General features: G+C 39.1%; 7 protein-coding genes across 14 annotated transcripts in view; 2 read left to right on the top strand and 5 right to left on the bottom strand.

The window, feature by feature from the left end:
• LOC133993340 (general transcription factor IIF subunit 2-like) overlaps nucleotides 1-46,964 on the top strand; it is a 55,127-nt gene extending 8,163 nt beyond the window's left edge. Inside the window, exons 5-8 of the mRNA XM_062432255.1 lie at nucleotides 40,061-40,142; nucleotides 43,387-43,486; nucleotides 45,167-45,310; nucleotides 46,830-46,964. Of these exons, the coding sequence (XP_062288239.1) occupies nucleotides 40,061-40,142; nucleotides 43,387-43,486; nucleotides 45,167-45,310; nucleotides 46,830-46,964 (461 nt within the window). The remainder of the gene's footprint in view (nucleotides 1-40,060; nucleotides 40,143-43,386; nucleotides 43,487-45,166; nucleotides 45,311-46,829) is intronic.
• Nucleotides 15,469-16,242, bottom strand: kctd4 (potassium channel tetramerization domain containing 4). Its single transcript, XM_062432254.1, has one exon. It carries the CDS (start codon nucleotides 16,240-16,242, stop codon nucleotides 15,469-15,471), a length of 774 nt encoding a protein of 257 aa, XP_062288238.1.
• A 5,096-nt stretch (nucleotides 46,965-52,060) lies between the features above and the next one.
• Nucleotides 52,061-57,162, bottom strand: tpt1 (tumor protein, translationally-controlled 1). The gene is made up of 6 exons (XM_062432280.1): nucleotides 57,036-57,162; nucleotides 56,357-56,430; nucleotides 54,467-54,651; nucleotides 53,872-53,977; nucleotides 53,293-53,409; nucleotides 52,061-52,530 (listed from the first exon to the last, which is right to left on the bottom strand). Exons 1-6 carry the CDS (start codon nucleotides 57,061-57,063, stop codon nucleotides 52,528-52,530), a joined length of 513 nt encoding a protein of 170 aa, XP_062288264.1. The 5' UTR covers nucleotides 57,064-57,162; the 3' UTR covers nucleotides 52,061-52,527.
• A 2,037-nt stretch (nucleotides 57,163-59,199) lies between these two features.
• On the bottom strand, nucleotides 59,200-86,840 carry ranbp2 (RAN binding protein 2). Of its 2 annotated transcripts, XM_062432279.1 has the most exons (30): nucleotides 86,707-86,840; nucleotides 84,247-84,314; nucleotides 84,050-84,161; nucleotides 82,050-82,202; nucleotides 81,539-81,769; nucleotides 81,247-81,389; nucleotides 80,642-80,837; nucleotides 79,835-79,975; nucleotides 79,404-79,563; nucleotides 78,837-79,018; nucleotides 78,373-78,572; nucleotides 77,716-77,839; nucleotides 76,801-76,962; nucleotides 76,278-76,415; nucleotides 75,758-75,889; nucleotides 75,382-75,609; nucleotides 75,031-75,114; nucleotides 74,169-74,310; nucleotides 73,947-74,041; nucleotides 69,363-73,851; nucleotides 68,773-68,871; nucleotides 66,768-66,929; nucleotides 65,794-65,880; nucleotides 65,421-65,596; nucleotides 64,826-65,081; nucleotides 63,786-63,875; nucleotides 63,530-63,678; nucleotides 62,540-62,813; nucleotides 61,015-61,370; nucleotides 59,200-60,360 (listed from the first exon to the last, which is right to left on the bottom strand). In XM_062432279.1, the coding sequence occupies exons 1-30, from the start codon at nucleotides 86,776-86,778 to the stop codon at nucleotides 60,055-60,057; spliced, it is 9,207 nt and encodes a 3,068-aa protein (XP_062288263.1). In that variant the 5' UTR covers nucleotides 86,779-86,840; the 3' UTR covers nucleotides 59,200-60,054. The 2 variants fall into 2 exon arrangements, with proteins under 2 accessions (XP_062288263.1, XP_062288262.1); XM_062432278.1 differs by lacking the exon at nucleotides 68,773-68,871 and having other exon boundaries at nucleotides 66,768-66,935.
• Nucleotides 86,841-88,186: 1,346 nt separating this feature from the next.
• LOC133992899 (LIM and senescent cell antigen-like-containing domain protein 1) lies at nucleotides 88,187-118,104 on the bottom strand. Of its 6 annotated transcripts, XM_062431689.1 has the most exons (11): nucleotides 103,163-103,513; nucleotides 98,160-98,319; nucleotides 96,666-96,732; nucleotides 96,432-96,552; nucleotides 95,844-95,993; nucleotides 94,677-94,827; nucleotides 93,324-93,416; nucleotides 92,352-92,400; nucleotides 92,003-92,078; nucleotides 91,335-91,469; nucleotides 88,187-89,988 (listed from the first exon to the last, which is right to left on the bottom strand). In XM_062431689.1, the coding sequence occupies exons 1-11, from the start codon at nucleotides 103,372-103,374 to the stop codon at nucleotides 89,874-89,876; spliced, it is 1,329 nt and encodes a 442-aa protein (XP_062287673.1). In that variant the 5' UTR covers nucleotides 103,375-103,513; the 3' UTR covers nucleotides 88,187-89,873. The 6 variants fall into 6 exon arrangements, with proteins under 6 accessions (XP_062287673.1, XP_062287669.1, XP_062287670.1 ...); XM_062431685.1 differs by lacking the exons at nucleotides 91,335-91,469; nucleotides 103,163-103,513 and adding an exon at nucleotides 117,967-118,104; XM_062431686.1 differs by lacking the exons at nucleotides 91,335-91,469; nucleotides 103,163-103,513 and adding an exon at nucleotides 112,757-112,857.
• A 3,632-nt stretch (nucleotides 118,105-121,736) lies between these two features.
• Nucleotides 121,737-143,093, bottom strand: LOC133992847 (GRIP and coiled-coil domain-containing protein 2). 2 transcript variants are annotated; one of them, XM_062431612.1, is made up of 24 exons: nucleotides 142,917-143,093; nucleotides 141,322-141,384; nucleotides 141,110-141,194; nucleotides 140,947-141,026; nucleotides 140,732-140,836; nucleotides 140,080-140,578; nucleotides 137,723-139,656; nucleotides 137,244-137,307; nucleotides 136,978-137,078; nucleotides 136,659-136,757; nucleotides 135,481-135,600; nucleotides 134,236-134,400; nucleotides 133,929-134,033; nucleotides 133,039-133,201; nucleotides 132,530-132,630; nucleotides 132,120-132,197; nucleotides 131,884-132,021; nucleotides 130,353-130,474; nucleotides 129,764-129,940; nucleotides 129,407-129,615; nucleotides 126,755-126,979; nucleotides 126,018-126,157; nucleotides 123,117-123,318; nucleotides 121,737-122,627 (listed from the first exon to the last, which is right to left on the bottom strand). In XM_062431612.1, the coding sequence occupies exons 1-24, from the start codon at nucleotides 142,920-142,922 to the stop codon at nucleotides 122,554-122,556; spliced, it is 5,055 nt and encodes a 1,684-aa protein (XP_062287596.1). In that variant the 5' UTR covers nucleotides 142,923-143,093; the 3' UTR covers nucleotides 121,737-122,553. The 2 variants fall into 2 exon arrangements, with proteins under 2 accessions (XP_062287596.1, XP_062287597.1); XM_062431613.1 differs by having other exon boundaries at nucleotides 137,244-137,292.
• Nucleotides 124,308-125,985, top strand: tmem223 (transmembrane protein 223). Its single transcript, XM_062431614.1, has one exon. The coding sequence runs from the start codon at nucleotides 124,770-124,772 to the stop codon at nucleotides 125,562-125,564; it is 795 nt and encodes a 264-aa protein (XP_062287598.1). The 5' UTR covers nucleotides 124,308-124,769; the 3' UTR covers nucleotides 125,565-125,985.
• Nucleotides 143,094-144,179: the final 1,086 nt, after the last annotated feature.

The following is a 144,179-nucleotide window of genomic DNA, read 5'->3' as shown; positions in this document are numbered from 1 at the left end:
TGTGTTTGTCACATAAAAATATCAAAAGATAGAAAACTGAATGACATACGGTACAGTTTAGATTTACTGTTGTTTGACCAAACCAAATGAGCTCTGTCTGTTTGTAAAGAAATATATAATCCAGTCTGCCTCGCAGTGTATAATTCCTATAAACCAAACATTTTAGACTGTGTACTGAATTCCTCCACCCCTGTAATACAAGCATTCAATAAGCCAACAATAACGAGACGTTGCTAATGGTCACTGTCAGTGATTGATACATATACAAATGGTGTCTGACATGGCTTTTGTACAGTAAGGCTGATAGCTAAATGTTCTTTCATTATTTCCCCTCTCGTTTTTCTCCTTTGTTCTGGCAAGGACCAGGTATTGATTAAGAGGTTGCTAAGCAACAGGCTTAGTTGCCACAGAAGCGTGCAGAGGAGAACAGATGGCCAGATGTAATGTTCTGCTCTGCTACTGTAGGAGATGACTTTTCTTCAGCTGTGTCTTCAGTAGCTTTCATAAAAACTTAGCAGTCCTTGAAACCTTCACCTCTCTGCACAGAACAGGATGTCTGTGTCCTTTTAGTCAATGTCAGAATTTCTATAGATTATAAGAATTGCTATGAGAAGTGTTGTAACTTTGAATAACCACTTGTGCTTGTTGAACATGGGAGTGTAGATTTTTTTTGTCAATACTTTATCTTTGTTGCTGAAATATTCTCATCACTATACTATATAACCATACTTTACTACTATAACTCTGGATATTTATATCAGTGGATATGTTTTTGTACCAATGTGGAATTTTGGCTCATGAGTTTGTTTTTTATACTCACAACTATACAAAACATGGTGTTTTACATGTTTTGTATAACTGAAACATAGACAATCATAACATATGTAAAAACAGCATTAATGTTAACTTTCTAAGAATTTTTTTAATCTACCTACAGTTTTATTCGACACCAAATTTACAGTTAAGTTTAGCCAATTAATCAGTTTCAATTAGTTGATAGATAGAAAAATAAATGGCAACTGATTTGATAATCGATTAATGGGTTTAGTCTTTTTTTTTTTTAAGCAAGTATGTAAAAGATTTGCTGGTTTGATTAATGATGATAGCAGTTGTTAGTTGCATTCAGACTGTAATGACAGAGTTTTGTACTTTTGTCTAAACGATGAAGGGTTTTGAATTTTTTTAGTGCTAAATGCTTTGCAAAATTCTCCATAAAAGAGTCATACATTAAGGATGGGTATAACTTTCCTTTTAATTCAGCCAGTTAGGAGCTCCTCTGATTGGCACCCTCTCCATAGCATTAGCAGTGGAGGCTCATGGGTAGTATTTATATCCATCCACCATGCCAAAATGACGGGAACAAAGTAGTAATAATTAAAACTTTTTCGCTATTTATTATTTACCCTTGGTACTTTAATTAATAGTTACAAATATATATATATATATATATATATATATATATATATATGGGTAGTATTTATATCCATCCACCATGCCAAAATGACGGGAACAAAGTAGTAATAATTAAAACTTTTTCGCTATTTATTATTTACCCTTGGTACTTTAATTAATAGTTACAAATATATATATATATATATATATATATATATATATATATATATATATATATATATATATATATATATAATAAAGACAATAATGAGTAGCATCAGAAAGTATATAAAAACACCTTGTGCATATAGACTGTGCGTAAACTGGAGACCTGTAGTTTAGTATTTAGGGCAGACTAAGTGAAGTTGAAGTCTGATGCAAAAAAATATGTGTTTTGAGTTTACTTTTGAATTAGTTTCTCAAATTCAGATAAGAAGACGATTCCAAAGAACAGGGGCTTGGTGAGAAAAGGTCCCCCACCAACTACTGATTTATTCATTTTTGGAATAGTCAGAGACTGATGTTTTGAGACCATAGAGCCCTAGCAGTTATGAGGAGTGACAAGGGATAAAACGTAGGATGGTGCAAGTCCATGCAATATTTTATAAATTAGATCTAGCACAGGAGAACAGGCATGATTTGATCACATTTTCTAGTTTTGCTTAATGTCCTAACAGCAGTATTTTGTACAAAGTGGGTGTAGTTTTCTAATAATTTAATTTGGTAAACCAGATTAAAGTACATTACAATAGTCAAGATTAGATGAGATGATGATGATGTACAAGTGTTCCAGCAGCAACAGGCATGGAAAGAATGAGACAAATCTTGGCAATATTGTAAGTGGAAATGTGTCGCCTTTGTAATATTGTTGAAATGTTCAAAGGAGAGATTAGGATCAAATAGGACACAGAGATTCTCTAATGTATTTTCAGAGTGATTTCACAGAATTTATTTCTATTCTGCTTTGGACCAAGAATGGTCCAATGGTCTCAGCATTTAAAAGAAAGAAGTTAGATGACATCCATTTTTTGATTTCTGATTTGCATTCTTCCAGTTTCACCTGCTGATGATAGGCGTCAGGCTTTAATAGAGATGTAAAGCTGAGTATCATCTGCATAAGAATGCAAACTTAGTTTGTAACTATTAATTAAAGTACCAAGGGTAAATAATAAATAGCGAAAATAGTAGAACCGAGCACAGATCCCTGTGACAAAATGTGATCTGTCAGATAAATGTGATCTAAACCAGGAGAGAGCCGTGTCAGTGAGACCAATGTCATTTTTAGGCAATCTAATACAGTGTCGTGATCAATCGTATTGAAAGCTGCGATGAGGTTTACGAGCATCAACATTGAAACTGAATCAGTCTGAAGCAAGCAGTGAATCATTTTCCACTTCTGTCAGAGCAGTTTCTCTGTGCTCTGGAATTTTCTCAAGCCAGATTCATGAGGTTCATAGTTAGAATTAATGTTTGTGTAGTTTTTATGAAAGGGATGAATTACTAGGACAGATGCATTATATATAAACGCTGTGTATGCATATGTGTTCTTTTCATCAGATTTATAAAGCTGTGCATACTTATGGTTCTCTTTCATAAGTGGATGTACACACGCCCACCAGTTTTCACACCTGTCAATGGAACAAAGAGGAAAGAAGTTGGGCATTCTCACCAATTGTGTTGCGTCAGAGAGGTTCTCCAACAATGCCCTGCCAGCTGTCATTATGTGCGACCATTACGCACGGATATGTGGCTTTTTATAGCATCCATATCATTAATTCATTAAATGTAACTGTAAACCATCTTCTGCAGTGCTATCTGTCATGATTATTAAACATCAGAAATGCAATCAATGATTCATTTGTAGCACTCATATTAAAGACTTACTTTACAGTGTGTGTCACAATCAAGGATAACATAAAATTAATAAAAGGGAAATAAAACCACTCCTACACTCTGCATGGTTTGGTATCCTGACAGTACAGTCAAAGGCAATGTTTACCCGACTTATACAGACAGCTATGAAAATCATGGAAAACCGTTGATCTCCTAGTCTTTAGGTTATTTTTCAACAATCTATAATTAGACAGGCTCAAAGAAATCATCTGAAGCCCAACTCATGATATGCTCACGATATGTTTAAGTTAGAAGAATGATACAACCTGCCATGTAGACTGGATAAAGATATACAGTTGGTTAACAACCTAGACAATTACTCTATATTTTATTTAGCATTTGCATTAAATTTCACTCCACCTCATATCACCTGTGGCCCACTCTAGAAAAACACTCATACACCTGGTCTGAAGTATACAAGAGTTGAGAACACTCTCACTGCACATTATAATTTTATAAGCACCAGTTTACGTGTTGGGAAATGGGGTATGCATGATTTTTGTGCATACGGTGTATTTATATATGTGGCCCCTGCTGTGTGATTATTTGAAATCCCTGCAGCATAAAAGCATCAAGCACAAAACCACTGGAACTGTGCAGGTTGTCGGATCCTGGGCAGACTGTAGTAAGTGTTTTATTGAAGCATTGTGATCGGCTTTAGCTTTGTATGTTTATTCCTGAAGTGTGGCTCATGAATTGTTGGAGGGTTTAAAGAGGAAAATCTCTTGACTGGTACCTCTTGAAAAAGGATGACTTTGTAGTCAGACGACACTAACAACGCTTTCAGGATTATGTTGGACTTCATTCACAGGGGTCCAGCAGGTCCACAATATGAATCGTTGGCATTCATATTCCTTTCCAGCGTTCAGAAGCTCCTATTGCAGTTGTACACTAATAGTTGTATGGCCTGGCTGTTTCCATTGCTGATATCAAGCAGCAGTCTTGGTATTTTGTGAGCAGAGGCTGTGTAGAGGCTGCAGGGTTTGTGCTGTCGGAGAGCTCAAATCTCTTGGGCGTACTCCCCGTCAGAGCTGGTTGTTGCTGTCAGTTCTCCCCTGTTGGGCTGCTCACCACAAAGAAAGAAAAAAAAAAACATCCTTGAAATATAAGCATCATAGGTATTGTTGAAATGAGTTTCTAGCCACTGTGACATTTGCTCTGCAGCATTTATTTATCCATTGAAATTCACTTGAGATCCCTGATATTTTACAGCAATTCTCCTCGTCTCATTTACAGTTTTCACACATTCACATGGCGGTTGCTCACTGAGGTGTAAAAATTGATTTTATCTTATTGTCTGTATTGTGAAACACCAAATTATGTAGGGATGAAAATCTTGTCTTGAACATATTTTTTGAAATTGCTCACAAGTTTAGAAGTAATGGAAGCAACAGGGTTTCATCACGCACTCAGTAGCCACTTCATTTGCTACACCAAACCAATGCAAAATGTCGAAAAAACCCTACCTTCATGAAGGTTGTAATATTTAGTTTTTGTTGAAATTGTTTAAAAAAGATGGTGCTTTAACTTCATGGTCATTTTGGAGGCTGCAGTTGTAGCTGTGTGTGGTGCTTTTGCGTTATTTCTGTTGTACTGAGAGGCAAATAATTTTTCCCAAAGATGTTTTCTGTCATTTCAGGTAGTTTTTTATCACTGTTTGTTCAAGTGTTCATTTTTCTAATATATTTTTTTTTAATTCGTTTTTTTTTTTTTACAATATAAAAAGAGATCGTCAGGATTGACAGCCACCCTCAAAACTACGTCAGACAAGCCGAGCGACCGCAGCAGTTTCTGATGGAGGACACTAATATACGTTCTCAGTTGTGATTCATTACCAGCTCTAGCTGCTCACTACCGACTCTACTACACAGAATCTGGTTACAAATTACGTCATACAAGCAAGATGGCAGCTCCAAGAAACTAGATATTTTGGGTTCACTTTTGCATATAGTGGCAGGAAGCAGAGATGTATCATCCATCTTTATTTATTGTCTGTGATTGTAACCACAACGTTATACTGTGCGAACAAAGTACTTATTTTAACTCAAACCATGACAAAACCTAAATCCAACCAGACCATAATCATAGTGATGGCACATTATGAAACGTGATTATTCTTCAACAGTGATTTGTAACAGTTTTTGATGATGTACTACTGATTACTGCCAACAGGGGGCGTAAAAAACTAGTCTTTTATGTGTTATTGTAAAGCATCTTTCCCAAGAACATTTTGATTAAAGCTGAGTAAGGGTTTATGTAGTTACTAATGTTAGTAGTAGTTAAATATGTTGTTTTCATTTGCGATGAAAGTGTCACCTGTTGCTCAAATCTACTTAAGTATTGGAAATATGCTTGCAGAGTTTTCAATTGTCTGTTTAATGAGGCAGATTCTTTTCTGTTTATAAACCTCCAACAAACATAAAGTCCCATTAATTTACCAGACCAAACAGTCTAAACTTGTGGATTTCTGTATGACTGCAGATCTCTCATTTTTGCTCTCTATTATGTGAAGAAGAGGGCTGAGCTCGGTGCGATTGAAGGCCCGCTATTCTTCTCAGAGATGAACCGTGATTGTTGTTATTGTTGTCGCCATCCAGGGTCAAAATACGAGAGTGCGCCAACAGTTGTTTAGCCAGAGAAATGTCATCTGCATTCTCTTTTCTGTTTTGCTTTCTGGAACAATAGTTTGTCCAACCCCTGCTGTGCTCCCACACAAGAGACATGTGACATCCAAAATAATGACACAGGGATAAAACGTGACGCTCTGTCGGCAGTAGATCTTTGCAGGTGGATACAAAGCGAGCCTCAGCAGGTTGAAAAAGGTTATAGTAAAGCACATTGTAAGAAAATGTGATTGAAGTAACCTCTTTAAAGTCATGTTTTCTATAAAATTTTGAGTTGCTTTCTCTCTCCTGACCCTTCTTCCTCTGTCTACAGAGCCCATTATGATAATGGTAATGTCAGGTCTCCAAGCTGCAAACACAGTAGATTGAAATTTTCACTCGAGGCTTTTCTCCAAGTTTACAGTTAATGTAATTTTGTCAGCTTGTTGAAGTATGTTTCGGGTCTTGTGGGTCCTTTACGGTCACAATGACGCAAAATGCACTCCAAGTAAATACCGAGCAGCAGGTGGACTTACATTTTCTTATAATTTCATCTGTAGCTTTTCACTATTTGACTAAACCTTTTAAAAGCTTTTGTAATTACAGGCAACGTTAGTTTTACAGCTACTAATTTCAGCTATCCACCTTTTCTGTCAGAGGGTCTGAGAGCTTGTGTTGAGTTTTATTTTCCTATACCTGCATCGATGGTTTTTAGAGGATTTAGAATTTCTGGGGAATTATGATCACTGACGCAGGAAAAAAAGCACATTATTATTATTAGACCGGCTAAATGAGTTGGCTGTAAATTTTGTCTCTTTATTGAAATGTAATAATATCCACTCAGCGTTGTCCACTGATATGATGGAGGTTCCTACACACTCGGGTCAAGTCGCCCATATGTTTGTATTACTTTTGTTTGAGATGTCTGAGCAGGAAAAAAATCATTTTTTGTTGTGTGTGTGTGGGAGGATTTCACTCAACACTAACAAAACATGCCTCACTCAGCCTTAATAGCTGCTCACCCACCATTAGTCTGGCTTTCAAGAGTTTCTCTGTTTGATCAGGCCTGAGCCGAGCACGTTGTTCGCAGCTTCAGCTCTGAAGAGAAGCCCCAACACTCCCAAATGGAGCTGTGAAGTCTTGAAGCTAAAAAAAGGAAGGCTGTATGAATAATGCTGCATAATGTAAGAGAGGAAAAACAACGTGATCAGACGTTTATGCAACTGCCCCAAAATTATATTTTTTACGTTTAAGTGACAGAAGCCCTCCAGTGGCCGTCAAAATTATGACTACAGCAAAGGAGGAAATCGGAAAAAGTCAAAATATAGACACAAAAGCCACATTAATAAACTGTATTCTCTCTTAATCTAATTTTACTTTGTTTCATTCATGCATTCTTTCATTTTCTTTAATAAAGGCAAGGCAAGGCAGCTTTATTTATATAGTGCATTTCATTCAGGGGCAACTCAATGTGCTTCACATAAAAACAAACATTTAACAGTAAGAATTGGAAGCATAAAAACGTACAATTTAAAAAAAATAAAACCCAATTATAATAAAAATAAAACAAATTACAGAAAAATAGAGAGGGAGAAAGAAAACAAAAAGCTAAACTATTATAAGATATGATATGTTTTTTTCTATTTACATGATAACTGTGCCGTAATGATTTGTGAGTGAACTCTGATTAAAGTTTTCAAACATCATAAATAGATCGGTGTGGATGGATGAGGCAAAAATAACCATTAACACAGTTTAATGCTGCGCAGTGTGTGTGAGAGATTTAATGTGAGATTAACAACCGCTTCCAATTAGTCATAGTTCAGGTTTGAATGGTGGGCGGCTTGTCTTCAGATGAAATGCAGCATTTTCCTACATATTTAAATGTAAGTCATGACAGTGAAAATCCCCTCTTCTCAATATGTTTTATAGTATGTGTGCTAATGAATAACTGTAGTTACTAAATCGTGTAGTATGTAAATATATACCTATATAACATGCAGGCATTTATTTATTTGTTGGTTTATTTAACAGGGATAGTGCACATTAATAAACACTGCTGTAAATGCAGCAGATTTAGCCTCGATGGAAGTTGCTGAGTCTCGCTCATAAACAGAACATGAGATTGATTATAACCATGTAGAACAATAATAAAAAGAGAAAAAAAATTATTAATGTTAAAAACAGAAATGTAATCTTGTGTTTTGTTTGCTGTACCTGTTTGCAGTTTGTATTTGCTCTGTGGCCTCCAAGTTCCTTATAAACACACAGCAGACTATACATGGCAGCTTCATGACATACCTAAAAACTAACCTGCACTGTAATGCTAGAATAATGTGACATGGCCCCAGTTTTTTGTAATATTCATGAATGAAAATGTTCAATTAAAAGAAAACAAATCAGGTGGATTAAGACGTTCAACTCCCACAAACATAAATGTCAGATACAGGTTATTTGAACATTAAAATGATAAATGACAGTCAATAAGAGTAATGGTCTACAGTCAAATGTAAAGATAGAGAAACTTGAAACTATTTGTATTTGTCTTATATTTGTCTTCTCCTTTGAGCCATTGTGGGCAACATGGAATTTATAGTAATGCTGTATTTTTATCCAGTTCAAGTTGTTTCAAGAATAATCGTGTCATTTCTTTGATACCTAAGCAGTGAATGACCTTTTTCTCTCCAATTTCTTGATATTTTTCTTGCTTCTGTTAATTCTTAAAAATGCTAAGGATCAATTTCAACAGTATCTGTACTGTGGTCATATCTGAAAAATATTCCCCTTTTTTCTGAACCAGACCTTTTGCAGCTATTTGCCTTCATTTGTATTATCAATGTTGTGTCAGAGTCCTTTGCACCCTACAAAATGGAAATTATGGATTCAAAACACATTTCAATAACAACATGGCGCTGAAGATACTGCTATTGGCATTGATTTCTAATTGCTTAATTCACACAGACACACATAAGGCACAAACATCTGTGTGTTGCACCTCTTACTGTCATGTTGTGTCAGAGTGTGTTGATTACCACTTTCACACATACAGTAGGAAGGTGCAGGACAGGTTGGCTCTGGAAGCAACCAAATATAGAAGTTACACTCCTGCATGAACAGAAAATGCAACAAAACACAGAATTGCACTGCAAGGAAACGACCAAATACAGAAAAAGGGCTACAAGAGCAGAAAATCCAACAAAATAAAGAACTGCGCTGCAAACACACCATTTAATCAAATACAGAAACGCTGCAAGTTTTACAAAACACAAAGGAACTGAGTTACAAAATGACAAATTTCCAGGGGACTCTAGAAAGTGTTGAACAACCTCAGACACACTTGCAGTTATTGCGGTGGTCTGTGCCAAAATCATAAATCATGCATCCGAGTATAGGTCTTTCAAACGTTTCCAAAAGTGGCGCTCGCTTCATTAGCTTATCTCTTTTTTCAATGTAATTTACTCCTTTTTATTCACTCTTTCATGATCCCATTCAGGATTATATATCAGGACAGTGTGATAACGTAACGAACTGATAACCTTTTAAATTGTATAATTTACATTAACATCATGCAACACTTTTAACAGATTAGAGTTGCTGTGAGATAACACAATAATCATGTGTAATTTCTTTGATACCAGAGCACTCAATGGCCTTTTTCTGTCTAGTTTTTATGACATGTTTTTGAGAAAATTCCTGAAACAAGGGAACCGCACTGAATATCTCTCTTCACTCACAGAATGGTTTCTGGAGGGTTCAATCTGAGGAGAAATAGCTCCCAGGACACACGTTTTTTTTGTTTAAGTGTGAATGCTGTTTCAGAGGCTTTTATGCCCTCAGGAGAAAAAAAAAAAAAACAGCTCATGGTGAGAGGCTCGTTTTTTTCCCCCGCCAACATTTAGTATGAAAGTAGTCAGATTTAAAAACATCTAAATATAATGCATAAACGCATCTCTGCACTGTTTCATTGTGTGTGTCCCCGCCACTCTGCATGTGTTTGTCATCTCCTTTTTGTGACTGTATAATGGTTACGGCTGTCTCTTTTTTGTTTGAGCTGAGAGTGGAAGGGGCCTGACCATGGCATGATGAACAGAGAGCTGTGTGTGTGTGTGTGTGAGAGAGAGAGAGAGAGAGAGAGAGAGAGAGAGAGAGAGAGAGAGAGAGAGAGAGAGAGAGAGAGAGAGAGAGAGAGAGAGAGAGAGAGAGAGAGAGAGAGAGAGAGAGAGAGAGAGAGAGAGAGAGAGAGAGAGAGAGAGAGAGAGAGAGAGAGAGAGAGAGAGAGAGAGAGAGAGAGAGAGAGAGAGAGAGAGAGAGAGAGAGAGAGAGAGAGAGAGAGAGAGAGAGAGAGAGAGAGAGAGAGAGAGAGAGAGAGAGAGAGAGAGAGAGAGAGAGAGAGAGTAGAGAGAGAGAGAGAGAGAGAGAGGAGAGAGAGAGAGAATGAGAGAGGCGATGAGAGGAACATATGATGAAGGAATTGAGTTTGCCTGGCAACAGGTGAAAAGACGGCCCATTAACCTCCTGCCTCACTCATCATCCTAATCTGCCTTTTGATGAGGTGTGGATCACTCTGACCGAGCGACTAATAAGTATAGCAAGTCACTGCCATAAAAAATGCATGGAGCTGATCTGCAATTGAAAAGGTTTGATGTTGTTGACAGTTAAGTATCAGTGCAAGGTTTGTGTGTGTGTGCTTGTGCGCTGGCGTGGTGTGTGTTTGCCTCCACCTGAATGGTTGCACATTGACTTTAACACACATGGAGCTTGTATGTACTGTATGTTGTCTGCGTTTGCGAGGTGTGGGCCGTCGATGAGGTTTGCCTGATGTCAGACGTGGACGTGGGCGTATGAGTCATGACGGAGGGGTATCTGACGACATCGCCTGCCATGGCAAATGGTTTCAGTTGCCATGGAGGGGGGACAGAACGGTGGAGAGAGGCTGTTCATTCAAAGGTGATTGCTGCTCTCCATATGGGCACACTCGGAAACTAAAAGGTGCACATTAACTTTGCATATTAACAATTCCAACGAGTCGTGAGAGACACTTTAAAAACCGGCTTGTTTTACAGATGTTCTCCACTCTGAGAAGATTTAACCTTGGAGGGGACGAATGTTTTTAAATGTCTGAAATTTAAGTATTTCCACTCCTACATGGCTTCCATAAATGGGTTTTGACTCATCCCTGTTTCACATTGTTTGTTTGGACATAAACCAGGCTAGACTTGTTTTGCTTTTGCACCAGCAAATCGTCAAAGTGCCAAAGCAGCTTCTGTGTTATTTAATGTAACCTCTACACAGCATTATCAGGCCTCTTTTGTGACTCAGTATGATCAACCTATTGATTTATATTTAAATGGTAGGTCAAATTCAGTGCACTTCTCCTACATAACTACTACATCATGCTTTTTATTCATGCAAGATTAAAGTAGGAGTAAAGGTAGTAGGATGATGATATGTATTTGTAAAAGTTACAGAACATTGATGAGACTAAGACGTCAGTTTAAATGTCCACACACCATGTCTGGAATAATTATTAAATCGCAATGTTTTGGTCTGTCTGATATCGACCTTTTAAAATTAGATTTTGATTGTGTACTTACTAATTTAATTCAGTGTTATGGTTCAAGATAGTCATTATTTTATTAGAATGTTTCATCAAATATTTGTCTATTTCACTGTCATATCAATTTGCTGTTGGCTCATCTTCTAGGCCTCAGTTCTCATTCTTTTACTGGATAAAATCAGCTGCATGTGAAGTGATCTTGTTCACTGTTTGTTCACAATTTCACATCCAAGTGGTGGGGAAAACTTTGTTCCCATTTTTTTTCTACCTGAACTAGTTCACTGAGGCTCGCAGCATTTCTGCATCACCTTATTACGATCAAAACAAATCAAGAGAGGACAATAATTATAGTGTTTCAGTACTTTAACACATGTCAAGAGGAGGAATTATTAAAGTAATAACTTTTTTTGTCAGTTATAGTACCACTGAAATTAGAATTGCACTGTTCGTTATTAGGAAAAATTGTATATTACCACTTGATAATGGCACACATCAGACTGCAATACAGATGGATAAAAAAGAGGTCCTCCTTGAGGGAAGAGGATGACTGGCCTACTTTTAAAATATTAGATATCTTTACTGGAACTAGGAAGGTTTGAAAAGGCTCCCTAAAGACTTCATCAGCAGCGAGCCAGTACAACTTTCTGTGTCAGTCACGGCTTTACAGCAGGTAGGATGCAGGTAAGAATGGAGCTGAGCATGTTTTAATTAAACAGTTAATTTACAGTCTGTGATAATTGTGGCACGGCAATGGGGTTTAATGGCCATTGTCATAAAAAAAATCTATCCATAAATATTAGCCTACTTTCACTTAACACTGTCCTGCTTGTAGGTTACTTTATTAAGCCGGAAAAGATGGTTGGTCCTGCAGGATCCCTGGAAAGCAGTGGAACTACTTAAAAGCATTTTGATGCCAAACCAAACCCTCGAAAGTGGAGTGTATGCCACATTTGTTTCAGCTTCATGTAAGATTATATGCATAAGATGAATCAAATGCCTTTTATTTGACCAAATATGAGCCAGATCAGTAGAAGTTTCATGCATCAACATCATGATTTAATCAATATTTTTTATAATAACGTATGAATTGACAGTGTGTAATGTCAGAGGCGTTGCTTGTAGTAATGAACCTATGCGGAGAATTGTCCCTGGACCTTTTTATAGCGAGTTTCAGCTCAATGTTTAGCTGCACCGATGCAACTTTACTGTTTTGATTTACTCTAACCACTCTCATAGCGCTTTTTTTGGCAGCAGGAAGCTACCTGCTGAGCCCCACGTGGCAAACAGACACAGTTCGTGACCAACTGGTGAAGCATTTAGCAGCTAAAGAGCCACATTTTCCCTTATGAGTTAATGGAAACCAAAAACAGAACTAAGAGTATTCACTAGGTTGACAGAAAAACAACCTCATTTGATTCATAATGTTGCTCTGTAACTGCTGGATGTGTATAATAAGCAGCTGCTTGCTAACAAGTTCAGCAGATCAACTATAAACTAATAGTGATTTCGGGATGTACTGACCACACCCTGAGTGGACTTCAACATTACTGCAGTGATGAGAACGTTTTCAGCTGGTATAAAATTGGTGTTTAACATTTGGAAAACTTTGTGTTTATGTTTCCTCAAGTTAAAGTCATTGGGAGAAACAATTATTTTTTCTGTGCAACCCAAAATATAGTCAGACAGGAGCGTTTTCTGGACTGTTAACCATCAGTGGTTTAGCCTACTGTATATTCTTCTCCATTAAGAAACTTTTAAAAACATACTTCTAAATAAACTGTTTTCAAGCAACTTTTTTGCATGTGAGAGCTACACATTGCTTAAAAATGGTAAAAAATTAGACAAGGAAGGGTTTGGATTTGAAAATGAGCAGAGAAACACAGATAAAGTGTTGCACTCCATAGAGAGTCTCAACTACCAGCCGTGGGAATATTATAATATTGCAACGTATTTTATATTTATATTCTGAAACTTTGTCAAAGCCACCAAAAATATTACCTTTAATACTTTGGATACTACCACTGGTGGATGCCTAAATTCAAAATGAATTCTGATAGGCTTAACCAATTTGGGGCACTTAAATGACTCTACATGATTTTTTGTGAAATCATAATGATGAGATGAAAAAATGCTGAAGCAGCTTTAAAGGTGAGATTCATGTTATGAAGAGGGCTGTTCATTTCAAGAGGCTTCTGCAGTTGAAAAAGCTTTTAGTGACCTCAGCCAGCTAAGGGCACTATCACAATTAGTGGTTCAAAGTGGGATTTGAACTGTAACCTTCATTCAGGCCGCTGTTCTGACAATGAATATGTGTAACAGCAAAGAATATATTGTACATGGTGTTATTTCTGTCCCTGCAATTCTCGTTAGTTTAACACACCTACTACTTTTTTTTCCCAGACAATGACAAAATTGTGTTTTTAACACATGCAGCAAAGTGTAAAATCTGACAGTGAGAATCAGTTCAGTGTGTCTCTTACACTTAATTGTATCTGAAGGTTCTTTAAACTTAACAGTAATAATGCTCCTGTCTGGTAAGGTGCTTAAAAGGTACATGGTGTACAGACTGCAAGTTCGGGTGGGTCAGGATTGAATAATTATTGGAAAACTTTTGATCTGTGATGCAGAATTGGGGCTTAATTCTATCTGATGTGAGCAAGAAAGCCTTATCAGGAGTTAATGAGGCTTACTGATGATATGTCATTAATGTAGGGCTGCAATCACTGATTATTTTATCAGGTAATGGTTTATGAAAGTCTAGGAAATGTTTAAATATTGTCGAAAAATGTCATTCAGTATCTCAGAGGCCACTTCAATGTCTTTAATTTGCTTCTTCTGTCTAACTGCCTAAAATGTTAAGATATTCAGTTTACTGTCATATTAAAAGAAGAGCAAACAAATCGTATTTGAAAAACTGGGAAAGTGACTGAACCAAGGAATAGATTATCCAAAACATTTCCGGGTAATTCTCTGTTGAATAATTGACTTATTGTTGAAGCTTTACATTCATGCAAAATAACATAACTGTCAACATTATTACTAGATGCATTTAACAGTTACACAGACTTTTGCAGACACAAAGAACACTTTAATTTCAGTGTCATTTTTATTTGTAAAATATTCACACTGAAAAGTAATAGGCATTGTGACTTCACAGAGGCTCACAGCACCAACAACACACTGTTTATTTAGTGCACACATGCATCATGCTGGATTAAAAGCCCTTACAATAATCACGGTCGTCTGCAACTCAATGGCATGATGAGAGAGAAAGTTTGTGTTTGTCCGATTTGGACGCCAGTTCATCAATCGGTCCAAAACAACTTTAATGCGCTGTGGTTTCCCCCTTCAGGCTCCAGAGAAGCTAATAAACTAAACACAAGCTATTAAACCAGCTAAACACAGCACACAGTGTATAGTTACACACACATACACACACACACATACAGACTGTAGTAAAAGCTGAGTGGCACAACAGTGCACATCACGGTTGTTTTTGGAGGCTTTTCAACCATTGACAAAGCAGCAGAAGCAGTTCTTGTGCAGAGATAAATCCACTAATAAAGCTGTTGAATTTCACTTTGATCACGTGGCCTTCAAGTCACTGTTTTCTTCTCTTTCATATTACAAAGTGGTACTTTTTGTTTCATGCACAAAATCATGAATCAAATCCAATTAAGATACTGTAAATGCTAAGTTTGTCCACATCATTCTAAATACTAGTTTACAAAGCAGTGCAAAGGCCAAAATGCCATTCTGCAGATAATGGTTGTAGAATCGAGCAAAGTTGCCCCCAACTTATCAAATCATGTAATTTAGAACCAACATTGTGCATTAAAGATAAAAAAACACCCAACCCACCTGTTCTCCTTCTCCCACCCATGACACATTACAGCTGAACACGTTACAAGACCTTCAAGTCAATACCTAACATTAGCAGGGTGGATATAGATTCAGGCACTACTCTTTTCCCCTCTCTGCCTCCCCCTCTCCTCCTCTCTCTTTCCACTGTTTCCTTTCATCCTACTTGATAAAATGCAGTGCTTCAGCCGCCACCACGGAGCCTTTGCTGCTGTCGAGGCTGGTGGCCAGCTTGAAGCCTGATCTCAGCGCTAGCATCACCGTCTCTAGTTTCAGACAGTCAAGAGTGCACAAGAATGTGCTGTCCTCCTTCAGGACGAGGCGCGAGCCGGGCTCCGACTTGATGAAGTGTCGAAACTGGATCACATTAGACGACACCACAAATTCTTCTGGAAAGCCGTCCAGACGACTCTTGGAGATCTGCACCAGCCGCGCTTTGACTTTATCGATGAAGATGGCATCACTGCAGTACACTTTGAGACCCTGCGACCTCTCGTGGCTATCTGTCACCTCCAAAAAGGCGACTTCCCGCTGGGCTGCCCTCTGATTTTCCCACTCGACTATGGCTTCTACCAGTTCACTCAGACGGTAAAAATCAGCTTCCTTTCGGAGGAGCCCTGCCTCTCGGAAGTCGTCAGGTAGCTGGAGCTCTCCGGTTCGAAGGTAGTTCAGCACATGGCGAAAAACTGGACCATCTCTGTCAATGAATGGGTTGCCCATGGAGTCAGTGTGCTGAACCGGCTTCTTACCGTTGGCGAGCTCTTCCAGAAAGGAACCCTGGTGCTTGACAAGGGTGGTCCGGTGGGCAGTGTACAGAAAGCCCCCTACATTGAGGGTGATGGTTCCTGAAGAAGGCTTCTTGAAGCTCTTGCTGGGCACCAGGTCCGGGTTGATGTGCCTCAGTTCACTTTCCATCCTTCTGAGGTTCCATTCCATTCTCCAGTCACCGTCTCCTGCTTCGACCCAGCCTCCTCCGAGCTGGTGTGTCTCGCGTGTGTGCAGAACAAATCGAGTCTGTTCAGTTCGTCTCTTTTGGATCTGTGTGACTCTGTGGTGCCTCCGAGCAAATGAAGAGGTGTTGTCAGCAGTTGTATAGTGATAGTGTGTGATAGTGGATGGTGAGTGCTGTCTGACAGAGGAGCTACAGTAAACTGAGAGCTCAAAACAGTCTCTGTGCTTCTCTCTCTTTCTCTGTTTCTTTCTTTTTCTCTCTCTCTCCCTCTCTCTCTACCCCTTTAGGAGTGGGTGGGCAGGTGACGTCACATGCAGGGAGGAGAGAAAGGGAATATGAGAGCAAACAACAGACGAGTACGAACTCCAGGAGCTCCGTCTTTCTGCCTTGCTCTCTTTCCCTAATTATCTTTTATAAAGAGGTGCAGAGCTGAGCTCTAGCAATTAGCGCACACACACAACCTCCTGTCACCAGATGGAGGAGGGGGGTTGCCGGCATAATTTTCTGTCTCAGTTTGTGTAAGTCTGAGTATGAAACTCCTTTTGCAGCCAAATCCATCTGTTTATCACAAAGTGTTACATGTGATCTGTTTGAAAAGGAATCCAGTTTATTTATTGGCTCGTTGTTTCTGTCTCATCTCTGGTTAAGACGGAGTGAAGTCGGCTGCTTGCCTCACTTATGTAAATGAAAGCAACAGTGAATGCATCAATGTAAATCGTTTTTTCTTTCTTCAAGGTAACAAGCAGTTCGCAGTCTTTGTGAATCTAGAGAGAGAGAGAGAGAATTTGTATGTGCCTGTGGAGGAAATGAACTAATTAGTCAATAGTGTGCTGGTTATGATGGACTGAACAGCTCTACTGGTGATTTGGTATGAATGCCTCATACACCTGTGTGTGTGTGTGTTTCACATTATTGTATCCCTGCCATTTCAACAGTTTTCATGGACGATGTCTCAGATCTTTCTGTGTAACAAACCATTTGGTGTGTCTGGTTATAATAAAAAAATAATCTCTTTATTTTACTTTGATGATTGGATCTGAAACTTCCGGTTACACTGTGTGATGATCAAATCACAGGGTACATAAAAATCTTTATGTACCCTGTGATTTGATCTGGTACTCGATGTTAACACTTTGCACACTTGACACCATCCTGCGTGACAGCAGATGATCTCAAAACTGTGAAAGTTATCATTTTGGGAAGGTAGTGATTAAATGGTTTATAGTATTAAATGATATGTGGAATAGTTGTGTGCTAGATGCGTCTTAAGTGTCCATTGGAAGAGTTGTGCTCAGTCATTAGAGGTTTAACAGCTAAAAATCACTGCGATAGTGAATAGCCTACGTGGTCTGCCTGCTTAAGCTACCACATTGTGAGTTAATGATTTTTTTCTCCACATTTTAAAATCAATTTTAAAGACTCGTATTCATCAATGTCCTCCTACCTCACAAATCTCTTGACTACACCCAGCTGTGCTGCAAGATGGACATTCAGTCTCACTGTGATAAATATATAATATTCTGTAACCAATCTCAATCAGCTGTTAAGGAGTTTTTGTTGATAAATATTCAGTTGAGGGTATAAAAGTCCTATGAGATGACATTTAAGGATTCATTAGAAACAACACTGTTTCCAATACTCAGCTAAAGCAGTTAAAAACTCATGAAACTACTTTTTCATCTAACTTGTCAGCAGCAATGTACTTTTCCATCGATAACCACTAATCACTGATGCTCTTCAAGCTGGTTACACTGAACTCACAGCCTTCTTTCAACCCCACCTTCCTGTTTCTTTGCACTTTTAATTGTCAAAGGCAGAAAAATGCCTAAAGAAAATGAAAAGAAAAAAAAATAAATAAATAACTGAACTTATGATAATATCTCATTCAAACAGAGATCAGAATGTCTTATTCATAGAGTCAGACATGTCTGACTGTATTGCAATTTTATCATTGATCCTGAGAACTTATATTTCTATTTCTCCACAGGTCTTATTGTTGATGATTCATCACTTAAGCTCCCCATACGTAAGAAGTGAGTTTGGTTTTCAGGTATTATGTCAGCAATACAGTGATAATCTGTTGATTTCTGGGGAGCTTTTCCTTATCTGAAATGAGGGTTTATTGATAGAGGCTTATTGATAGTGGGTGTCATACGCTGTCCAGATTGTAAAAATCCTTTCAAGCAAATGTACTCGTAGTATTGATAAGGTTAAATTATATTTCATATTTTATTAAACCCATTGGGAAATCTGAAAGTGTATGGATTTTTTGGGGGGCAATGGGGGTCGTAAGTCTCAGTTCAATTTAATCTTTGTTGCAATTACACAGTGCCAACCTTTTTCAGGGAAAGAAAAACATATGTGTATATATATATATATAATCTGATATTAACAGCCTAATGCAGACAAACATTGTTGTATGCAGATCAACAATAGATTAAATGTATATAGGGTGTCTAGCTGAAGCTAATTTTCAGCCCTCGTCGCTGGTTAGGTTTTAAGATTCAGGTTCAAACAGCCAAACAGGTGACGTTGATGAAACAACAGAATTAGGATAAAATACAACAAGGCAGATAGAACAGACATGTGTGTATCTGTGTGTGTATGTGTTGTATATGACTGTGAATATTGTTTGTGTGTGTATGACCGTAAATGTGTATATGTAAGCATGGATTTGATGAGCAAACTAATCAGTCTGATTATGATTATTTTCATTCATTGGTTCTGTTTTTTTCTCTCTAATCTCATGTAACTATGGCACATGAAATAATCCCATGTCTGCACCCGAAAGAAAAACCATCCAATAAAAATGTGGTCACCAAAAAAAATAAAAAGTAGAAATTAGTAGAAAACAAATGCCACACAAACACCTGCAGATTGCACACCAGATTTAAGTTTGTCTGATTCTGACCAAAACAACATTTCTGCTGCAGAAATATTTCAGTCCAGACGCTGTGTAGCCTTCTTTAGATGTTTTGTTTTTTTACCTGGGAGGCCATGTCAGTCAATGTGCATAATTTATCCACGCTTGTATATACCAATACCTGCTTGGTGGCAGTATTTGTCACAGCAGGGCAGCAGAGACAAAGGGTTTGTTTTGCAGGGATGCCTATATTTCAAACTAGTCAGTGGCAAAATATCGTTCATACATTGACTTTAGTAGGAGAATAATGGTGGCTGTACTCTACGCCACAGATGAGAAAAGCAAAGTCCTGGGATGATAAATTAGATGAGATCAGACGAGAACTGAATGTCAGTGGTGAAATTTGGCTGTCGCACCTCTATGGAGAAATGATATACAGCAAAAATGGTTTATTATAAACACACAAAGGTGAGGTTGTGTACATAAAGTCCAAAATTCAAACACTTAAAGTAGAACTGTGTAAAACAAAAGTCTGGACTCTAGCACACACCAAGATGCAGAAAGTAACCTTTTGTGCATCATGAAAAGCTTGACAGCTGAGAAAAGAAAATTAGTGTCCCTCGATCAGTACCTCGATGAACCACCTCTGACCCTGAAAACGGTTGCCAAATGTCATGACAGTGACTCAACATACCCTGCTGTTAATGCTGATTCTGCAGACAGCAGAGATTTGCCCAGCTGCCAAACACTGATGGTATTGGCACCACTTTCACAGTGATGCAGCGTTTTCCTTAAATTGACTCTTTTTTCCCCTGTTTAGTATTGTCATGTTAGCCTAACCCTAGTTTCACGATACCAGACAATCAGATATCTATAAATACACGAAAGTTGCTTGAATGGTGGAGAGGACAACCACTAACAAACCTACGCCCCTCACATTTTGCCGAGGTCACGTCTTACCGGAGATGATGTTCTCTCTCCCCCCACTCCACTCTGTAGTGAACTAAAGACTGGATTGGTTCTGCAATGCAGGTTTTTTTTAAGGTCACTAAGTGTTTCCTCACAAAATAACCTGGGAGACTGTTTTTAGTTTCTGTGAGTGAAGTATTACGAGACTGACCTGTGAGTCTAGGCTAACCCATTGTTGCTAATTTCAGGGCTAACCCCCTTCACTTTTTTTAACTGTTAGTCAAACAGACAAGACTTTTCTTGGTCTCAAGAGCAAGAGCAGCACACTGTGGTCTGTACTGTAAATTTACCACCAGATTGACAACTTGCTGCCAAAACTTTCCTCTGCTCCGCTCAAACTCGCTCAACCACACACGCTTGCTATACACATTACGCACTGCCCTATTCCTTAAAGAGAGCTACGATAACAGTTTCCCAGGCAACAACAAACAGAGATTGACTCACGTTTCGGAGCAGCACTCCACAGAGAGGCCCCCAAACAGTATTGACTTCCAAATGAATATATATTTGGCCTTATTTTTGGCTTGGCGGGGGTTCTAGTTGGCCTGGCGCCCCGCCAGGCCTGTGTGAATATAGGGGAAACACTGGTGATACATCCTAGTTCATTCACAGCTCAGTAACTGTTCTACCACAGTTGATTTCTTGTTATTGTATGTCTCATGGCGCCCAGCAACACCCACATTTATCTACCAGGGGTCAGCTTCCCCTCAGAGTAGCAAACAGTTGGATTTGTTGTGTTCTGGTCCACAAATAGAGAAAAGCAACTGTACAGTCTTGGTGATGCTCAGACCCAGCCTCACATTTCTGGTGCTCTCTCAGCAGTCCGTTCATATGCAAAGTAGGTGTGGAAATAAAGGTGCTGTTGCATGCAACTGTTTCTCTGGGTTAATATTTATGAAACTTTTAAGAATTACACTTAAGAATGCTCCAAAGAGCCAACTTAGAAGTGTAAAAGACCCCCTGACCTCTAGTAATATACTTTATATACATAATGACATAAAAAAACATCTTCCCAGCTGTAATCCTGCCTCTGTGTTCAGTATTCAGTTATTTCTCATGTGTCATTTTTTGAGTGGTTTGTCTTCCTGTAAACCATTGACATATGTTTCATGACTCATCTTGAACTCAGGGGTGCATCTAGAAATGTATCCAACCAACAGTGGATCCAGTTTTGTGCAACAGGATAACAGCATTCATATAAACCTGCACTTGACCACTTCTGGGTCATAGTAGCTAGCAGAGCAATATCATAGGAAGAGGTGTTTGTTTTGGATATCTGTGGACAAAAATGTTTCCATTTCCAAAAAAATGTGGCTGAGGTCTAATTTATTCCTTCCTCCTCCTCCTCCTCATATAACATCACTGGTAAGGGAGGCGAGTGTGGAGGCCAGCAGTCCTTGACAGCTCAGCTTCTCTCTACAGTATTTGCATCGCAGCGCATCAGGATTTGATTTACACCTTCAGATTTATTCTGTTTCAGTAGGAAATATGTCACAGTACAGAAGATAAAGACGCTCTAACTCCCGTTTCACTGTGAATTCATGGTGTCTGGAGCATTTTTAAGTCAAAAGAAATGTACAGCTTTTATTCTTAAGTTTGCAGGCAGGAGTGAAAGAGAATGATTTTTACTTTTATCACTCGAACACAAAATTTTACTTTTGGCAGGTTGATACTTTTTAGGCCCTTATCATTAAATGTGCATGTAATGTATGAAAAGCACAATCATGGAAGTCATCGTGGCTCTTTTCCCCTCAGCTAAAAACTAACTAGAAATAAAGAAAACACTCATTCTGCCACAGGTGTCTTTTTTTGTGCAACAGGTTATCAACTAGTTACACTTCAAAGCTGGTGCTGTGATTGAAAGTTCATTACATAGAGAATTATTCAAGCTTAATGTTCACTGAAACACTCAAACACTGTGACAGCAGGGTTAATTAAAGTGGGTTTCTCGAATGCTGCATTTATTTCTGTGTGTGTGTTTGTGCATGATCGCTTGTGTGTTTATTCTGGAGTGACGGCTCTCTCTTTCTCTGCGCTGATTTTTTTAATCATAAGTGATTAGTGATATCATATTCAACAACACTCAACTAGAATTGCAAACGAGGCCAAGATGCGGCAGAGAGGATTGTGGGAGGTTTGACCCGCTTTCTGCCTCTTCTCTTGTTGATTACAACCGGCTCATCGAGGATGATCATTATGTTCAAAGTCAGTGAGAATCTGTTTGCTACAGCTGTTGTGTTTCTTCATTAAACTGTAAGCGAGCTCGGTTGAATTTAATTTCCCAAAAATACTGTTAGCAAAGAGTCTCTTTCCCTGTTAAACATGGTGAATTATTCATGGAGCTGCTCTAAGAGCTTGTGGTGAAACATGGAGTTACTGACTGCTGTGAAGCTGGCATGGCAACCACTTAAAATAGGGCCTTGTATGAGATCAGAGCTGTCAATCTTTTTATTCATTATGGAAACCTTTAGTCTGCATGTGTGCTGGTGCTAACATTTATCTGATAGATTGGACTGATCAGATTTATGCATCATCTGGGTTTTGATGGAGCTTATCAGTGTAAAATGTTTTCACTGTTTTATGGACTTCTTTTTAAGAGTGACATTTTAATATGAATCTTTAATGCTGGCAAAGATGCAGTCAGTAGATTTAGTACAGTAATGAAAATAAACTGTCCAGTCTGGTAGTAATCAAATTTTCCACAAGTTAATAAGTAGCACTTTGAAGGTTATTTATTGCTTATACTAGATGGTGGTAATCCACGTTAAAAATCACAAGTGGGCGGAATACAGATTCAAACCAAAAATCACTTCAAAGTTAATGAATGGAATCATTAAATTTCCTTAATGAAGCAGCCTCTAGGCTTTGGAGAGATGAGCTTTAATGGAAAATTATATTTGGAGATCCAATCAGTGAGTCCCCCCCCCCCCCCCCCCCCCCCCCCCACACACCCTTATTGCCTTCTTGTTGTCATCATTAATACACAAGGCTGTGTGTGTGTGTGTGTGTGTGTGTGTGTGTGTGTGTGTGTGTGTGTGTGTGTGTGTGTGTGTGTGTGTGTGTGTGTGTGTGTGTGTGTGTGTGTGTGTGTGTGTGTGTGTGTGTGTGTGTGTGTGTGTGTGTGTGTGTGTGTGTGTTACCTGATGACCTTGTGATGTGAACGTCCACGGCCAGATGCATCATTCTTTGTAGGTTCATAACTCGGATTTCACTCCAATCCTGTTTGGTTTGGTTAAAATGAGCTCTAGTGCGTTTTCCTGTTTAATGCATTCTGTCGAGCTGTCAGTGGCACTGGGACTAAACCGCTTCCAAGTGTTTTATTTTTTGGTGTGAAAGCAAACAGGTCAACCACAGGATTTTATGATAGAATATATGTGATTTTAGCATAAATATAAATAACGATTCTATCCTACAATACTTAATCAGTATAAGCAATGTATTCATGTCAATTACTAGGTAATCATGTTAACACATTTGCATTTGATTCAGTGAGTCTTTGTGTTGTGCTAGCATCGTGTACTTAGGTTCATTAAGTCCATGAACGACGTTCCACAGTGATCTCTCCATATTACTTTGATATAAGACGCAGTTTTCTTGTCCCATCTCTACCTTTTTCCCTGATCCTCGCCCGCTTAGCTGACAGATAGATGTAGACATACCTTGTTTGCATATCAATACTTGTATCAGCTCCGCCAGTCTTGACACCTGTTGATGAAAAATACAGCAAAGAATTAACACAATTACAGCGATTTGCATTGACCAAGGCCGGAGCAGCTGTCACTATGTGTGACTGTGGCTTTTTATAGCACCTGTATCATTAACTCATCACATGTACCTGCAAACTGTCATCTCGAGACTTTAGAAAAAGTGGCTTCATAAAAACACCAGGAAATAAGACGATGCCTCCAGTGTAAATAAATGAAAAGTTGGTCACACGAAGTTAGTAGTGTTCAGTCATCTGTGTGCCTTTGTGCCTCAGTGTTGTGCAGATGTTGTGTAGACACCTGACTGTAGGTCTTTCCAATGGATTTGCAAGAAAAACCCAGTTGATGTGATTGTTTACCAGGCTTTAGTTGAATCTCAGTGGAGATCTGATAGAGCGAGATAGTGTCTGTAGTGTTCTCACTCAGAGTGTAGCAACTCTGTTTCAACACCGAGTTAAACCGTGTCCAATGAAAACATGAGTCGTGGTGGAGTTGACCATTTACTCAGCAGTCTTCAATGACAATTGGTGAAAACTGTAAATACAACAAATATTGCATTTTAGATAACATAAAACATGAATTAGCATAGTTTTAGGCACAATGAAGTACTGTAATTATAGCCAGCAGAATGTTTTTAAATGTGTAAATAACATAGGCAAAATGTCCCTTTTTAATTACAAATAAAATATATATTTCTAGCAGCTATCACTATTTATTGTTTTTAACACCTTAAACATGAAATGTGTACACTTACGGCGTTGCCTGTACAATATTTCTCAGCGGGTAGCTACGATAGCTTCAGAACATGTCTGCCTCACTCTCAGTCCAAGGAGAAAAAGAACTAAACAGGAAGTCAACCAACACAGGTGACCTTAAGGAAGTGACATCATCAGTGAGTGGGCCTTCAAAATAAAACCCTCTTAATAAAACTTTTTACTCTTATTTTGTAACTACAAAGCAGACATTACAAATGAATAAGAGAAATGCCTTAGGGGCAACACACTCCCCGTCTGGCCTATGTGAGGCCACTATGAACTTGAGGGAGCCTGGACATTAGTCCTTAAATCAGTCCTTAGGCAGAAGTAGAACCACCTCTGCAACTGGCCTTAGGAAGGTTCTTGCATCACCTTGGTCAGTAGTTTTTATCTCAACCTTTCTCACATGTCCATCCTTCCCCGGGAAGGTTGTAGAGACTATGGCCATGGGCCAGCAGTTACGGACAGTCTGTTTGTCCCTGAGGAGAACCAGATCACCAACTTGAAGGTTTCTGCGCGACACTGTCCATTTTTGTCTTCGTTGTAAGGATGGTAAGTATTCTTGGCTCCAACGAGTCCAAAACTGATTTGCGAGAGCTTGAACTTGTCTCCATTGTTTTGTGTAAAGGTCCTTGTCCGTGAAGTCCCCAGGAGGGGGTGGAACTCCTGATTTCTGTGTGAGGAGCATCGCCGGCGAAAGAATGAAAGGTTGCTGCGGGTCTGTAGACACAGGTAGGAGTGGACGTGCATTGATGATAGCTGTGACTTCCGCCATTAGCGTTGAAAGCACCTCGTGGGTTAGGCGACTCTTTTGCTGCAAAAGCATCGAATCTAGGATTTCCTAGCCACACCGATCATTCGCTCCCAGGAGCCTCCCATGTGGGAAGCATGTGGCGGTCTGAAGTTCCAGCTGCATCCTTGTTCACTGACGTATTTCTGCACTGTCTCGTTCATCTCCAACTCCTTACTAGCTCCAACGAAATTGGTGCCGCAATCAGACTGAAGCTGTACAGCAGGGCCTCTGAGTGCGAAGAAACGCCTAAGAGCGTTTATACAGCTGGACGTGTCCATAGACTCAATCAGTTCAATGTGAACAGCTCTTGAACTCAAACAACTGAACATCATGGCCCACCGTTTGCTCTCTGCCTGTCCTCCTCTAGTGCGCCTGGTTACAATGGGCCAAGGCCCGAAGACATCGAGGCCCACGTACGTGAAGGGAGGGCAGACCTTGAGGCGCTCAGGTGGTAGGTCAGCCATTCGTTGTTCTTCCAGTCTGCCACGCAGCTTGCGGCAGGTTATGCATTTGTGGAGGACTGAATTGATTAGTCGCTTACCACCCAAAATCCACAGTCCAGCTGCCCTTACTGCGCCTTCTGTGAGATGGCGACCCTGATGTCTCACCTGCTCATGATGATGTCGTACAAGCAGTAGGGAGATGTGACTGTCTTTGGCTAGGATTACTGGGTTCTTCTCTTGACATGTAAGCTGAGAATGTTTCAATCTGCCTCCAACGCAGATGAGGTTACCCTCTAGGGTTGGACTGAGTTTATGCAAAGGGCTGCTTGTGTGCACCACTTTGTTAGCTCGGAGGGCTGAAAGCTCTTTTGCAAAGGCTGACCTTTGTGCAGCTTTAAGAATGATATCTTTTGCTTGGGTCATCTCGTCCACAGTACGAGGTAAGTGACATTTGTGCCATCCTGCGCATCCACTGTTTTTGTCGTTGTTTTGTTTGTGAGATCTTACCATATGGATGAGGAATGCCACTGCTCGTAGTAGAGAGTTGAAGGTGGAAAACCGCTGGAAGCGGTCAGGGGTAAGTCCATGTTCCTCCAGGTAAGTAGCGCAGGTACGAACCTGTGGTCGGATCTCTGAGTCCTTTTCCGGTTCGATGAGCTCAAAGGTCTCACTAGTTTGTGTTGTCTCTGCAGATGGATGATGCAGGAATGAAGGTCCTGTGAACCAAGAACTCTGCGCAAGATGGGATGCAGGTAAAGATCTCGATGCATGGTCCGCAGGGTTTTCTTCTGTGCGTACATAATGCCATTGTTCTGGTGCGGCGGATTGTCGGATGCGCTGAACTCTGTTGTGGACGTATGTGTAAAAGCGTTTTGTCACATTATAAATGTACCCGAGCACCACCTTGCTGTCCGTGTAGAACCTGATTGCATCCAATTTCAGATCTAGCTCCTCTCGGATGAGATCCGTCATCTCTACAGCAAGGACGGCGGCGCAGAGTTCAAGCCGCGGGATAGTGGGTTCGGACTGCGGCGCTAATTTGGCTTTTCCCATAACGAGTCCTACTTCAGCTTTTCCGTCCTCCTGAACTGCTCTCAGATAAACGACGGCTCCAAGCGCCTTGGTCGAGGCGTCCGAGAACACACACAGCTCTGTGTGCACAACTTTGATGAGCGAGGATGGCGTGTATGTGCGTGGCACATGTAGCTCCTTTAAGACCTGAAGAGAATCTCTCCAGTTTTCCCATTTCTTCAGCTTGTCTTCTGGGAGGGGTGTATCCCAGTCAGATAGCTCCGAAGTCAATTCCCTAAGAAGGGCTCTTCCCTGGATCGTGACAGGTGCCAACAACCCCAGGGGATCAAAAACACTGTTGACAGTGGAGAGGACTCCACGTCGGGTGAAGGGTTTGACAACAGTAGATGCAGAAAAGGTGAATGTATCTGACCTGATCTCCCATAGTAGGCCTAAGCTACGCTGCATGGGTTCTGCTTCTCCACTCAAATCTAGATCCTTGATGACTGGAACGCAGTCCTCAGGCGGGAAAGCTCCAATGACTGCTGGACTGTTCGACACGAATTTATGCAAGCGGAGGTTTGATTCAGCGAGTGAAGCTTGTGTTCGACGAAGAAGGTCGATCGCCTCTGCTTCAGATGGCAAAGACACCAAGCCATCATCTACGTAGAAGTGTCTCTCCACAAACTTCACTGTGTCGGGTCCATACTTCTGGGCGCCTTCAGCAATGGCTCTTCGCAGACCATAAATGGCTACAGCAGGAGATGGCGAATTGCCAAAAACATGAACTCTCATGCGGTAGTCGACAACCGGCTTACTGAGGTTGTTATCCTCGTGCCACAAAAAACGAAGGAAGTTGCGATGGTTCTCATGCACTAAAAAACAATGAAACATCTGTTGGATGTCGGCTAGGACGGCTACTCTCTCCTTCCGAAAGCGTAGAAGGACGCCTAGCAGAGAATTGTTAAGGTCGGGACCTGTCAGAAGCACGTCATTGAGGGAGACGCCGGCGTACTGGGCGCTGGAATCAAAAACTACCCTGATTTGGTTGGGCTTTTGAGGATGGTATACTCCAAACGACGGAAGATACCAGCACTCCTCGTTTTCCTCCAGTGGCGGCGCTACTTCTGCATGATCGTTGGCAAAGATCTTCTCCATGAATGCAACATATTGTTCCTGCACCTGAGGATTCCTCTTGAATTGCCGCTGCAGAGATTCAAACCGTTTGACTGCTTGCTCTCTGTTATGTGGCAAGCGCTGACGCGGCTCCTTAAAGGGTAACGGGGCAACCCAATTGTGAGCGTCGTCTCTGTGCACATTGGTGTCCATGATCTTCAGAAAGAAGACATCTTCTATTGATGGAGCAGGTTTGTTATCATGTTCGGTTTGGTCGAACACTGTGTGTCCTAGCATCCTCTCTGGCGATTTGCTAGGCTTGCTGATGTTTGGTTGTGTTTCCTTGACATGCATGAAACTTGTACAAGGCTGAAAAATGGAATGGCGACCACCATCTAACACATTGGTCTTGAATGTGTCAACCGTTGGCTTATGCACGTTACCCAAACACACTTCTCCTATCACGACCCAGCCTAGATCGAGACGTTGTGCAAAGGGAGCGTTATGTGGCCCGTTTACTTGTTGTCTGACCTTGTGTGCTCTAAGCACGTCTCTTCCGAGTAGCAGGAGTATCTCCGCTTCTGGGTCCAGCTCAGGAATGTGTTTGGCGATGTGATGAAGATGAGGCTGATGCAAGACTGCACTTGGTGTTGGGATCTCAACTCGATTGTTCGGGATTTGAAGACACTCGAGGAGCGGTGGGAGAGAGATGAGCACTTTTCCATCCAGTGACTCTATCTGGAATCCTTCAGCCTTCCTGCCACAAGTTTCCATGATGCCTGAGCATGTTCTGAGATGGTACGAAAGTGGTTTGTTCTCCACATTGAACAGCTCGAAGAACTCTGGTCTGGCTAAAGAGCGATTGCTCTGGTCGTCCAGGATCACATAAGCTTTAACGGCTTCGTGTCTTGAATGTTCGGGATAAATCTTTGCCAGACAAATCTTAGAGCAGGAACGACCCCACTGACCTGGGCCACAAACTTCTGTGCAACTTGTTCTAACATCAGTCACATTAGAATCTTCTCCCTCCCCGCCGTCCTCTTGTGGCAGCGGAGGAGCCTTGGTGGGTTGAAGCAATGGGCCAGGGTGCATGGCTGCATCATGGTTGGTGCCCTCACACTCTAAGCACTTCACAGAAGATTTGCAATCTTTGGCTACATGTGAGGATGAGGAACAACACTTGAAGCATATTCCTTTCTGTTTTAGAAAAGCCTTTCTGTCATCGATAGATTTGTATCTGAATGTCCTGCATTTTTTAAGTGGATGTGGTTTATTGTGCAGTGGACAGTTCTTGTTAGGGTCGTTGTTGATTGTAGAGACCTCTGTTTTGTGTACTGTGATAGATTTGTTGGTGTTAAAACTCTTCACAGGTAGCCGTTCTGGTTTTGTAGGGTTTGTGCCGCTGCTTTGATGAATAAAGCTGGGGTCATTTCGTCTCTTTCCCTCGTGGCACACAAAGTCACAAAAGTAAATGAAGGGAGGGAAGCGACCATTGTTCTCTTCTTTGTACCATGACCCAGATGAGACCCACTTGTCCTGAAGTCCATATGGAAGCTTGTCCACGATTGGTCCAATGCCTCGGGAGGTATCTAGATACGACAGCCCAGAGAGATATCCATCCTCCTTGGCTCCTTGTATCTCCATGAGCAAATCTCCAAGTTCACGTAATTTGGTGTGTTCCTTGGCCGAAATCCTTGGAAAGCTGTCTAGCCTGTGGAAGAGTGATTGTTCGATTATTTCAGGGGCGGCATAGCAGTCACGCAGCCTTTCCCATGCCTTACGTAGAGCTAGATTGGCGTTGTTCACATGCACTGAACGTATGCGTCTCACTTGATCACCAGACTCTTTCCCTAACCACTTGGTCATGAGGTCTAGTTCTTGTGTTGCTGTGAGTTGGACTTCAGCCACTGCATTGGTGAATGAGGACTGCCATGCACGGAAATTCTCCGGCTTATCATCAAATTGGTACAGACCTGACATAACAAGATCTCGTCGTGCCAAATACTGTGCCAGAGGGTCTGAGAGTGGTGTGCTAGCTGGAAGCATATATGGGGATGTGTATGGCTGAGCATGTACATGTGTGGAAGAGTTTATTCTTTTAACATCAGTCTTTGACTCAACTCTGTTCAGTTCAGACAGGTTTGGTGCGGGTAAGTATGTTTCATCTTCTTTTTCAGGTTTGATTTTAGGTTTCGGTTGGAATTCTGTTATGCTTGCAGGTGGGTGCCACATCTTGAAGCTGTCCTGTGATACAGCATGGTCTGGAGGTTTTATACGTGGGACCGGTGCTAATGAAGAGGTAGGCTGATTCTGATCAATTTGAGATTGAACATAATCACTGGTGCGTTGCTGTCTAAACTTTTCTTCTGACTCAGATTTCTTATTTTCCAATATAGCGTCATCATCCTCCAACACTTGTGCTTCCGCCACGGCTGCATCTGCTTCACGGTGTAGCGTTAGCACTTCCAGCTCTGTATCGATTCTAGCAGTGTCTAACTCATTTTGAGCCTCTCTTGTTTTCCTTTCTGCTTCTTTAGCAGCCTTTTCCAGTTTTAATTTAGCCTCCTGGCTAGCATATGAAGCTCTCACCTTAGCAGCTTCTGCTTTAGCTCTGGCACGAGCTACGTTTGATGATGACGATGATGTGTTGCTTTTAGCACTTGCTGCTCCCGACTTGTTGCTAGCTGCCATCTCGAACACTTTGAAACATTGAGTGCCGCCTTTTCACTGTAGTGTTCTCACTCAGAGTGTAGCAACTCTGTTTCAACACCGAGTTAAACCGTGTCCAATGAAAACATGAGTCGTGGTGGAGTTGACCATTTACTCAGCAGTCTTCAATGACAATTGGTGAAAACTGTAAATACAACAAATATTGCATTTTAGATAACATAAAACATGAATTAGCATAGTTTTAGGCACAATGAAGTACTGTAATTATAGCCAGCAGAATGTTTTTAAATGTGTAAATAACATAGGCAAAATGTCCCTTTTTAATTACAAATAAAATATATATTTCTAGCAGCTATCACTATTTATTGTTTTTAACACCTTAAACATGAAATGTGTACACTTACGGCGTTGCCTGTACAATATTTCTCAGCGGGTAGCTACGATAGCTTCAGAACATGTCTGCCTCACTCTCAGTCCAAGGAGAAAAAGAACTAAACAGGAAGTCAACCAACACAGGTGACCTTAAGGAAGTGACATCATCAGTGAGTGGGCCTTCAAAATAAAACCCTCTTAATAAAACTTTTTACTCTTATTTTGTAACTACAAAGCAGACATTACAAATGAATAAGAGAAATGCCTTAGGGGCAACACAGTGTCCTTTTTAGAGAGAGAGTGTGGCAATGAAATAATCCAAAAGTTTTATTGGAGAGTGATCTCAGTGCAAAAAAAACAACAACACAGGATCGCCTGAAGAGCCTGAGGCACAGTAACAGGCAGCTTTTATGCAATGGGTCATACCTCATGTTTGGAAAAAAGAAAGTTATTTTTGCAGACTCTGAATGGAGCTTTAGGTCAGTAAACCTTAAAAAGAGAAAAGGAAGAACTGTTGGGAAGCTGAATACTGAAGAGCGTCGTCCGTGTAGCAGGCTGCTGGAGGTCCTTGACTGACCTGTTTGTATTTATTTGCCCAACTGTAGTGTGTGTCGGCTCTGTGACTTGTATATGTTGAAACACAGCTGAGGAGGGATGGTTACAGAGTTACAGAGACAGCGATGGTAGATGGAGGCTTGGTGGGCGGCAAACTGTTTGTTGTGTTTAACATTAGGAAGGTCAGAGCTTTGAGGAAAGGGCCTCAAAGCAAATGGAGGTAAGAGATGAGCGTGAGGGGGCGGATGAGTGACCTCCTCACCTTCGCATCTGTCTCTCTTCGTCTGTCATCTTCACTCGGCCCTTTTTCGCTTCTCTGCTCTTGCCGAAACATCAAAATGTAACGCTTATAAATATGTTTTAAATAAATGCATGAATGTGTTTTTCAGCTGACCTTCTCCTTATTCTGCCTATCAGTAGTTTGTGAATTTATTCTATAGAGTACATTCATGCAGATTTAAACTGGTACAGCCATTTTTTGGGTTTCATTCAGTCTTTCCCTGATTTCATTGTACTGCACTGTTGCTTTATTTTATATCAAGATATGTTTCATTATAGAGGAAAAAAAAACAGCTAATTACAGAGAATTATTGCCAGAATTGCCATGAAATCACATTATTATGTAATAAAAGAGCAGATATTACAGTGTGTTGTTGGCAACGCTGCTCTGAAAATGAAAATGAATGAAAATTCTGCTCATGACAAATATTTAACTTGAATAAATTCTTCATAATCTTTAATCAGACTCTTGATTAGTTTTTCAGGAGCATCGTCAGCTCTTTTTGTCTTGATGGCAGATTTTTATCATGGAGACACATCGATGTGTTTTGACCGGTGCACCGCTTTAGCCCAGACTGAAATATCTCAACAACTACTTGATGCACTGCAATTTAATTTTGAATAGACATTCGTTGTTTCCAGAAGATGAACACTACAGACTTGACTTTACTCTTTACTTTTTACTTTTGTGCCAGCAGCAGGTTTTCACTTTCCCTGAATACATGTCAAAGTCAACCAGATTTGCCACAAAAGTTTGTAGAGACATCAATCGTTCATAGATGATGAATCTTGGTCTTTCGGGAGATGTTTCAACAACTATCGGATGGATTACTGTGAAGTTTGGTTGATGTCCCCTTAAGATACCTTTTTTTACTTTGTTGATCCCTTAACCTTTCACCTAGTGCCACCATCAGGTTAAAAATTGTGATTTGTCCAATACTTTGATTCATGCGCAATAACCTGTAAAAGTAATGACATTCCCATCAGTCGAGGCTGTACTCCGCTGTACTGCTAATTAGCAAATGTTAGCACACTAACACATTAAACTAAAAGAGAGAACAAATTAAACACTAAACGCCAACTCAAATAATGTTCATATTCCAGTTGAAGCACAAAAGAGAGAAAAACAAATAGAGATGAAGTGTCAGAAGTATAGACAGTGCAGGTCATGTAGAGAGTCCTGTGTCATATTCAGAGTGTTTTCACGAGCTGAACTCATTGAACAGTTATGAGTGTTTTTAATATTGTGGATCATGACTCAGTAGCATCGACACTCAACACTCTGTCTGCACTCGCCTGCTATTGTTTTGACATTATTTGTGTTAAATTTAATCCGCTGTAATTAAGAGTATGACATGATGGGCAGGCAGAGAGCAAATGTGTGTGTGCTTGTTACACAACTATGTGGGAGAAGAGTGATTACAGCTTAAAGACATACTATTCTGTTTGTAAACACAACATTCGACTCAACACCACAGTGAGAGCGAGAGAGCAGTTGTCGATTTTATGGATATTTATTTTCAACTAAAATTAGAAACACAGAAATTCTCTGAAAGTGTAATCACACTAAATGATATCAGTGTATGTTTCATGTCTTCATGTTAAGACTTCATTGAGTTATGACTTGGAAGAGTACATTTTTTGACTCAAATTCACCTCATGCAGCCTCACCCCCAGCTCTCCTCTTTAATGTTCATATATCCTATAATTCTGCGATCGCTAAACTCCCATCCAGAAACTTTACTAAGGAACATTTTATCTTGACTATCATACTTAGAAAATGTTTGAAGGTTATGTAATCAGTATGTGTGAGAATTACATATTTAATATGTAGAAGTTCATCATACATATATATAATATTTTATATATTTGTGAGGAGGCATGAAAGCCATTCCTTTTAATATTCTTCTCCAAACAGGACCCTGAACTGTAGTAAACTCCCTGCACCGGCTGAGTTGATCTTTGGTCGACCCCGGAAGACTCTAAGCGCAACTCCTCCAGAGGGGGCGCTCAAGGGCCTGAGGCTATACAGTCGATTAATTAATGTGACGGGTGGCATCGGACAGACAGAGATTTTATTGGACGGTGAACTTCAGGCCCAGATTTGTAGCATCATCATTTCTGGGGTTGGACATGAGACCAACAGACAAAGAAAACAGGTGTGGTTTCGAAAACTGGGTGGGGAGTGGTCAGGGAAATATAAGTGGGTGTACGAAAGTCATAAATCAGTTGTAACCGGGCAACTCAGAGTTGACTGATGATGTTTGATCGTTATCTCTTTTTACATCAGTTCCGACTTTCTCTTTTGGTTTTTTGCTTCGTCTGCTTTTGAACCTCGCTGTCCGACTGATTTAAGACAGGACAAGGAGCTCAGTGAATATTTAATTCTCCATCTCCCCCTGTAATGTTTATCCTGTCCAGATTGGGCTAAATAGTGTTTTCTCTCTTTTTTTTAAAATTTCTTAAATTAAATTAAATTTCTACTTGAGTGAAAATTCTGGATGCCAGAAAATTGGTGAATGAAACGCGTTCTCTTAAATCATTTTTACAAGCCACCTAAAATCTGTTTGTATGAGTGTTTATGAGGCCCATCGTGTCCATGGCAGCACACAGATATTACTATCATAAATGAAAGCAGAATCAGCTCAATAACTGCGTCATAATCAAAACCGTAAATCCCAGCCTCCGCTCTTCATCTGATGGAGGATAATAAATTCTTATGCAGCCCTGAATGATAGATGCGTAGGAAAATTAGGATATTGAATGTCTGCTGAATGTGTGGACCAACACATTGATCCAGCACTAAGAAGTCAAGCCAGCATGCAGGAGTCTTCTATTTATTTTCCTCCTCCGCACAGAAGCCTTGAACCACACTTGCTGTGGTCAGTCCACATCCCAGGCTCGTCCTCTCGCTCTCGATCTTCAGTATTTATGTCTCTCCATGTTTAGAAAGACTTTTCTCTCCTACATACAGTCCCTCTGGATCCTGAAGAGAGGAAGCAGGAAAAGAAGAGGTTCTCATCTCTCGCCTTGACCCTGTTGGTCTCTATCGAACGCTCAACAGGGATGTTGGGGTAGCATGTTCAGTAGTTGTGCGTATATGTGCACATGTTTCTCGTGTGTGTGTGTGGGTGTGTTTTTAGACGTGTTGCTGGCACGATCTCTGGCACTCACCAGCTGATAATTGCACATAATTGCATCCATTTGTGGAAAAGGCACAGATGAACATCAGCAAGCCATGTGACACGTGCTGACATGTAAGTGTTTGTTGCCTCAAGATTAACAAAACGGACTCTTGTGATCGGTTGATGGAATGTTGTGTGACACGTGATATCGGGTGGCGTGTGTTTGTTACTGTGGTAACCACGGATGTTGCATCTGCATTGTTTCAGCTTTAAGTAGCGCTAAATGAATCAAGGCTGTTTTAAAAAAAAAATGAATAACAAGGCTGGCAACATATAATCTTCTCTTTGTCAGCAAATCCCATTAAAGACCAAAACCAACAAGTGTCGTCTGTGTTTCTGAAGCTATAAAGCTCCACTGTTGCTCAAAAACGAACTAAAGCTAAAAACGCACAAAAATGAGCCGCACTGTTGCACTGGCTCACATGTTCCTTCATTATCATGAACATGAGTCATAGTAATTTTGAGTCCGTCCCACATACCCCATTGCTGCTGTAAATATTCACTAAAGAACCAAATGTATAATAATCAGGGTCTGGAAATAGTCTCCTTATTCCTGTTTAAGCAAATCACTTATATATTTATGTTTTTACAGATTTATGTCTTCAGAGGGAAGCAATGGGTTTTTGGTTGAGAATCAGAAGGTTTTGGTTCTGGTTTTATGTGATTTGTTCACAAAAAATAAAAAGAATATCTCCAGGCCTCTCCATTTTAGTTGGGAAGGGGTAGTCAAAAGTTTACATACTTTTCTCATCTAAGTGAATGGAAAGGTGTGTTCAAACTTTGATTGGTACCGTTAAATAGACACAAATAGTGGATGAATAGAAAAACGCTTTGGTGCCAGTAGAAATGGCTCATTTGTATCCAAATATACTTAAAAATATAATTGTGGATTGAGCTGTAAACGGGATGAAAAGATGTTTGTTGTGCATGCGTGGATGCTTTTAAGGGACGACATGCAGAGACTATTTTTTAAATTTTTTTTTTAATTCATTTTGTCATGTGGGAGGACATCAATAAAAGAGGAGCAGCAGGAGCGGTGGTGACACGCTCCCTCATTATTCTTATCTGGACGGTACATCACATTATTGGTGAAAACACAAAGAGAGCAGCACCACAGAGCAGAAATAGTGTGGAAGCCTGACTGACTGGAGATCCTGCTGTGCCACCGTCACCGGCATCTGACGTCGCTTCAGATGACGCCTGAGAGGGAAGGCACAAAGTATTTCACCGTTTTATTTTTCTTTTACGCCTCTCCCACGCGTTCCAAGGGAAAAAGGAAAAGATGCGATTGAGGGGAAACATGGAGATGAGGAAGGAAATTGGCATGAATCCCAGGAGGAGTTACTAATTCTCATTTTACAGGATGATACATCTGAGGATCCCCAACGGTTTGTGGCATTTGAAGAACAGCAGCCTCTTTCGCTCTTCCGCAGGTCATGTGGACCTGTCAGTCTGCTTGTTACCAGTTCTTCATCCCCTATCTGTTGACCTCTGCAGTTCTTTGTGGACGTCCCCTCTGTGCTTGCCCTTTAAGCTTCTCTCTCTCTGCCGCTTTTGTGAACTGATTGCTAGGAAATGTAGTGTCTCCTCAGGTCTTTTTATATATGTTCAAATACAACATCGATGCCAAATCATACAACAATGCACAATAGACCAAGCTGGTGCCAATTGAACACCAACGCTCACCAGCTGAACTCCACCATTTCCCTGGACAGCTGATTCATGATCATGATGACAGAGGATCAGAGGAGATATGAAATGGTTCACGTGGGTTGGACAGTTGAATAGTTTGCTAAAGCACTTCATGAAAGAGCAGCTTGAAAAATAAACCCACCAAAAAGGGAAAAAAAAAACATTCAACTTGAATCAGAAATGGCTGAAAATGTCGAGCTGTGAGTTTTATGGGAACATAACTCGCTCAGTGGTGACTGTATGCTTTAGTATTTATTCATATTGAGGATCATATTTAGATCTGAAAATATGTTGTCTGAAGGGAAGAAAGTTGCAGTTTGTCTTTCTCTTCACAACCTTTAATACTAAATGTGTTGTATTGTTAAACACCACTAATTTAACATTTTTAGTCCCAACAGTCTTAATGTTTCTCCACAGATGTTCGGTCCTTGGCGTCTTCTTCACAGTTACATGATTCAGTGTTTAGATGAGTCTGATGTCAGTTTTTGTGCATGTTCACCATATTCAGGGCTTTCCCAAATCAGTTAGTGAGTAGAGGAAGCGGACGACTTTACAAGTGGCAAGTGTGCAACTGTAATATCCCTAAACTGAGAACATATGATAGAAAGGAGCAGAAATATTTAAGATATTTGATGTTCCACAACAATATATATATATATATTTTTTTTTTTTTTTATACATAAGATATTTCAGATGTGTGACCACAATTGGTACTGAAAAAGACATTTTAGCTTGATGTGATGGAGACACTGTTCCTAAATTACCTAAAAACAAACAAACAGTATATTTGGAATTTCTGTGCTGCAATTTTATTGTTACTTATCAGCCAATGTTTACACCAGTACCAATTTATCTGCAATAATCAAGTCTAATCATATTAGGACAGAATACTTCATAAATGTTGGATTAATTGCTAGCCTGCTGTACTGGTTTGTGTTAGATTTAGTTAATAAACTGGCAGCACAGTGTAATACTCAAAATATTCTCCAGCATAAGGATTTTTTTCATTTGCTCTGAAATTTCACACAATATGATACAACACTTGTATGGCCTGAGTAAAATCCCACAGTTTACCTGGTTATTTATACCCTCCCAGTAAGTACAGAGAGCCTCCACTGCTGAGAGCGTGACTTCATGTGGAGTGACACTCTGGTTCCTCCGCAGCAATCCATCATGACAGTTTGGTAAACGGCCTCAAAGCTGCGACCGTCCTTCTGGCACTTAGTCCCATCTCTGCTGAGCTCTGTTAGTGATTGCTGGGCTCTCGATCTCTTCCATGATTACCTTCGGCTCAACTTCCAGGACCACCAAGAGTCATGCTGATAAATACTCATACACTTCTCTGGATTTATTATCAGCACAATTCTGAGTTGAGATCTGTGGAAAATTGACAACACTAAATTAATTAAAGGTGCAGTCTAGAATAGAATAGACTTTATTGTCATTTCACAAGAAGTACAATAACATGCTTTGCCTTGCCTGAATATAAAAAATGGAAAATAAACAGTAATAAATACACACATGCACACAATCATCCCAAATCAATAATATATATTTTTAAAAAGCATTTAAAAGCAGCTCGACAGCAGTATTGCACAAGTTGTCCTATTATTGCACATTTGAGTTAGGTTGTAATAAAATGATTCTCAATACAGTTCATGACACAGTGGTGGGGCAGTGTTTGGTTTTGTTCAGATCAGTGATGGCTCTTGGATAAAAGCTGTCCTTCAGTCTGGAGGTGCAAGCTTTGAGTTGTCTGTAGCGCCTCCCAGAGGGTAACAGGGAGAACAGGTAATGACAGGGGTGGGTCGCATCTTTCAGGATGTTGTTAGTCTTGCGGAGGCAGCGTGTTCTGAAGATGTCCTCCAGAGTGGGCATGGTGAGTCCAATGACTTTCTCTGCGGTTCTTATGACTCACTGGAGACTTTTCCGGTCTGCCTCTGTACAGCTCAGATACCAAGCTGTTAGACAGCATGTTTGAACACTACACAGTCTAGTGGTGATGTTGGCCTACTGTAGAAACATGGCATTGAAACATGGTGAGCACCATGGAAGAGAACCCGCTCCCTCCGTAGATATACAGGACTCATTCTAAGGCAATGTAAACACAATGATTCTTATTTTTTGGGTTATTATACACAAATTAAAACATACTTATGAATATTATATTCCATTTCTGCCAATAGGTCCCGCCTAAATCTTACACACTGGTCCTTTAAATGTGTTTTTAATTACCTTAGAACAAGAGTAAAATGGACAAGGTTTCGATCCACATCTTAGGACCAGGTCAACATGTCACATTTTGAATGTTCATCAGTATGTTTCATTGGTGCTGTTTTAGTAACTGTGTACATGATGTGCGTATAATTACACACTCTCATACTTACTTTTCTTTAAGATTTTACTTTTGCTATATTTGTTTGCCTTTTTGGTAAATTCTGACTTACTCTGCACCAAGTCGAATGTATTGGAGTTTTCTGTTTCCTAGTAATAACTGGACTTGGATGTCAACATGAATGATGATTTAATAGACATTTAATTTAGTTTAATCAATCTTCATTTATATAGCACCAAATCACAACAAAAGTTATCTCAGGGCACTTTTCAGGTCTAGACTGTACTCTTTAATTTAATTCACAGAGACCCAACATTCCTACATGAGCAGCACTTGGCGGCAGCGGCAAGGGAAAAGAAATCCCCTTTAACGGGAAGGAACCTCAAGCAGAACCGGACTCTGGGTGGGCGGCCATCTGCCTTGACCGGTTGAGGTAGAGAGAGGGAGTAAGGGAGAGAAGTTTATGATGTTATTATGATTGTACTCAATATAGTCAAACTAATAATTACAGTAACTACCTTATGATACAAATGTGGCATAAATCACACCCACCCATTTACATCTGGTGGGCTCCGGCAGGTTTTTGGGATATCAGGTGGAACGGGAGACATTTCAGATAAACTTGCTGTGAAACAATAAAACATCTACTTTTATATTGTATTTTTCTACTCAAAATGATATCGCTTTTACTTTGTCCTTTAACCAAACACACTATGAAGGTTCAGCAAACAGCTTTATATAACTATACATCAACATCAGACCACAAGCTGAACCCCTACCCTCCATCCAATAATCTAAAAACAGTGAGTAAATAATACAATTAATGAAAACAAAGGAAACATTGTTATATATTCAAATAAGTATAAAACTACCAAATTATTCCCATTGCATAGTTAAAGTGCCAATAATGTTGTACATACTTGTGAAAAACCACTCAGTGGAGTTCACATCAGTAAATGTGGCTAATATAAAGAGCTTTACTTTTGTTTTCTCCCACAAATGCAGCACGTCTGTTTGTCTGAATCATGATTGAGGTGCTGAGTCACTGTCTTTGTTGTAGATGAAATCAGTCTGGAGGGGATGGTGGTGCACAGAGCTGAATGCAGACCAGTCGTCAATGACAACTACATGAAGCTGAAGAAGTGAGTGAACTTTGAACACTGCCGCAGTATGGAGAGACTGAGCGCTTTAAACGTGCCTCAGAGTTATGTCAGAGTAATGTAAATGTCACACTGCCTCACAGTTCACTGGGTTAGAAAGATGGGATAGAGCTAAAAAAAAATATTATTTAGTGGAAATATATTAATGAAAATGTAGGTTAAAAAAATGGAAGCATAGACGAATCTTCTATCACCGAATAACAGCATAAGATTTGTGCAGTAATGTTGATCTTGAACAGTTTTCCCTTCAACTTATAAAGCTCCTCCATTAAGTTATATAGCTGACATTTTAGATTTAAACCTGATGATGATGATGATGATGATCTGCCATGTGTAATATTTCAGTGTTGCAAAATATGTCACAGTGTTTCCACTACAGTGAGGGAGCAGACTTAACTACTGATTAATTATTCATACAATTGTTGTAATCATATACTCACAAATGTACTTTAAATGGTTACAGCAGCAATTGATTTTTTCCAAAAATGTGCCGTTGAATTTACTTGACAAGACAAAATCTGTTTCAGTGTGGTGAATTAATTTCAACAGGAGACGTGATTACGTTTAACTGTCTGTTTGTGTACATACTGTAAACCCTTCAATCCACTCATTTGTTTTGTTTTTTATGCTTTCTGACATCCTCTCCTCTTCACTGGAATCCGTTATTCCAGTCAGAGTTAGTGGATGGTATTGCTATAGCAACTGCATCACTGGCAAATGCTCTACTACAATAAAACCCAAGGCAAACACACAGTTTCCTTTAGTGTGTGAGACAACTTCTGTGTCAGCCATTCAAACCAGCAGAACACATCACAGGAACACACTTTTAAAGGATTAAGCTGGTGAATTTCTATATTTTTCTTACTGTCAACAAATCACATATGCAGAGCCAAACCAACAATGAGCTCATCCTACTTAAAAGTATTGTGTCTGTATACAAAGCCTGATATATTGTATTTCTCTGTGCTGCAGAGCTCTGTTGTTGGCAGTGGTGGAAAATAACTAGTTACATGAAACGGCGTTCCGTAATTTAATAACAAAATACATGTAACTGTTATCTGTTACAGATAACAGATTACACATTTTTTTAGATTTTGTAAATAAATCATGACATGGGCTTAAATGATGTCACAGTACTAATCAAGCTCGTGCCAGACTATTGACTTTTTTCATAAAATATCTCTATTTTATTCCAAAATCTACATGAACTAATGAATACATTTTCAAATGAGAGATACATCTTGCTTTATAAGAAATTATCTCCCTTATAAATCATGTCAATCATCAATCCACAAGTAATCAAATGTAATAAGTTACATTACTTATTGTCCAAAACTATTAAAAACACACCAGTGAGCCACAATGCTGCACTGGGTGTCATGTTTTTTCATCCATCCAAGTCAGTGGTTACTGTAACTTGTTTAGATATGGATCTTAAGAGCAAAAATTCAATATGATAGTAAGCTCTCTTTCCTAGCTTGTTGTGCTACGTATCACAACCTCTTGACTATGTACTGAAGTTTTTTGATGAGTCTATAATATAGTACAAAATCGAGAGGCTTGAAAACAGAAACACATTCCCGCACATGTGCAGTGTTGCTTTGTTATCATTCGTTGACAATAAGAAAAAATATAGAAATTCAGCAGCCAAATCCTTTAAAGGGGGGGATGGTTCATGTTTAAAAAAACTTGGTCTTGGTCATCAAACTATCTTTTCAGGTTTGTGTGCTGACCAGTGTTGTGATTCTTAGAGGTTGCAGATAGTGATATTTGAGTAAAGTACACACTGAACTTGCATTTGTCCAATTGTATTAATAATAACACTTGACAAAGTCTTCTCTTTTCACTCCTATTTTGTAATCTCCCATTTGGATGGCAGCTGACAACTGTCCCTTCATCATGGCAGGCTACAGGACATTATGTTGTCATGGTGGCATCTGTGTGTGTGTGTGTTTGTGTTTGTGTGTGTGTGTCCTTGTGAGCATGATCCAAGAACAGTTTTGGTAGAAACTTCACCAAAGATGCCCATAAAGTGATTTTATGTAGCACTTTACCACATTATGATGCATTTTAAAGGGTAAAAAATGATTTAGAAATCACTTTAAAGGGGATATATTATGCTTTTTGTGGTTTTCTCTCATTTATATTCTGCCATAATCCTGCTATCTATACTAAACACGGTGAGAGTTCAAAAACTTGAAGTTAATGAATGTAAAAAGGCTCCTGGCAAGTGAAAAGCCCAGACATATATGTACAGATGTATTTGAGAAGTCGATATTTTGAGTAAAGAGAGAGAGAAATTAGTAGTGAAATCCTACTATTACAGTTTGTTGCATGGTTTGTTGACGTAGCCGGCCTAAAGCTAACCAATCAGAGCAGAGTAGAGTCATCAGGAGGGGGGGCTTAAAGAGACAGGAGCTAAAACAGCCTGTTGTAGACAGAGGCTGAACTGAGGAGCTGCATAAAGAGTCAGTGTAAGACAAATACAGAGTTTTTTTAACCGTAAATCATGCAAATATTCCAGTGGAGCCCCAGAATATATATACCTGGAAATGTGCATGATATGTCCTCTTTTAAAATCATATTTGTGTTTTTTCTCTATTGAATTGTCATTGTATTTTATGGTAGTTATTTATGAAGTTATGTGTATTTATTTTACATTTATTAACATATGGAGGAGGATGAAATATGACAACAAATAAATGAGACAAAAAAGAAGTATGTAGATATAGAAACAGTTTTTTGCATCAAGCTTTACTTGTTTATGGTTAATCTGTCATTATGAATATATTATGGCAATCATGACAGGCAGCTGCAGTGTGTTGTATTTAATGTGTCTTCCAGGCCTATAATCCTTGCTGTATTCAGCCATCAGTCTTAATAAAATGTGTTCAATGACGTGTAAAGTCACGATGAATGAAAGTCAACAAAAAATAAATAGAAAGCAGAATATCTTTGAACAGAGCAGCTGCCATTACATATTTGGTTAGTTTAACCTCAAGGTGCTGACAGTTGCCTTCATGCTAACGGGCACATCTGTCAGTGGAGATCAAGTTAGATCACAGAAAACAATAAAGCAAGTTTGGAGCAGAGAGAGGCTTGGTTTAAAGTGTGTGTGTGTATGTGTGTGTGTATGTGTGTATGTGTATGTGTATGTGTATGTGTATGTGTATGTGTATGTGTATGTGTATGTGTATGTGTATGTGTATGTGTATGTGTGTGTCAGGCTGCAGATGCAAGAGTCCTCCAAACCTCAGCGTTTGTCTCAGCAGCTGGAGAGAGCCATCACTACTGTCTTCAAGCCTGTGGCCAACCACGATTTCAATGTAAGAACAGTTTAATTTAAAAAACACAGTATCGCCCATTTGATGAGGTAATATTTCTACAAAATAATTAATACACAGTAAAAAACGGTAGTTGCACTGAGGTAATGTCGGTCACTGCAAGTCTGACCTGCACAATGTGCCTATAAAAAGTAATCGATAGGTCACCAAGCAGCCTGAATCACAAACCGTATATTAGAAAGTTGTAAATGACGACCATAGTGTGTGTTGATTGTATTTATTTTACTATATATTATTACACTAGTGGCATGTAAGGTATTTAAAGCAGCTATATAAATGATTTATGATTTTCAAATGACTCCTATTCATAAACCAGGAGCGACACTGCAGTTCCCCTCTGCCTCACAGAGCTTTATCGCGTTTAACTGTCTGGCTGCAACTTTACGGTTTTGGATCACTTTCATCGTGCTCAGTGTTGTTTTCAGCCCCAGCAGGCAGCTATTTTCATAGAAAAGGCTTTTAAAATCCATTGTGCACTACCTGCTCAGCACCAAACAGCAAACAGACACAGTTAACGACTTGCTGGAGATCACAGTGGAGTGTTTAGCAGCTAAAGAGCCAGATATTTCCCTCAGGAGTTGGTAGAGATCAAAAACAGGGGTAAAGGAGAGTGAATATTGGACCAGGTGGACAAAAACAAGACTCTAAATGAATTTTAATGCTGCTCCATGTAAATAAGCAGCAATTAATTTTTGATGCATTCTCTGTCTAAAATCACCCCCTTGTTCACTCATTCTCTCGCCCCAATATAACAAACACTCAGTAGTTTAGTTTATACTGAGCAGCAAATGGAGATTTGGATATCGTCATTTTGCATCATCACTGACAGTAGTAGAGTTGCATTATGATAATTTTCGCATCTATAACCATTGCATTGTGAGATCGTCCATGTTGCGCAGACGTTTTACACCCCAAATTTTTACATTGAAATAAAATGGTGGAGGGCAGATGTAGCACACTTGTTCTATTGTTCAGTAGAAGTTTTGTTTTGTTTGTGTAGTTGAAAAGACTGTCTATTGAGTCTATTACAGGATATGTAGCCTGATCGTACACTTAATCAAAGTGTCCAACTTTGAGGATTTGACTATAAGTCAGAATATCTCTCTCTAAGTCTGTTAACTTTAAGTAGAAAGGAATTGGTTATTTGTACGGACTTCTCTGTGTTAATAGTTTGTTTACTGTTGGTACAGAATCATTGTGCATGAGCACTGGTATTGATTGTGCAAGATCATGTGATAAAATTCAAATAGTTTAAAAAAGGAGGAACGTTTTTGCTTGCAGTTGATACGCCAGTTCTTTCCACAGTTTGGGTTAAATGGTGTAATAAAAAATAGGTGAAAAGAGGCACAAAAACCACTACGATTTAAAAAAAGGTCCCGTTAATGATCTATAAGAGGTCTGGCAATAAATCCGGAAGACCAACAGGCAGAGGACTAATGATACAGAATCCTGTTTCGTGTCAATAGTCGGTAAATTATTGCACCTGTTCTGTAGCCAAACAGAAAAGAAAATATTGTATATTAACCAGGTGTGTGTATATATATGTATATATATATTTAATGTAACTTTAGAAAACTTTAGTATATACTTTAATTATGATTTAAAAATGTAGTAGCAGTATCTGTAGTAATAGTGGTAGTATTATTCATTATCATTCTATAGGTGGAGTATGAGAAGAAGAAGAAGTCAGAGGGGAAGATGGTGCGAGCTGAGCGGCAGGTGGTGTTGGACATGCTTTTCTCTGCTTTCGAGAAACACCAGTACTACAACATTAAGGACCTGGTGGACATCACCAAGCAACCTGTGGTGAGCAACACACATACACCAATATAACGGGAAGGACAAAAAAAAACAATACACCTGCCCACTATCCACCTTGATTTGTTAAATTTGAACAAATCGCCCACAGCATGACGTTCATGCCTGTTCACACTTCTGTTGTGGCTGAAATTTGGGCCCGCACGCACGCACGCACGCACACACACACGAGATGAATCGATACAGCACAGTGGATTCGTTCCAGCTAGCAGAGAACAGCAATGTGTAGGTGCTGATGAGACCTGGAGGTCCTCCTCTCCCTCTGATTGCATCTGATTGCATAACCATCGGCTGAGTAGGAGTCAAATGCCGCAATACACTCCATCATTTCTCTCCCAAAGCACTTGGCTAACACTCAAATTAAATGAACTGAAGTAACCGAAATGCCCATTATGAAAAGTCTTCACACTTTGCTGTTATTCATCAGGTACAGTGAATACATCTCTACAAGCCTAGCAGAGACACCCAGTGGTCGTCGGAGAATTGGCTCTTTCACACTGAATGGTCTGCTGCTCTTGTAATGACAGATTGTCTTCTAGGCTCCTGTCCAGTATTAGAAATTAGGTTTGTGTTGGATTTGTGCCTCTTCAGTTTTACCTGTTCAGATGAAAGTGTGATGTGAAGTTGTGTGTGCGTATACGAGCAGTTACAGGGAACCCAGCATTTGAATGAGTCACAAATTGGCCGTTCAGACATCTTATTCAATGTTTTCCTCCATTCTGAAAGAAGTGTTCAGATCCTTTTAGTGCCAATACAGCAATTTAAAAATACTCCATTACAAGACCATGAAAAACCCTAGCCTACTTTAGTAAAAGAAAACAAGTACAGCAGAATGTACTTAAGTTAGAGTAATAAAGTAAAATACTTTTTTGTCCCTCTGACTGATATATTATTATATCATTAGATTATTAATACTGTGGTAGAGCAGCATGTTCTTGTTGTAGCTGCTGGAGGTGGAGCTAGTTTACACTAATTTATATACAGTTAGATAGTTTAGTCCAGTGGTTCCCAACCTAGGGGTCAGGCCCCTTCAAAGGGTCACCAGATAAATCTGAGGTGTCATGAGATGATTAAAGGGAGAGGAAAGAAGAAAAAAACAAAGGTCTGATACACATCGGTTTTAAGTTTTGGACTTTTTCTATAATCTTTGATTTTTGGTGAAATATTGGATCATTTGAATATTTATTGAAATGAAGCCATGTGAGAAGTTTGGAGGGAAAAATCACTATTTGGTGGAGCTGTTAACTCCTAGACATCTGAAGTGTGACCATGACTACACACTGCTTTTTATAAGAGGTCAAAAGCCAAAAATGTTGATAACCACTTTAACAATGTGTTGTATTTTAAAAGCTTGTTATATTATCCATTGTGTCAAATCTTCATCTGAAAATTAACTAAAGCTGTCAAATAAATGTAGTGGAGTAGAAAGTACAACATTTCTAAATATGTATATAGTCAGTTGCTGTTAACTGTCTGTAAATGTGAACTTGTCCTCTGTCTGGTTCAGACCTACCTGAAGGAGATCATGAAGGAAATCGGTTCGTATAACAGTAAGGGAGCTCACAAAAGCACCTGGGAACTGAGACCAGAGTACCGACACTACCAGTCTGCTGAGGAAGAGGAGGAGATGCAGACCACCTAGTTCCAACGAAGGACAGAGCAGAGATCCAGCCTGTCTCTGTGACGTTACTTGTAAGGGATTTAATTTTTTCTGTGGCTTCCTGAATATAGATGTCAAAAAGGAAAAATGCCCCAATATGGTTTAACACACATGCAGACAGTATGTGACGTGTTATTTTTGGTTGACATTATGATTGGGTGTGCAGTTTAATTTAAAATAAAGTCTGTATTTGTTATGAGGGAACAGTTAATGTAAAAATGACAAATGCTGTTATTTATTGAAATATTATCAGCACTAATTTGTTGTAAAATATATTAAATCAGCATTCAACAACTAAACCAACTTCACTTTTTTGTTTTTGTCCTTATAATTCATACCAAATGAACTCTCTGTAAAATGTCCTAAAATGAATTCATAAGCAATCATTAGTTATTACTGATTAATCCACAGATTATTTTCTCAATTCATCGATTGTTAATTAATTGTTTAGTCTATGAAACATCAAAAAGCAGTGAAATGTCCTTTTAAATTATTAATCACGGTCAAAACAGTCAAAAAACAAATAATATTTAAGTTACTATCATACATGATCAATAACATGCAACAAAATCATATCTGAGAAGCTGCAGCCAGTAAAAATGTGGCATTTTTGCTTGAAAAAAGTGACTGGAACCAATTAATCAATTAGTAAAGTAACACTTTTTTTGTCATTTGTCATTCAGCAGCTCAAGTTTCAGTCAGTTTTTTTAACACCAAACATTGTGCTTATAATTCATACCAAATGAACTCTCTGTAAAATGTCCTAAAATGAATTCATAAGCAATCATTAGTCATTACTGATTAATCCACAGATTATTTTCTCAATTCATCGATTGTTAATTAATTGTTTAGTCTATGAAACATCAAAAAGCAGTGAAATGCCTCCATCACAACTTCCTGGGGGTCCATATTGATGTCCTTTTAAATTATTAATCACGGTCAAAACAGTCAAAAAACAAATAATATTTAAGTTACTATCATACATGATCAATAACATGCAACAAAATCATATCTGAGAAGCTGCAGCCAGTAAAAATGTGGCATTTTTGCTTGAAAAAAGTGACTGGAACCAATTAATCAATTAGTAAAGTAACACTTTTTTTTGTCATTTGTCATTCAGCAGCTCAAGTTTCAGTCAGTTTTTTTTTAACACCAAACATTGTGCATCGTAGCAAAGTCAAACATGTCTGCTGTAAAAAAGATCAATTAAATTTAGTTCAAAAAAATCCATCACAGTAAACATCATGCCTGTTTATTTTTTTTTATCAAAGTTTCATTTATTTATTTTTTTACATTTCCTGCCTGAATGGTTTGAAAGATAAATTCTGGGTCTTAAATCTAAAACACCCCCCACTTTGTGTTTTAGTTAACAGCTAGAAGATAGTTTGTTCAGCTATTTCTGATTTAGTGTAATAAAGACATCCTCCCCGAACATAAAGCAGCAAGTTAATTTCAACAGCAGGAATAAATCGCATTTCCACTCATTGGCTGTGTCTCAATTCAGGGGCTGCATCCTTGTAAGGACGCGGCCTCGCGGTCTTCGAAGACCGCGTGCTACTGAGGAACCTCAGAAGGATGCATCAACCGTTTTGAAATGGTACGGTCTAGCCTTCGAAGCATTTCCTGGTTGCGTCACCAGCTGCGTCACCAGCTGTGTCACCAGCTGTTCCCGCCCATAAGACGCGAAAGGCATACACAGAAGAAAAAACACACAGAAGTATAAGACAAACAGCAGAAAGAAGAAAAAAACATAAGAATAAGACAAACAGAAGAAAGAAGAGGTGGTGGTGGTGGTGGTTGGAGATGTTACATATTTTATTATTTTTTAGTTATTATAGTATCATATAATTTCATTATTATAACAAATATTTCAAATACTACTCATTTTTTTTTTGTAAAGAAAAAAAAGAAAAGGAAACGGATATTTATCATTGCCACCCAGTGGATGATGCGCAAAGCAACACTGCTTGACCCAAGATACAGAGGGGACCACATGAAGCCACCTGAGCTAAGTGTTATAAAAACAGAACTGGTAGCGGAGATGACGGCGGCAGCAGAAGCAACACGTGAATGTCCTTTGCACAGAACATTTATGAGTGTTTAATTAATTATTAATCTAAATGATTTTGAATTTTATTGTTTTTAGTATAATTCGTTTCGTTCGTTTAAGACCTTGGTTAAGATCATTTTATATAATTCGCTTTGCACGGGGGGGGGGGGGGGGGGGGGGGGGGGGGGGCGGCATCGTCCATCGGACCAACCCCAGTGGACAGTGGAGACCAGACCCCCAAACACCCTGAATACCAGCCCAGATGATGTCCCACTGACCACAGAAGACACCAGGGTCTTTATTGTGGCATCCCATCCAGCCCAGCAGCACTGCCAGGCCTGCTCAGCCTATTACATTATTTTTTTCATTTTTTTTATTTTATTAATTTGTTATTATTTATTAATTTATTATTGTAAATCATTTTGAATTTTAGTAGTGTTGTATTTAATAATACATATTTTGTTTGTTCATAATTGTACATCATTTTCTAATAATAATCTGTAAATAGTTATTTCTTACGGAAGCTTATTGCATTCATTCAATAAAAAAAAATACAGATCCTGTTTTTCTGAGTAATTTTTCTGTTTTTCTGAGTAATTTTTTTTTAAATCAGTTTTTCTGAGTAATTTTTTCTGTTTTTCTGAGTAATTTTTTTTTAAATCAGTTTTTCTGAGTAATTATTTCTGTTTTTCTGAGTAATTTTTTTGGATCAGTTTTTCTGAGTAATTTTTTTCCTGTTTTTCTGAGTAATTTTTTTTGGATCAGTTTTTCTGAGTAATTATTTCTGTTTTTCTGAGTAATTTTTTTTTTCCTGTTTTTCTGAGTAATTTTTTTTTTCTGTTTTTCTTATTAATTTTTCCCCCCCTGTTTTTCTGAGTAATTTTTTCCCCTTGTTTTTCTGAGTAATTTTTTTCCCTGTTTTTTTGAGTAATTTTTTCTCTACTTCGAAATCTCGCGATAACACCTCACTTGCAAGTGACTCCTGCAGCTCCTGCTCCTGCTATGACCCGTCTTCAGCTCTCTACTCCACCGGGGTCAATTAAGGTGAGGCAAGTTACACACAGGGTATGATACACATGATTTCAGTTTAGTTAGCCGCTAACAGTTTTGTTTCCATCATGCCAGACAGTTTCTTTTGTCAAAAGTGAATCGCCTTTCTTGGCTTGGCATAAAGTAACGGCGTTACTAGGCTAATAACGCGTTACTACCCAACACTGCTCATAGCCTGAGTCATAGGCTACGATTAGCATATAGCTTAATATTATGACGGCATGTGGGCTCGTTTTATTTGTGCCAAGCCAATAAAATGCAAGAAAGGCGATTCACTTTTGACAAAAGAAACTGTGTAACTTGCCTCACCTTAATTGACCCCGGTGGAGTAGAGAGCTGAAGACGGGTCATAGCAGGAGCTGCATGAGTCACTTGCAAGTGAGGTGTTATCGCGAGATTTCGAAGTAGAGAAAAAATTACTCAAAAAAACAGGGAAAAAAATTACTCAGAAAAACAAGGGGAAAAAATTACTCTGAAAAACAAGGGGAAAAAATTACTCAGAAAAACAGGAAAAAAATTACTCAGAAAAACAGGGGGGAAAAAATTACTCAGAAAAACAGAAATAATTACTCAGAAAAACTGATCCAAAAAAAATTACTCAGAAAAACAGAAATAATTACTCAGAAAAACTGATTTAAAAAAAAATTACTCAGAAAAACAGAAAAATTACTCAGAAAAACAGGATCTGTATTTTTTTTTTATTGAATGAATGCAATAAGCTTCTGTAATTTCTGATGTATTTTTTGTAAATAGTTAAATGTTAAGACTGCCCCCCCACGCATTTTGAGGCTGTGTTTGAGCATTCGTTTGAGGAGTCTTCGAATTGGGACAGGCCTTGGCGCGGCGCTGTGACGTAACCGCCCTTAAAATGCGTCCTTACAAGGATGCAGCCCCTGAATTGAGACACAGCCATTGTGTACCTTTCTGGTCCTGTAACCATGGCAACTGTGGAGAACCATGAACCATTTTTGTTCAATGGGTCTCATAGGACCGAAACCTCCTTTTTTCTTTTCTTTCTAATTTTAAAGTATGTTGAAAGTCTGCACACACCCTCTGTTAAAGGGCAAAAATGAATTATGTGATTTAACCTCAAGAGTTAACTTTTAAATGAAAGAGCTGCTGCTGCTGGGTACGGTTGTCACTGGAGCTGAAGTCAAGACCACTTAAAGGATGAGTTCACAATATTTCAGGTCATGCAGGTTTTGCTCGATGTAATCATTCCTCCTCTTCAAACTGACCTTTGTAGAAGATCGCCTCCAAATGTCCTTTCAATGTAAGTGATGGGGACAACATCTGCAGTCGTTTGGAGCGAAAAATACATTTAAAAGGTTGTGAAGCTTATATGTATGTGGATATCTGCCACATCTAACTTATTTTAGTGTTAAATTCCCTTCCCTACAACAAAGACTTTGGCACTAAAAGGACTGTAAAGTTGAAAGATATCTATTTGATTGGACTAATTTGGACATCTGAAGCTTCACATTAACTTCAGATAAAGTTTTAAATACATTGTTTAAAAAAAAAGAGGGTTGTGGATTTTGTCCCCCATCCCCATTAGTGCATTTTGAAGGGATCTTCTGTCAGTATGAAAGATTACAGCAAGAAAAACGTATCAATGTTGATTTAGTCGTTTTCAGACACTTTATTTTCAAGGTCAGTTTGCCCCATATGGGAGACCCCAGAAAGGAAAAATGGTTCAAGGGGTGAAAACGGTTACCCAAAAGTTCAGTGCAGTCCTGTACCTTTCAGTTTTTGTTTTTGTTTTTTTAATGACCGTAAATGTGCCTTTAAAGGAAAGGTGATTACTGTGTTCAGACCTGCTCAAAAGAATCACACCCAGGGAAAAAGAAACCAGAGTTCAATTCAAATGGATTAAAAGAAATATATTGTACACACTTGAAGACTCAAAATTAAACCCAAAAGTTTGAATACAAATTGGAATTGAAGTTTTCCCAGAAACACACTGCAAAACTCCAAGTGGTGGTGCTAGATTTTATTTTCAAATTAAAACTACAAGTCTTTTTCGAGGAAGATGGAATTGTATTTAATGCAACCAAAAAACCCAAAGAGGTCTGAGGTGGTCGACCTGTCTATGGATCATTGCTAAAACACAGGCAGAAGACGACCACTCACCACCCTGCCTTCTTTTTTTTCACTTTTCAAATTACAAAAACTGGGCTAATCCTGGGACACAAATCAAACACTGCAAAAGCCAAAAGAAAGTTTAAAAACTGTATTCAGTGACTAATCATGTTTGATTCACCCAGCCTCTGGATTAGTGCGGTGGGCCACGATGTGAATTTACAAGAATGTTTCTGTTCAGGCATGATGTAAAATAGTGCTCCTGCTGTCTGGTCTTACAGGGTGGGGAGGGGCAGGGGGGTGTTTGGGTGGGAGCATTCAGGAAGCAGCGGCCAGTTGAAAAGCAGATGTAGTTTCAGGTAGTTACTGGAAGAAAAAAGAAAAAAAAAAGGACATCAATACTTCATCTAACAAAATATGTAATTTTGATCATTTTGACAAAAAAAAAGTTTTTTAAAAAAGTATCAATTTCTGCCACTGGATATTTTAAAAACTTGACAGTCATGTTAGTGACTCAAATATAAGAAAAGTTATTTAGGTGATCTCAAATGATAATTTTTTTTTGTCTGAACACTAAGCTTGATGTTAAGTTTACTGTCATGACAAAAAAAGCAGCAAATGTATCATTTATCTATTTAGTAATCATTGCGACTCTAGGCACAACATATGGAGCGTCACTGGTTCTGTGGTCAGTTTTAACAGCGCTGATTTCACTGAATATAATAAAAGGAAAGCAGTAAGACTACTTCTACTCTGGCTGTTTCATCATGACTTCTGATTTAATTCAGCCATACAAGTGCAACACTAGTAGCTGCCCAGCAGATGTCGCCATTTTAATTGAATCAAATGCTTCAAACCAAAGAACCATTTTCAGTACACCCTTTTCATCTGTTAACCGCACGTGATAAACAGTTCATTTATGGTTGATGGAAAGAACTGTTGCTACAACTACACACTATTAATGGTAGTTTGCCTTTCTGGGTTTGTTTGGAGCAAAACGTGTCAAAAGTTGTTGAATTCAAACTTGGGGGGCCTGTGGGCTGCTGTAAATTAAACGAGGCTGCTGGTTTTCTACAACAGCTTAATTTAAGAAAAAACTTTACTCATGCAGACTCTGACAGTACTTACACATTTCTCAACCTCCAGACCATCTTTGAAGAAAAGCATGAATGGTGTGATGCCATCTTCACGGTAGTCCAGCAGTCCAACCATGCCCTCTGGGTCCATTTTCTCCCCTGTGAAAAACTGCAGAGAGAAATGACAATGGGTCAGATAACAATACATAAAACAGTGCAAGTTCAGTTTCCAAAGAGATACTAGTTGCATGAACAAACGATGAGAAAAAAAAAAAAAGAGGCTGGTTTACAGTTGGGCTTGTAACCATTTATCATCACTTAATTAGTGGGACTGGTAAATGGCACAAATTCAATTATGTCACTTTTACACGCCATTTAAACGTGAATCTGGTGGTTTGAGTGGTTCTATCACAAGATCCATTGCTTTTTACAACTTGGACTGGACTGTGTCTAAGAATTTAAAAATAAGTGTTTATTCACATTATTTATTTATCATTATGAACAACAGATGAAATATTCCGTATTGATATCTTAAGACCGACATGCCATTACTTTTCCAAGTTCCTCTGACCTCAGCTACTTTTAGCTGGAATATGTTTAGTGAATATGAAGTGTGGCCCTGCATAGTTACCTGGTAGTTATCGATGTTTCCGAGGATCTTCTTAATTTCTGTCTGGGCATCTTGCATAAATTCCTTCACTCTATCTGGGTTGCCCTCCTCGAGCTTGGTCTTGATGCTGGACATGCAAAAAAGTATATAAATGTAAGAAATCACAAATCTGTACAGCTGCAGTTAGAGTAGAGTATCAATCCAACTTTGTACTGCCTCGAGTTGAAGTATGTTATGCTCTTCTGACATTCATCTGATAACCAAGTCATCAAATAGTAATTGTTATCCAGTCCTAAATTTTATAACAATCCTTGGAAGCTGTTCACATGATTTTTATTAGATCTATTACATTTTTAAGAACTCCCCGAAACATATTCAGACTTTGAAAATCTTAACATTTATTACCTGGAAACGCCAATCTGTTGCAGTATTACAGGAATTAATTACTGATATTTACACACAAGAAGATTATGAGTGCTGACCAAAACGTCTTTCACGTCTCTACAAAGGAACATCAGCTGCACTGGGTCACAATATTTGACCAAGATCGTGTGTGTTTTTTACAGATGCGAGGAGAAACCTGTGATTTCCACTTCCACCCATCACTGATACTCACGCTTTCATGTATTCCTTGATGTAGGTCATGTACGCCTTCTTGGTGAAGCCTGTCTCCTGCAGTTTGTGGTTAAGGACAATGTCGACGCCTGAGACGGAGCTGGACTCAGTGCCCTCTATCGCTTCCTCAGCAGAGGCGTTGGCACCTATTAAAGCCTCGTCAAACCCTTCTGTCCTGGTGACGGTCTAGACACAAATAACAGAAATATTTCAATTTCAAAAAGTTCACACTGAGAAGAGAATTGTTGTCAATGAGGATGATGCGGGTTAAGATGAGTTCATTGTAGTGTACATGTTTGCCTGAATAGTGAGAGAACTAACTTCACTGTATCTGTCTAAATCAAGTTTGGCTTTCACAAAAACATGCGAATAGTTTAACCAAATTCAAAAGTAACACTGACATTTTGGGGGGGGGGAAAAGCACAAACTGTAATCTAAATGTGCAAAAAAAAAAAATCTTTTCAAAGACAGCCCAAGAGTATATATTTTAATCACATTTTAATGCATCCTAGAAAAGTTGAGCTCTTGAACTGAACTCAAAAAGACACTCTTGGAACAGTCTCCATCACAATCTAGTACATTATATTGGCAATATTCACATTGTATGTTTGGTGCTTTAAAAGGGGATATAGAAACAGCTCATGGTGACGTCACATAAAGACAACACCCTCTACGTCATAAAAAAGTAGTGCTCATCACATGACTCACAAATCTCATCTCTGGTGAGACAAGTTTCGCAATGAGAACATTTGGATGATGATGATTACACCACCAACACAAACCACAAGTCAGTGAACAAAATGATTTCTTAAGCTACAAACCCATGAATTATGTTCTTTATCAATTGAATATCAAGTCTTTTAAAAACATTTTGGCACAGGAGGACAGTGGACTTTCTCCCCCATTACTTACATTGAAAGAGTATTATGAATTCATCTCCTAAAAGGTCAGTATGAACAGGAGGAATGATTACAGCAAGAACAACCTGTTTCAATGTTCATTTGGACACCTGGCTGTTTAAAGACACTTGAAAAATTGCGAACTTGTTGTTTAAAGCATTTGGTTAACCTCAGGTTATTTGACGTTTGGATGTGCGCCAATATCACTGTAAACTGTTTGAAGGGGAATTTAAATCTGGTGTGTTAAATGAACACGTAACCTTTATTTAAGCTTTTGCTTTGTTGTTTATGATCACATCTATGTGTCCGTATGAGAAAGGAAAGGCATGAACCCGACAGCACATCCCTGAATGTAAAAAACCCCCAAAACAAGCTACTTGATGAGTTAAATGTTTAAACAATGGACTAAATCTATTCTTGTAAATGCAGTGCTGAAGTTCAAGTTTGGTTATCGTTTAATTTGAGTTCATAATTAGTTTATAGTCGTTACTGTAACAGCTGCAATAAACCGATTAACAAGCTCCATAGTCTGTATGGGTCCACTGTGCTTCTGGTTTATTTTCAGTTCCTCACAGTAATTAAAGACTGATGCTGTCCTTACTGTGTAAATACCATGAACATTGCACACATGTATGTAATCTCAGGAACTTCTGCATATTGCAAATGTAATAAATAAATAAATATATAAAAGGCTTATTTACATAAGTTAAACAGACTGGTAAGTTTAGAAAATTACATAATTTTACTGTAAAGCAAGCTTTAAATCCAGGCAAAAAACAACATGTATGTCATATCATGCTATAACAATGTTCAATAGCTAAGATATAGTCTCATATCATATTACAATGTTCAATAACTAAGATCTAGTCTCATATCACGATATTACAATGTTCAATATCTAAGATCTAGTCTCATATCAGGATACTGATGTAATATTGATATATTTCCCAGGCCTAGTTCGTGTTAATTTGTCCAGCCATCCTCTGACTCACCTTTCCTTCAACTTCATAGAAGATGCCGCTATCGGATACTTTGACTTTGTAGATGTCCGAGAACATCTCATCACCTGAGGAAAGGAGGCATTTTAAGCATTATTATCGCAGTTATCACATCATCATTAAAAAAAAGAAAAATAAACCACAAAGCGTTTCCTGTGCTTGGTGCCATAAATCACAGGAAACAAAACATCCTGAGCAGCTAAGTTAGGAAACAAATCAAACATCTCGATGTGAAAAAACGAGTTTTATAAACAGAGAAGCTGCATTGTGCCACGTTATCTGGGTGATGCTAATGCTAACAAGTAAGGGGAAAGAAAAAGAGAAAGAGCCGGTCAGACATTACTGCTTGAATTAAACAGCAGCGATGGTTTCATGATGCCCACAGGCCGCACTGCGATACAATATCGTGACTAACATTTATATCCTCCACCACCATCATCTTTACCACCATACTGACTGCTGAACACTTTAAATCAACTTGCCGGTAGTTAAACCTCGGCCACAGCTACCAAGCTACCCGGCCTGTAGCTCACCGACAGGGAGGCTAACTCTCTGCTAACACGAGTTAGCATTAGCCAACTCTCCACTAACATGTTTATAACACCTCAACAGCTCCCCGGTAACCACAGAAACCCCATCAACACGAGAGAAGGAACCAAACGGGAATACTCACCGCTGATGAGACACTTGTAGATACGCATTTTAGCGGCTTCGATGTTAAATCTTCCAGAGAGTGAGAAGAGGATGGCCGCCCCAACAGCGCGGAAGAGGGAAAAGAGCGATCAGGCCTCTGGGCCGAGTATTTACATCCTACTGACGTCACCGGCCGCCCTTTGCTGCCACCCTGAGGTTAGTGGCCGTTATCGGTACTACACAAAACCAACAAACCCACTCCCCACACTAAAGTCTGGCGCATGGCTACCTAAAAATATGATTACAGCAGGAGAAATCTGTTTCAAAGATAATTTAGACATCTGACTATTGTTTAAGACAGACTTTAAAAATGTATTCGAACATGTTAAAATAGAATATTTATTGAAATAAATTTGATTCAACCTATTTTGTTTGGCATTATAAACATAGCACAAAAAATAATGACATTTGTGTTTGGTAGATTATTTCTTTGTGGTAACAAAGCTTCATGGCAAAAAATCTTATACCGTTGGAAAGCCTGTTTATTGTAAGGAACATGCATTTGTGGGATGAGCAGCAGAGCTGAGTATGTGGGTTGCATCCATGAAAAATGTGTCAAATCTTGTGGGATAAGCTTGGGCATGCTGTTAATGCCAGAGTGACCAATCTACCAAACACGAATTTCTTTACTTTTTGTACTATGTTTATAATGCCAAACAAAATAGGTTGAATCAAATTTATTTCGATCTGAAAAAGTAATTAAGGCTGTCAAATAAATGCAGTTAAGTCTACTATATTTCCCTCTAAAGTGTAGTAGAGTCGAAGTATCAAGTAGCATCCAGTTGCGGATTTAGATATAGGCAACATGGGCAGCCGTCCAGGGCAGCATCATGCCAGGGGCGGCGCAGAACACCTTAATGTCACTGTGTGGGTCAATTTACCGTGTTACAGTGGGTGCCCTTTTTCCAGTTTGTGAACTAGCAGCTTCTGCTGGCTGATGAAGATCTCACAGTAAGAAGTAAGAGATTGGGAGAGAGGCAGAGGTAGGTTGACTTCAGGTTTCTCCACTGAAAGCCTGAGGTAGGAGGAGCGGGGGAATCTAGCGCACCTATGATTGTATATAATTTCAGTATTTCTGGTTGTTATTTATATCTTTCTCTCTCTCTTTATATATATATATATATATATATATATATATATATATATATATATATATATATATCTTTCTCTCTCTCTTTATATATATATATATATATAGCGCACCTATGATTGTATATAATTTCAGTATTTCTGGTTGTTATTTATATCTTTCTCTCTCTCTCTCTATATATATATATATCTATACATATGTTCATACACATATGTGAGGGGGTTTGCCCAGGGTGCCATACAAGGTAGAACTGTCACTGGTAGCATCAAATTGAAATACATAATTACAGTATTTAGGTAATTGTACTTAGTTACATTCCACCAGTTAACAGACCGATACTGTACAACAACATTTTAGAAATACTGAACACGAGTTCCTGTTTTCCCCAAAAGTTTTCTAGACAGGAAAAATAAAAGCTTTTAAAAGATAATTTTGGATGTTTAAAAATCATATTTATTCACTTAACTTTTCAGTTATTTTGTCTATAAAATATAGTTCCCCAACACGAAAGTCTAAATGCTGTGTCAAAGTCTTGCTCAGGAGGAATAAAGTCCTGATGGGGACGTAATGAGTCCTTTTATCCTTTATATAAAAAGGTGCAGTCTGTAGGATTTAGTGGCATTTAGCTGAACAGACTTGGACTATAATATTCAAAAGTATGTTTTAATTAGTGTATAATCACCTACAAATAAGAATCATTACCTTAGAATGAGCCCTTTAACATCTAACAACCTCACCACTAGATGCCACTAAATCCCACACTGGTCCTTTAATGGCTTAAAATGAGTCAAGATTAAATATAGTGTGGTAAAAATAATGCCTTCCTTCTGTACAATTTCTACCAGTTAACTCAGATTCCTAAAAAAACCCTTCAAATTGAACGATTGCAAAAGGAATTACACTCTTAACATTTTCACATAGAGACTATGACCTGTCTGAACTGCAAATCAATAACAAAACTGACTGTGCATGTTTCTATTATAGTCTGACGTACTAAGCAAAGATAAACATTAAACATTCAAATAACCTCTCAATCTTCAGCCATCCATTAATTGTAAAGCAACTTTATTTGTCCTTTATCAGCATATTATTTTGGTACAACACGCACCATTTCAACTTCAATTGTGATAATCTCAAACTATAATGGATCGTCTATGTAAAACCTGAAACAGATTAATGTCGTCACCATCAACCCACCCTGCATCCACTGAGCAACACAGTGAGATGACTTAAGTGTACGTGGGAAAAGTTTGAAGTCCAATTATCTGCACATTGTGAAATTCATTTACACACACACACACAAAAAATAATCAGTGGGGGACACCTACAGTAAAAAGTACACAGAGGCAGCATTTGGAGAGAAGGCAGGAGCACAGTTACAAAACAATAGTGCTTTCAATTAACCTCTTTTTTTCCCCCATTACAATTTAAGACTTCCTCAAGGAAAGGGAAAAACAATCCCCGAGTGGAGCAGATGAAAAGGACAAGCACGTTCAAACTGAGCACATGCAACACAAAAGAACAAAAAACAGACATTAAAAAAAGTAGTCCATGTACAATTATACAGACAAAATAAACTTATGAGTATTTATTGACAATGATTTAGATACAAGTGCAACAGAGCAAACGTAAACTAGGTTTGCTCCAAATGCCTCCTCCCACATGTTTCCCATTTGAGACTACAAATTAGGATAGAGGAATAATTTCTCATCCCAGGCTACTGGAGTCAGGTGTCTGTGATGGAGGGTCTTGACCAGCAGTCCGATGATCAGTGTTAAATTCTCAGATGCCTAATGACTATGGATTCAGCTTCAGCAGGAGGGGATGCACTGCACAAGGAACACCTCATTATCCAAAGTCTTTTACCTTATGACCTAAACCAAGCTGTGAATCTTTACATTTCAATAGTCTAGAGCTGTCCGCAGTCTGTGATGACAAGCTTCTTCGAGGGTGGGCCTCCCTTCGTGCCCAGCGCTCCCATCTGCTGTACCACATCCATGCCTTCCCGCACCCAGCCGAAAGCCACGTGTTTGAAGTCCAGGTGTTCAGCCTTCTTCAGGGTAATGAAGAACTGCGAGTTGTTGGTGTCACGCCCTCGGTTGGCCATGGACAGTATGCCCGGGCCTGTGTGCCGAACGTCGAAGTTCTCATCTTCAAACTGGCTGCCGTAGATGGACTTGCCTCCTGTGCCGTCGCTTTTGGTAATGTCACCACCCTACAGGACCGAAGGGGAAGTTGTCAGTGGCGTTATACGCATTTTCTTTCTTTTGTTTCATTTGTAATAGGGGCAGTTCATTAATGCAGGGTGGTTCCAATTCATTTTAAGCCTTTAAATGCATTAATATGTAGTTCCAACTCCACTTCCTGGGTGGTACTTAATTGTGTCTTGGGTACATTAAACAATACACCCCCCACCAACGCAGCCCATTGCATTGTTTTAACGCAGGGCTGATTTGGGTGTGAAAGTAGCTTTAAGCTGAATGCTTAACAGGTCAGCAAAACTACCCCTGAACCAGATTAGACTCTGGCATCCCTTCTTCTACTGTTGTCCAGTTTGATCCCCAGTTTGGCTGTCAGATCCACACTGCATTAGGATTTTTATTACTGAGCCATGATTAGAATGTAAACTTTTATTTCTACCTGACTGAACAGGTTCAACCTTTTTTCCTTCTGTACTTGACTTTTTGTGATCAGTGTAGAAAAAGTACCGTAGACAAAAAAGCTCTAAAGTTATAAACACAAACATACATGAACAAGTGAGAGAGACTAGTTTTTTAGCACCGAGCAACACTATAGTTAACAAGAAATGAAGCTCACATGTGTAACTTTTTAATTATTAGTGTAAGTGAAGTCTTAACAGTCTCCTCACCTGACACATAAAGTCTGGTATGACCCTGTGGAAGATGGAGTTCCGCAGCCCGAAGCCTTTCTCTCCAGTGCAGAGAACCTTGAAGTTCTCTGCTGTCTTGGGAACAATATGGGAGAAAAGCTCAATGGTGATGGTGCCTAGTGGCTCTGCGTCTGCTGTCACTGTGAGGAACACCTTTGGGTTAGAGTCTCTGGAGTGTTCTTGAATTTTAGACATCTGCGGTGAAAAGACACTCGAGGGATCGTCACTACTTTGGCCCATGCGGCTCTGACACTCGCAGAAAATCTTCTTGAAGGATTCGGCTATCTCAGGGGTTTTGAACTTTGCTGCCAGTTGCTCCACTGCGCCATCCCCATCTGGGAAACGGAGAAAGACGAGACCATCAGCAAAAGGACGGCTTAAAAAGCATCAACACATGTTAGCACAAAATCATGTATTTTGGCATAAATAGCTAACAGGCTGAAAAGTAACTAAAAATGACATTAGAGGAACTGACATAATTTCAGTCATACCGATATGTTTGGTAAATTCAATCCTTCATAACCAAATGTGTCTAGTGAAGCCAAAATGACTACAAAAAGGGAAATGCAACTAGAGGCGGATGTAGAAAAACATTTTGTCAGTCATATGGTGGCACTTTAACTTTATTTTGGCCTGTTGAATGACATACATACACAAATACAACTGGAAAACAGCAGCTACTTTAGGAGTGTGTGATGTGAGTGTGTGGGAGAGAAAAAGATGGCAGGTGAGCTGGATGTCAGTGCACAGTCAGGTTAGCAGTAAACTGTAAATTCAACAGTAAATGTTCAGTATAAGCAAAGGTTTGTCAGAAAATAAATGCCTCGGCTCTTCATTAATTAAGTTGCTTTCACTAGTTTTATTTTTATTTTGAATATGATGATGGGGTTAACCCTGACGTGATCTGCAATTTAGCCATAAATCTACAAAACGGTCTCTCTTCGCTTCCTGACCAAAATCTGAAGGCTGCAGCTTATTTCATGTTGTTCATGAAAATATTCAAATCTGTTTATTATTACTTATTTTGACATTTTCAAACTACATCCTGTTTAACTTTGAATTTTCTGTTTTCAGCAAATAGCCTGATGTATTAATAACATATTTGATTAATTGTTACTGAGGTAAATGTGACAATTAATTGTGATATTGATTTCAGTTGATATCGCCGAGCCCTACTAGCTGATGTTCTCCTTCAAAAAGATATGTTGAATCCACAGAAAATCCATTCCTGCTTTTGTAACATTTATGCAACACAGTATTCAATTAAGTATTCATAAAGGTAAGTTATTTAAAAAAAAATGCAGTTATGCTTATCTTTAATTATAACAATTTGAATCACTATTTTAGACACAAATTTAGGATTGCATCTCTCTGACAACAACTGGTGCTCTGAACATGGAAATCAAAGCTGTGTAGTAACAAAAAGATGCTTCTACATCGATAGCAAGCTAATTACCATTAGACTGAAACTGAGAGCAGACAAATACACTGCGTGACAACGTACCTGAGTAGTCGGTGGCTGTCCAGAGCAGTGAGTTAGCTGAGGCATTCAGGGGTTTGAGTTCCATCGCCTCTGAGATCGTGTGGTTAGCACAAACTCTCAGCACCTGCTCTCTTCTCATCAGGATTCGGTAGAAATGTTTAGCTGGGTGGAAGAGGATCTTGAGGTCACCGATGCCACGCTCCTTCCACTGGCCAAGGTCCCGGTCCCATCGGTACAGCTTGGCACGCTCCTTGAACAGGATTTCCTCATCTTCCTCTCCAGACTTTGTCTCCACCTGAGAGAATTCAAATGCACAAAGATGAGGAGTGATCCTTTGCGCCTCATTCACTAAACTGTTCTGTGGGTCTTTTCACCCCTTATTGTACCATGGTGGCATTTTTCAATCTACAAAAAAATATATTGAGATAATTTATCCAAACACACAAAAGATAAATCTAGATAATAGAAAAAAAAAAAAAAAAAAAGAAGATGGCGAAGAAGCCACAAGGTTATACAACTCCCTTCAATTTAAAGAGAAAAAATAGATAGATATTTGGCAACATTTGCGAAGCAGATGAGTTTTAAATCTTACACAGAGGAATTTCTTTTATTTGGCTTGATGACGATCTGTAGTTGTTCGAAACGTCTCAAATAAAAGGTAAAGAGAGCTCTGATTGAGTATGTGGGTACTCCTTGTATCGTAGTTGTTTTCTGTGTGTGCAGCACCTATCTCTCTGACGCCTGTGGTCTTATTTCATTTTCAGCACACTTCTAACATGTCATCAAGGTTTAAAAAAATAAAAATAAAATAAAAATTTTGCAACACTTTTGTCTTAAAAAGGGACCAAAACGTTGGAGCACAGCTTGATATTTGCCAATTGTCTGTCAGCTCTAAGCATAATCACACATGTAGAAAATCAAACACAGCACCTTCCAAAAGCATGGTTTCCAAAAAAGCCAATGAATCATAGACAGTTTGATCTGTATGATAACCCTGTGTGAATGACGTACCTCTGGCAGTGACACTATTGGCTCAAAGTGAATGTCTGGATTATTAGAACCTTCTTCTTCATCGCTCCCCTCTACATCTCCGTCGTTTTTGGGTGCTGCAGGACCTGCAAATACTGTAGCTCCTGCGTTTGCCCAGGAGAAGTTGGAGTCTACACAAGAAGGATAACAGTAGATATGAATTAAAAAAGTAATTTTGTCATGTTTGAGAGACAGTTGTCAAAAAGAGAAAAGAAATGAAGCCAGTGCTGAAACCTACCATTTGCTCCAAATGCAAATCCTTCTGTTTTAGTGGCCAAGTCAGCAAAAGAAAAGCCTCCCAATGAGTTGAAACCGAAGCCAGAGGAATCTGTGGTGGGAGAAAGAAAGTTCATCATCATCAAATAATAAAAGTCAATTTTGTCTTTAATCTCATTTTTATAAACAGGATTCCAGCACACAACAGGTTGGATACAACAACATGAACACTGTACGATAAAAACCTGGAGGAACAGACACAATGTAATGCTTTAGATTAAGCTTTTTGTAATTGCCTTTTGGTTAGCTTGTCCACCTACTGGGTTCATAGAAACATCTAAATGAGAATGAAACCAGCCCTCAATCATACTTACTAGTGTTTAATCATATTTCATAAATCACAGACACTAAAGCATCACTAAGGTTCATTTTAAAATAGTGGAGCCAATTTGAAGCACATGTGTAAGTCTGGTTGTGGCACATTCAAGACTGGTAATGTGAAACCTATACAACAGATGAGATGAATTTAAGCAGTGTTGTAAAAATGTAACCTAAGAGACATTAAAGTAGAATATTTACACCTTCTTCAAATAAAATGAAAAGTAGTCCAAGTAACGTTGGCTTTCAAACAGACACCTGTCCCTAAATCAACTGTGGGAAAGGTTGAATTAGTTGCATCACCCTACAAACTTTGCATTTTTGACAGTATGACATCAAACTTATCAGAGCTAGTTAATTATAATGTTAATTTTCCATGTGTTTCCTGGTCACAGTGTAGCATTCATGCAAAATTACTATAATAAGCAGGAGAACAGACCGAAACCCCACTCTCTTACCTTGGCAAGGTAAATAAATGATTGTACTGTTTCGTAACCCACAGAGGTACATTTATCAGCTAGTGCTGTCCTGAAGATGGTGGTAAACTTTTAATCATAAAGCTGGCAAGAACTTTTGAACAGAAGGGCTGCATCTAACCTCTGAAGTACCAGCACTGACCCACACACATCAGGTAGACTGTCAGTGGTCGTAATTCTGCAGTAAAGAACAGGAAATGGTCTATACCTTGACTTGTTGTCGTAGCAGTTGTAGCTGCGGAAGTTTCTGTGTTAGAGTCTGGCTCTTGGCTCTTCTTAGTTGACAGGTCAATGGGAGAGCTGCTTCTCGGAGCTTCGCTCTGCGTGTCTGCTGGCTGGTCGGAGGTCTGGTCCTCTGGTGTAGACATGCTGACTGCAGCCTCCGCGCTGCTAGATGATGGGTCTGATGTTGTCTCTTCTGCAGGACTGCTGGAGACCATGTCAGGTTTGTTGAACTCGGCCTCCTGAAACAATTCATGAATTAAATCCATAATTGATAATCGGTAGTTGCAGCCCTGAACACAAGGAATGCTTTTTTTTGTTTTGTTTTAGTGACTTGCTTAAATGCACTGAAAGAGGGATTCATCTTCACTCAGCTCCATTATATTTACATAAAGAACTGTCTGGTCAGTGCAAAAATCTGATGTTTTGCAAATAAGTAATTTGCACAAATGTTAGTAAGGTTGCAGGATCGCTTTCTATTATAGATTTAAATTATTACAGGATTAAATTAATTGCCTAATTCAAACAGGAATCTGCAAGAGTTATTTTAAAGTGTTGTGTCTCTTTACTAATCTGATTACCAGGTCTTGTTGTGCCTTTCGTACTTCTGTCTCAAAGTCTTCAGACTTGTCGTGATCCGGGTCACTGTCTGTGGTGCTCAGGCCACAGAAGAAGGTGGGTGGAAGCTGGAGGCTTTTGGCCTTCTCTTCCTCCTCTGGTGTCGGTTTCTTTTCCCAGACCACCTGGCAGTCTGACTCTAAATGGAGTACACACAAAAATGACTGGTAGGTGAGGTGAGCACAACTTTTGATAAAGTCCACATACTTTTGGTACTGTCGTGTACTGTCTACAGCGTTGTCAGTGAAATTAATCTAAGCAAAATGGCAACTGACTAGTGATAAAAGTCAGGTTGAGGTATTTAACATAATGTGTGACAGGACATGACATACTTACCATCGCCACATGCTCCTGCCTTTCTCTCTGGAGGATCGGGGTAGAGCTTTCCATTCAAGGCTTTCACTGCTGACTCATAGTCCTCATCTGATTCAAATTCAACACAGATTCAACATGTCACTTAAATTAAATTTCTTCTTGCACAAATAAGCTGTGTTTGTTCCTGTTTCCACTGCAGCCTGACTGAAAACAGATCTTTGACAATTACCAGTGAGTATCAATGTAAGACAATGTTCTATTTGTCTGCATTTCTGAATGAAGTATTCAAATTCGCTCCATAACGGCCAGTTTTACAGAGATCCACAAATTTTGTTCACTGTGAGACTAAGGTCGACACTGATACTTTTTTGTTACCTCATGTTTAAAAGAAATTCAATTTCATTGAATTATACATTTAATAGTATTGAAAGTACACAAGCTGTAAAAAACAAAAACTAAACATAAACAAAAACAAAAACCCAAAAATATCTACAATCAGATTTTCAACCCAAGGCTGCACAGATGAAACAGAGAATAAAATGAACTGGCCCTCAACTTGTGGCTGTTACAGCACTCTCTCCAGCATAAACCCACCATGTGATTAGTGGGTCATATGGCGCTAACTCTAGCAAGCTTGCCATGGCAAATTTCATTAAAAAAACAAACAAACATCCTATTGTATGTGCCTAGGGCTTTCTTTTCTTTTTGTCATAGTATCAAAAGAAGTATTGAGTATTGTTTTTTTAGTACTAGTATTGTATCAAAGTTTAAAATTCTGGTATTGTGACAATCTTGGGTGAGACTCAATAGTAACTCCATATGCAAATGGCCCAAGGGACTTTTTCTTAAATGTGTTAAATATTGATTAACTCTGATTTTTTTTTAACATGTCTGTTACCAGTGTCCATGTTATCTCAAATAAAATGTTTTTCTTCTTTTCTAATGAAACCTCACTAACAAGCACACTGTTAAGAACTGTTTTACTTAGATCTCACCATCAGTTTGATCGTCGCTGGTGTAGCCTGGTTCATTCTGGTAGCAGAAGAAGGTGAGAGGCAGCAGGAGTTTCCTGGCTAAAGCAGCCTGTTCAGCGGTGGGTTCCCTGACGTACACAATCTCCACCTCATCATCATCTTCATCATCAGACCTAGCACTGGCTTGGCCTACAACAGACACATTAAAGTAGCACAACACAGTCAGAGGGCCACAAAACTGTTTAGAAAAAGGCACATATTAAGCTGTTTTATTCCTTTTATTACCACAGGTGTTAGTTCCACACGCAAAAAAACATGCACAGCAAAAACGAATGGCATGCATTCGATTTACCGATGTGTGAGACAAGTTAAGAGAACATTTATGTATGCATGTCTCTGTGTTTTCATTTTTATTTGAAAGACACCACTTACTGTTGGAAACACGGCCCTGTAACACTGAATAGCATACATACCTGAGCTTTAACTCGAATTAGCCTTTGCTGAGGTGCACATCACTGGCAGAAGCCAGACTAGACAGGGAATTGCATTTCATGCTGTTGCTACACATCCTGCACTAAAAATGGCGTGTGTGACGTTTGCATAGTGCATTCCTCTCGGAGGGAACGCTCTCTGTGGAATCTTCTCAGCTCACCTTTCATAAGACGGAGAGCATTCACTAACGTGCTTTCTGTAGCTGTGCAACACTTGTTTTATTCTGTCTCCATAGATTATTTAAAGTTTTAAAATGATATCTTCTCTACCTCATCCCCATGCTCATTCCAATTTCTCTTTTTTTTGTGCATGTAGCATTTCTAGTTCATACACTGTAAACATTTAACCCCTTTGATCTTCTGATGATGATGCCATCTAGATTAAAGACTCAGACGACAGAACAAATGTCCAATTAAACATAACTGGACTTTTGGTGTTTGTTAGGAGTGGGAAATGCTGTTTGGAAAAAAATAAGTTTGTGTTTTCACTATAACTTTTAATTTAGACATGAAATCTGTGAACCACAATATAAACACACTCATGATGTAATTATAGGCAAAGATGATTAATTATACTAATAATATGATGCAGTATCATCAAAAGGACTTGTTAAGATGCTACTTAAAGGCCCAACTTTTAACTTGTCTGCATTAAAATATCTAAAAAAGACTTATGTTATATAATTGTGTTGTATTGTGTACTTACATTATAAAATCCATGCAATAACAGTAAAATCTCAGTTATATTATCATTTGACACCAATATTACTTTTTGTACAGTGTTACCATTTTTTTACTACTACGTTTTGTTTGTTTTATTGTTTGTGTACTTACTTATTATGTATTGTTCTTTATTCTTTCTATTGATGCTCTTCTATTATTGCTATCCACTTGCTGTTGCAATAATGTACATTTCCCTAGTATGGGACTAAAGGAATGTCTCTAATCTTATTATCCCAAATGTTAAACCCCACTGAAATCCATCATTTTAATAAAAGTAACAATTTGTTTCATTTGCTTCATATCTACCTAGTGTGTTCATTAGCATTGTGAGCAGAAGCTGTCATTAATAAAAATTTTAAAAACCACATTTTTCAGATACAATTTTTAGTTAATGGTTATTTTTAACTATACATTTCAAACGGATGAAGGATTTTAGTCATCAGTAAAGTGGCTCCCAGTAAAAACACTGAAGGAAATCAAACTGGGAGAAACTGACTGTAATGACAGCAATGGTGGTTGTTAAACAATGAAGACAACTCCTCCCTACAATCCCACTCTACTTCACGACATCGTCAAACTCCTTTTGTTATTGTTTTGATTGAGAGAGCGGCGGAATATGACATATTGTGCATTTAAGTATGATTATAATTGCAACAAATCTTTGTACAGTAAAAACTGCACCTCCACACACACACACACATATACACAGGACATGCAACACATTAGCTTCACTGTTTTTCCACTCCGTGCATCCAGGTTATTTCTGTCTAATAGTAAGGGCCAGCCAGGTGACAGCTGAGAAGTGTTAACACACACTGCAGTGATTAGAGTACCTGGGGATTCAAATTGGGTGGTTGATGTGCTGGTCCAAAAGGCCATTGGGTTATCTTTGAAAAGCCTAAAATCCAGGCCTAAAGGATGATGGGTTGTTGGGTGAAGAGAAACTAATTGTGAGGCTGGTATCATAATCAGAAAACAAGGCCAAAATTGTTAAAATGAAAATATGAATCAATTATCAAAATGTTTTGCAAATAATGTTACCAGACAAGCTCTGAGAGTATGTAACCTGTGTGTAGCATGTTCATTAAAACCTACTGAAGATAATTTATTGTATAAATGTAGTTAAAGTTACATAATAGCTTAGGTATACTGAAATAACATATATGAAGTGGCTGCATGGGGAGAAGATGGAAAATAAGTGATTTTAAAACCTAAATGTCCAAAAACTATCCTAGAAGAACTTGAAAGGTACTGGCTGGGTCAACTAAAAAGATGATGGAGCAATGAGATGCAGATGGAACAAGACAATGGAGTAAAAATCAAATAAACAAAAACAGTCATGATACCCATTCAAGAAACAGAAAATCAAACAAATATTCGGTAAAAATTAAGAGATTTTTACCTTTCTCTGGGATTTTGAATGCAGGTTGTGCAGGTGGAGCCTTGGCAGGATGTCCAGAATCTTTGGGCTTCAAACCGCATTCACCGTCGTCAGAGTGAGATTTTGGACTGCCAAAAATCTTCTGAAGGCTTTGAGTCCCAAACACAAATTTAGGGGGCGACACCACTCCCTTGGAGGGGTTGCCTGGACTCTGAGACCCAGCTGTGCATGGTTGACTGTCGGTGGAAAGCTCTGTACGTTCCTTTGTGGTCTCTTCCAGAACAGTAATGGCTGCTTTCCCACACACAGGTGTAGCATCCTTTTCTGATGTTGTGGGTTCACTGTCTTGAGGTGTGGCGACTCTGGAAGTCACGGGGGTCATAAGTTCCCCCTTTTCTTGTGCAACCTTGGCCTCTTCAAAGACCTGTTTAAATGCGTTTGCAGTCTCCAGCAGTTTGAATCTCACAGCCAGTTGCTCAATATTACTTTCCCCGGCTTCAGCAAAGTCCAAGGCACTCCAGACCCAGGCCTTCTCAGCGCCCTTCATGGGTTCCAGCTTCATGGCAGCTGTGATCCAGTGGTTGGCACAGATCTTGAGTACCTGGTCCCTCCTCATTATCAACCTCACTCGTTTGGTCTTATAATTCTGCAAGATCTTGAGGTCTCCAATTCCCCTCTCCTTCCACTGACTCAGTCCCTTGTCGTAGCGATACAGTTTGGCCCTGTGACTGAAGACTATTAGTTCCTCTTCTTCCCCTGTGGAAATATCCACCAAATCAGGCAAGGGGACCACAGGTTCAAAGTACTGGCCATCTCTCTCCTCATCCTGGGTTACATCCTGCTCATCATCAGTGCCCACTGAGGCTCTGCTCTGGTTTAGCTTAGCAGGAGATTTGGAGGGGCTAATGCCAGGCTGGAAGCTGAAGTTGAACCCAGCAGTGGATTCTCCAAACCGGAAAAGGTTCTTTCTCAGGGGACTGCTTGCGAGAGGAGAGGCATAGACTGATGAGTCAGTAGTAGTATCTAACGCTTCATCTCTAAGGTCATAGTTGTCCCACTCTAGGGTGGGGCCAGTGGTTTCACCGTGAGACTTCATTACAAGGCTTGAAGGCTCTTCCTGGCTTTCGTCATCTTTGATCTTTGTTTTCTCATCTGTCAGGAAGAATTTTAGGTCTTTCAAACCGGATTTCATTTCCTCCGCTTTTTGAATGAGATGTGCTGTTCTACCTGTGTCAACAAGCTTGTGCGGGGTTTGTAGAGGGATGTCTAAGAGAAGTCTTTGACACTCTTCAAACTTTTCTTTAAATTCCTCAGCGAGCTCTGGGGTTTTAAATTTGGCAGCCAACTGCTCTGGTTTAGCATCCCCGTCAGAGAAGTCATTGGCCATCCAAATCCACGCCCTGTCTGAGCCTGCCAGAGGCTTAAGATTCATGGTGGTGTTGATCCAGTGGTTGGCACAAACCTTCAGAACTTGCTCTCTTCTCATCAGCACCCTTAGCCTGCCATTACTGGTGTTTTTTAGGAATTTAAGGACTCCTACACCACGCTCTTTCCACTGACTCGTGTTAGAGTCAAATCTGAACAATTTGAGACGCTGAGAGTATAGAACCACCTCATCTTCCTCCCCTGTGACCAGGTCCACCTTGTCAGGCATCTGGACCACTGGTTCAAACTGGATATCATCATTTTCTTCTGTTTTATACATGCCATCTTCCTCCAGATCATGTGTGGCATCTGTCTTGGTGGGGGTTGCCGGGAAGGCCGAGAACAACTGCTCACCAGCCCCAGAGAAACCTTGGAAATCTGGGTCTTTCTGGCCAAACTTGAAGTCTTCTCCAGTGGTTTGTGCCAGGTCTGCAAAACTGAACGTATCGGTTTTTCCAGCAATTAATGGATTTGGATCTTTCCCTGTTTGATCTACTAAGGGTGTACATACATCTTCTTTCTCCTTGTGTTTGTCAGCTATGCTTTTAAGAAAACTAGAAGCTGACACTGTTGGGGCCGTTTCATTATCAGTTGAGGAAGTTTCTTTTGTAGCTTCCTGAATGCCAAACTTAAAGCCACCAGATGGAATGGGCATTGAGAAAGAGAAGCCCGAAGAACTTGTGGTACTAGATCCAGATTGAGGAACCTCAAACTTGAAAGAAGCAGCCGAGCTGGTATCTTTGTTTTGACCAAACTGAAAAGTGCTACTTGTTCCAAAAGTGCTACTTGTTCCAAAAGGCATTGTAAATCCAGTTCCAGCAGGCTGGCTTGATGAACTCTTGTCTCCAAAGGTAAACTTAAAGTTGGAAGCTGAGGGTGCAGCACTGGTAACGCTTTTAGCATTGGGATTTGGTGTCTGACAAGCAGCACACTTATTGGCAGAGGCATCATTTCTCACCAGACACATGTCACAGTCCCATTCTCCATCCTTCTTGGCAAACATTTCTTCTAAAGGACGACAGGTGTGGCAAGAAACACATTCAGTAGCTGATGCATCATTTCTGACCAGGCAGGAATTACAGTCCCACTGCCCATCCTTCTTTGCAAGTTCTGCTCCAAATCCTGGCATAACTAATGCTGTTGACAGGGAGGATGCAACTGGAGTATCCTCTTTTGATTTAGCAGTAGGGTTGGGAGTGTTACAGGCAACACATTTGTCAGTCGATGCTTCATTTCTTACTTCGCATATGTCACAGTCCCACTGCCCTGGCTTCTTGCTAAACTGGGCAGCAAACCCAATGTCAACAACGTCTGAGGGTTTAACTACAGGTGCTGTTGCAGCTGGTGCCACTTGTTCTGTGGCAGTTTTTTTAGGTGACACTTTCAGAGCTTTACAAGAAACACAACTGTCTGCAGAGGCCTCATTTGCTACAGAACATGTGCCACAATCCCACTGCCCTGGCTTCTTGCCAAACTGAACCCCAAAGCCAGAACCAAATGCACTGGTTACTGTGTCAGCAGGTTTTGAGGTGCCTGTGCCAAATGTAAATGCAGAGGGTACGGAAGCTCCAAAACCACCAAACCCAGTAAATGGAGAGCCAGAACTAGTGGGCTTTGATGAGTCAGTTCCAAACTTGAAAGTAAAGGGACTGGCTTTGGTTTCATTTGCAGCCTGAATGTCTGGCTTTGATGAAGATGAACAATTCGGATTGGCAATTTGACAAGCAGCACACTTCATATCCTGGGGTTTATTTCTTACACAGCACACATCACAGTCCCATTCCCCTTCTTTAAGTGCAAACTGTGCTGCCAATGTTGACGGTGGATTGGAAGCTGGTAAGCTCTCTTTCTTCTCCTGTTGATCTTGCTTTTCTGATGATCTTAACACAATTTTCTGAGCTTCCTCAAACTTGGCCTTGAAAAGAGATGCCTCATCTACGGTTTTGAAGCGGATGGCTAGCTGCTCAGGCTTGGGCTCTTCGTCTGCATAATCAATGGCATTCCAGACCCAGGATTTGTCCGAGCCAGCATTCGGTTTCAGTAACATATCAGTATTGATGTAATGATTGGCACAGATCTTAAGGACCTGTTCCCTCCTCATTAAGAGGCGAACCTTTCCTTTAGTGCTGTGTTTTAGGATTTTAATGTTTCCAATGCCCCGCTCCTTCCACTCTTTTGAATCTGTGTCAAATCGATACAGCTTTGCCCTACTGCAAAACATCTCCTCCTCTTCTTCCTCACCCGTTTTCACATCTACTTTGTCTGGAAGGGGTACAATGGGTTCAAAGTGAGGACCATCCTCATCTTCATCAGCATGTGTGCTGTCATTGTCGCTGTCCGCTGCCCTTTCCTCTTCTGCTGCAGACGTGGGCAGACCGAACACTGGCTTGGTATCCCCAAATTTAAATGGCTGGTCCACGTTTCCAAACACACTTCCAGTATTTGTACTCTGTGCTGCATCAGCAAAGGAGAAGCCATTAGAATTTGTATTGCCAAAGGTGAAGATGCCTGTTTGGCTGGGGGGCTGCTCTTGACCTGTGGGCTTCTCTGGAACAGTATCTGTTTTAGTGGGAATGTCTGACGTAAGAAGACCAAGCAAACTTTCACTATGCTTGGCCTGAGAAGCAGGGAAAGTGAAATCTCCATCGTTGGATTTAAAGTTGGAGTTAAATTTAAACGCAGCTGAAGGTGTTGACTGGGCAACTGCGCTTGCTCCAAAACTAGGCACTTTGGGAACCTCAGCAGGTGCCTGCTGGCTGAAGGAGAGCTTCCCAAAATTCATAGGCTTCCCCACAATGCTCTTTTGTGGCTGAACAGGGACTACAGACGGTTTGGTGAAGTAACCAGGTTCAGGTAAGGGAGGGTTTGTTGTTTGTTGGGGTACACTCTGGCCGTAATATTCTTCACTATATGGCGATAGAAGGTTAGTGGCTGGTGATTCAAATCGAAGAGGGGCACCAAAGACCTGTTCTTGAGGAGGGTAAATGCAGGCTGGGGCTGTCTGCAGTGGAGGTGTATGTGTGGGCTGCTGGTAGGCATACATATGCTGCTGAGGTGGCATACGGTTCATACCATACATTGGACCCTGTGTAAAACAAAAATCAAATCAAATCAAACATAATTTAACATACCCTGAAAAAGTTACTTACTGTAAACTTTATTAAACAGTGACATAATTACCTTGGTGGGGGTTACATTTGCTGCTGTGCGCAGGAGATACTGTGAGTTATATGCCGGAGATTGATTGTAGTACACAGAAGGGCCTGTGGTGGCAACTTAAAAATACAGATGTAAAGATTTTGTTAATTTTATATACTATTTACACTGTTCATCAAAGCATTGACATAACATAATATGGAACTATACATTAAGACATGCTTATGTTCTATGCAGTATACTGACCTGTTAGGGGGGCCCCATGGTAGGACTGGACTGGGGTGAAAGGCTCCTGTAGGCCCTCAGCTCCATAACTCTCTCCATACATCTTGTGATGAGGAGAGCTTACACTCCCTGAAGAGTTGTGTCTCAGATCATGAACCTCATTCTGCAAAACAAGTAGCTTAATGAGAATTGACCAGAACATTAAACCTACACTAAAAGTAACACACAATGGTGATTAAGCCATTTAATGTAGAATACCAACAGTATGTACCGTGCCATGTTTAAAACCATAAAACTGCCAAATGGTGGTTCAAACTAAGACAGGCAGGACGTTTTATCACATTTTACAAAGCAGCATATTTTTTCTGATGTGCTGCCGTTTTACTTCATGTGGCTAAAAACTCAACATAAGCTCTATTCTGTTCTCATTCATTTACATTTTTTTTTTTTTTTTATAAATGTGGCAGGTGCAATCCAAGCCACAGATCAAAGAGATCATTGAAAATGAAACCACCTGACATAAATATGAAGCAACACATTAGGCATAGTAAATTTGGAAGAGCTAGGTCTTTAATCAAATTTGAAGACATATGTATTCTGCTGATCCAATCACATTTGATAACTCATGCCACTACCAAGAGACCACACAGGAGATGAGTTTGGATTGAGAGTTATTCGCAGTGATGGCAGGACTTGTCAATGTTTCTTTGCAGATTATAATAAACAAGAAAGTGCACATTTACCATTAATGAGGAGAATGTGCTAAGGGGAGGTAGAGTGGAAGTGACTGGAGAAAAGATTTTCATTGGATTCTTTAAATAATTTCTTACAGGTGGAATTTGTGTGAAATTAAATGAAAATGTGCTTAGTCCCTTATCCTAACCTTGAGAGCTTCAACTTGCTGACACAGCATCTGGAGGAGACTTTTCTGGTCCTCCACCCAATGAGGTGGGGTCTTCGGAGAAATCTATACAACAAGAAAAATAATAATTAATAATTATGTAAGTACACACACACACACACACACACACACACACACACACACACACACACACACACACACACACACACACACACACACACACACACACACACACACACACACACACACACACACACACACACACACACACACACACACACACACACACACACACACACACACACACACACACACACACACACACACACACACACACACACACCTAAATGATAAAAAATAACCTGAACCTACCAGGTGTCTTTTGGAAGGAGAGACAATGCTTTTATTTGGGGAGGGAGTGGCAAATTTGACGTGGGATATGGTGGCACTGGTTTCTAAGGGATGAGCAGGGGTGGAATGGGCTGGTCCTCTTCCAACCTTGTCCTCCTCCTCTCCTTCATCCATGTCCTCCCCATTCTCCCCCAGCTGTTGGTTCACATCATTCAGGAGGTCATAAACTTCCTCCATGGACACAGGCAACTGGGGACACAAAATGTAGAGAACAGTTTTATTTCAATATAATTCCAACATTTAATAGTAGTTTAAGGATACTAAGATACCCCATGTACACCATATTTCATCAAACATGCTTTTGTTTTAAAAGTTCAGCCACAAAAAATGGATTTACCTTGTCAAAGTCATCTACATTGGCATTGTAGATCTTGGCCAAGTAGGTCCTGAACTTCCTCAGGAAGGTGATGCACTTGTCTTGTGTCTCCTCAACCCCATTGCTGGCCTCCTCTGACAGCCGCTGGTAGATCTGCCAAAGAAACAGCACATGATAGAAAACAAATACAAAGACAAGCAAGCACAGGCTTCAGAAAGACTAACATTAAGCATCCATATGTGGGATGCTAATGTGAATTTTGTGTATGTGTGGTGTCAGAATTGGTGCCGATAGAGCTCCAAAGATCTATATAAAAAAGATTGTCTATTGGCCACAATCTTGTAAAATGTTTATCTATTCTAATTGAAATATACATTAATCATTATTGGCAATGAACTATAACTGTAAGATGAACCTGAAACTAGTTCTTTATCTGTAAAGAAAATACATCTTTGGTACACATCTATCAAAAGGCATGATTATAAATAGACAGCCATTGTTTAAGTCAGAAGGTAAAAAAGCATCCCAGTAAATTACTTACCTGAGCCAGATGCCAGGCGGACGACATGTTATTGATGATTTCCAAGGCAGCGATGGCCTCCTCTGTCTTGCCTTCAATGTCAAGGAGAACTGCATATGTGATTTGGGCTTCCTCTTCATATCCCTTCACAGATGAGATCTGAGCAGGGACACGGACATGTACACAGAAATACACATTAATTGTAAGCCATGATCCAACTTAGATCTGTCAAAATATTAGAACAGGTGAATACATATTTGCTGTAATGGCCCCAGTAGGAATCAAACGGGTTCTCCTAGGCTTTACAATGCTCTATCATCTTACCTACAGAACTACTCACTGCTTGAAAATGTGGACAATTCTGTCTGGGCCATTAACAACTACTTAAATTCTTAACTAAAATCATCATATTCATAAACCATCTACAACCTACAACCTACAGTGATATGGGCGATAACTGTAAACACAGAAGGATAAAACTAATCAATGGCTGCATACTACTACTAGATTTACAAGAAAATTAAATCATGACAGCATTGCTAACCTGAGTATCTTTGGAGCGAAAGTGTATGAAGAGTGGTTCCAGGGGTTCAGGTATACTGTGTCTGTTTTTGATCCTGTCCAACAGTGGAAGGACGACTTTCCAGTAGTGGACACTGCGGCTGATGTACTCCTTCTGGTCATAGTATGATTTCAGTCCATCAACCTGGGTTGTAAAATATACAAAACACAGATGGATATCAAGGAAAGAAGATGAGCCTGTCACATGAGCTAAAAGCAGAGCTGACACACAGTACACTTTTGACAAAAGTCTTCAGTTGTTACACATGGTACTATTGAAACAAACTGACACTGTCAGAGAAGCACAAGCATGTGTGATGCACATGTGGTTGTCCAAACAAGCACGTGTGCATCGCATTTAACAGTTGTAAAGTGAGTGACAGAAAGGAGCAGGTGTATGGGCAAGCAAGTGCAATTTATCTGGCAGTGCTGCATGTGCACGACTACTACCCACGTAACAGACCGCTTTTTTAGCTGACTACCGTCTCACTTTAATTGAATGTATGGCTTTTAAAAACTTTAACTTTAAGAGTACAGAGAAGGAGGAGGAGAAGGCCATGGCCAAGGGGTTAAAACACTGCAGCTTCCCCTGTTCAAGTCCATCTGGGGACCTTTGTTGTGTGTTGTTACTCATCTCCTTCATTTCCTGCAATCTTTCTACTAGCTATATCTAATACAGGCATAAAATACCAATAAATAAATAATTAGCAACACAAATGACTCTGAAGAGATTTTTAAAGCAATTTATTTATCCGGTATATCTAAATCAGAAATTTCCTGCAGCTTTGTCTGCATGTCAAGCAACCCCACATATGAGGTCATGACCTTAAGATCACCTTTGTATTTCTTTCTGAGCTTGCAGAGAATAGTGTGTGTGTTTTTTTGTGTGTGTACGTACCGTCTGGCTGAGACATTGAGCCCAGTGAATAGCCAGTGCTGGTTGGAGCCCATGTTTTTCTCCGGCCCTCAGAGTTTTCAGTCCATGTTGCACAATCATTCGCAATTTTGCTGACATGCCAGGACTACAATGAGACACACGACAAACTCACTGAGTATTACACACACAACAGTTACGCTTGTTTTGGTCTATTCATGTCAATAACGTGAGGACAAACGGTGAAGCAGGCAGACTGGCAAGCATCCAGCTGTGGAAACTTTATGTTTGTGCCCACACCTGCTCACCTGAGCTGTCCTTAAATGACTAAACAGGAGTTTCAATGTGAGTTTTCAGATCAGGGTTCCTCAATGACTACGTTTAGATGCACACTTATATTCAACTATTATTCTTAATATGACAATAATCTGAATTGGTTACAACATATCCCATTTGGATACTTCAAATTAGGGCTTCTTTCAAATGTAGCATTTTTCAATTAAGACAGGTGGGATATGCTGGTCCACTTTTCCACATTAGCCACGTAAACAGCTTAGTAGGAATATTGCCTTTTTCGAAAAAAAACAAAACAAACAAACAGTATTTTGTGCATGTAAACATATTCTAGACAGTCTCCTGAGTGTCGTATTCTGTCTAGATCCCTTCGGTTCAGATACTCACGCAGCTTGTTTGTGAATGAGGCTGTAGATGGCATCCCACCACTCCCTCTGTCTGTCAGTGGTCAGGAGGCGAAGAAGAGGAAGGGGGAGGCAGCGTGGCTCGTAGAGCTGCTGTTGCTGCTGCTGGTTCACTGCACTGCTGATCTTTGCCGTCTCCTGAAGCTGACAATGGCTACAGAACACCACACCATATATAAACACCTGGATGGAGGAAACAAGAAGAGAGACAGAGGTTGTAACATTTTCAAAGAAATGCAGATCCACAAAAAAAAAAGAAAAAGAAAAATTCAGAACCATTAAGATTAATGAGTTGCAAGAGTGTGTCAAAGTTACGCTTTTCTTTATATACAGACTATGGGTTAGTTTAATATGGGTAAATTGCGAAACATTATCTGGAGACTTCTCTTTTCTCTCCATCCTCTTTTTATACGGACCCAACATAACAACCCACACATTGGCACCCACCTCCAAGTCCAGCACGCAGATGGACTCTGGTGCATTTGTGTCCAGTTTGGAGGTTTCCAGGGTAAGCCTCGGAAAGAGCTGCTGCAGCCAATCCCGCAGTTCTGGTCTCTGGCCCAGAAGGGTCCACTGCAACCCCAACCAGCTCAAATGTTGCAAGTCACCAGCGTGCAGCAGGATGGAGCCTACAGAGAAGGCACCAAGTGATTACAATATATGGGTGCTTATAATGTGCTTGTTACAAAACGTGATTTATTTTTGTTTAGGAAGTCTGTTTCTTTGATTTTACTAGTTTGTATTTGTTTCCTTCCTAGATAGATTTGTTTAATTGATGTTTGCTCACTCTGAAGTTAAATCAAGTCTAGTGTTAATTAACTTTTCAAAAACTAAATAAAATGTTTTGCAAATTTACAATAATAAGTTAAAATAAACTTGTCAGTCTAATAATTTTGTCTTCATTGTCCCCTGTACATTTTTGCATTTTCAAGATTAATACTATCATTTATCACATCAGAGTCATCCACAAAATATAATTATCACTTATAATGATCAGCCTTTCTAGTTTCGTACCAGCATCCCACCCAGCTATCTGAGAGATCTGTGGAGTCATTGCCTTAATGGAATGAATGTCATCATTGGCAATAAAGGAAGATGCAGAAGAGGCCTGCTGTCCAAAGAGGAGTTCAAACAGAGAGTCCTGACCGCAACGGTTCCCAAACGCCTCCACCACCTGTGTCCATAAACACACAGAAAATACAATTATATCAGTTTATAAAATTTAAAATAATTAAACATCTGTTAATTGGTGCTGCCAACATGTGATGGATGCGATGCAGAAAATTTATGTTAGCCAGACAAAGGAAAAGTGAAGATATTTTCAGCTGTTGCAGAAAATCTCAGCTCCACGTGTCATATTTAATGAATCAAATCTCTTCATCACACAGACATCACTCCAAGTGCTATAAACTTTAATCAAACTGATACAGAATGCACGGACAGACCTCTCCGATCAAGGTGGACGGGTCAGTGCTCAGATTGAGCAGCATGTGGCCGGCCTGACTCAGTCGGTCGTTTGCCAGCAGCTCCAGAAGCTGAGGCGCTGACTGGTCTCTTTTGGTCACTTTACTCTTTGGTCTGGGGACCTGGTCGAAGGAAAAACAAAACAAACTTTAACCAGAAACTCATCTAAGTTCAAATGTTCCTGGCCATGGCTCCCTAATTCAATCGGTGTATGGAAACTTAGTAAATTAAACTATTATGAAAGTAAAACTTTCAAGCCTAAAAACTAAAATAAATTTTAAAAAACAGTAAAGTGAGAAGTTCAGCTTTCTTATGTGTATCAAGTCAAGTCAAGTCAAACTTTATTTATAAAGCACATTTAAAAACAACCTCAGTTGAACCAAAGTGCTGTACAGTTGTTAAAATACAATATAATCACACACAAATATAATAATAAATAAAATCAGTATCAATGCCATAGAATTGCCTGTTACTGAGCAAGTGAGTAAACACAGTAAGGTGACACTTTCCACTTGTTGATACTCATTTGGATGTGTTTGGTAGGAAAACACACAACATGAGCCATGAGATTTCTCCTGTATGTACAACTTAAATTAACCGTAGCAGACACAATGTAAAGTACCATAAAAACTGTCTATCTTAGCAGTAATACATCAAGGCTACAAACATAACAACCTTTAAACTGTTAGAATAAATAAATCACAAATGAATCATGAAATGAGGGACTAATATATTTATTATATATTATAATAGGACTGGACATGTAGTGGTTATATTTGTGTTGGTACCTGGTATGCCAGCAGATAGCACAGAGCAGCCAGGTCAATGACGGCCCTCCACGTCTTTTGCTGATCCTGAGCCAGCTTCAGGACTAATGTGGCAACATGCAAATAGAGGTGACCTCGCATCTCCACAAACACCTCACAAAGATAGTCTGTGTGGCGGCCCGCAATGCTACTCAGCGTCTGCATAGCTTGGTCAAAACTAAACAAATAAACACAAACACGCACATTAATTTGTATAAAATGCAAAAACATGGGTGTTGTAGGGCTGAGAGGATCAGCTGATTCTTTGAGTGATAGAAAATTGGAACTATTTCGATAATCCATTAATCATTTTTCAAACAATGTTTCTCTATTTCTGTCACTATAGACCAAATAACTAATTGACTAATGAAGAAAATAAACTGCAGATTCATTAATTATGAAAATAATTATTAGTTACAGACCTAGAATGATGCAAGTCTTCTACAGGCATAGACATAGTACAGTACCAGGAAGTGTGATAACAACATGAAAATATAAACAAATTTAGTCTTGAGTAGAATTGAGGATTGCATTTGGTTTCAGAGTTGCATGTTGTCCATAGAGGATGTTTGTAGACAAACACTTACTCTCTGAGGGCATCAATGCTGGGCTGCACACTGCTCCCAGACAGTGTGATTCTCAGCAGGCTGCAGTGAGCCAATAGCAGCTCTCTCTGGAGACAGCGACACATCTTCTCATCACTGGCGATGCTGGGCTGAGCCAGATACTCCTGAAACAAAAGGTCATGCATTTATTAGAATTAATTTAAATTTAAAACACAGATTTTAACAAAATACAAAACATACACCATGCAAGTTTTTATAAATGCACACTACTCCTGTTGCACATTACTACTTCTACATCAAAGTCCATGCTGACCTGTAGTGTGTGCACCACCACGGTGTACCAGTCCAGGCTGTGGCGAAGCATGCCCCTTCTCTCAACAGACAGGCAATGCTTGACGGCCTCATCCAGCCGACCGTCCTGACAGAACAGCTGAACCAGCTTCACGTTGACATGTGTGTCAGCTGGCCGCGCTGCCAGCTCGGCCTGGAGGAGGTCAGAGAGTTGGTTCCAACCCTGCTGACCTTGACGATTCAACAGACGCTCCTGCATAGAGGGGAACAGGTAAACCAAAAAGAGTCAGTATGGGATACTTTAAACCTTTAATTGATATGCACCTCCTTCCTGGATTGTATCTAGATATGAAAAGTCCTGTTCATAAATAGTTATAACATAAAATGAAGACAGAAAGGGGAAGATAGTAGGCTGAGAACTAAGCAGTAGTTTTTAAATTATGAAGGTAAAGAGTGATATGAGATGACTTCAAGAGACCGACAGAGAGTCACACAGACTTTTTACTGGACATTCAGAAGAAAAGGAGCCTCACCTTCAGGTTAAAGACTGCAGGGTTTCCCGGCAGCAGCTTGGCAGCCTTCTCCACCCAGAAGTCTGCCTTGCTGTCACATTCCTCCTTGTTGACCAGTAACTCTGCCACCTTCAGCACCAGGTCTTTCTGGGCCGGGTTCAAGTCCACCGATCGCTACATACAGACAAAAAGTGCAGACATACTGGCGTCAGTTTTTACAGAAGCTTGCAGACATCAGATCTGTCCAAAAAGGGAAAAACTTGGTCAAAAAACAATAAGTGATATGCGAGAGAGGCGGGAAAGAAATATTATTTAGTTTATTTAATTCATATCTCGATGAAGTCACATATGAGAGGAGGCGGGAGCAGTCAAAGGAATTACTGAATAAATAAGATGAATCGAGCGTTCAAAAATCACATTTGTAGCAATGTTAATACAACTGACTTCAATGGGATTTCATCATTATTTATTTCTTTGCTTATGAATTTGGTAATGTGTACTATGTGCTCTATGTAATGTTTACTCTCCCTGCTGCATGCTGTAAAACAACTTAATCATATTATAATCATATAATATAATGAAATTGTTAACAAGGCAAACAATTTAAAAGGACATTTAATGGATCATCTACTGGATATCGAACCAAGTTTGAAATGTTCCACATTGTGCTTAAATTAACCATAAATTGACTACACAGAATACTTAGGTTAATAGGAGAGGACAGAGTACACAGTTCATGTAGACTGCTTTTAAAGAACTTACTCATCAATGAATTAAGCTACATTCAGAGTGTATGAGAGTAAGTTCCACTCCCTGTGCAGGTATTAACTCCATCATCAAATACCTGTTTGTCTGGATCAACAGATAATTGCAGTGTATTCAAAACAGATACCTTGGGTGCTGTTTAAATTGCCCAACAACAAACTTGAAGTGGCAGGTATGATGAATGTTCAGCAACACAAACTGTAAGTCACACTCCTATAAATCAGCTGTGCCACTATCACAATAGTATAGACAACCTGTCATATAAACAGGTTTGTGAAGCTGATATGATCACATTAATCCACCATTTCACTAATAATTCAAATGTATCTAATGTTCTTAATGGTCAAATTATATATTAAACTGTGATTCAGCAGCATTTGCACCATAATACTTTCCAAGAATAAAAAGCAAGAACTGACTTTGCGCCGCCTCATCTGAATGAATCTCGCACCTGAGTTTGCGGCCTTAATGTAACTTTTACGTTGTGTGGCTAGTGTGTAGACTGTGTGTGTAAATGAATTGATTTGACATTTCTCATTGACATGTTCATATTTCTAAAGCATAATGTTTGCACCTCATCTCATTTTTAGATCCTTTGTGTTGGATAGAGCTCGACCGATATATCGGTCAGCCGATATTCTCGGCCGATATTGGACGCAATATCCCGATATACTGGTATTGGTGAATATGTTGTCTGATATGTTCCGATATTTAAAATAAATTATAATATATATAAGTTATATAGACAGCAAGTGTTTGATAACTAGATTTTAGGGAACATTACAAAAAAAACGTGTGAAAATGTATATATTCTGTACATATAACATTATCAGCCAATGTATCAATATCGGAATGTTTTTGCTCCCCAATATCGGTATCGGCATCGGTCCCTAAAATCCAGTATTGGTCGGGCCCTAGTGTTGGAGTCCAGCACCAAGACAACCAAAAACTGAGTCACTATAGTATAAATGTAGAGATTTTTGAAGTGAAAGAAAACTGAGAAAACACTTATGATACAATGCCTGGGCATTAATTAAGGCTATCCTCATCCTGATTTGACCACTTTCAATAAAATGGAAAATTGACTGCATTTTTTAAACCTGAATGCCTTTCATACACAGGTCTGACCATCAGGAATAATTTGGGGTCACTTGCATACATGGACAAGAGAAACCAGACACTAAAAATACAAAAGGACAGCCACACCATGTCAGGAAGAATATCTTTGTTTTGCACTTTTTTCATATTCCTTTTACCTTGTAACATCCTACTGCCTTGTTGATTTCTCTTTCTCTCTCGAAGAGCTGTCCGAGGAACTTGTGTGCTTTGGGATCCCTCTCCTGGACTTTGAGATACTCTGATACATGTCTAGGAGCATAAAAAAGAAGAAGAGTAGTGTTAATATAATTTCTCATAACATTCAGTCAACCACAGGAAAAGGTCATGTGCTTACCTTTTTGCAAGTTCATACTCTTTTGCTTCAAAGTAGAGTTTTGCAAATAAAAATCCTTTGACTGGCTTCTGTGGAGAAGAAAAAAACATTGATACTGAAAATTAGTGAATTTTAAATCATATTCATTTCAGACTGGCTGTGTTCACTATTACAGTTAATTGGCCTAAGAGGGATGAACTCCACCTCTGCCCTGATGTTGGTCTCTAATTGGAGCAGAACACACTGATGTGACTTTCTTAAAGTTATATAGACAGCATTTGATTATTTTTCTTAATTCAAATTTTAATATATATATATATATATATATATGAATTAATTAATATTGGTATTGGAGCACTCCTCAGCAGTCAGTGATTATTGTACAACTACAACTCAGTGTGATGAATACTACATTTAAAGACGGAGCCCACGAGCATCTCAAAGACCACTTCGGTGCAGCTGAAAGGACTCATGTCCACTAGACCAAGATCAGTGCTGTCTGGAAGAGGTTTAATAACAACATGGACACCTGTTTGTTCAGGTTCAGAGATGCTGTGAACTGGAATAAGTTACTTTTGGACATTAAAACAATAAGATAGCAGTAATTTCAATATATGAATTACATATTATCTGGAATTGTCAATTTATCATCCAAGGTAACTAAATGTTATTCAAGATGATGCAGATACTTTTTTTGTGGTATGATGCCACCTACACACCTGGACTCCTACATCTACACGTTAACATGCAGCTGCCTTTGTATCTGTATGTGATCCATTACCCTCCTTCAGAAAAAGTCAACTAAATTTGTATGAAATTATTATTCAGACTATATCTGCTCTTCTTCTTGTCAGTACCATAAAAGTTTGGACTCATAAAATGTTTAATGCAACAGGTGACGTACAAACGAAGCAACTCAAATTAATACCATCAGATTTTTGAATGAAGTTTTGGAAGTGTGTAAACGACTGTCAAGCATTTTGTTCCAGATGTGTTAAAAAGGATAGGTTCACAATATTTAAAGTCTGTATTAAAACAACCTTCAGGTGTTAATATGTACATAACAGAGGTTTCCCACATTGTAATCACTCCTCCTGTTCATAATGGCTTTTAAAAGGTCCCCTTCTGATGCACCTCTCAATGTAAGAATTGGTGTACACATAGATTTTCTGCAAAACTACAATTAAAAGTTGATGTGAAGCTTATATGAGGCTTCATCAATCTGACTTAATCATATTAAGTGGATATCTGCCACATTTACATTTACTTTTTTAGCTTCAACTTCCCTCTTTGTGTTTCCCTAAGTACAATAACAAATAAAGGACTTTACTGGCACTATAAATCACAACCACAAACATCTTTATTGGCCAAGTATGTTCACAATTTTAAGGACTTTGACTCCTGGTTAGTGGCTGTCAATGTGCTTACATATAAAAAAACATAATCTCCAGAAAAGACTTAAAGAAAAGTGTGAAACGTTGAAAGATATCAAATTTATGTGACTAATTTGGACAGCTGGAGCTTTATAGTAGCTTCAGATAAACTTTTAAATACATTTAGCACAGAAAGACGGATTTGACCCCAATTACTTTAACTATAAGAGCATTATGAAGGGATCTTCTAACCTTAATGGTGTGTATGAACCAGAAGGGATGATTACAGCACAGGGTTCCCATACATTTTTATCAATTATTTTTCAAAACTTTTCTATTTCTACTTAATTATTCCATAATATTTTACCCCATTTCTAAGATTTAATTTAAGTAGTTTAACAAAGGTAGGCAGGGAGATTTTGCAATTACATCCAGAGGAAGCGTTTGGTCCCAGATAGAAATTGATGATTTGTATATTCATATTAAATGAATCTACTGATTTTTGACATGGTAAACGTGGGCGAGTCCAAGTTCATGCAGCCTGTCTTATATGCATTATCTTTGATATCAGATCGGGAAATCCCTAATTCCAAACTTTTCCAAAACATTCACCTAATTACAAACCATTTCCAGGCCTGGAAAACAGTTTTTCTAATTTCTTAACTTTTCCAGGAATTTCATGACCGTGGTAATCCTGTTAGCAACAAAACCATGCTTCAGTGTTAATTTGGACTCTTGTTATTTTTTTCAGAAAGAGTTGTAAAATTGTGAACTCGTCCTTTGAAATCGTTAGGAGTAGTCATGAGCTGTGTGTGTGTGTGTGTGGTAGCTAAGTTGACTAGCTTGGCTGAAACAAGCCCATGCCGCGCGTTTTCAGACATGACGAGGCGTCATCGTGTCTGTTAGCGCCGCTTAGCCTTTGGATACAAACCCTTCCGGCCATTGACAGATATCACACTTAACATAACACTAACCCAGTTAAATCTGTTCACATAAAGCTGCCTTTAATGCACGTTTTTGTGGTGGTGCCCGGGCCTGTGTCCTCACGCCGGGTTGGCTGTGAAATGATGGCAACGGGACGCTAGCGTTAGCCGCCGGTTGAACTTACCTCTTTGAGGGAGGGAGAGGAGCTCTGTACGGAGGAAACGTACCGGTCCACTTCTGTCTTACTCCGCCGCATTGCTCCCAGATAACAATAATAATAAAAAAACAAACTACTAACGCGGTCAAATGTGGTACATATAATACGAGAAATTCACAAAAATATAATAAAAAGCTGTCACAACAGTCAGTCCGTAAGCGTTAACTCCCCATGATGATAATATTGCGCAGTCTCATAACGTCAAATGGCAGAGGAGGGGAGTCACGTGGGTCGGGTGCTTACTTGAATCCGGTTCCTGTCCAATGAGAGTTGAGTATTCAGTGTGACGCACGCTGACGCACATTAGTAACCCTAGATATGCGATCTCGCGAGAGTAATGTTTTTAACTCAAACTATGATCTTTTTCCTAACAATTTATTTTTATTACCCAAATCCTACCAGACCTTAGCCAAAGCGTTGTCACATTATAACACGAAATTATTTTGTACATTGACAAATAATACCCACAATACAGAAATATATGCAAATATCGCGAGAGTTTCACGGAACTAGGGTTAGCTGGACCATACAGAAAGTTATGTAGTCTTTGATCTTTGGGAAAGTATGTTTATAAATTATTATGCGGAGTAAGAGGAATTACTATAATCGCTTTTTCCATTATTGCTTTGCAATTAGCTTTCGCATACGTTTTAATTATTATTGTTAAACAATTATTAATTTATTTTTATTATTGGACTACTATGATGATTTTTGTATCACTTCAAAGTTATTGATATTGGATTTATATATGATGCTTATGTTATGGTGTTTTCTTTCTCTTGTTTTATTTATACTATGTGATGAAATTAGTTTGCATCATGGAGAACAAAGTACATGCATGGACGAAATGTGTCAAATAAAAAGAAACCATCAATTCATACAAATATAATAATTCCATATTACACTAAACACATACCAATGATGGTATTAATTAAGAATATGAGGAAAAAGTTGCAAGAAATACTTAATAATATTTTAGTATATATTTTGGTAATAGTTTCAGATTTTTTTTCTTTAATAAATCCATGCATGTTGCCTTCATCAAGGTTTTTGTTTTTTTAAGCAGTTAAACCTTTTTTAAGGACTGTAAGTGTGTTAAGTGATATAAGTACAGACATAACTCATTTACCAGTGTTATCTGTGTTTTGTGCACTGTAAGAGGAGGTACAGCAGTATACTCATTTAACCCATGTTACTTTGCCAAGGAATTGCCTTTTAGCCCAAGTAACTCATTAGTATGTTACTTTCAAGTAGACCAATCAAACAAAAGCAGCAAGAAAGCCATCTGGAAATACTAATTATTCAAATCTAATTCTAGTTATTCTGCCCTAACTTTAATTTTAATGAAAGGTTCCCTTTGATTCCTATACATGCTTATGATGTCATATTACCATCTGAGAGATGCGAGAAAGTAAAAACCATAAAAACATTACTACATACACACTGATAGCATCGACATACTGTACATGTTTATTCAGGTGGGTTGACAGACTTATCTTTGATGTTATGTGAATAAATACTGTATTTTGACAAGCATTGTGAGGTTAAAATACATATCTGTGTATATCTGTGTAGAGTCACCTCAGTCACTCTAGTTGTAAGATATACAGCTTTATACTGCACTATTTTTAGTGGTGCTGAAGTTCTGCTTCACAACAGTCCAGTAGGTAGTTGCACCTCTACATGACCTGTGAGAAATGGTTTGGCATAAGCAGTGAAATTCAGGACAGAAACATGGGGTTTTTCTGTGAAATTGTGGAATGTGTCTTTCTATTAAACTGCTATATAAAAGACAAGCTTTCTATGGTAAAATACTGCTCAAGCAGAACATTTTTTGAATGGGAATTATTTTATTTTTTTACCATTTAACAATTGGCTTTCTTTCCTAAGTGGGTCTGAGCCTTGAGGAAGTCTGTATACCTCACTAAGAGGATCACTTTCCTTGGATTACAAAGAGTGGAGACTCATGTTCTAACATCTAACATTGCTCCCACATCCGGTCTCTGCACATGAGAGTTTCCAATTGCCCTGCAATAAATCCTGCCACTGTGAAGCTTATTATGTTCAGTATTTGTTGACACGGTGTACGAGGTGTTGATTCTGCTATAAGGTCATTTCTGACGCTGTATGAGCAGTAGTTAGTGGTGGTGTTGCACAGGATTGCTATATTTTTTAAAGATACTTCTAATATTATGTTCCTTGTATTTACTATAAATGAGAGAGGACAAAGCAAAAACTGAACATTATAAACTTGGGATTTATTTCAGGGCTGTTGTATTGGATTATACTTGATTGTACAAGTAAACCTAATAAACTGGTAACTCAGTGTAAATACCAGTTTGCATAGATAACGCTCTACATATACAATTCATAGCACATAACAAGATTATCCAGCAAACTTCAGGGATGGTTGAATCCATTTCTGAAGCATTGGGGAGGATACAGTATACTGATGCAAGAAAAAAAAAAACTTTATAATGCTAAACTTATTTTGTACAATATCAAAGAAAATAAGCATTTATAATAAATGAAATAATACATATTGGTGCAAAACAGTAAATATTAGAGATATTAAACATTCAACAAAACTGCATTTTTTCTCAACTTTCTTTGGGTTTTACTCTATTATTATAAGAGTATCAGTAACATAAGTCAAACAGAAGGTCGCAAACAGTTTAACAACCTGGCAACAGAGGTTTTATTATTCCCATGTTTCTAAGTTTATTCAGTACATCATCATGAAATAGCGGACCATCATCATATGTGTTTGGGTATAATATATATCTAGCAGTGAAGAAAGACAAGCATGTGAATATATATACAGTACAGTACTGTATTTGAGCCAAAAGGCACTGAACGGCTTAAAGTTAAACCTTCTGACTGACGGCCTGTCGAACCATCTGTCAGTTTCAGACTCATAAAATGACCCTAAATGTTTTGCGGCTGTAACTGAAAGGACAAAAAGTGGAAAGCTCCACTGAAATAACTGATCCAAAATTTAACATACCACTGATGTGAAACACACAAATGCTATCTTAACCATGATTGTCGATTGTGTAGATGTGACTTCTCCCTCGCAAGGCCACATTAGGGTCTCATCTACCTCTCCCTCCCTCCTGGCTGCTCGACTGCGTTTACTTCCGAGCAACGGTTTCAGACAGCTTCTTCAGCCTCTTCTTCAGCTCCAGAGGGAATTTCTCATAGCACTTCTTACACACTGGCTTCATGTCAAACTCCACAAACTTGTTCCTGTGGAGGAGAGACAAATGGTAAATTACGTGTTGAGGTCTGTCTAAGTTTTGTTGTGTCAATTTTACTACCATGAGAAATGGTTTGGTTACATGTTTGTAGCTCCACTAGTTATAGAAAAAGTCATACTGAACAGCATGATTTCTGTTTATTTTATATTTACTAGGAAATAACCTCTTTTTAGATTACTTACATATTATTTTTGGAGTATTTTCTGATTTAAGTAATTGCATTTTTTTATTACAAAATCAGTACTACTGCTCAATCTCGCCATTTTTCAACCTACCTAAGATCTTGTAGCACAGCAAAATTGTATTATACTTGATAAGGGTTGTGTTTTTGCGCCTGAGTTTTACCTTTTACTTTTTCATACGTTTTGGGCTTGTAAGCTTAACCGAGTGCAGGCACAGACGGGATACATGGGATAGGGGGGGGGGGTACAAGTAAAGATCCCCTGCCAGAAAATCAGGGACATTACAATAATACAGTATGCGTCTTAACCACTGGACTAAATGGAAATCCATACAAAAACTTGCAAGTACAAATATAGACATTTTTTGTAAGGATTTCTTAATATCGTCCAGAGGGGATTTTTTTTTCTACATTCTTACATTTTTTTTAATAAACTACTGCACTTGCTTGAAAGAAAACATGATTGTCTATCACTATGTGTGTGATGTAGATCCACAAGCTGATAAAAATAAAAACTCTAAAGATTTTCTATGATTACATTTTGGTAATTGTAAAGCCTTGAAAGTCTTTAAGGTTGCTTTATAGTTGTTTTCTGTATCAAATGCCTTTAATTCCACTAACACTGGTCAGCTCTGTGAACCTCCAGCTGCCCCTGGACGGCGTTTCCTCTCAAAGCAGATAATCGCTGGCAGGACTGAGGCACGTGTCAAACCTGGTGGGACCTGGGCACTTCTACAGCCGAGGCCAGAAAGCTGCCGGAAGTGATTAAGGCTTTACCCTTTAGGCCCAGACAGACCGAGAGACCCAAGAAACAAAGCCGTCCCTTCAGCATGTGACTGATCTGATTTTCCTGTTTGCATAGCAGAGGTTACCAAAGTACCAGCCTAATCTCTACTGGCTGAGAAGTGATCATGTACCGAAACACTTCCAGTGTTAGGTCACTCAGATGTGTTTACCTAAATCTCTGCTTTCATCATCAACATGGCTAAATACAATAACAATAGTAAGAGGAATGAAAGTGACATGGAGTGTGTTTGAAATATGATGAAGATGAAACAGAGAAAGTTAAGCAACAGACAGGAAGAAAGATGTAAACTGACCAAAGGAAGAAGAGTGGAAGTGTGGAGAAAGGAGAAAGATAGCATCACAGACACATGGGTATCAAAGTTTTCTTCTTCTTCTCTTTTGAGTCACGTTCACGCTTGGCCAGCCTGCGTTTCATGTCGTCTGGCAGGCGTTCATAGCAATGCTTACACACCGGCTTCAAATCCACTTCCACAAACTTATCCCTGACGGAGCAGGGAGGGAGGAGAGAACATTGTAGGAGGGGAAAGAGAAGAGGAAGGGAAGGTGGATAAGAAGAAAAAGAGATAAAGGAAGCAAGGATAGAGGGAAGAAAGAGCAACGAGACGTGAAAGAGGAAAAGAAGGAGGGGAAGAGGTGAGTGTTAGAGAAAGGGCAAGGGAAGGGAAAAGGGAAGCAAGAGAAGAAAACATGAGGACGAAAATAGGGATGATAAAGGGGAGGAGAGGTGGAGAGAAAAGACCACAGAGACACAAGGTTATAAGAGAAAGGTGAGAAAATCAGGAATGAACAGGACTGAAAATCAGGCAGTTCAAAGCAGATATGAAAACAGTCCCAGATGCAGCACAGTTGTGAAAGAGAAACATTACAAAGTCAACAGAGAGAGAGTGACCAATTCACACCTGAATTCCACCAAGTATAATTAATACAGAATGAGCACATTATCCAGGTTAAAATGTGACTCCACAGTGAGACTATTTATGTTGAAGTGTATGTCTTGGACTTGTGTGTTACTTACTTGAGGGTGAGCTTGGTGTTGCAAGTAGAGCAGGCGAAACAGTTGACACACCAGGCCTTGTTGAGGGCAGACACCACTGAAAAAATAGCAGAAAGACACATCAGAGAGTCACATGAGACACAGTCCCAGATCACCATCACATGAGCTGAAGGGGTTTATTCTTGAATTCAGAATCTAATTTTCAAAGGGCTCCAGTCGACATCATAGAAAAGAAAAGCAAAAAAGGTTAAAAAGGCACTGATGAGCTTGGATGCTAACAGAGCTGCACAATGAATGATATAACAAACCTCTATCTATTAACAGTTATAACATTCATATACATATTTTCAATCAGGAAAAGTTATCTCACCATCTCCCTCAATGACACGGTTGCAGTGGTAGCAAACATCTCCAAACAGCTGAGCATGACGAGGGAAGAGAAACAGAGAGGGTTAGCAACGTAGAGTCACATCTTATGAGTTATAAAATGATGTAACACAACGCAGCAACGGCAGTCTTTGTCTTTGTCATGGTTCACACTGAACACTTTGCGTTCAGATGTCATGCAAACAAGCACGGGCTACAAGGGCATCCCTAAAAGCAGAAGTACTGTGTTGAAAAAAAACACTAGGTGGAGTCATTACATTGACTGATTGAAGTCTTTCTGACCCAGGACAGTTTTAGATTGAGAGTTCAGACTCCTCCATCAAAACTAATACAGTGCACAGCAAAACCCTTCATTTATTATTATTTTTTATAATTGAGTTAAGAAAACTTTTCCTAAATGTCCAGAATAAAGTGTCAGTCTGTAGATACAATTGTATGTTTTCTTGTGTCTATAAAATAATATGAATTCCTGGAAATTTTCCAAAACAAGGAAAACTGCCTTGGAAACAAGTACAAATATCACAATTCAATTCATTTCTTTCTTATTATTACTTTGTGTTTTCAAGCTGTTGTGATTCAAAGTAAGGACTGACTTAAAAAATGGTCAAAATGGTGTGATAATGTACTGTCATACAGACTGAAAAATTACTTCTTTAATTAGAAGTTAGGTAGCAAATGCATGGCTTTTTTTGCAGCCAACTCTAAAATTTCAGATATGTTGAACTTTCCCTCAGGACCAGGACCAATTTTTAATCCTTTCGTCGTCACTTCATAATTTAGCATCACTGGAGTCAAATGTGGCCACTGTTGGCTGCTAATCTTGACCTTGGTACTTGAGAGGCTACAAATGGATCCAGAGGAGGAGATATTTCATGACATACAAAACAAAGCTGTGTGTTTGAGTCACTATTTCTGTGTTCAATGCGAATGCTCTGATAATTCAGTGGAGTGTTACCTGGTTGTAGTGTGTTTCGCAGTAAGCCAGGCCCTTGCGTTCATAGTGACGGTGTCCAAGGAAGGGTTTCTCACACTTGGCACACACAAAATGCTGCAAACAAACCCATGGAAATGCACACATGGTTAGCACAGCAATCAGCCAGTTCAATAACACTTTCAGACTGTGCCGCAGAAAGCAGCACAGTCTGGTTTAGACATTATCAGGTCAGGTCAACAGCACATCAGTTCAGTCCAGCTGTTCTGTTACTGCGTTCCAAAATGAACAGAAAGAGAAGAGAGGATGGAGCTTCAGAGGTTTTAATCCTTCAAACAGACACGTGAGGAATTAATGGTAGGGTTTGACATAAATTCAAGTGAAATGTCCAATATTTCTGATAAAGTGCAGTTTAAGGACCCCTCATGTGTCTGTTGGCGAGGACAGCATAGATGAGTCAAAGGGTTACACTAATATGGATTTTTAAAAGCCAAAAACAAAGTTGATTTTGATGAATAAATGTAAAAAGTCTCTGAAAGAACATGAGATATGATCAGATGAAGTTTATCATTTGGATAACTAACTTGTTTGAAGTAAGTGAATTGAACAATATACAGTTATTTATATAAAGGCATCAAGACAAATGTTTAAGACAATATGGCCAGCAGTTTTCAAAATCTTGTACGCTGAACCAAAGTGATGGTCTTACAGAGAGTTAAAAAAAAAAGAAAAAAGCGAGACACAGGGCAGCAGTCAGTGTCAATCCAATCCTTAATTCTCTCACCATATAAAAGTGTCTCTCACAATAGGCACGACCACCTCGCTCATAAAACGGGTGGCCCTGAAATTGGCGCTCACACACAGTGCATACGTGATGCTACATGTGGAGGAGGCAAGATGGGAAAATGTCCATAAAATGTGAAAAGACAGAGGAGAGCTGGAGTGACGCCAGACAGAAAATAATAAAGAGACAGATTGCAGGTAATGGAGGAATGATGTAGGAGTGGAGATGACTGAACACAACTGTGGAGATAAAACTGGTAAAAGTATGAGTCAAACACAAGACGTTGAAAAGCTCTCACTGGTATGAAATGAACAGAAAATAAAGCAGAAAACAACAATTGCCGTAAAAACTCTTGAATATATAACTACTTTCAGCTGCTCACATACTGTATGTCTAACTCTAAGTAAAATTAGCAGGAATAAATTAAACATTGTTGTAAATATTGAGATCAAACAGAACATAGACACTGTGTAATTTAAAATGTAAATACATCTGAAAGTAATCTGACAGTCAGGAATGTCTTAAATTTAAGCTGTATTAATCTCAAGGTAACTGAAGTGGTTTTCAAAAAGGTGTACAGTTTAACATCGCACCTCCACATGCCACTGCTTGCCCATGGCGTTAACCACACGGCCCTCAATGGGTCTTCTGCAGGCACCGCAGATGGGGACACCCATTTTGTCATGGCAGGGCAGACAGTAGAGCTCTCCCTTCAGCTCCCGAGCATCAGCAGTCAGCTCCTTACTGCAGAGATGGAGGAAAATTACACTTGATAAAGCTTTTATCAAGTAAGGCAAACTGATGCGTTTACAAGGCATTTCAACGAATTCAAATTATGCAAATGAAAAAGAGGTATATGTTACAAAAAAAGAAGAAAATAATGAAGATTTTGAAGGTGAATGTAAACTCATCAGGCAGTTTATTAGGAACACCTCTGCAACCTAATGCAATCTAAAGCAAAAAAACGCTATGTGGCTGTGTTTGTACAGTATGTTTCTTGTATTTCCATCTTTGGATATCTCCTGGAGCATAATTTGTGTGTGGTTTATGTTTATACTTGGATTTTGATGAAAAATGCAGTGGGAAGAGTTATATTACAGTGCAATTACAGACCTTACCCTTCTCATACAAGAGGTGTTGCGACACTTTAGCTGAGTCAGATCACTGTAAGTGCATGACTGTGCTATATGTAGGAGTGTGCGACCCACCCATACAGGCTTCCTGGCTGCAATATTCGTAATTTGCATATAACAACTATGTTTTTTATTAGAGTACACCCTTTGGAGTTATTCAAAAACAGTGTTGCTATTACACACTTTGTCCACCAGAGAGCACTGACACATCCTTCATTTTGAAAGTGCTGCCTGTGCTGCATTTGATCTAATTTTGCATAGACTGATATGTTTGTAGGATCTGAAAAGTGTTGTTCTTTTTAATAAGAACATTTAATCAGTGAATCAAAATTGCAACAAATACTTATAATAATAAGCCTGATAATCAGTGTGTTTCATGATTTCAGGGTGTTTATATTTGAGCATGAAAGTGTGCATATACTTGGCAACAATATGACTTCATAACACCAGAAGTGTGATCCTGATGTAGAATTAAAAGACCTCCACCTGTGAACACATAGTTTACTCAGGACTATTCACAACCTGACACAGCTTGCTTCCCCTACCTCTCGCCCTGCCCTCCCACCTGCTCTGAATGATTTGTGAAACTTGGCACAGCTGGCCAAGTTTGTGTCTGTGCATGTTTACCCGCAGTTGTTGCAGTTGAAGTGATCAGGATGGTAGGGGTCATTCTTGAACAGAAGAGGCTGCTCGTCAATAATGGCGTGACACTTCTGACAGATGTACTTGCCGAGGCCACGAGCTTTCTCTCGGTTATGGCACGGACGACACAGGTGCCTGATGGGAGAGAGAGAGCGAGAAGAGGAGGGAGAGAGAGATAGGGATAGATGAGGGAAGGAAATGATTTAAAAAAAACACTGAAAGGCCAAAACGTACTTGATTTGAAACTATTGATCTTCTAAGTTGGATCAGTAAGGTATCTAAAGTGTTGCACTGTGATTCAACTGAGGAATCTCCCCTGGAGCAGGAAGAGATTTGACAGGTAATGATTGGTTGTATTTTTTCTGTGTGATACAACGAATCCACACAGTGTATGAAACAGCAGAAACAGAATCCACCGCAAGTCCTCGTCTCAAGTTTCACGACTTATACAAACTGCAATTCTTTACAAAAAGTTAAGAAACTGTTTGCTATTAACAAAGTAATTTAAATACGGAAGTAGTGCGACATAGAAAAAAGACTTTAACTGATGTGATAACTATCTCTAAAACTGACCTTCCAGCATTCTTGACAAATCCAACATCGGCGAGCACAGCCTGGCAGATATCACAGCAGAAACACTCAGGGTGCCAACTGTTATTCATGGCCTTGATCACACGGCCAATGATGAACTCACCTGAGAGAAGAGCAGATGATTACGTGGAGCTTGTTCATGAGAAAACATCTACATGGATATTTACTGTCCGAAAGGCATTAACTCTTTTCATTTACTGCAGTTTGTACACTTACCACACTGGTGGCAGCAGGGAGCAAACAGCATCTGGAAGTCATGCTCACAGTATTTCCTGCCTTCAAACTGTAACACAATTATACAGTTTGTACACTATTAATCACAACTGTACATTTGAATGCTATCATTACAATTAAATTAATAAACAATATATTCCTAAAAGAATATACAGTGCACAAATAACCTCTTTCTAACATAAGATCAGAAATGGCAGCAACAATACATCTGTTATCAACACAAACAAATCTCAAAGCAGAATCACTACATGTGCCAGCTTTATTATGTTGAGATTTGACAGATTTAGTGCAGGAAACAGTTGAGAAATATGCTGGATAGGATAGTTGATACAGTTTAACGACAACAGCTGCAAAACATCTTCAGCAACAACAACTTTCAAACAGCGTTCAGTGCACCATTAATTCACTGTACGTGTACTGAGGACATCCAAAACTGTCTTTTAAAAATCTCTGCATATCATAAAATATAGTACATAATTATTGGTGTGCATTTTAATTGTATGTTAATTCTTCATATATCTTTATTTATGGATTAATCCCTTTACATTGATAGTCAATATTTCTGAATAATCATTTTAGAACCATTCTAATATAGCTGATTTTATTGTATAGTATTTTCAAAAGCCTCAATATTTAACAAATTAACCAATGATCATCATCAGCATCAACAATGAATTTACATATTAAGGCCCTAACCTAGTGTGGATAAAACTTTGTATTTATTTTCCTCATGTGTTCGCGGGCTATTAGGGCTCAAACACACAGAGGGAGCAGTGATATCCTGCTGACTGACGTTTATTTATGGCAGGTAGAATTATTTACAGGGAGTCAAAGGTTAATGCAAGCTAACACCCTTGGCTTATATTGATCGCAGCTTTAGAGACTCTTTGTCTTTGATAGACTGACAAACAGAAGAGCATCAGGTTCTCTGGGGCCGGCCGGAGAGATATCTGGCCTTGAGTCAGGGCTGATGAGCAAACAGCTTACTGGAAGAGGGCTCCTAATAATTCAATACTGCATTAAGGTGGTGCTGCTTTATTTACCTCAACATGTCCAAGAGATGTGAAGGAACAAGAAACCCCCATTTACACTACACTGTGTTTAAAATGTATTTCAGGGAAGAGATCCACACAGGACTCTGAATGTACCGATCTGTCTACACATGCTTTAACTGTGTATTTGGATCAGAGTGTAAATTTAACTTTACTGCAGGGCCTGCAGCAAGTGTATATGAGCAAGTGCAGATAGCAGCTGCATGCTACAGTGATTCTAAGGCATGTCTAAACCATTCAAAGCATTTGTATTTTTTTTATGTATACACATAATGGCTATATAAAGTCCAGATAATTTGCAATACCATAAATCATGTCCTCTGGCTGTGCTTAAATCTGTCAGTGAATGCATCATCTTTTCACTGCTGGATGATGAGAGATGAGACGTACATTAAAAAAGCAGCAGTGAGGACAAAGGTGTTACCTCATAGAAGAGTCCTTCTGGGAACTGCTGGAAACACTGGGCACACACGAAGCACTGCTCGTGGTAAAGTTCCCCGTTACTGTTCACGATCTTCTCTGCCGGGGCAAAACCACTCTTGCAGCGCTCACACATGGCATTGGCCAGCGCGTTGGCCATGTTGCTAGGAAGAAAAAAAAAATCACAATCAGGATCGGTGTGGACAAAACATCTCATGAAATTTACTGTAAGAGGTTTTATGAGTAGGAATCTGACTGCTAATTTATTATAATATACATTAATATCACAGCATTTGTATCCTTATTATTTGCTGTTAATTTAGAAACTGTTCCATGAGCTTATATTACAGTGTGTGCAGCAATATGCCCTGACAAGCATATTGAACTTAGAAACAAAGTTAAACTTGAAATGTTGACAGATGAACTTATTTGAGATGTTTTATGGCTTTGAAAATATATATATAGCTATAAATTCATAACATAATAAGACAAGATATGCTGCTATATTATAGCTTTATAATTTACTATATTTCTTAATTTCATCATAATGTATGGGATTGGATGTGACCGTGCATTGGTTGTACATGTTGAAGGAATTTGTGTCATATTTCTTAAATTATTATAATGGACTGTGAAATCCTCTTGGTCAAGCCAGGACACACCTAACACCAACACTTTAACATCTATCACATGTCTCTCCTGTTATGAAAACAGCTGGAAGATGTACTCAGCAGCGGGAGAAAGGAGAGCAGAGTGGGGAAAATGTGATGCAAGAGGTTATCGACCCAGTGCACGCACACACGCAGACACACACACACACACACACAAACAATATCTTGGTTCAGCGCTTATTTTGGCTGTGCTCATAGGGGCGTGGGGATCAATGAGATGAGAAACCTGCATGGTTTCTTTGGATGATGAAGTTACCAAATGTCCATCTGCACTGAAGTGTGTATTAGCAGTGTATCTGTGTGTGTGTGTGTGTGTGTGTGTGTGTGTGTGTGTGTGTGTGTGTGTGTGTGTGTGTGTGTGTGTGTGTATGTGTGCATGTGTGTGTACAGATGTGGGTTAATATGCTCTGACAATCTGCCAAAAACACCAGACTTATTACGCTGACTGTTTAAAGTACAAACCCTGATAATGACATGTAGACTAAAGTGAATCACATATGATTATAATCAATATTGTTACTTCATCTTTGCACAAAATGACTGTAATATATCAACTGGGCTGGGCCACAAACACACACTGGTGCCAGATACTGCAACACATAATGTGGCACACCCTAAAAACCTGCCACCGTGCCTCATAAAAAGATATTTATTGTCTTTCTTGTCTTTTTTCTGATTATCATCACATTGATATTAAAAAATTAAAGTTACATAAACTTTGAATTCACTTAACTTAGGAGTCAGTGTAAAATCTGATTGACATTGTTTCCCTCACGTTACACAAACCTTCACAAACCCATCAAACAAACAATTCACACCACAGACACACATCTGTCATCTGTGTTTGCCCTTGATTGTCAGACTGACAAACATAGTAAATGATCTGGAAACTGAAAATGATCTATGACATGCAGTTGTCAAAACATAAGTTTATATTTACAGCATCTAGTTTTTATAGCTGTTGACTGTGTGGGAAGTCAAATAAATTATCAAAATAAAAAATAATAAATTATCAAATAAATGTTTTTTAGACTTTAATCTCATAGGAAACTTGAGCAGTAGAGAGTTACTTCTTGTTCTATTAAAATGATGGATGTTAAAATGTAGTACATCACATCATCTCATGATATATGTTGTTATATCACCAAACCCTATTTCTATTACAAATTTATGCTTAGGCTGAACCTTGGACTAAATCCACAATGATCCTGACCTGAAAACAAAATGATCAAACTGCTCCAACCCGAGCATGAGCAGCCAGTGTACAAAACTACAGCATACTAACTAATCAATAGCAAATGTACCGATGCAGATGGACACAATTAACAACTTCATACCTGAGGCAGACTGGAAGTAAACATGTTCCACACAAAGAGAAAAAAAATGGTGGACCCATCCTGGCTTATCTGCTTTGTTTAAAAGGTCAGAATACCAAAGTGTTTCTAGGCAACGCACACGCACACACACACGCACACACACACACGCACACGCATACACACCATGTAAGATTTTTATGGAGTGATGCCATCTGTTCATATTAACTTAATTGGATCAACTCAGGAATTAACAAGAATTCCAAAAACTCCCAGACACACTGCTCATCACCTCTTATTTCTTTGTCATTTTAAAAACACACCTCTCAGTTCTGCCAAATGTTTTAGAGAATCTGCGCTATAAAAACAGGTAGCTGGCACACCCTTTTCAAATGTACCGACTACACTGAAACACAATGTAGACATAAGCACAGCTTCCTTCTCCTTCCTGCTCTTCACAAACTTTTCAAATACAAATTGTTCGATATACATAGTTGTACCCGATATCACACACACTGACAGCCCTGCCCTGTCCAAAGAGTTTGTGGGAGGAAGTGATACATCTCTTAGGCATTTCCACCCTCCTATCTGCCTCTAGCACACTGCGACTTAGAAACAAGCCAATAAGCAGTTGTAAGAGTAAAACAAAACAGGTTTCTTCTCTTGTCCTGAGGAGGTTGCAGATGAAGTGTAGACAGACTAATTAGTCTGGAAGATTCTTTAGTAGTGTAACAATGGTATCAGCCTCATCACCTTTCACCAGTTAATGATTGTGGTAAGACAGATGTAATGCTATCAGGGTGGCAAAGTGTGTTTTTTCCCCCCTGCATCCAGTCATCCGGGCTTCCCCAACAATATGCTGCCTTAACTGACTTTTCTATTGGTGCCTTTTGTTGAAAGGCTGAACTGGTACATTTTTTAAACTCATCGCAGAAACTACCTTCTTAAAGTAAAATATATTTAAAAGTAAAAAGGTTATTTGTTGAGGATTTGAAGAATTTCAAAAAAATGTACTTAAAATTGAATCTAATCTAATCTTTTATTTTTATTTTATCAGCAGTGACAAAGACAGTAGAAAAAGATAAAAGTGCAAAGGTAAGGTCAAAAGTTTGGATACACTTTCTCATTCAAGTGACAATGTGTGTCCAATCTTGTTACTGGTCCTGTAAAAAAGGTCAGATCATAAAAAACACTCACGTAACCACACACACACACACACACACACACACACACACACACACACACACACACACACACACACACACACACACACACACACACACACACACACACACACACACACACACACACACACAAGCAATTTCAAGGACCGTCATGTACCACAGACCCTCCATTTGGGAATGCACGGTTTATGTTTACATTTTGTGTTTATGTTTATATACATAGTATGAAATATCCTATCCTATATTATATCATATATTTATTATGATAAATATTTTCAGTAGCAGAAATATGTTATGTATGCAGATAAAAGTATGTTGATGGAGAAGGCTTCTTAAAAAAAAAAAACTTCAGATATGACTCTCCTTCCACCATGATAACCAAACCACGTTGGCCTGTGACTATAAATGGAGGCTGGTTGTCAGTAAAGCGAAATGATCCAGACTATCTCTTCTGTTATGAATACAATCTGTTCCCTCCTCCCTCCCTCCCTCCCTCCCTTCCTCCTCTGGTCTCCTCGTCTTCTGCTCTTTCCTCAATGTTCTGTACACGCCTGTGGTCACTAACAATATGGGCAGCTAAATAATCCATCAATAACAATGACTTTCTCTACATGTTTTTAAAATGTATTATTTTCAACAGTATTATCGAAAACAAAGACTCAGATGTTACTAACAGCTGAGTCAGTGTCCGAGTCTAAACTTACCGCAGTCACTACTTTCTTATCTGATTGTCAACTATTTAAACCAGCTCGGTCACCTCAGATTTTAGAAGTTGAGACTCCAATACCAACTTTGTGTGTAGCTTGAGGAGTCCACAGTGCCCAAATTTGTACTGACCTAAGACATATGTAATGTAGATACGAATATAACATACCAAATACTAAATATTGTAAAAGTCAGTATGTGTTGTCTGCCCCTGTCTTTCTTATATTAGCACTGGGAGACCCTAAAGTAACTAATTGTAATAATGTAGTGATGGCCGCTGCTTGCTTGTACCACCTGAGTTTTACACCGCTTCACCAAAATTTGGGATTTTCTGTCTCCAGCACCAGAAAAACTTCCCACTTCAAAACTTCCCTTCACAAACCTGTTGGTGACCCTACGTCTACGATGAAGCCAGATCAGTCAGAAATAAAGCATGTATATTTAGCCTTCCTGTCCGTCATGCGAACATACTTGGAATACCGGCTGACATATTCTACTTTGCATAACAACTCCCCCCTTTAGGCACAAAAATAACCCCCTCCTGTGTGCTCAGAGCTATCCCTGCACAAACATGGCACCTAAGGCTGCTTAAGCAAATCAAACTACGCTGTTAAGACCCAGCTGCTGGAATATCTGAATACTTCACATTCAGTAACACCACAGTAAGCTCAGAGCATACAGACCTAGCACCGTGTTAGCGTATGAGCAGACCAAATCCCTTAACACACACCTTTGCTGCCTCAAACCACTTCACCTGCATGGTACTCTAATAGAGATTCTGCCATTAGGTTTTTATAGGATGGTGATGATTGAAAGTGGAGGTAAGAATCATCTGAAACCTAAACCATCATCTTATGATACATCTATAAAACTAAAGCCATACCAATGCTATACTTAGCAGTTCATTTAAAGAGGATGCGGCAGGTTCAACTCCAGGTTTTGGTAAAGTAAAGTCTTTTTCATGCCACACTGGTAGAATTTTTGTTGAGACATCTCATAAATATAAAATAAAAGTACTTTTTAAGGGTTAAGGAACAACTTCTTATAATCAGACTTTTTTGCTTTTGGAGGTCTCATCATCATCAACTAAACACAGTTCTTTCCCCCCCCTTCTCCTCTAAACTGTAGACTTACAAGCGAGCATAAAAATCACAAAACTCCTTATAGACTTTGACATCACTCTTCCGCCTCTGGGACTTGGAGACCGGGAGCTCGGCCTCTCCCCCATCACCTCCCTGAAGCCTCTGGTGGTAACCGTTCATCCCACCCTGAGGGAAGTGGTCCGGGGCTTCCCCATCCTCAGGTATCGATGGTGGCAGAGCACGACCGTTCATTGTCTCGCTCATCTACAACAGGCCTAATTAAATGCAAAAGTCCACCTAAGAACCTGTGTAAAAGTCAAAAACCCAAAATTGAAAAAAATCCTCAATGCTGGTTTAATGTTAGTTTCCAGTGATGAGAATCCAGTAAGGAGTGGGAGCTGTAATCCAGATAGCAAGAGAGAGACCGAAACACTGAGTACTCTCCCTCTCTCTCGTTCTCTCTTACACATGCAAAAACACACACACACCCTCTCTCTGGGATACACTCCCTCTTTCTTTTCTCATTCCCACATCCCCGCTTTCTCTTTTTTCTCTCACACACATACATGTACACACACTCTTGTCTCCCCTCCTGTCACACTTGCTGTCTATTCTTGGGTACGTTACTGAAATTAAAGAGCCCACCCTGACGTCTGTCCGGGCAGAGGTCAATGTGCCATGGCAGTGACACACACAAACACACACATACACACATACACAGATACACACAACTTTTAAGTTTTTGGTTTTTTTTGTGTGGTATTCTCTAATATCAAAAGCCAACAGCAGACATTAGTTTGCGTAAGTGTGTTTGTGTTGAACAGCTGGAGCTCTCAGCTCTCTGGGAGATACAACAATGTGCTTCCAACACAGTATTGTGCAAAGTGGGAATATCACATAGAAAAGCTGAGGTTTTAAACAGAGATGCAAATAAAACAGGAACCGAACAGATAACAAATTACTGTTGTTTTCTCCTCATGTTTGACATTGTGGGACAAACACACTGGAGCTAGAGGACAAGCAGCAGCTGGGTTAAGACCAGTATGTAGGGACAGATATCAGATGGATATAATGCTGTATGTTTGCACCTACTTCAGGCCAGTATTTTACTTATAGACTTACACAAAACGACAGGTTTGTAACAAAAAACAAGCTAATAGGGACATTTGGTTTTCATTAACACAGTGTGCAGATGCTGGATAGCTGAATTGAAATCTTTCATGTTCACAATTTCCACATACAAATCCAACCCCCCCTCCCGACTGTTAAACAATTCCATCAGATTGTTTGTGGGTTGTTTATTTCTGACCGCGGCAGGATTCAAACTCAGTACATAACAGAAACATGGTATGAATCTAATCCAACTGAGTCAATAGGACACCCTGAGTATCGGTTTTAAAACGTCTATTTAAAGCTATGTGGAGCAACAACTATAAAATATGTTAATCGTCCTGAGAAATCTCATACTGGTCTGAGCATAGGCGTTCCTATAAACCCATTTGCGTTTGCTTTGGGTAAATGACAGCCTTTTTATGTGCTTTCAACTCAACTGGCATCTCAAATTAATGACCGCTTCCCAAACCATCAAAAACAACCTTAAGTCAGATCTGGAAATAAACTCAACTGAGACAAACATGTTTGACGCTCTATTTGAGACCAGCATCTGTGGTAATCTTGCAAATCGAAGTGGAAGAACAATGATCACGTACATCTATGATGTGTCAGCGCCACAATGTTTTAGTCCTGTATGTGTGCCAGCTGAAACACATCTCCGAGTCCTTCAGTAAAACAGTCCTCTACATGACTCCATCATTCTACAAATAGACACCCAATGGAGCCTCAACTCCAAACTTGGTGCTGGCAGCTGCTGTTTTGTGAGTTTGTATACATAGTAGGGGCCAACTCTACCTACTCTGAGAGGGGCTTCCAAATTACACATAATCATTATTACTTGCTTCATTTATTCAGTTTGTACATTCAGGTTGGTTTTAACACATACTGCCAGTTTGGGAGCAATTGTTTGGTTTTCAAAAGGATTTTTTTCTAATACATATTCACATGTTTTGTTTGTTTCCAGACAGCAGGACTGTGTAAACTAAACTATTTGGTCTCCATCAATGGAGCTTCTGACTCCTGAAATGACATAATGAGCCAAACATTTCACCAGGCACCATCGAAACCTTACAGAGCTTTTTCCAAAACAGAACAATGACTCCAGAAAAAGTCACCTGTCCTTAGCTGGAGCTCTGCAGGGAATCTTATCTACTGGGAACCAGTGGTGAATGACTGGGGCACAATGGACAGAGGGTGGGTGTTTAACAGGAAACACACGCAATCTTTTCTCCTGATTACAGTCTTGCCATGTTGTGGCGTATCCCACCCTAAAAAATGATGGAATGTGCATTGTGCATGTTTAATATAGGCATCAATAAACTCTTGTCAAATTAATTAAGTTAACGTTTTACACACATACAGTTTATTGTAAATTAGAATATAAGTTTAGTCATAATAATCCAAAAAATGTGGGTAAATATCTACTACTTCAACAGTCAACTCCCTTGTGATAGCTAAGTAGCTTCCTGTCTGCAGTATTGTTGTGCCAGCGTTGGACAATCTCACAGTAACTTGATCTCAACTGGGAATTTTCTCACCACAGTGCCAACCATGGCAAAGAGAGGGTGGGATATCACATCATTTAAAAATACTGCACTGAAAACCTGAGGCTACATGACTGCGCTGGACTCTCCTCTGCTTCTGGACATTTAGCCATCTTATCACTCAAAAGGGAGTCAAGGTTTTTGGGTTGTTGCTCTACGGTGGTGACATGAACTCTGCTCTACTAAGATCACCAGGATATCAGAGTCACTGCCCATCCTCTGTGTCGCTGACTAGAAACACACTTTTTAAGACTTCAACTCAACAACCCTTGAAAGCACTTACTTATTTCTTAAAAAAAATCAAAACACTTGTGTAGCACAGCACTGAACAAGGGATCATACTACACAGATATGTTGCCTTTAACAATGGTCACAACATCATATTGGAGGCAGGAGGGCCTCAATCCCATTTGTCTTTGATATTTTTAAGGTGGCCCTATCCTGTACAAATACAGCAAATAAGCTTGTGACACTTCTTTGTCGTTGAGTTTTATCATTTGAATATTTAGATAAAGTAATATTCAGATATTTTAGCTAAAAGAGTCGAGGTTTTCAGTGCCTAAGAGAGAGAGAGAGTGGGAGAGAGAGAGAGGCAGAGGGAGAATGTGAGAGCCGATATGAATGTCAACCTGAGCTTAAAAATGGCTACAGCAACTGTCCGTGGCCGACACGGTGTCTCCGGTGTGTTCCCTCTGCATCTGCATGATACGACTTTGAGGCTTCCTCGTGGGGTCATTAAAGGTCACCGGAGAGGTCACAGGCCAGGGCACCAATGCCGAAGACTTGGAGAAAGGGGTAAGAAATACAAACTGACCTCTGTTGCTATTATGGAGCCATTACTTTTCTAACAGAGGGTGATTTGTGCATTTAATCTACTGCAGTTATCCACCACAGTCCATTTGGGCTTGGCAACCACATTCAGAAATATTTCACCCAGTAACACACAGAGACAAGCATTTGTCTTTCACATAGAGAATTATTACACATTAGAGAATTATTACACATAGAGAATTATTACACATTAGCTGTCATATCTTTTTTAGATCTTAATTAGATGCAAAATGTATGGTTTGGTTCATCCATGTTATTATTTCATAATTAAATGAAATTGAAAACATTCATTTTCTAATTGTTTTTTTTCTGCATGTTTTAAATAACTTGAATGTCTTCTACCAAAACAATGCTTTGTAACCCTGTCACTCTGTCTGACATTGTGCCAAATTGAGCCAATCTATTCTTGTTGTGGCCAAAATGACCACAGTATAAATACAACATCATTTTGATAGATATTCTGCTTAATATTTCATTTTAAGAAATGTATACCACAAAAACCACTTCTTTTAAAACTTGTTTTATGATCAGCAGAATGAATGTGTGAGACAACATTGTCCAGACTCAAGAAACAGTCCAGACTGTCAGCCGGACTGGTGAAAGAAATGAATCACACACCCTGCACACACACATCCATACGCACAAACACACAGTGTCAACAGCAGCCGTGGCAACACAGACATCAGGGTTGCTTGGGCCATTTTTTCTTTGGCAGGCCATCGGGTGCATACACAGTGACAGCAAATACACACACACGTAACACTCTGTGAAACACACTTCAGTGACTGTGCAAACATAATTCATGACTAACATTTCCTTTGTTTTGCACTTTTTGTTCCCGGTGTACATTTTGACCTGCAGTATCACAGATCCACTTAAGTCTGCAGGACAGCCTGGAAAACTCAGAGCCTGAAGGATCACAGTAGGACATTATGTACTTTTTCATTACTCTCTAGAAGTATTTTGATCAGTGAGCTTTGTCAAGTTCTGACAGCAGATATATTATAAACCACACTTAACGTATCCCTACAATGTTGAAAAGTAAATGCTATGTGAAGCATTTGTAATGACATTTCACCCTGTGCTGGTACACCTATCGCAGAAGACTGCACGCAAAATTGTTCCAAGCAAGAGAAAATCGTTTTTTGATTTGGTACTTTTTTTTTCTTCCAATTTATAGCGACTTACTCTTACCAGCACTGGTGAAGCTTTTTTGATTCTGACTCATTTTGTTCTCGTTTTTGTGAACAGCCTTTTCCACTCTCTCACATGCATTTGTTTCGCATTGTATTGATGAAACTTTGGGAGGAATCAGCTTGGTTTGATGCAGACAATCTCTCTGCTCATGAAAATACTGCAGAATCAGACTGCATTGAGGAATTAATAAAAGTTGTGACTTTGATGACCATTAATCCACCAGCACTGCTGTATGTATACAAGCAAATACTAACTGCAGGTAAGCTTTAATTCTCTAATAGTTTTTGACAATACATTTAAATATGAGACTGCACTTAGAGAGCACCACTCAAGTCTTTCACCTGCTCAAAACACTTTTACACTGCAAGCTACATTTACCCATTCATATGCCAATGGCAGGTGCCAACCTGCTTATCAGAAGGATCAAATAATTTGGGGTTCAGTGTCCCAAGAACACATCGACATATGAATTGAAGGAGCCGGGAATCACACAGCCAATCTTCCAATTAACAGATAATCTGTTCTACCCCGAGCCGCAACCGCCCTTAAACTCGTTCAAGCACCTCATTGAGTCTGCACAGTAAGATACGATCTCCTCTCTAAATTCTTTATTGTTACTGAATAATGCAAATTCTGTGCTCAGGACAGGTGCTGACAAGTTACGCATCATCTGATTGTGCTGACCTGCACGATGAACTTATTTGACAACAAACTGTTTTTTGGTTTGTTTTTGTTTAGGGGATAATAGAGGAGGCTAAAAATATGTTCTGTTTGACTGGGGACACCTCTAAAGAGAGAGCTCCCTCTTTCTGTCCGCATTCCTCACATTACTACATTCCTCTAATCATTTCAGGTTAACACACACACACACACAGAGAGAGAGAGAGAGAGAGAGAGAGATAGAGAGAGAGCGAGAGAGAGAGAGAGAAAACACAGAGACAGAGAGAAAGAGAGAGAGGGGGGTTGTGAAAGATGAGAAAAGAACACCCAAAACTGACTAACGTCAATGAATTGTGAAACCACTCTTGCAAAAGTCTGCACATACTGTATTATACATGTTCTGCTGGTCATACAACAGGAATTCGACCATCAGCTGCAGTATTTACTGACCGAATAGTCCACCACCTTATCTATCCCTGTCAAAACACTCCACACAGACAAGGACTTCTCTTCTGAGGTTTTGCTGTAATGAGGCTGAGGCAAACAAACCTGCTCCAATTTGTTACACAATAAACGGCAATTTCGATAAGCCCCAAATAACGTTAGCAGATAAGTAGATAAAAAGCCATAAGACAAGTTTGAGCCCAAAGATATCTGCCTGCAGCCCACAGCCAAACCTAACTACAAAAAAAAAAAAAATTAAATTATTACTTTTTAAACGTTTTCATTTTAGCAAGGATTCAACAAAAGTGACCAAATTTTCTTAGAAAGCAATCAGGGACGCTGGACAATCAGACAGACATGAAGAATTGACAAACTTTATGATCTCAAGATGGTCCATATAAAATACGTCATTCTAAACCGGTTCCTTATTGCACCTTGAAGTTTCTATGTACTATTTAGATGAGCTGCTACAGAAAACTACAAGAGGTTGCTTCTGTGCAAAACTACATAGAGGACATTTAAAAAGTTAAAAAGCGCCTACTGCCGGCTACAAATTGAGAATGATTTATGCAGAGATGGTGGGCGGAATAAGACCAACGTGACAAATATATGTGAGTGAAAAAGCAACAGAAATAACAGTGGTCATAGAGTTGAATCAGCACTTCTTAAATGCATCTTCATCGAAGGTTAAAAGCTTCACATAGACTCACCTGAGGCTGTCCCTGGCCAGGCTGCCATAGCTGTCTGGTCTCTCCTGTCTTCGTCTGTACAAGTCTGAGTTTGACAACTCTTTCAGCCTCAAAGAGTTCATCTCCCCTCACTTCTCTCCCTCCCTCCCTTCCTTCCTCCCTTCCTTCCTTCCTTCCTTCCTTCCTACTTCTTGCCTGCCTGAAGAACCTTCAGTCCGCAGAAGTAGGAATACTCCGAAGAAGTGTGCGCGTTAATGTTTGATTCAAATAAAACTGATTAAAGTCTTGGGTCACCCCTCTCTCTCTCTCTCTCTCTCTCTCTGTTTCTTTAACACACCTCCAGGGCACACGCGGTTGAAAAAGGACATCTAACAGGGGTGTGGTTTCACAGCCAGCACACCTATCAAGTACTTCTTTCTCCTCCCCCCTCCTGCAGCAGGTAGAGGGGGAATGCCTCGGTGAGAAAGGAGAGGGAGAAGAAGAAGGCGAGAGAGGCATTGCCCTTTCTGGCCTTTGCCTCCGCCGTTTCTATTTGCCTCCCACTTCTCAATAGCTCATTCCTCTTTCTGCTTGGAGGGAAAAAAACCCAAAGACAGACAGTAGACAGAGTACAAGCAGTAAGAAAAAAAGAAGAGAAGAAGACAGGTCTTTTCACACAAAGATCGACAGTAGATTTAAAATATAGACTGTTTTCACCTGATAAGTTGTTATGTAAGAAAGGAACAGAGATCACTCCAAAAAGGGCGACTGAGGTTAGTATTCATGGATGTTACAGGCTGAAAACAACAACAACAACAAAAAACCCTGACAATACTATTTCAGACAATAAATAATTTTTTTTTTTTTTTTTGCTTAGTAAACTGTTGTGACAAAGATAGTACTTGGGAAGGGTTTTTAACAGTTACCCAATAAACTTCTAGTCAATGACACAAACAGTAAATATGTAATAAGAAATAGTGAATTCACTGACAACAAACATATACCAAACATTGATAGAGAAAAATGTGGGTTAAATATACTTAAAAAAGTTTCTTTTTGCATGTCTGTAATCCCATGTACCATTACTGATATATCTGTGATAAGTTTATATTGGCTAAAATCACCCTGCTGAAAGTGTTGTTTGTAGTAGCATTGTATAGCACACAATCAGATCCAGGTCAGGAACAGTAACAGTGTTTTGTACACAGTAAATAAGCAACGCTGCAGGTTTTTTACGCTACGTGCACGTGGATGAAATCAACATTTCAATCTGAACAGCTGCTTGATTACAGGGCTGGGAAAGAACAGGCTGAGTTAAATTGCATTATATGAAACAAAGTCACCTATTATTGAATAATGTGTCACTGCTGTTCAATTTGACTCATTTATGATACACTGAGAGATTATTTCCCAGCTGAAACAACACAAGCTATTGAGAAAAAGGAAAATGTCAATCTATGAATAATTCATTACAATGTTACGTGGGAACAAGAGATCCTCTCCAACACAACAGATGCACATTTTCAGACAGGGCTGAAAGTTGCCTCTCAGAAAAGAAAGTTTAATGGAAAAACAAGAGGCTGTGACAGCATCAAAGCGGTGGACGGGATGGGTCACAGGACGTGGAACCGAACAGGCGAAGAGAAAAGCAAAACAGATATAAACAGAGCTTGAGCTATAGCGCTTTAAAACAGATGATAACTGAAAGCCGAGCAGACTGTAGCTGAGTGTAAAGCAATTTTGATTAATGTGATATTAATGTGGACAGAGTATAGAGTGAAAAGTAACAGCTCCCCACTACTGTTTGATTACATTAAACACTTTAAATTACTGCTAACCATTTGCAACTATCACTATAACCATATGAGTGCTACAATTCTTTCATCTTTAAAGTGAACTGTTTCAATTCTGTGTATCATTCAGTCTGTGCCTGTCATTAGATATTTTATAGATATTTTAAAAGATATGAAAGTTCGCTGATGTTAAGTAGCTGACAGAAATCATGTCTCTCTGCTACAGACCAGTAGATTTCCTGTGATCCACGTGGATTCACTTCCAGCAGCCTGCCGTGACCTGCTCAGCATTCCACATGGGTCTGACACACACACACACACACACACACACACACACACACACACACACACACACACACACACACACACACACACACACACACACACACACACACACACACACACACACACACACACACACACACACACACACACACACACAGGCTTATGCCTGACAGATTATGCCATGAATGCATGTTCGAATTAGTTCAGTTTTAGTTCTTCACAGTTTAATGTAAGAATTTATCACTGAATTCAAATCTAGATTTTTATGGTTAATAAAGGTAACATCTCAGTATATAAACTGATAATGACTGAGTGATGATGGGACCATGAAATAAATAATGCTGTTTCAGACTGAAGTTATATGGAGCGAAGGTTTTGTACTGGACTAAATATGCTGAGTTAATTATTTGGTTATAAGCACTCACACTAATGCATCCTCACCATCATACTCCTGTCCCACTGAGGGGGATTCCTTATGAGCCCTAAAGACCCCGAAACAACATCTGTACCACGTGTACGCACTGCCACCGTGTGGACAACAGCGGTATAACAGCTACTCTATTAAACTTTCTTATCCAAAGTTTAACAGTGTTATATTTAATATATATTTGATATTATGTTCTGTTGACAGTTGGAATTAATATTTATTGGACACCTGAAATCAGCAACTTCACTTGAATTTTCAAAATAGTCATAACAAAGTTAAGTAAGTTAAGAAGTATGTTTTATCTACTGATGTATCTTATAACTGTTGCTCAGTTGCAGAGTACAACATTTAAAGGGTATATTCAACACTGTTGCAGGTCCTTGTGAAGAAATCTCGCAATCATTCACATATATAAGAGGAAGTACACAAATAAGTGTCCAAACAGTCCTAATGTTAAACCACAGGGGGACAAAAAGCGCACAAAAATATCACTGACTCTACTAGACTCATAGAGGAAATACAGAATAAAAAACGCACAAGTACAATGGAGTGTTAGATCACGTACAGCTCTATAAACAACATAATAATGTAGCTTGTACATCTGGAATGAAGTGAGTAACAGAGCATAGGTGTTAATGCTACTGTAATTACAATGTTGTTAATGATAATATTAACGTCTCTTACCGATGAGTTGTGTCAAACCGCTGTGAGAATATTTCGGGTGCTGCTGAAGTCGCTTTGCTGTCACTGCAAACACTCTTACTGCCGTTATCTCAGGCTGTATGGCCACATTACTTCCTGCTTGCTGTGGTGTATGTATGTGTGTGTGTGTGTGTGTGTGTATGTGTGTGTGTGTGTGTGTGTGTGTGTGTGTGTGTGTGTGTGTGTGTGTGTGTGTGTGTGTGTATGGGTGTGAATGTTTGCGTCCACTTGTGTCTACGTGCTAGTATGTGTTTGTGAGACAAACGTGTGTGTGGTTTAAGTTGTTAGATGCCAGACTGTTGGGTTAGGAAGGAGGGAGGGTGAGAGGATGAGAAGGGGAAATTGATGAAGATAAAAAGATGGTGTTTGTGGTGTGAGGAGGTGCAGGGAGCCTTCAGACTGAATGCATAATCAAATAGTTATTACAGACAGTGCATCGTAAAAAAAAACCAACCTCCATTAAATTGATAAAAGGCCACTGACCACACTGACATGATATATTGATCAATAATAATAATGTGTGAACCTTAAAATATACAGTACAAATAAACTTTTCTGAACTGTGTTGTCTAACAACTTATTTTAAACACTGAAATGAAGAGTGTGTATAGGTGGAGATCACAGCATTAAGAATATGGGCTAAACCAGTGCAAAATATCTGCAGTATAGAAAGATTTCCTATTAATAAAAGCACATGTTGGTTTGCAAGTAAAAACTCTTCACTGTTAACTGGAAGGGTTAAGCAACTTTTGAGTAATGTTGAGTAAAAATCCTCCCACAACACTACAGACACACCTCACCAGTCAAAAGTTTAAGCTTTTCCTATTCACTTCAATGAGAAAGTATGTTTGACTGGTCATACATCTGGATGGAAAATAATAGTAATGTTAATATTAATAGCCTTGACATATTTTATACACACACACACACATGCACACACAACTATGGAGCAACTGCTGTAAGTAAGCGCTTGGGGACCTTATTGCACATCCGCTTCTTCCATACTTCCTTCTGCAGGCAGTTATCTTTAGTTAGTGTACAACACATATTATATTATATGCCAAAAAAAAAAGAAAAACTCAGTGAGTATTTCTTACAGCCATCATACAAACAACACTACAAAACCTCTTTCTAGAAATAGAAACCGTAACAGCCTCCAATCACAGTAGTGTGGACCAGGACGAAGTGTTATTAGCTGTTTTCATCAGTTTACTGCCATGGAACTAAAGGTCTACTATAAATTATTTTTCTGCAGTAAACAGGTTATAAAACCATCTCTGACCACAACTGATACTGTAGAATAAACTACACATCAAGAGTTCAACACATACAAACTTTTGAGGATATTTGCCAACAACAGAATTTTTCAATAATGCTCAACACAGCAGATCCATATTATCACTCAGTATTTTATAATTATGACCAGTATGTTTAATTTAAACTCAGTCAAGTATTTTAAAATGATGTCTTAGTATTTTAGAATTACTATGAAGTAACTCTATATGAATTTATGATTGTATTTGTGTGATACAAAACCTGACAGTGCTTTCTTGTGCATAATATTGCCTGATTTTATCCGTACCGTCAGCAGTCCTAAGCATTTTCTGCTCTACATTTGCTACAGTGAGCCAACATTGAAACATACTACTGATTTTATATCTGACACTTGCTGTGTTTGCTTTATAATAAATGTGTCTTAATGCAAAGACAGTGGTAGTCCTTTAATCTGAGAACAAACAATAAAGTCTGCCTACACCCTGTGCTTTCAAGATGGATGTTTGAGCTTCACTGTAACAGAGTTTGATACCAGAAAGCTGTTTTCACATCCCTCTGCTGAAAGTTTATCTGAGCTCAACTTAAATCTGAGTTTAAAACATATACGCACCAGCAAGATTACAAGCAGGATGGCATCACAACTCATTTGAAGCCAATCATGGTCGGTTTTTTGATTAATTGCATTTTTTAATCACATGTTTAAAATTCTATTATTTTGCATTTCACAACAGTTTTTAAGTCCATATTGACCAAATAAAGCAGTGAATCATGATTGGGAACCAACCGAATGAAAGAAAGTTACTTTATGAATTTTACTTTTGGATTTATTTGAAATAAAAAAGAAGCGCAATGAGCCTGAGGCAACACATTGTCTGATACACAAATATAGCTCACCTTAAACAGAAAAGAAATGCTACAACAACAGTGTGGTCTTGAGGTAGGAGACAACTTGAAAGTGATTTTTACATTAGTGCTTCTGTAGCATTAAGATCAAAAATCCCCAATGCAACCCGAATAAAACAAACCACAATAGAAACTAAATGTCCCTTAAGTTAAAAGTCAATAATTCAATAGGCGACAGTATGCATGAGTTACAATAAACATTTCACACTCCCTCACTCCACATGAATCCAGCTTGTACATGCAGAGTCGTAATCCTACATCACACAAGTTCACCACTCTTCCAAACAAGGACAAGTTCACACTGGAGACTGACGCGTTCATCTGAGCTCAAGTTGTATCAACACACTGTGGAATCAGATAAAACTGTAATGCGTCGGGAATGCAGAAATCCTCGGGCCTTCGGAGTGTTTCATATAAAAGCCAGATTCATCTCCTCGGGCCATAATTAACTCGGGCAGTGAACACAGTAACTTTCACACTAGACAGGAAAAAAATAAAAAATACAGCTCTGAATAGTAGTCTCAGGGGAACGGATGGTCAGGAAGTGGTCTGGGAAGCAATAACTACTGTCCAGTGTAGTTTGTGTGGACATTCCTGTGCAGGGAGGAGGTTAATGTAGAAAACATCCTTCTTTATTTTAGATTTCTGCCTCACTGTCAACTATTTCAGCTTTAACACAAACACACCAAGTAGTCTTCATGTAAAATTAGTGTGGTCAGCCCTTTGATACAATAAAATTCTCCAGTATGAGTATTTTTTTATATGTCAGATGTGTGGGAGGATTTTAAGCATCAGTCTCGGGTAAAATTAAACCTGCTACATGACCATCTAAACCAAAAATTTACATTGGAGGAAGTGGTCAAAGCGTGCGCATTGTTTAAGTTGTAAAAGAAAGGAAATATCAGCGGAAAAGATGTGAGTATTGGTTATAAAATTATGTAGTTTTACCATCATTATAATACAAATTGTAATAGAGAAGATAAGTAGATGTATTGTATCTATTGACATTATTTATTTAAGGCAGATTTCACTATATTTTTAATTCAATGTCATCATTTTATCAGAGCTGAATGTAAGACTCAGTTCTCCACACTTCTGAATTCAGCATTTATTTGAGTGTGAAGGATGTTTTGTTGAACTGAGATCAGCTCATCGTTATCTGCCTCATTTTAGACCTCTGAATCTCCAACAATGTATCCAGTTTAATCAGCTTTTCAAGTAAATGTATGAGCTGAAAAGAAATGGAAATTCACTCTGACTAATCAGACTAACTAATGAGCTCAAAAGCAACTCAAAGACACACAAACACACACACAGAAGGAAGTAGATGTGGGAAAGGGAACATCAACTAAAAAACAGCTTTAGATTTTTAGATTGGACACATCTCAACTGACTTCCATAAATAAAGGGGAATTATACTTAATTACACAATAGAGTCTCTATTGCTCCCTAGAGATAATTAACCTGATTATTTTTGGATTTTGGAAACAACCACCTGCTCTCTGAAATTTCATGTAAATGAGAAAAATCACTTTTTCAGATGATTGATTGACAGACATCTGGCGGAAACACAAAATCTTTAGTGGTAAAACCGGAATACTTGTCCAGAACCAGATCACTAATACAATTATTCAATCCCAAATCCAACTTTGACAGTATTAGGTCCAACTTTAACTTGTGTGTGCTTAATTCATTAAACAAGGAAATACTCTCTTATTGATTAGGGGGGAACAAAACCCATAAATAAGAGAAATTAAATGTGATTTTCTTACTGGTTTACAGGAGTTATGCTCTAAAGCAGAAGTAAATGACCACCAAAAGCTCAACAGTTGTTATACTGTGGAGACAGATGTTCTCAAGTTTCATTTTCACCGCAGCATCTCTCCTTTTCATTCATTCATGACATCCAACTCATGTGGCACTAAATAAACAGAACAGCACAATAAATCTGTGTTGTTGTTTCCTCACCGCATCTCTAAATGCTGCCGTCATTTTTTAAATTCCTCATGGGTCTAATTTGAACGATCTACCTGGTTCCTCTGATGCAGTGGACACGGGGAAAAAAGACTGCACGACAGGGACTTTAAAGCTTCAAGTTCAGTTTTCGAGATGAGTCCCTCTGGGTCTTAAGTACCTGGAACTTTTGTTGGTAATGATATGGCTGTTTAAACACAGCAGGACAGCAGTTTGGTCTCTGGACCTCACAGTCAGCTGTCATTTGCATCATCATCACTGTGGAAACTTGCTTCTGCTGCCTTCTTTAATTAATCTGACCATATACTTAGACCATACTTTGAGAGGTGTTGATGCTTTTTAAGCTCTGATAACAACACTTACAGTATAGGACAGTGGTGGAAAAGTAACATTTACTCAAGTACTGTTTTAAAGTTGTAGAAATGCAGTAGTTAGTTCACCAGTTGACGGTGGAGGGCACTAGAGAGCAGTTTGAGTGACCAGATTGAGATTTTAGCCAGAGAGAAATTTAATATTAAAGCCAACCACTTCATTTATAATGTAGGCTATGTGCCCTTCACAATGTAAAAGTATTTTTTTTGGATGCACTCAAGCTAGGTTCTAATATATTAAAGGGAAAGCTAACCGGGAAGAGTTTTATAGAGTTTGTTTTAAGGGTTGAATAGCTAAATGACTGTTTCCAGCTCATGAGACAGTGGAACAAACTGGTGTTACACCGTATTTGGTAATCCATCAGATTGCGTGGCATGATATTTTACATAAGTAGCAGCATCAATGCCACAATGTAAAAACACTTTATAACAAGTAACGTTACTGCCCTTTAAACTCGACTTAACCAATTTTACATTGTGGTATTGATACTTTTAGAATCTGAGGACTTCTTCAAACACTGCAGGTCACACTATCTGACGGGTCACCAAATAAGGTGTAACACCGGAGCAACGTTGTTTCTTTTTTCTTCCAGCGACAAATTGTCAACTTCCGAAGTTTTCGGGCAAATGTTACGTTTAGGAAAACCCTTTTAAAAACTTCTGACTCACCCATTTGTCATTTCAGTTACGGCGAGCATGGCTCCGCTCTCCGTTTGGACCAGACTTGTGTTTTTTTCCCCCGTCCTCAGTTGCAGATGTCCAGATGTGGAGACAATCTCAGATGTAGCTTGTTGCAGTTATGGCGAAGACGGGCCTCGCCTCTGTCAGTACGAGCTCAAAGGATCATAACACTTCCGCTCATGACTTTCAAAGTGAAACTACTCTGTTGAATTCATTCATTGTTTTAGTTTACATTGTGCTCATGTGGTGTAAACGTCTGTTTTTAATACAACTGTACACAGAAAATGAAGGGCACGATAGTAGCCTATTATAAGACTCACCTCTTTAAATTGGCGTTTCTTTTCAGCTTAAATTGTTTTAGTGCTTGTTTTTCTCTTGTAGCCTATGTCCTCTGTTTGCCTGCGTTTTTTGCTTTTATATTTTTATGGTCTTTTATTTTTTTATTTCGTTTTTATTGCTTTTCTTGCTTCTGCCTAATCGGTTGTATGTTTTTATTGCCCTTTAAAAAAATGTTTGCATGTTTTTATGTCCTTTTGTATTCTGTGAAGCACTGAATTTTATTTCTGTCTATACCAAATAAAGTTATTAGTAGTAGTTATAGTCGTAGTAGTAGAGGACTACTGTAAGGCTGCTTTCCTTATCAACACGTCTGACCATTGTTTGATTGCTCAGCGTATAAAATGTCAGAAAACAGTTAAAAATGCATACATACATTTTTTATGAAGCCCAAGTTAACATTTGATATGTTAATGCAGGGGTTTTCAAAGTCTGAGATGTTGGCCTCCCCTCAGACAAAGCTAGGAAACATTTGAGTGACTATGTAGCCTACTTCAGACTACACTGAATACATAAAAAGTCTCCAAATAGTGTCAGGGTAGGTTCATTGAATGGAAATGAAATAATATTACATCTATTACATTAGTTATCAAAAGGAGATCACATAGAATAGCCTAAATATGTGTGATATGGTTAAAGAGATACACTAGCCTGTGGGAATTTTACTGTTTTTCTAACCCTCCCAGTGTCAGGAACTAATAAATGCCTCAGGACAGAGGTCCACAACTATTGTGTGATTACGGGATCATATAAACATATTCATGATCTGATAGGTAAACTAAGGGGGGTCACTTTGCTTTGTGTGAGGGGAGGCCCACGGTCTCTGACCAATTAAAGACCCCTGATCTAATTCATGATATCTGATTCTGTCAGGCATCATGAATTTGATCTGAGGTCATTGGGTCCCTGTGTTGTGCATGCTGGTTTACTGTCATAGCTCACCAGGACACTTGAATATAATGCAGTCATTTTTCATACTAAGTAGTGAAAATCAAATGTTCCTATTGGTTGTCTGCTGTAAAAAAATAAAAGTTATACGCAGCTCTGAACGTGCTGTTCTCATGTCTGACAGATGTTGATGCTTTTATTTTGAAGGTCAGAGCGCCCATTTAATGTTATTCTGTGTATCTGTGACAACTTTCCACCACAGCACAGTTACAATATAGGCGTTAGTGCCAAAAACAGACAGACCCGCCCTGCAAACTTTGTGCGAGATGAGTCTTTTTATCAACAGACTAAACAGGGATTTATTATTGGATTGGTTTGCTGCAGCTTCTGCATCCTCCTCACTGGTCTTCATTTGGAGCATCATTTCAGGATCTAAATGGGAAGTCTGAGGTTTCATTTTTCTGGCCACTGGAACCTACATTAGTTCATCATGGCGAGTGGGTGCTGTAAAGAAATCTGTCACAGTCCACAAACTTGCTTTTCTAAACTGATTGTAATAGCTTTTAGTGAGGAGTGGCTCATGTGTCCACACTGTGACCATTCACTCTTTCACTTGTGATGCTGAGATTTTATTTTTTTTTTTAAAGCAAGTCCAAGTAAATAAGACACATTTTCTCTACTATAATCTGCACCTTAGCAAGATAAAAGGGGGGAAATATCCAACAAATCTATCGGAAAACATTAGGAAGAAATGCATCACATAACAGCAAAGTGTTCATTATATTTTCCTCCTCCTCTGGGAAGTACGAGGATAATAGCATGTTTACGTTTCCTTCCAGAGGCAGACACAGAAGCTATTATTTGTTGTTTCCTCCCCTGACTGCGTCATAGTACTAGAAACCACATTTATTTCCTTAAAAGGAAAGCCCCTACAGCCCCCTTCCCTCTCGAAGGAGGGATGATGACTTCCACAGCATGAAAAGACATTCATGGCAAGAAAGAAGCTATGGATGATTAAACACATCAGTTCACACTACAGACAGACTGAGACTACATGTCCAGGAATAAAAATCAAGGAGGGGGACATATGAACACTGCTGTGCTTTGATGTTTATCTTGCAACCCCTATGTGTTGAGTTTTTTTAATCCTGATTCAGTTTGTCATGATCAAAATCTGTGAAATTTGTATGCTTTATGTGCTTTGGCAACATACCTAAAAGTCTTATCCCAGAAATAAAGTTCTGCCTGGTGGCACCAATCGTGATCTGTGGGTGCAAAGTGTAATATCAAAATACACTCTAATGACTGAATATGCCAGATTGAATGGAAAGTAATTGGAAATATTATCATATATGTTGAATTCATTACAGTTTATAGTAAAAAAAAAAAAAAATCAAGAATTAAGTTCCACTTTACAAAAGTCAAACATGGAAGCAACTTAAATTTACATGTTGTTATTGCTAATCCATTCTTATACAGGTAAGATTTCATAGATACCAGCAGGGCACAAAATTAGCACAAGTCACTGGTCAAATGCTATTAAAATAGTGGCTGTTTGCTGCACTCATTAGCCAATAAAACAATGGGTTTCTATTGAGTGACTGGTAAGATTTGAACATTTAGCTGGTGGACAAAAAAGTTAAATTTGTACTCTGGTTACCGTAATCGCTTATAGCTTCTGCTTATATTCACAATCATAAATATAAAGGCTCTGAACATATTTACCCACACAGAAGGAAATACTGCAACTGGAATGAGAAAAATTAGAAGGCCAATCATCTTCATCACTGGCAGGACTAGAGCTAAAATGTATATATTTCTTGTAAAGGAGGGTGGATGTGTGTTTTACAGGAAAGGAGACTTCCATATGAAATTATCTTTTCTTTCCCCCCCACCAACCTCCATAGAGAGGTCAGAGGTCACGGTCAGACACTAAAAAGCAGCATCCATGGTCTGTCTCAATGATACTTTATCAGAGTGGATGTAGTAGCTGTCATTGGGATCGACCTTCAACAAGAAACCTGTGCAGATGAAGCAACAACAAATACAACAACTGACACAAGTATTCCCAAAACAGATGTAGAATCAATTAAAACAATAACTTGATATTAAATAATAACAACCACAGCAAACAGTGACAACAAATTAATAAATAAAAATAATCACAAAACAATCATCTCTAGATGATATGATAGATTACAACTCAATGAATAAAAACTGTAACTGCTGATGATTTCTGCATGTTGAGGCATTAAAGACAATACCAAAAATCAGTCAGGAAACGTAGAAACACTCTAATATGATAATGTCCTGTCAATCATGTTGGCCAGGTAAGCCTGAGAATGTTAGATATCCTTTGTATTTCAAGTGGGATTATGATAAGACAGACTGGACTGTACCAGTGCTTTAGCCTGTTTAAGCTTAATAACTAAATCACACATACTTGATACCACTGCTGATCTCTCTCAAAAGCATGTTGCATATTCTGGATGTAATTTTTTTTCAATCTTCAGGGCAGCAACTGCCAAAAGAAATGAAGGCAGAAAATGAGGTTTATTATGATGGGTGTTGATATCATAATGTGTAAGGAAAGCAACAGCTGCCTCTTGGGTAGTAACAACACAACCAAAATATGAAGACACTACAGTACAGCTTTGAAACTTGTTGAAAGAAATGTAAGTATGTAAGATTTATTTTACCAAAAGAGCTAAAACACCTGTAAAGTCCTTTAAGTGTACTGTGCTACACAGTATAAGAGCCCATTAGAAGTGCAAGAAAATTCCGTTGCAATGTAATCAAATATCTGAAAATTATATTCAAGTTAATATCATACCATTAACTACTCAGTTACCCTTTAGCTGATTCCTGCTCCCATAATTTGTGCACATTGTATGTTTGATTATAACATTATATGATATGATATATACTCCCACAATGTTTTCAGTGTGCTAATGTCTTACAATGCCCTTGGAGGAAGTTAAACCTCATGTCCAGTAAATCTTGTTATAATATCAATACATGCGTCAATATTAAGGAAGACAGAAATGTGTAACCATTAACATTCATTGGTAAGAGACGTATGTATCTATTGCACTGCAAATTTAAATCAATGGACATGTCAAACGTTTTGGTTTTCATTATCTCTCTCAAACACTTCCTCATTTTTCATTTATACATTCCTTGGTCCCTTCTGTTGAGCCCCTCTCCTCAATATATTAAGAATGCCCGAGTTAATCTACAAGTTATTTGTTGGCGTATCACTGCTCAGTACAGGTTTTCACAGAAATTGGCCCAGTAACTTCATAGCACTGTACTCCCAAGTCTTTTTGTGTAGTTGGTTGGTCATCAAGTCTATCTGATCCCAGACCAGCTGTGGAGATAAGAGGACCAGCCTGAGCCCCGAGACCCGGCTGCTTCTTCTTCACCTGCACAAAGCAGAGAGAAGAGAACCTGGTAAGAAACTCTGGATAAAGTATAACATCCTGTTTTCACTACAGGACAAACCAAAAAAAATTAAATAATATATTTTATCTATTAATGAAACAAGAGATGTGTGTGTATCATTGCATTAAATATTACAAGTAGAATACAGTATTATTTACTCGTGGCTCGAGCTGTTTGGTTATTAAAGTGAAGCAAATTCACTCACACACACACACATGCAAACACTTATATCTACAATTTATTAAATTAAGAAGTAAAAGCAACATCACTGAAACAACATTACTGTGACAATTTGCAGTTCAGTTTGTCATACTGTATTGTTACACAATATTCTTTTAGTTTGTATGTATTTTAGTTAATATATTTAATAATAAATCTCTTCTTGCAGTATTTAGCAGCTGCATATTTTAGGGGGATCAGTGTTGATATGATTCAGTTTTACAAATCAGTCCAGCTAATGCGTCCTGTACCTTGTGCAATTGCAGCCAGTTTGCTTTTCTCCTCTGGACTGAGCTGCAGCATGGTGTGAATGACAGGAAGAAGCGCCTGCCTCTCGCTGCCAGATTGCAGAAAGATGAACTGCAGCAGGACGTTCTTCAGGTACTCCAGGTTGGCCACGCTCTTTTCCCTCTCCTGGTTTCGCTCTAAACGACGTATTTCACTCTTCAACAACTAGTAGGTGAAAAGACATTGACAGCGTTAAATCACAAAATCCTAAGCTTTGCCAAGTCCTTGAGTCTAAGATTGTTACCTTGAAATATCTACTCACTGATCCACTCAATAAATGTTTTACTCGAAAGTTTCTAATTTCTGAAAGAGGGAATAAAAAACTGGAAGAATTTATATTGTAGTTTTTACTCCACTATAATTACTCCTAATTTTCTTTGAAGATTAGGATTTTATATACAAAGGATATGATGAATTTATAAGACATGATGCATTACCATCAGTATACAAAAAGGTGGAATTAACATAACCATGATCAGCTCCAAATTGATTTAAAATGCAGCAAAGTAACCAAATTACATATTACTAACAATAAATATTATATAATATAAAGATAATTATTACCTAAACCTGACAGATCCAAACTGATCTCCGTTACACGGGCAGCGCTCAATTATGTTCAGCTGCAGTTTGTGTAATCTTACACCCTAAATGAGCTCACACATAACAGCAATGATCTTGATACAATTGTCTTTCTGCAAAAATATTCACAAAACCACATTTCTTCAGTTTCCTCCACACAAAAATGTATTTGTTTTATATTGAACTTCAGTCACTCTGTGATTCTGTCTGCAGGGTACCTTAAAACAAAAAAGCTTGAAAGACATTGCATATCTTTGGAAACACTGTGGACAACATTGCCAAATGATTTAATTTGGTTTGCAATATTACCTTTTAAAGTTATATTTGTTTATTTTTCTCTCTTAATTTCTGTATTATGTTTTTTTTTTTTACATTGTATAATTTTATTTCTACTTGTGTATTTTCACATTGTTTCTCCAATTTTCCCTGTACTGCTATTTGTATTTGAACTGTGTTGTTAATAAAGTTGAAAGACAGTCATTTAGTAAAATAGGGAAACATCTGACAGGTTTTTGTTCACAATGTACACAACCAGAAACAGTTCAACATGTATTGCTGGAGTGTAGTAAGTACCAGGGAGGAACAACTGGAGGGGATCCAAATGCTGGGGAAAGAAAAGCTGGAATTGACATTAGGGAATTTGTTAGGGAGTGCATCAAAAGGGTTGGGGGTTTTGATTAAATATTTAAAGGACACGGTAATAGGAAATAGGCTATAGGATATAGGGTTTTGTTTTGTTTTTGTTTCTTGTTTTATTTAATTTAGATATCTTGTATAGTTCAGTGGAGCGTCACACTCCAATCCAGTAGGTGGCGGTAAATGCACATAAAAGTTGGTTGCCAATAAAAACCAATAAAAGAAGAAGTTGTTGGAAAGACAGAAAAAAGCACCACCCATAACAAATATGGCGGCGCCTGCGGTCATGACAGAGTCAAGTGCGAGGAGAAACCCGTGTTAAAACGTGACTTATGATAACGCATATTGTAGTATTAATCATTAAAAATAGACATTAAAGCCTTCCCCCTTCATACATCATGGGGTTGGAGCGCCTGTGCGGACAGATTCGTCTCCTTTTGCAGCAAAGACTCTTCCAAAATGCTTCCACGTCGGTGCATGTGTCACCGAGCAGCCCCGGTGTGTCCAGCCGGGGTCACCAGGTGTGTTTACCCGGGCTGTTCAGCAGGATGTTTCTGCAGGAGGGAAGCCGCCTCGGTGCCGCTCACAGCCAGCTTGCAGCCCGCCGCAGCCTCTGCACCTCCACGCAGCCCTCCAGAGATGTGATCCTGTACGAGCACAACGGGACCCGCTTCACCCGCCTCCTCGCCGGTTTCTGCGGCGGACAGTTCCTCTTCTGGACATACCTGAGTCACTTCGCCTACACCGGGCTCAGAGACACGGGGGCCGCCTTGGAGAAAGCAAAGAGCAAAGCATCCACCACCACCACTGGGCTGGCTGGGATGTGGAGTTTCGAGATGAACCTGAGCTCCAGCGCCTGGAGATACGGCTTCACCCTGGGGTGCCTGGCTATAGGAGGGGGGATAGGAGGGATGGGGTTTTTGTTCTGCAGGCGCTCTGTGAGCCAGGTGGTTTTACATCAAGGTGGGAGGATGGTGACAGTTTGCACACAGTCACTCATGGGACCTGGACGAGGCAGGAAAATAACAGTCCCTCTGTCCCAGGTCGCCTGTCACGCCCACAGACAGGAGACCCCCTCATTCATCCCTCTCAGGGTCAAAGGTCACAAGTTCTACTTTCTTCTGGACAAAGAGGGGACAGTGACCAACGCTAAACTGTTTGATGTAACTGTTGGGGCATACCGATCACTCTGAGTGAATGAAACACTTGTCCACATAGTTTTAACAAATTTTGGAAAGGATGGGTCGAGTTTGTCAAATCATTAAAGGCTGAGTTTGCACTGTAACACCTCTGATTCTCTGCTAAAATCATTAATGAGGTGACATAATTAAGTGTAAGAAGTTGGATAAATGATCCGTAACTTTTTTTTTTCATGTCATTTGCACCATCTCTTTTGTCAATGATTACATATTTACAAGAAATATGTGTGAGGCCTTATATTTGTTGGTTCTCTATTCCTAAATAAAAAGAGAATATCCAAATGAAAAACACTTCCAAATAAATATGTTTTCTTCTTTTTATATTTACTCCTCACTTAAAAAAAATCTACAAGATCAAATACGGACTGGTGTAAATTAATATATGCCTGTCTCTCTTTCAACCCCCCCCAGATAGTTGTGTAGATTTGATTTGTCCTGCATACTTACAGTGATCTGCTCCATGAGAACAGCGTTGGTGGCCTCAGTTTCATGCAGGAGGGTGTTCATGTGCTCCATACTGCGTGTGGCTGTGTTGAGCTTTTGACTCAGCTCTTCCTTGGTGGGCTCCAACGTCCACACGAACGGCTCTAAAGACCAAAACCAAAGACACACAAATGAAAGATCAAAGTCGTAACTGTTTAATGCCAGTTTTTGCCTGTGTAATATAAGAGTATTATATCGATACTGTGATATAAGACTAGATGGTTTTAAAGACCACATTACAGTAAAGTGATACAGTAAGGTAATTCAATGAACGTACCAGACTGTTCCAGCTGTTCTCTTACTAATATGTACCAACTTAATCATTATATCCACATTATAAATGATTTATCGAAAAACTTACTGTGTAAGTATGTTGTGAAAATACCAATATTCCTAAAATACTATGGCAATATTGATATTGAGGTATTTAGTGAAATATATTTTATGTGGTATTGACAATTACATTTGAGTCACAGAAATAAGACACTGTAAAAACGAAATAAAAGTAAAACTTCCAGAAATGCAGCAGGTTCTTTAACAGGTTTTGTGTTTTTCAGTAATTCTCAAAGACTCAAAAATTCAACATAAAATAAGGGATGAATAAAATCCTACTGGTGCAGTGAAGTAGAATTTCTTATTTATATTTTTTAACTCTTTCCACCTTTTAAGTATGTGGTACTTTTATAAACTAAATAACACACCTTGTTTGGGGTCTGGGGATGTGAGAAGCTGCTCCAGAGAGGGTAAAGCTGTGAGTGCAGGGGAGGGGCTCTCGTTCTCAGTGGTCTCCATGCCCTCACCCTCCTCCCTGGCCATAGACTGGAGGTCGCTGAGGTTCATTAGTCCCAGACCTGCCTGGTTCTGATCTGTATTCCTCCGCTGAAGGTCTGACATGGACTTCCGGCTGGACTGAACCATGGCTGAGTCTGAAAAAGTGTAAGGTTGATGGAGGAACATCATTTTTTGACATGAATGTTAAAAACAAACAGATAACAACAGAAAATTACATGCCAAGATTAAAATTCCATTCAGCTAAGAGTTGGTTACAGAAACACCAATTAATGTTAAAATTGAATAAAATACTAGTTTATTTTACAATTTGAATGCACAAAACCTTAAACCAAAGCAAAATGTATTTGAACCATTTAAATCTACATTATTAACACACTGTTATGTGTTAAAACTCATTTGGTCATTTGTTGTCAGTGATCCATTTTCATCCATTATATTGGTTACAGTGCATGTTATCTTTGGTTTATATCTATTATTTTTTCTAAAATAATGTTACCTGTAATTTTAAACTTTGCAACATGTTGAATTTTTAATAGAAATCTGATGTTGTAATTTAAAACAATGATTAACTTTAGTTTCAAACAAACTTAGGTTTTAAAAAAGACTAATGTCATTCCTTTTCATTAAATACTGTTTCTGGCCTCATAATGTTTTTACTGCTTTTATAATCAGACTAGATGTGCAACAAGAAATGTCAAGGCAACTGAATCTGTTTTTGCAGTTTCAAAAAGACAAGATCTTCAGTAGAGAGTATACTTGACATGATTTTATATCAATTTTGTGAGAGAACACATCTAGATCCCTTACCACACTTAATTTAATTCCCAATTAATAAAAAAGTTGTAAGTCAATGTCCTACTTCATTATGGCATGAGGGGGCACCAACACACTCCAGTCTCTATCAGTTTAGCTGGCCTGAACAGTGACAACAAGTGTGAGGAGGCCCAGGTGTTTGAGAGAGTGGGCGGACAAAAGAGAAGATTGTAATTAATGAAGCTGAACCTCAGACACCAAACCACGTCCCTCACCTCTCCACCTCCAGTCTGGCCTTCTGCCCCTTCTCCTCACGCAGCTGAGCGAGAAGAGCAAGATGTAGACATCATGCTACATGCATGTGTCAATGTTTTGTGCATGTGTGATCAGTCTGATCAGGTATTCAGCAGATATGCTTTAATGATGGCTAGAAAGCCAAGCTGGGACTTTAACTTGAAAGAGCACTGTGCCAATCTCACCAGCACTGAAACACCAACAACATATTATCCTGTAATATGTAACAGATCAATGACATTTTGTTGATAATTACCACTGTGACTCAAGATACAACGAACTGCAGAGGTGAAAGAAAGCTAAGACAAGAAAAGAACCCTGATAAACCCATGACAGAATGAACTTCCTGGGCATTATATGAAGACAAATACTGAGCACAGTCTCATCGGAGCTATAGCATGTGTTGACCATAGCACTAAGATTAATGTGCTGATTATTTCCTGATTAATTGAGGACTAATTTTATCTACAAAATGTCATAAAATTGTGGAAGATGCCTGCTATTACTTCTTAAGCCCATGGTGATGTCTTTAAATGTCTTGTTTGGCTGATCAATAGTCAAAAAACCAAAGACATTCAGTTTACTGTCATGTATGACACAGAAAAGCTTGAAATCCTCACATTTGAAAAGCTGTAAACAGCATGTGTTTGGCATTTTCACTTTAAAAAATGAGTAAAACAATTATTGGAATTTAAAAACAGTTGCAGAGAAATGTTTCTACTAATTGCTCTACAGCAGAGAAATCTCCTGCCTCCACCAATTTCTAACTTGTTCTTTTTTGGAATTAACAGTTTGCATTTATACACTGTATAATTGCTTGTTGGACAAATGACATATAACAAGATTAATTTTACTATTTGATTAAAAATGTGTCCAGTGGCCAGTACTTTCATCGGCCACCTGCACAACAGTAAAAAACATTGATGTTGATCCCATTTGCATCTTAACTGCCTATGAATCCAAATATAGAGGTAAAGGGGCTCAAATATGACTCAGTAAAGGCTAATACTGGCACTGCAGGCACTGTATTGGGCTGATCCTGGCGTGCATGTGTAAACCACTAATGATGAGTCTCTCCAGATGCCACAGTGAGCTGTTTGCCACACTGACAGGCGGGAACAGAGCTGAGGAGCCTCGCCAACACCTGGTCATAAGTGACAGAGGAGAAACACACACACATACACAAACACACTTTTTGCTGTCTGACTCCACAGGGCAGCTGTGTGGGAGGTGATGAATGTGCTGCTCGACTGAAACACACACCAACAACCGCCCTTCCTCTGTTTGCTCTTACATCATCCTTTCATGGAAGAGTTAACTAAACTTATAGTTTATATGATATCATTCACTTACTGCTGCACATTTCAGCAGAAGTTCCTGTTTTGATTGTTCTATTTAGTTATACATGTGTCACCTCATCTATTTCAAATGTTACTTGATGTACTGTACAGCATCAGTCACTTATTGGCTAATAAATTACAGTGGATCAAGTTTGTAATTCGCCCATTTCTTACTGTTCTGGCTCTGCAGGTTGAACAGCTGCTCTTCGACGCGGGTCAGCTGGCCCTGCAGGGTCTCCACAGTGGCCCGGTGCTCGTCCTGCAGCTTCCTCAGCTGCTCCCTGTATGTCTGTCGCTGGGTCTCGATCTGGGAGGACAGGTCAGCATGAGCCTGAGACAGGTCTGACCGCAGAGTCACGTTCTCCGACTGCACTGATAACAGCCTGGTGGTGGAGACAGAGAAAGAGGAATTTGAAGGATGGATTTAAAGGCGTGCCGGAGAAGGGATGGCACGTAACAGGAAAGTGAACAGAAGATGGAAAACTATTTGCCAATCAGGGGTTTCCAAAACCTTAAGACAGGTCAGCTCACCTCTCGCGGAGCTCGGCCTCCTTGCTAACATTTTCCTGGAGGATCTTGTTGTGTCTTTCCAGCAGAGTGTCGTGTTCATTTTGGAGCTGCTGCAGCTCTGCTGTGCTGCTCTGGAGGCTCTGCTGACTCTCCACCAGCCGAGACCTCAGCTGATCTAGCTCAGAGGTCAACTGCTCCCTGTCAAAAAACACACACACAACAGTGTCATTACATTTATATCACATTTATAATGTTGATGCTTTAATGCTGTCACAAATTAGGAATTTATACTCACTCTAATATGAAACACTGAGTTGCTGCCTTTGTGTTTGTGATTTAATTAGCTCACAATTATAATGATTTCTCATACGATATTTGCTGTATTTTGCCCAACATTTATATCAGTGATAGATTATCAAATCAAATGGCTTTTGCTTCATGTGTTTTGGTTAAAATACTATTAAAGTACAGATTTTTAAAAAATTCAATCAATCTGCTTATTTTAGTGTTATTCCACCCCCTAGTGGCCAACAATATATATTTTTGCAGCTTTAAGGGTGTCAGAGGAGTAGGAAGAGTAGTCCTTCTTCTTCATGTGCATTGTCCTCACCTCTCTAGTTTGCTGGAGTCTCCTTCACTCTGGGTGGTGGTTTTGTTCTTCTGCTGTTTGAGCACATTGTGAACTCGTACCTTGTAACTCTCAAACTCCTCGGTAGTTGCCGTAAGCTCAGCCTAGAAACAACACAAACATCAACATGTTGTTGTGGGACTCTGATTCATGCTAACTGCACTATAAACCTCCAATGCAGATATTCAGGGATATGAGAATGCCCTTCCTCTGTTTACGCAGAGTGGTCTTTATCAGTGCATGTGCTTCTCTCTGGAAAAACACCATTACTGTTAACATAACAACAGTCTCACTATTGCTCATGTTTGAACTTATGTGCACAAACACATTTATTATTAAAGCCAGTGTTTGCTCTTTAATAAGGTTGAAGACCCAGTTATAATTTTTCATCTTTCCATCCATCTTTTCCACGTAGTGATTATCTACACGTACTTCCCCTTGCCAATGGCAGTCGGTTTGAGCCATCTAGCATGACTGCACATTCACATACTGGTCGAAAATCAATATAAATATTTCAGACAGTAGTTTTGAGCTGCTTGTAACAAGGGGATGAGAGAGAGGACAGGAAGGAGATGAGAGAAAAATTAAAAATTGCAAAAGCAGCACAACGTAACCTAGAGGTTAGTAACAGTTAGGCTTGTGATGACAAAAAGGAGAGTGGAAAAATGTGGCCTTCACTCTGAGTAGCAGTAGAAATAGTAATGTTAGAAGAAAATAGCACTGGTTGACTTGCCTATTATTACTAATCTTGGATGTTAGTGAATAGTGAAAATTAAACCTAAATAAAGTTTTGAAAATTCTTTAAGTTGCACAGTGTACTTTTCATTATTTTAGATTAAAAAATATAGACTATACAGCTCTTAGACTCAAAGCCTAACTGTATGGTGCAGTTTTCTCATTACGTGGAATCCAGTTACAGATAGTACTTTATGAATTGCAGTACATCAAACATTCAATCTTATTTTTCCAACCTTGATGCCCAGCAGCCAACAATGCCAGTCACATCACATTAGTGCTGAAACAATTAGTTGATTAGTTGTTTGGCAGAAATTTCATCGTCAAACACAATTTTGATAACAGATTGTTCAAGTCTTTGCCAAACGAATATTGACTCGTAACAGCTTCTCAAATGTGAGGTTGTTCTGCTTTGTCTTGATAGATATCACCATAAATCAAATACCTGTGGATGCTGGATGTTGGTAGAATAAACAATTAGAGGTTGTCAGTCACCTTGAACAATTTGTACTTGAGACAAGCATTTTTTTTTAGAAATTCAGACTGCAAATAGTAATTAGTTGCAGCCCTACATCACGCTGCTCTCCTTAAGTGCTGAGCTTGAGCTGCAGTATCTCAGAAACTACTACTGATGTGTCCTTGAGCAATTCACTTTACCCTTTTCCCCTTCTGGTGGAGCCATTCAGTGGTCAGTGTGAGTATTTATGTACTCATATGTACAGTACATGGAGGACGATCAGTTTAAGTGAAAAAAAAGAAAAGTTGAATGTGTGTGTACCTTAGCATCGTCTCTCTCCTGCTGCAGGCTGTTAATGCGTTGCTGCAGAGAGCTGCTGCTTCTTTGTTGTTGTTCCAACGCAGACCTAAGCTGCTCCTGCAGACGATGGCGCTCGCCTGTCAGCTCACACACCTCAATCTCAACACATAAAAACACAAAATGTTGATTTGTGAAATTTTATATTTTCAAAAGGAAGAGCAAGGAGAGGTTGCGCTGGGAATCACTGAGTTTCTTACCTTGGAGCTTTCTAGCTGCTGTTGATAAGCCTCCAGCTCTCCTCTCAAAGAGGCCTGCAGCACCATGAGGGAGCTCTCCTGCACACACACACACACAAGGGAAAATTGAAATAAATACTCTCATTTTAACAAATACTGCAACACACACAAATGATTAACTACTCCCAACATCTTCAAGGCCTCCCTGAAAATCATGCCCACACATGGTTGCATAACACTATTTGCATTCATCAGGCAGAAATGTTACATGTGGTAATCCTAAATCCTAACACACACACACACACACACACACACACACACACACACACACACACACACACACACACACACACACACACACACACACACACACACACACACACACACACACACACACACACACACACACACACACACACACACACACACACCTGTTTCTTGGCATCAGCCAATTCCTTCTTGGTCTTCACCAGCAGCTGTTTGATCTTGGAGGTCTTGTCCTCCCCCTGGTCCAGCTGGGACTTCAAAGTCTCTGTATACAGACACAGAGACATGCACACGCACACACAAATAAAAATGGCTCAGGTAAAAGACATAATGTAGGCTTTTTTTTTGTATTTTCCCTGCATTACACAGCTGGAAAAAGGATGTTTACTGTAAGTGGTAAGTGAATGCAGCATGGTAACCCTAAGACTGTGAACTAAAAGTGGACCTACAGAATATATGACTTTTCAATATATGGGACCTAAAGTACATCGTCCTATTACTAAAACTGATGTATGAGCCTGTTAGGGTCAACCGGCTCTGACATAATTGTCCTCATGCAGTTGGTTTGAACACATATATCACACAAATAAAGTATTACTCAGTCTTTAATCGTTAAGTACAACAGAAAATAAATTATATCAATCTGTGTATTAAAGAGAAAATGTGACTGTACCGATTTCCTGTTTCAGCGTTTCCTCCTTCTGGCTCAGTGTGTTTATCTGAGACTTTAACTCCTCAGCACACTCGTCTCTCTCTGAGAGTTTAGTGTTGAGTTCTTTCACCAGACGTTCGTAGTCGGCCATCTCCATGTCTAGCAGGGAGCTCTGCTGCGCCTCCTACAGGTACAGAAAGCTAAAACATTATCTTTGATTGTGTGACTAACTGGTCAAAACATTTCAAGGCTTCAGGAGGTTGTATGTACGAGTTTACATGAGAATGTTTGCACATGACCATAAAAGTGATCATTTCTTGAAATGTAAATTAATTACAAATGTAGACACACAATGAGATCTTATGTTTTATGGTAGAAAAGAAGGACTAAGGCAATATTTTTACATATATTTGACCATTATTGTTCTTCATTCAAGATTGTTATATTTTGGTTATTCAATTTCTGCGGAGGGTATGCTTAAAAATGACTACTATCTTCTACTTAGTAACAAGTTTTGAGGTATGCTTGCAAAAAATAACTGTTTGTGTTAGAAAATTATTTTAAATAAACAATAGCTGGAATCTGCATTGTTATTTGTTTTTTCACTTTCAAATATTATTTTTAAATTCATTATGGGCCTCAAATTCCAGTAACTGTCAGGCTGTACTAACAACATGAACATATGACAAAGTCAGGCCTTCTGGCAGGTTACATGAACGCTGCTGCACTGGTTAGATCTGCTAATGGAAAACCAACAGCAGTTCCTGTGCTGTGGGCTAGAATTGCTCTCTTGCTCTCTGAGATGTGCTGCTGTAGCTGCAGGCCGGCCATCACAGTCCAGTCGCTTGACTGGACAAGCCCTCAGAGACACTAGTATCTGAAAAGCTGTTTGTGTGAGTGAATTTGTGTACCTTGCGTAGCTGCTCTAGCTCCTGGGCAGTCTGCTGAGACTGCTGCTGCTGCTTGCGGAGCTGGGCTGTCAGCTCTTCTACCTCTGTCGTGGCAGATGACAATTCCTGAAGAAGCACACGCACAAAGACAAGTAGACAAAAAGCAGACATGAAGATATTTGTAAAATACTTGGAATTTGATTTGTCTGATAAAAGGTCTATTCTATTATTAAATTAGCTAAAATGAGGACTTGGGAGCAGAGGCTGGCATTACCACCAATTAATACACAACAATAAAAACAGAGGGTTCATCTGCTTTTATTTCTACCTTCATCTTCTGTTCTTTCATAGCTCTCTCAGCCACCAGGTCTCTGTCCAGACTTGCTGACCGTCTTTGCAACTCCTGGTTCTGGGCTTCAAGTTGCTTCACTGTGCCCCGTGTAGTCTCCATACCGGCCAGCAGGTCCTCTTTCTCACTGGTCAGCAGCTCCGTCTGTAAAAGCATAAATGCTCCAGATTTACAGTCACTGCCAGATGATAAACATCTCAGAAACAGGGCATTTACTAATACAGAGCATGTGAACTAATGATCATTTGTGACATGAACAAGTCAAAATTCATGCAGAAGCTCAGTTTTGTCATATTTTTAAGTAATAATCCCTGTGAGTCTTTCCGTTGGTTAGATGAAGGCTCACTTGAAAACGTACCAGGAGGTTTGGCCAAAAAATAAAAACCGTTTTAGTGTAAGATGTTGATCAGACATGAGATACAGTAAAATGTTTATATTTAGCCTCATGTGGTGATTTTTATGTGTCTGTATGATTCTTTTAAATCCTACTATAAAAAAAGTGGATATCACATTGAGAAAAGGCTGTTTTACAACACTCTTATAACATTAGTATGTTTCAACGTTAAAGATTTCAGCTTGATATTGTAAATGTAGGCAAGAACACCAAACCTGCACGAACACGTGACACATTTGAAAGTCATTCATGCAAGTCTGACAGCAGCAGGCTCTGTGGGTTTTCTCTTTAAGTAACACCGAACCAGCAGCAGCAGCCACCTCCCATCATCTGTCAGCCAAACACTGAAACTATGATTGGTAAACAGAGATGTCCAGACGTGCTGAGAGATCCATGACTAGCTTCCAGTCTGCGTGCTCCCCCTGAGGCCCATGAGCACACACAAGAATAAACCTGCGTCTCAGAAAATGGTGTTGCCCTCGCACAGAGCAGATGGAAGCTATACTCCGCTCCATTTACCTGCCTGTTGTTCCCTCATTGGAAAGAGACAGTTATGAGCTTGGGGAGGGGAGTATATATAAAAACAATTTCTCCCTAGCTCACCCAGTCACATCTTATGGGCTATTTGTGGGTGCTGGGCTGTCAAGCATAGCTGGCTAAAATGACTCGCTGTAAATCAGATGGAAACTGAGTTATGCGAGATGTATTGCTGGACAAAGCGGCACTTCTTAGATTTACTGGAGAGTGTGAGTGGTTTGTGTGTTTGTTAGTGGTAATGTGTGTGTGTGTGTGTGTGTGTGTTTGAGCGATTGAGTGTGTACTTGCGTTACCTGTGTGACAGCACTGCTGAGTCGTTTGGTCAGCTCAGCAATCTGTCTCTCTGCCGCCTCCACCTTCTCTCTCTCCTTATCCAGTTGCTCTGTTTGCCTGTCGTAATCTATCTGCAGGTTCTACACACACACACACACACACACACACACACACACACACACACACACTCATTACTGGAAGCCGGGTTAAACAGCTCAGTGAAGGTAAACACTATGCATCTCAGATATTTACATTTGAGTAAATGACAAAACTCTCATTAGACACAACAGAGTGATTTCTTTTCTAATGGAGTCGCAGTCATAAAGCAGAGTGCAGTCTGGAGGGTGTTTATGGAAACCACTGGGAGTGAGGTTCTTTCGAGGAGAGCACACTTCTGCTTGCCAATTAGCAACATATTAGGACTGTATACAATTATCCACAATCTAAAGCTGCCCATCAGGGTCCAGCTCTCTAAGCTTAATGCTTATTATTACTGGATCTTTAATGGTGGTTTATTTTGGAATTTATGATAAAGATTATCAGTTTGTTTTGCAGTTCATCATTTGGTACATTCATCAAAATAACTACTTACAATAAATGATGGTTCCCTCCCTACTACAATTACTAGGCTCAGTTTTTGGTCAGCTGATATATAGCCTGTGCTGCATCGCCACAGCAACCACCAAATTATTGAATTGTAAATGAACAAAATCAGTGTTGTTGCATGTTTCCATTTAAGTCCATTACGTCCATAACGTTTGCAGCAGCTTTTACCTAGAAACTTGTACTATATTTTAACCTCCCCTACAGTACTAATTGTAATTTTATTTACAATTCATTTTAAAATCTCTCTTTGATTAGTCTATTTTTTTAATGTTCCTACTTCTTGAATCTGTCTTTTCATGACTTGTTTTCTTTCTTTCATTTTTTGTAAAGATCCTTGTATTGAATCTTTTGGTAAGAAATAAGATACAGTCACAAGTGTAAATATCATCTACCACCTTACATTTTTGTTTAAACCAGTCAATTTGACAAAATAAAACAATTTATATTGACACATGGATGAAAAACTGACATCAGTCTAAATATACAGACTGTGTGTTGAAGAAGACATGGTCAGTGTGTTTGATCTGTCTATCAGCTGAGGATTATAACATTGCAGAGCCTCAGACTCTTATTCTTTTATAGGCAGTCCTACCTTGTAGCCTTCAGCACCATGGATGATATCTTTCATTGAGCTGCTCACTTTCTCTCTCTGTGCTTTCAGTGATGCTATTTCCTCCTTGAGGGTTACAACCTGCAAAAAAAGGAAATTGGACTAAATGTATCATCTATGTATAATATATTTACCTTCTTTCATGACAGAACTGACATGCACAGCTTTCTCATATTATAAGAGTAAAGGTAGAGCCTGATTTGTTTTTTGATTTTATTTTTGTTCTTTGAAAAATAAATGTAAATTCAAATGAGGTTAATAAAGAAATAAAACAATAAAGAAATGTTAAGCCTCACTTTACCTCTTTCTTACTGTTGTCCAGCTCTTTCTTCGCTTTGACTGCAACTGCCTTGATTTTGTTCATCTTCTCATCCTTTTCTTTGATGTCTTTCTCCAGGAGACCTGGGAGGCAACAGTCACAAATATATGAATTTATTATCTATAATTTATAGCAGCAGGTAAACAAATCTGGTATTTGAAGGACTGTTCATTAAAAAAAAATTACTTGCAGGTAGAAATTTGTTTATTTTACTCATTAAAATGGACATGTGACTGTTATCTCCATACCTATTTTGTTTGCAATTTCCACGGCTACATTATTCTCAGAGGAAGCAGACTGGGCAGCAGAGTCCTGACAGAGAGAATAAGAAAGAGTGAGAAAAAGAAAACAGTATATTATGAAAAAAAAGAGATAACTAAATATTATTATTTTCCATTCTTGTTAAGCCTACCCCATTCTCCCGATAGACACAAAACTATTTCTAGAGCTGCAAGAAAAATAAAATCCCTCTTTTATTGATCTAGTGATTGTTTTGTCAGTTGTACAAAATGGGAGTTTGGGCTATGAAATCTTAAAAATAATGGCACTCTGAAATTGCCAGAGCCCAAAGGGACATCTTGAAATGGCTTTTTTCTGACAGTCATAAAGAAAAACAAACAGATATTTAGCAAGTATTATGATCAATACAACCATATCTGTCAAATATTCTAGTGGAGTAAAATTAATCTTAGAGGAACCTGAAATATCAAAAGAAAACCAAACTGACCTGGAGAGCAGCCATCTCGCTCCTCAACTGAGATATGAGCGTGTCCTTCTCCATCAGCTGCTCTTTAAGTTCTTGTCTTTCCTTTTCCATATTGTCCATTTCCCCTTTCTCCTCCTCTTCTTTCTCTTGAGCCACAAGTGAAATTTGGGCCTGTAAATTCTGGTTCTCACTACTAATCTTCTCATTGACTGACTTCATATCCTCCAGGTCTTTCTGCAGCCCTTCAGTATCCCTCACCACCTCCTCCAAGTTGTTTCTCAACATGTTCCTCTCCTGTTCCAGGTCCCTGATACGAGCCTGGAGCTCATTTTGCACCTCCTCTAAACTTATTTCTCCTTGAGCCTCTTCAAGGCTACTCCTCAACAGGTTCCTCTCCTTTTCCAGCTCATCTACGCGTATTCGGAGCTCCTCCACCTCTTCCTTTGTGTTTTTTAGCTCTTCAGACTTATTTTCCTCCAGTGAGCTAATAGTGTTGCGGGCCTCCTCCGCCTCCTCTGTCAGTGAATTCAACTTTGCCTCTAGGTGCTGCTTCTCAGATGTCTCCTGCTCTATACGAGCCTCCAGTGCCGCCAGCTTCGAGCCCAAAAGCTCCCTCTCTTCCTGGGCTTGGGAAAGCCCTGAGTGTGTCTCTTCCAACTTTTGATGGAGTTCAGCCTTTTCTGCGGAGATGTCTTTGATAGTCTGCTCTAAAGTGGAAACTGTCACCTGCATTCTTCCCACTTCCTCTTTGAGGCTTGCCTCTATTTTTTCTCTCTCCTCTCTTAAATGTCGCACTTCATCCTCCCTCTCTATTTTCAAGCTTTCCAACTCCTTCTCTTTCTCCTCTCCCAGTAAATGTGCCTCCTTCTCTTCCAGCAGCCTCTCGGTTTCCTTTGCTCTCTCATTGTTAAGCTTCTGCACTTCCTCTTCTCGGAGTTGAAGCAGGGATTGTATTTTGTCTCGCTCTTCAGTCAGCATGTTGACCATCTCTCTCAGGTCTTGAGTCAAGTTTTCCTTCGCCTGCAGCTGGGAGAGGATCTCCTCGTTCTGCCTGGTTAGTTCTTCCACAGACTGCTTCAGCTCACATGCTAAAACTGTTTGCTCCTCCACACTGGCCTGGAGTTTCTGGTCCTCACCTGCGGAACTTTCAAACTTCGTCTTTAGGTCTTGCACATCCTCCATCAGAGTGTTTTTCTCCTCTGTAACCTCTTTCACCCTCGCCAACAGTCCATCTCGCTCCTGACTAAGTTGTTCAAGCTTGTCTTGGAGGTCCTGTAAAGTATTGGCCCCCTGCTCTTTCATTGCTTTGTACTGAAGAACAAAATCTTTTGTCTTCTGACCCAATTCTGTCTCAAAACTTTGCAGTATGTCCCTCGTGTGCTGGCTATCAGCTAGGGCAGAGTCTCTCTCTTTCGTCAAGGCCTCACACTGGGCCTTCAGCTCCTGGTTCAGTTTCTGTTGCTCCTCTGGATTCAAGAGGTTTTGGTCTTGGACAGGAGTGACTGCTGACTCTTTGGATGGGACAGCATCCTCTCCATATTTGTGTGCTTCACCTTCTTGTTGGAATTCTCCTTGGATCTCTTGTTGGTCAGGGTCAGTGTTCATGTGATTTCGAGTTATTCTCGGGTCAGAGGCGACATTTTCCCGGATCAGCTGCAGCTCATTGATTTTGAACTCCATCTCCTCTCTCTCCATCTGGAACTCCTCCTTGGCCCTCTCCAGATCTGCTTCAAGCTCACTCTTCACATTACTGAGCAGGGTGAGTTCGTCCTGTAACATTGTGTTCTGGGCTTGGAGATCTTCCATGGCTGCTCTCAGTTTTCCAGTCTCTGTCTCTTCTCCGTCACCATGGCTGGAGTCACCCTGACTGCACGCAGACAGCTCCAGCATTCTGGCAATCCCTGAACCACGACCTGGTTCCTCGTCTTCCTCTTGCACATCCTGCAGGTAGCTGTCTGGAAAAATAAGTGGATAGGAAAAGTCATTTTTTATTAATCAAATCAATTAACTCATTTGTTTGGATTTATATCACGGACAGAGGTATGAACATACAATGTTGGTGTCAAACAGCCTAAATTACTGCTGCCACTAAGCCAGATGCTCCTTAACATAACTTTAACTACGTTTCCCTAAAGTTAATTGTGTTCTTAAAGGAATAGTTCAAGATTTTGAGAAATGCCCTTATTTTCTTTTTGGTGGAGAGTTAGATGATCAATACAACAACACTACTCTAAACTTCAGGTTTATAGGTTAGATTATAGATTATATATATGTGTGTTTGTGGTTGGCCTTGCTCTCTGCTGCATTGTGTACATTACATCATTGCTGTAACAAGTGACAAACTAAGACTGCTTTCTTTAAATTAAGCGCTGTTGTACCTTTGAGAGCGAGCTGCTCCGTCAGCTCCTCGTGCAGCAACAGGAGACGCTCCCTCTCAATCTCACAGTCCTCCTCCAGAGCCCTCATCTCCTCCTCATGCTGCAGGCCCTTCTGAGCCAGCTCCTCCTTCAGGTTCTCCACCTCCTGCTGGGCTTTGGTCAACTCCCTCTGGTGGCTCTCCTGCAGCTCAGCAGTCTCCTGGGATTTTGTTTCTTGGATCGTTTCAAGTTCAGCTCGAAGAGTTTCAAGCTGAGCTTCCAAGCTATGCTGGATCCCTTCTGCACTCTCTTTGGCACTTACATGTAGGTGCTCCCTTTCTCTTTCACTCTCCCTCTCCCTGTCAATATCCTCTCGCTCTTTCAATAATTTCTGAAAATACACCACTTCTTCTTGATGTTTTTTGTTGGATTCCTCGATGCTGCTCTTGAGTGTCTCAACCTTTCTTTGGTGGTCTTCTTTAACACGATCAAGCTCTCCTTGCAGCATTACCACATCATCCTGTACAAAACAAGAGTTATGTACAATAGTTTAACAAACATACATGCTTCAATGAGTAGACCTTACAGAAATATACAATATACTAAAATGTAATATAGTGATCAGAGAAACCATGTAGCCATTAAACATCACATTTGTGGGGGGTTTTGTCACCTTGGTTTGGTGCTTAGTCTTCTCTAAATCTTTACGACACAATGCAAGGCTTTGCTGAGTTTCTGCCTTTTCCAGGAGTAATGCATCCATCCTGTCAGTAAGCTCCTGTTACACACACACCCAATATAAACAAATCATGTGACGCAGTATGAAAAATAAATATTTTAACATAGGACTATTTATAACAGATAAAAATGTGAGATGCTGATACTAACCTGTATCAGCGTGGAGTCATCTGAACTGCTGTTACTGTTTTTGGAGTGCTGTTTAATGGATTCGACCTCTTTCTCTAAATCTGAAAAAAAGGATGAAAAAAGGATATTACACTGTAGGTCCACACAGTAACATAATAAAACATAAAAGTGAGCATTTAGTTACCTGTACATCTGCTCTTCATCTTTTGCAAAGCTGCCATTTGCTTCTTGGAAAACTTGATAAGGTCATCTTTGGACAGTGTGTCCAGCTGAGAATTGAGGAAAAAGACACCAGAAAACCATGAATCTATACACATATGTTACAGTGAACCATGTTACATAAGATAACATACTCAAATGATTTCGACTGTGTTTTTAGGCGAGGTTATGTAATACCTTAGACTTAGGTGTGCCAGCTGGTGATGGAGCTGCTGACTCTCCTTTTGTACCCCCAGGATCCTGTTGCAATGAATGGAAAAAGAAAAAATGAAACAGTTGCAAGTTGAAATTAAGCTGGAGAGATGTCAACTATATCAGGTGTGCTGTATTTCAAACAAACATGTCCGACAACACAGACACGATTTATAATGAAAGTCTGAAATCTAAAAGTTTGGAAGAGATTTGGATTTTACAAGAAGAACAGAACAATAGTTAAAACCGTTGCAATATGTAAGGAGTGTCAAACAGCACTAAAGTATGAGGGTAGTACGACTAATCCTAACACCCACTTAGTGAGAAGACATGGGGAAACAGGCTTAATGTTACTGTTACAGCCTTAACTCTCCTGTGTTGGCTCAACCACTTCTGACATGGCAAAATGAGACCAAGGATGTCTTTTGAAATCGTGGTATTATTATAATTTTCAACTTCAGTAGAATGCTTATTGTTCTCTTATCTGAGCCTACACAGATTACACAACTCTCTCCTGATGTTTTATTTCTCTCACCTCCTTTACTAGTTTCTTTGGCTCTAATTTGTGCCACTAGTGAAGATTGAACATTAAGTTTGTTTTCATTGTCAGAGGGGATTTGCAAAGTTCTCAAAGTGCTATGTATTACAGTAATAAACATAATATTATGGTTTTGAACTGATACATGTCAAAAGTAACAAAAATACTTGTTCCCTGATCTTTTATAAAATATATATATTTAAAGGAAAGCAATGCCACATTTATAGGATTGACTTATGCAATGTATAAAGTTAAATGAATGTCTACTTTAATCAAGGAACTGTATGAGACTGCATCATATCGAATCGAATCATACCAAATCGTTTCATATTAATAATAATAATAATAATAATAATAATAATAATAATAATAATAATAATAATAATAATAATGCATTTTATTTAATATGTATCATCCCTGAATCTTATCTCACCCCATGTATCTAGATAGGTATTGATTGTCTTATATTGGAGAGATGCTCAACCCTATCTCCACAGAACTCCTTTTTTATAAATTATAAGTTTAATGTTACTCTGTTTGTATGAAAAAGTACATTGCTGAGAATATAATCAGTACAATATTTTCTGTATCTGTAGGATCCACTTTTTAATTAATATAAATCAAGTTAAGAATTTCAATTAAAATTTCTGCCAGACTTTTTACACCATATACCCAAATCAAGAGCTTGAACATTACGGAAAGGTGACTCTTTAGTGTAAAATAAGAATAGAAATAAATGCCTGTTGAGTCAGAATATCATCATGTATGTTAGATCTCCCAGGTAGATGTAATACACTAAGCCATATTAATACATTAGTCTATATTAACCGCATTAACACATCAAAGAGTGCTCCACAAATGCAGCTCAATAGCATGAGTAACCTGTTGCAAAATCTTTCTTTATTTAAATAGGTTACAGCCGCTTAAATAACTAGACACAGAAATGTATGTATATTTTTGTTTTGTATACTTCTTAATTTAGGTTACATTACTGAGTTTTGAGAGACTGGCTAAAGCTAATTCCTCCATACTGGACATTTACCTCCATTTTAGTCGGTTAGCTGTTTTATCTTCCTCTCAGTCGTTTGACGAGCAAAGACAGACAGCAGGTAAATCCACCAGACACAGTCAAGGCGCTACCGGAGTTAAATATCCGACTCCTTTTGAGGATTTACGACGAAAACAAACCCTCTGTTTTGGTTTTGAGCTAACAGGCTAAAGCGACGACGCGCTTCCGCAGTCGTCAGCCGTGTGACGTCAGTGAGATTTACGTCACGCAGCCAACAGGATTTTTAAACGTGGATCATGTTAAAAAAAAGTGTTACCTGGGTTGGGAAGGTTACTTTGGAAATGTAATAGGTTACAGATTAGTAGTTACTCTATTTAAAATGTAATAGGTAAGGTAAATATTTCAATTATTTAATCAAAGTAATGTAATTTATCACATTTAATTAGTTTTTGATTAATTTTCTAACAAACTGTTATTGTTAAGTTTTTTTGTTAGTTTTTTTTTGTTGGGGGGGTGTTGTATTTTTTTGTTGTTGTTTTATGTTTGTTTCTTTTTTTTAAAATCTACCCTCACTTTTTATTAGTTATGAAAAATGTATTGTTTGGATTGACCAAATATGACAATATGACTCTGCTCACAGTTAATTAATTTGCTTGCAATTATGACCAGATATCAATTCACAAATCCAAATTCCATATCAAACAATACATTTCTTCAATGTCCGAATATACAAACAAAAATGCTGTTGAAACATTTTGCTACTGCAAGCCTTACAAAATATTCATTCAACTTTTTTTTTATTACAACCTTTAGTTCCTCTGGCATGTTTCTGATTGTAGACTCGAGCTGTGTACACAAGGTGCTGTAAACTTCTTGTAAACTTGTTTCGATAAAGCAGTTAAAAACATGAAAAGAGTTGTGCTGTGAAGTATTAAAATAATCATACTCCCCTTACAACAGTATTAAGATAAAGAAATGTATATAACAATAGTGTGATGGAAGATGTGTAGACAAAAGAGATCATTTCTTTCTGAATATTATATTCACAGCACAAAGTGTGTTGTATGGTATGTTAATTGTTGGCACGCTGTAGGTAGAATTATTGGGATATTTTCCCCCTTAATCACAATGTTTTTACATTTTGAATAAATTAAGTGTTTTCTCTCTTCTGTTCCCAGTGAACACTCACTTCAGGTCACAGAGGTGATGTATTTTCATAATGGCTGTGAATGCAATGAAGTGAGACTATAAATTCTATTTGCAGGAGCATAACGTATGGCCACAGGCTCCCAGCTA

This window comes from Scomber scombrus, chromosome 13 (genome assembly GCF_963691925.1).
Source record: "Scomber scombrus chromosome 13, fScoSco1.1, whole genome shotgun sequence".
Classification (NCBI taxonomy): domain Eukaryota; kingdom Metazoa; phylum Chordata; class Actinopteri; order Scombriformes; family Scombridae; genus Scomber; species Scomber scombrus.
The sequence above is the reverse complement of the archived record's forward strand: the minus strand, read 5'-3'. Positions and strand labels throughout refer to the sequence as shown.

Bases quoted from the DNA above. Each gene is read 5' to 3' on its own strand.
- kctd4 (XM_062432254.1), bottom strand. From the start codon at position 16,242: ATGGAATGGAACCTCAGAAGGATGGAAAGTGAACTGAGGCACATCAAC.
- tpt1 (XM_062432280.1), bottom strand. From the start codon at position 57,063: ATGCGTATCTACAAGTGTCTCATCAGCG. The intron at 56,431-57,035 runs GTGAGTATTCCC...TCCTTTCCTCAG, and splicing joins CTACAAGTGTCTCATCAGCG to GTGATGAGATGTTCTCGGAC. The intron at 53,410-53,871 runs GTAACTATGCAG...TTCTCTCTGCAG, and splicing joins GAAACATCGATAACTACCAG to TTTTTCACAGGGGAGAAAAT.
- ranbp2 (XM_062432279.1), bottom strand. From the start codon at position 86,778: ATGCGGCGGAGTAAGACAGAAGTGGACCGGTACGTTTCCTCCGTACAG. The intron at 84,315-86,706 runs GTAAGTTCAACC...TCTTCTCCACAG, and splicing joins CCTCTCCCTCCCTCAAAGAG to AAGCCAGTCAAAGGATTTTT. The intron at 63,679-63,785 runs GTAGGTTTCAGC...CTTCTTGTGTAG, and splicing joins ATTTGCATTTGGAGCAAATG to ACTCCAACTTCTCCTGGGCA.
- LOC133992899 (XM_062431689.1), bottom strand. From the start codon at position 103,374: ATGAGCGAGACAATGAACGGTCGTGCTCTGCCACCATCGATACCTGAG. The intron at 98,320-103,162 runs GTAAGTCTACAG...TTTTCTTCCTAG, and splicing joins TGTGATTTTTATGCTCGCTT to CAACATGGCCAACGCGCTGG. The intron at 93,417-94,676 runs GTGCGATGTTAA...GTTTGTTTGCAG, and splicing joins GCAAGCAGTGGCATGTGGAG to CATTTTGTGTGTGCCAAGTG.
- tmem223 (XM_062431614.1), top strand. From the start codon at position 124,770: ATGGGGTTGGAGCGCCTGTGCGGACAGATTCGTCTCCTTTTGCAGCAA.
- LOC133992847 (XM_062431612.1), bottom strand. The intron at 132,022-132,119 runs GTAAGAAACTCA...TTATGTGTTGAG, and splicing joins AGCAGCTAGAAAGCTCCAAG to ATTGAGGTGTGTGAGCTGAC. The intron at 130,475-131,883 runs GTACACACACAT...TGTTGTTTCTAG, and splicing joins AGGAGAGAGACGATGCTAAG to GCTGAGCTTACGGCAACTAC.